The sequence below is a fragment of the Oreochromis niloticus genome, linkage group LG8 (assembly GCF_001858045.2).
Source record: "Oreochromis niloticus isolate F11D_XX linkage group LG8, O_niloticus_UMD_NMBU, whole genome shotgun sequence".
NCBI classification, from domain to species: domain Eukaryota; kingdom Metazoa; phylum Chordata; class Actinopteri; order Cichliformes; family Cichlidae; genus Oreochromis; species Oreochromis niloticus.
The window spans coordinates 16,961,009-17,079,470 of record NC_031973.2 but is presented as its reverse complement, the minus strand read 5'-3'; the positions used below and the strand labels follow the sequence as shown (position 1 = coordinate 17,079,470).

General features: G+C 40.3%; 2 protein-coding genes and 2 long non-coding RNA genes across 8 annotated transcripts; 2 read left to right on the top strand and 2 right to left on the bottom strand.

Annotated features, from left to right (window-relative positions):
* Positions 1 to 17,000: 17,000 nt before the first annotated feature.
* LOC100709660 (integrin alpha-M) lies at positions 17,001 to 42,773 on the bottom strand. The gene is made up of 31 exons (XM_019362644.2): positions 42,607 to 42,773; positions 42,355 to 42,431; positions 36,680 to 36,782; positions 36,309 to 36,400; positions 35,841 to 35,911; positions 34,901 to 35,015; positions 32,416 to 32,543; positions 32,146 to 32,288; positions 30,887 to 31,037; positions 27,451 to 27,601; positions 27,117 to 27,184; positions 26,825 to 26,945; positions 26,520 to 26,659; positions 24,655 to 24,801; positions 24,349 to 24,561; positions 24,107 to 24,240; positions 23,730 to 23,872; positions 23,463 to 23,617; positions 23,219 to 23,344; positions 22,560 to 22,633; positions 22,335 to 22,476; positions 22,147 to 22,245; positions 21,954 to 22,033; positions 20,951 to 21,037; positions 20,775 to 20,844; positions 20,588 to 20,686; positions 19,112 to 19,192; positions 18,917 to 19,027; positions 18,648 to 18,755; positions 18,427 to 18,537; positions 17,001 to 18,004 (listed from the first exon to the last, which is right to left on the bottom strand). Exons 1-31 carry the CDS (start codon positions 42,744 to 42,746, stop codon positions 17,918 to 17,920), a joined length of 3,567 nt encoding a protein of 1,188 aa, XP_019218189.1. The 5' UTR covers positions 42,747 to 42,773; the 3' UTR covers positions 17,001 to 17,917.
* LOC102078424 (uncharacterized) lies at positions 42,644 to 43,792 on the top strand. The gene is made up of 3 exons (XR_265759.4): positions 42,644 to 42,773; positions 42,851 to 43,036; positions 43,115 to 43,792. It is a non-coding gene; the product is annotated as an uncharacterized LOC102078424 (long non-coding RNA).
* A 6,672-nt stretch (positions 43,793 to 50,464) lies between these two features.
* Positions 50,465 to 105,128, bottom strand: LOC102082286 (integrin alpha-M). 4 transcript variants are annotated; one of them, XM_019362647.2, is made up of 30 exons: positions 104,930 to 105,128; positions 88,496 to 88,598; positions 88,125 to 88,216; positions 87,654 to 87,724; positions 86,707 to 86,821; positions 84,279 to 84,406; positions 84,010 to 84,152; positions 83,525 to 83,675; positions 83,099 to 83,249; positions 82,785 to 82,852; positions 82,498 to 82,618; positions 82,194 to 82,333; positions 56,794 to 56,940; positions 56,492 to 56,701; positions 56,253 to 56,386; positions 54,814 to 54,956; positions 54,553 to 54,707; positions 54,290 to 54,415; positions 53,559 to 53,632; positions 53,016 to 53,157; positions 52,828 to 52,926; positions 52,655 to 52,734; positions 52,485 to 52,571; positions 52,316 to 52,385; positions 52,122 to 52,220; positions 51,939 to 52,019; positions 51,737 to 51,847; positions 51,477 to 51,590; positions 51,287 to 51,397; positions 50,465 to 51,107 (listed from the first exon to the last, which is right to left on the bottom strand). In XM_019362647.2, exons 1-30 carry the CDS (start codon positions 105,021 to 105,023, stop codon positions 51,015 to 51,017), a joined length of 3,453 nt encoding a protein of 1,150 aa, XP_019218192.1. In that variant the 5' UTR covers positions 105,024 to 105,128; the 3' UTR covers positions 50,465 to 51,014. The 4 variants fall into 4 exon arrangements, with proteins under 4 accessions (XP_019218192.1, XP_019218191.1, XP_019218193.1 ...); XM_019362646.2 differs by lacking the exons at positions 52,316 to 52,385; positions 52,485 to 52,571; positions 52,655 to 52,734; ... (7 more) ...; positions 56,492 to 56,701; positions 56,794 to 56,940 and adding exons at positions 75,539 to 75,608; positions 75,716 to 75,802; positions 75,887 to 75,966; ... (7 more) ...; positions 81,646 to 81,858; positions 81,951 to 82,097 and having other exon boundaries at positions 104,930 to 105,114; XM_019362648.2 differs by lacking the exons at positions 82,194 to 82,333; positions 82,498 to 82,618; positions 82,785 to 82,852; ... (7 more) ...; positions 88,496 to 88,598; positions 104,930 to 105,128 and adding exons at positions 57,068 to 57,207; positions 57,373 to 57,493; positions 57,657 to 57,730; ... (7 more) ...; positions 63,449 to 63,551; positions 65,667 to 65,745.
* Positions 105,129 to 105,278: 150 nt separating this feature from the next.
* On the top strand, positions 105,279 to 106,509 carry LOC102078140 (uncharacterized). Of its 2 annotated transcripts, XR_265757.4 has the most exons (3): positions 105,279 to 105,337; positions 105,415 to 105,600; positions 105,679 to 106,509. It is a non-coding gene; the product is annotated as an uncharacterized LOC102078140 (long non-coding RNA). The 2 variants fall into 2 exon arrangements; XR_265756.3 differs by having other exon boundaries at positions 105,302 to 105,600.
* The last annotated feature ends 11,953 nt before the right edge of the window (positions 106,510 to 118,462 follow it).

Here is a 118,462-nt window from a genome sequence, read left to right as displayed (position 1 = left end):
TGTAAACTTAACAGACTGGGGAGACAGAATATAGGGACCTGAAACATGGGACAGAAAGGCACAGTAGACACAACATGAACATAACAATGCCATAGGGGAAGAGTAAAACAAAATACAGGAACACAGGACCTCTTTCAAAATAAAATGGGAAATATAATGAAGCGCAAACATGACAACATAAGAAACACAGACATGAAACACATGAAGGACAAGGGAGACTTAACAGGGGTTGGATATTCAAGGGGAATCTAATAAACAAATGAACTAGATAACCTAATGAACTTAAACATAAACCATAAATATCAAAATAAACTTAAAACGCTGGGTCAAAAGACCCAGGATCATGACACAGTTAGTACATTTTTAAAGGTATTTACAGGATAAATTATTGTTGTCTGAGCCTGCTGAGCAAGACTTGGTCTGAGATTTGTGTTGGAAGGAAAACCGTCAAATGTGAATTTGAGCTCATTGGAAAGTTGATTGAGAGCATCGTCTGGGCAGGCCTGCAAAACGACAGCAGTGTTAGATTTAGGTTCAGTGTTGAAAAACTCTTAAAAGCAAAATGGAAATCAAAATCTGCTGTTCACCAAATTGAGTTTGATCTATTGGTTATGTCATTTTTTCTCTGATGTTGTTTTACCTCAATAAAGAAGTATACAGTTGAACAGTTTGGAGTTCTTAAATCAACAATGACTGATGGAGACTCCTCTCGTTGTTTCCCACTAATATAAGCTCGGTTGTTTGGAGGTTTGCGAGTGGCATCCAGTGTAAATGTATAATTAATTCTTGCTTGAGCTGGAATAAATCAGAGTTTAAAATGTTACAAATGTACATACACTCAAAAATGAAAACGGATGAAAACGGATTTTGATTTTGAAAAGGTGAGGAGAATAAAGAACCTTGATCAATCGTAGACACTCTGCTCATGGTAAAGCAGACTGTAACTGTGTTCTCCAATGGTTTTGAGCAGTCTACATTCTGAGTAGGGATTTGGTTTGGGCTGAATAACACCTCAGCTTCAATCATTACTATGGGTCTTGATCTGGAAAAAAGGAAAAGCACATGTGGCAAACAACATTTGGCTTTTTAGTTAGTACAACAGCTGTCCTCCTTTTGGTAATGCAGGTCAGACTTCCCAACAGTCTAATCTTTCCTTTGCTCTACTGACATTTGATATTTTATAAGACGCTAATCATCAAATGTTTTACCTCATTTAGAAATATACTTTTTGAAAGAAAACAACATTTATTTTTAATGTAATATTACAACAAATTGAACAGAAGTGTTGAATGACCGATACAATTCATCATAACTCATTCAACTATTTGATCTTGCTAGCACTGCTTAACTACGAACTGTTGCTTCAAATCTTGACGTATATACATCTGTTCTGGTAATGTAGTCATTTCCTTTTTTGCATGGAAATCATTTTTTAGAACAAGGCTACTGTTATAAATTACTCATTTCATTTTGAGACGATGTCTGCTTCACGCTTTGTGAAGTGGACGCACATGCAGTAGTTGCAATACTGCATGCAAAAGTTGTATTACCGCATTACCAGCAGAAGGAGATAACATATGTAAAGGCAAGAAGTCGGTAGTGAACAAAAAAAACGTATAAAGAACATTTCAAGGGATAATATTGCTAGATACTGGTTTGAGATCCTGTAACAGAAAATAAATGAGAAGGTAAAAGAGAGACACAGTACAACAAATTCCACTTTAAAAGAATTTTTTTTCATTATGCTAACTTAAGTAGTAACTTCAAATGAATTTTTGCCCTTTATTAGAAAAGTGCCTGATCATTAGTTGAAATGAGATTGATGAGTTAATACCATATGAAAGGTAATACTATATGTGTCATTTTTAATTGCACAATAGCTATAAAAATACATCTATGTTTGTACCTTCAATAGAGAAGATTTTGTCCTGCAGACTGTCTTATTATTTCAAGTGCATTGAAGTTCTGCACTTGAAACACATGATTGTCTGAGGGATACGATGCAGTGGTGTCCACTTCTTGTTTTGCTGCACTGTAAGTAAATGCACTCCCCACCTAGTATTATTAAAGAAATGTTTGAATTGTTATGGAGCATGATTTGCTCAGTACAGGTTATGGTCCATAAGTTTATGGACTGTATTTTTATCCCAATTATCATCAAATTTATAGATAGCACCAGGTAAAGCACAGGTAAACATTCTCTGCTGACTCAGTAACGTCCTCTGTTATCAATATCAGCACAAAAACTGTGCAATGGGAGCTTAATGGCATTGGTTTCCATGGCCAAGCAGCTCCTGGGGATGTCCCAGGTGGGAAACCAATGTGTTGGAGGAAATCTCCCAAATAGAAGGCTGCCAAAGTAAAACAGAGACACAGTGAGACAATATAATCAATCACATGTACATGGGGTGAACGTCTCTAATGAGAGTCACCCAGTACACTTCTTTATTGCAGGTTATATAGGCACAACAGGGCGGAGGCAGTCTCCGCCAGTTCTCAGAATATAGATTGCTTAACTGACAAATGCGTATCTTACTAAACATTCTGTCCGTACTATACTAAACGTCTGCTTAAGTGGAATTTTCCGTTCTTCTTTACACAGGAACTTGTCTTCACAGGCATTTGATAAGCATAGGCAAGGCTTCATGTTTATCAGAGTGAATCGTCATTCAGAGTTTACACAATCACAACATATCATTCAGAGGTTTTACACAGTTACAAGCAAAGCATATTTGAATAATAAACAAAATCTTTTCACATTTCCCTCCTGTTGTTTAACTTTCACACTAGTTAAAACACCATTGGTTTATTATCTGTGCATGATTTCTTGCAGCGCATTTTTAATCAGCACGTCATACATTGGTGTATCACAGCATTTCAGTGTCAGGTGGATTATCATCATCTTCGTCCATGGGCAGTGTCAGGTATGCCTGCACATGAACTGCAACAACTTTATTAATCATTGATTGTACACATGGCAAAATACAAGAAGTAAAACAACAGAGTAGGAGTAGAAGAACTCCTACAAAAACCAGTCCTTTTATTAAAAGAGATTTCCAGGAACCACTCAACAGCCAGGTAAGCCAATCTTCAGTGTTTGTGACATAGTCCTGTTGCTGAGCGTCCCTGAGTTGTTTCAGCGTGCGTAAGGCGTCGGTCATGTTGGAAGAGTGAACATTATCTGGAATGTATGTACAGCATGTGTTGTTAAAGAGTATACAGAGTCCTCCTTTTTCAGCCAGAATCATGTCCAGTGCGACTCGGTGTTGCATCACAGTTATGCGCAGGGCATCAATCTCTTCATTTTGTTGATTGTTGATTTTGCACGAGGCATTCAGGAACAGTCCAAAGCGGTAATCCAAAGTTTCAATTCTTAACATGTTCTTTCCGGTGCCCACCCATGGAAACAGTGAGTGGAGGACCTTTTGTCCGGTGGTCCAAAGCTTAAATTCCTCTGGCACATCACTGCCATAGATGGGATCATGTGGTTGTAGTGTGGAGACGTCTCGTCGTTGTCTTGTAGTCTGAGAGCTATTTACAGCTGACATCCTGAAGGTGTGGTCTGAAATGAAGATTGGGGCACAGGTGCCCGTCCATCCGGGTGGCAGTATGAAGTAGGCACGTTGTCCACACAGCCAGGCCATTCCCTGCACCCAGTAGGTGCCGTTGCTGGGCGCGGACGTGTTTACAGGTGCGCCCTCTCCGTTGGCTGTGGTTTGGTTACAGTTGGTGGTGTTGCCTAGGGGTCTGTTACCGTTGTCTTGTCGGTAGCACATGGAGTGGTTCTTCCCTGGGGTTTGGTCCAAGAACACTGGGAAGTGAATGGACGTGTTCCGATTCGTCACGTTGAAGTTGATCCAGAAGAGCTGGTCACACGTTCCGTTGTCAAGTCCAGCGTTTTCGACGGTGATTACCTCGTGTCGGGGTGGTCCCTGAAAGATACTAAGAAGGTTAAGCGCATAGATGACAGAGCTTGTCTCATCAATGATGATTTTCTTATGTTGATAGCCAATGCCCGCGAAGCTGGCAGCGCACTTGGCTTGTGTTTTATTCATGTAGTTTCCATAAAAGGTGGGATGTGTCGAGGTGCATGGCATGTGGGAGCAGACGTAACATGCAGTGTTATTAGGCTCTCCCTTAGTTCTGTCATGTACGTAGCGGTACCATGCGTTATTCATCCATGGGTGAATGTGGTCTTGTGTCATGTCACGGAGGTGTGAATTGTCATGCGTCCATCTCGTCCGTAGATGGTGCTGTTCGTTTTCTGTACCATCCTCTAGAAACATGAGGAGTCCTGCTGAGAGTAGGAGGACAGCCACGAGGACAACAGGAGTCTTCATGGCGACCAAACACACCTAGGTCCTCAGGTGAGTAGACTACTGGCAAGAAGCAGAGGGCGGGATATACCCGATCAGCCCTCCCTTCACCAGTCAGATCGCCTGAGGGTAGGGGTGCCGGCGTCTATGAGTCTGGGCTGTCACTCACTTTCTTGCAGTGGCTTTGGTGAATCCAAGATGGTCTTTCTGCTATCTTACAGGCGGTTGGCGTGGTGACGAGCACTTGGTAGGGTCCTTCCCAATGGGGCGAGCTCCAATTCTTTCTGTGGAGAACTCGGATCAGGACCCAGTCGCCCTGTTTCAACCTGCAAGATACTGGAGAGTTGTTTAGAACAATCTCTTTATTTTCAAGTAATTTCAAGTTGTGAGTTTCTGGGAACTTTGTGTCAGTCTCATCCACATTTTTACCAGGCCTATACACTCAGGCCATGGTCTCCCTGTTTCTTCCATGCATTTTCTCAGTCTCTGTTTTATTTCCTAGTGCTTCAGAGACCTTACTGATTACTTCATTAACAAAATGTGTCCCATTGTCTGATCTTATCAGAGTGGGGATGCCATATATTGAAAATAAAATGGTTACATAAGCATTTTGCTACTGAAATGGCATCTGCTTTCTTTACTGGATAGATTTCTGGCCATTTTGAGAATACATCTATGATCACTAGAGCGTATTTTGAGCCTTGGCATTCATTTAGCTCAATAAAACCCATGTGGATTGTATGAAAGGGATGAGGTGGTGTGGGAAAATGACCTCTTTTTGGTCTAAGATTCCCTTGTACATTGTGTTTTTGACAAATCATGCATGTTCTGACAAATTCTTTTGCTGAAGTTTCGAAATTTAGAGTGTAAAAGTGTTTTGGAGATTATATCTCCTATCCCTCCTGTTGACGCATGGAGAGTAACTCCATGTGTCACTAAGGCTGCTGTTTTGTGTAGAGATTTTGGAAGTATTGGTTTTCCTTCACAAATCATCAAGTCATCTCTTAGTTTCGCTCTGCATTTCAGCCATTTCCTTTGCTCAGCTGTGGGAGCTGCTTTTTGTTCATCCTTTGTCAGTAAAATTGTTTCCCTTTGTAATTTCATAGTCATTCTTCTGATGTGCTGCACACTTGCAAATTGCTAAATGTCGCATCACATGAGGAGTTTCCTCCCATGTAAATTACTTGTGTTGCATCAATCAAGCAGAAAGCATCTCACAATTTATTGTATTACCAACTAAATTTATTGTCTGGTCACTGCTTGGTCATACCAGACTCTCTCTGTGTCTTTATTTTTCCTTCTCTGTTTTCACAAACGTTTCACCTATTGTCCTGCAAGCTGGAGAGTTAAATGTCAGTAGTGGGTAAATTCAGCAGTTGATAACAAAACTATTAAGTTTTTCCTGTTTTAACACCAATGTGAGATATAGAGGCGCACATATAGTGTGTGCTCTAATGTAAGCTGCTCTTCATTGCATGTATGTGTGTTAGTACACTTGCATGCAGGGCCTCTGGGCCTGTCTCACCCAAAAGGGCATTTTCTTAACAGTTGCCTTTCACTCGCGTGTGTTAAGAAAGGCAAATGTGCTTGTAGCAGTTGTGAGATTATTATGCTGTCATATATTACATTATACCTGTAATCAAAATGAGTGAATCATGATACTGCTGTAGGCCACATCATACTTCTTGTGTAATCAGTATGTAGTTTTAGTTTGCATCACACTTCTTAGTTAAAAGAATGTGAAAATCATTAGATTTATTAGATAGGTTTGTATTATCCTATACTGCTGATTTACTGTGAGTGAGTTACACTATTTCATGACATTTCATACTGCTGAGTTATGAAGAGAATATTGTATTCAGAGAGTAGGGGCCTCTCTCTCTTTTTTTTTTCCTTTTTTTTTTCAAAACAAGAAACTAAGTTTTAATTTCTCAGCCTTGTCACATAAAACAAAACAGATAACCCAGCTCTCAGCTGGCTCTGGACTTATCATCATCAAGGACACATGGTGAGAGCTACATCAGAAGTTACAGTACTCATCACTCAAGCAACATTTCAAAAAACAAAAGAAACAAAAAACAAAACTCAGCACACTGCACAGAGAACAACAACAAGACATAACTGAAGATGTTGTTCTTGTTTGTTCTCCTTGAATTTTAGAATAAAGTTATTACATCTGCATTAGTAAATCATATGCCTAATCATTATGTGTAACTTGCTCATCAGCTTGGTAGTGTCCACATATTTAATTCATTTTATTCAGCTTCTCAAACCTGTAGCTTTAGCTGTTGTATTCAGGGCTTGACTTATTAGTTGTTAGTATAGGTTTGCTCTTCATCTCAAGAGAGTCTCATCTAGGATAACAGGTTTACAAGCAGGTCAAGTGTCTCTATGCACCTGATTAGTGTAGTTATTTCCTTATTTTCTTCATCTCATATATCATTGTACTGAGTTTGAGCAAACCTTAAGCTTGAATCAGACTACTTTTAACAATCATCCACCTCACATCATAACTGACTGAGGTGCCTCTTCCTATTAATAGTATATCACTATTTAATGTTATCATTGTATTGTTTTTCCTTTTTATAACAGCAATAGTATATCACAATACACTACTTTACTACTAATATACAATAGTATATTAGTTTATATTTTATTATGTATCCATCACGGGTCTGTGTGAACCTGCAGCTTCACACCTTCCCAAGGTGGAGACATTTCCCTTGGCTGAACAATGACACAGCCTTAATATGCCTTATGCATCTCTCTTTTTTATTTGATATATTTTGTGTGAATTATCTGGTTTCACGCATTCTATTCATTCAGCTTGGTTGTCTTCCCAATTTTGTTTCATTGCTTTAATTTAAGTTAACCTTAATTTAACCTTTTGTTTATTCCACTTCATTCCTCTTTCCATGCTTTAAAATATTACAACTCTTGTGTATGCTTTGATTTCTTTTTAGCTTCCTTTTCAGTATTTATTTCTGCTTGGAGGGTTTCTTATAATTTAGTTAATGCGGAGGGGCTACATTTTCCCTCTCACGTGGGACATTTAGTTTTCTTTGGATTTCTCCATCTATATGCACTAATTTGTCCGGCGCCTGGACATTTCTTTTCTAGCCACTGCTCGTCAGCAGTGAGTTTTGTTGTTTTATTACCCATTATTAGTTTATGCTTCTTTTAGCGCTTAGTAATACACACACACCTGCGGCGCTTTCACTGGCACGAGAACAGAGAGAGGTGGCTGACACGCCCTTCTACTTTTGAGCTATTCTCAAAAGCGGTGTCAACTTTATGTGATAAAACACGACCTTCCTCTCAGTTCACCAGTACTTCAGCGACCAACAGTAAACAAATCAGTGGAATAGTTCAGCCTCCTTATTGTGCTGTAGAAATCAACTTATTCCACCACAAAAATAGACAATAAAAGACAGACAGTTTTAACGCGCGTTCACGCTACCAGCCCCTTAAGGCGAGCGTACTGCTTCCAGCCACTGTGGGCGAGCTAGGCCTATTTTACCCTTTCGGGGAGCTACCAATCACTTATGACGAGCTCAATATTTATTTTACTGCTTCCAACCCTCTGCGGGCGAGCTGACTACCAGTCCTCAAGACGAGCTTTAATGCTTCCAGTCTCTCTTGGACGAGTCTATTTCTTTTAAGTTTCGTTTTCGTTTTTTGCGCAAACCTTTATTATCTCAAAGTAGTCTGTCTTACCTTGGCGCTGGTTTCTTCAGATGCACCTGATCAGCCCCCGACGGTGCGGACCGCTTGTAAAACGTTGACCAAGACCCGAATTTACGCTCTTGGATTTTAATCACGCGTCTAGTGCGTGAGCTGCCAGCAGACTTCAACGTGGGCTTCTCGCACCGGCGGGACCTGGTGAGGCGCCTTCTGTGAGAGCTGCTTTAAATAGGCTGTCTCATCCGGCTCGAAGGACCAAGAAATGTTGGAGGAAATCTCCCAAATAGAAGGCTGCCAAAGTAAAACAGAGACACAGTGAGACAATATAATCAATCACATGTACATGGGGTGAACGTCTCTAATGAGAGTCACCCAGTACACTTCTTTATTGCAGGTTATATAGGCACAACAGGGCGGAGGCAGTCTCCGCCAGTTCTCAGAATATAGATTGCTTAACTGACAAATGCATATCTTACTAAACATTCTCTCCGTACTATACTAAACGTCTGCTTAAGTGGCATTTTCCGTTCTTCTTTACACAGGAACTTGTCTTCACAGGCATTTGATAAGCATAGGCAAGGCTTCATGTTTATCAGAGTGAATCGTCATTCAGAGTTTACACAATCACAACATATCATTCAGAGGTTTTACACAGTTACAAGCAAAGCATATTTGAATAATAAACAAAATCTTTTCACACAATGACTGTAGAAAACAGTCATTGTGAGAAACCTGTACTTTTCTCAATATAGTGTAGAATCTTGGGAATTTATTCTGATGGTTGACTGAAACACATCATCAGTATGAAACTCAGCATTCTCCAGGTTTATATAATGGAAGTACTTACCCAAATAGCAAATTGAATAATGTTTTTGCTCTCTGCTAGTTGTGCTGCACTTCCCAGATCATAACGATCATGGGATTGTCCATCAGTAATTACTATCAAGACCTTCTTCACATTTGGTCTGGAACCTCTTTGTGGGATGAAAACATTTTCCCAGCCAAGTGAAAAAAAAATCTACTTTCAACACAAAACAGCTTTTTATAGTGCAGATTATTGTCATGGTTAAATTGCATGTATTATTATTATCTCAACATGCATCATTTTTGTGTCATCTTTCAGTATTGTAGATATTTTTGCACTTTACAAATCCAGCTAATGCAAGTATTTGAACTTAGCCTTGGTTATGCCTCATCAAGTCTGTGGAAATAATTCTTCAAAACCCAAATCTGTCTTTTGAAAGTCTTGCATTAGTCACACAGTACCTAGTGTGGTGAGATTCACAGAAAGAAAATCATCTGGACAATAAGTCAGCTGTAGTGCATCATAATTATTATTGCATCCCTCACACAACATGTCTGATGGCCTTAGCTGTGTAAGTAGATCCTCTCAGCTGACTGATGCCACTGATGTCAGTCTCCACTGATCCAGATGAGAAAAAATTTTGCAAATAAAAGTGAACTGTTGTGGAAGTTTTCCACTTAAATAAAGCCTGCAGATGAGCGGTGAGCGGTAGCTAACGTTCTTTAATCAAAACACACAAAGAACAGAAAACCAAGCTTGGTGGAGAGCCTGCATGACCACGGGGCAGGGTCAGCAGAGTCTCACTGAGCCTAGTGTGGCTCTCAGTTAAATACCTTCTCCAGGAACAAAAGGCAGTACACAGTTGTTTCACACCTTAAGGTTTACACCCCCTTTCTACCTCCCAGAGTCCTTGGAGAGACAAAAGACTCCCTCCTGTGGAGTTGTCTGCTTCCCCCAACTTCCTAAATAGACCCCCACCATTTGTCTTACTGTATGGGTGTCAGACATGTTAAAATCAGTGGCACCAAGGCATTATACAATAAAATAATGTGATTAGTACATAAGTGAAAGAAATTCCATTACAGAACCTGCGGTGAATTAGAGAACTGGGAAACAGAAAACTGCAACAAAAAAGGGCGGGGGACAAATGTTCAAAACATAATTACATATATAATAAATTATTTTGTGTTGATTTAAATGACAGAGGGACTGCAGGTCTTACCTGTACATCGTTTGAGAGAAATGACTGAATCAGCGTTTTCACAAATATCTTCATTATTTGAAAGTCTCCATTGTATATGCTGCCTGAACCATCCAACAGAAAAGCAATGTCTGCTTGCAATGGTGGGCAAGCTGTCAAAGAGATTAATTTCAAAATGAAATTAATGTTAAAGGGTTAACTTGCATCATGCAAACAAAGGAATCTGCGCCGCTCAGTGAATGGATTATGAGTATCACACACTAAGACAAATTTCTCGTTAATGGCCCTTTGAGTTCATTTACTGTCTAAATACTAAATGTAATCTGATTTGACAGACAAAACATAAAACAAAACACTTAAAAGAATCAGTTTGATCCAAAACAAATTTTAGAGGTTTTATTAAAGTTCATGTAAAAGATCAACCTCTACATTTATTCTTAAACATTTACTTTTATTTACTTAAGAAATGTTTCTATGATTTTAAGTGTCAGGTACTGTAATCACATTTTTCAGTACTGTAGTAATCTAATGCATTATACAAACTTCAATAATTCCATTACAATTGCAGTTATATTACTACATGTGTTGCAAGCATTCTTCAGATATTTTTAAGATAGCTGGATAGAAAAAAAATCAAGTGTGCCTTTTCCTTCCAGCACACTTGTGTCACAATCACAGACAGCATGGCTACAATCAGCACACTAGAAGATAGAATGTGTCCTAATTAGGATAGGGATTTGTGTCAGTGTGTGGTTTACACTGTTAACAAGCCTTTATGTAAGATTGCATTTCAGGTTATAGGTCACTTTACAGAATAAAACAAAAATGACATAATGAGTACAGGAACAACTTACTTTCCACTGGGAGTAAATTGACAACTTAAAATATTATTTTTTTTACAGGAAGGTAACAACTTCCTGTTTGTTATTTTGTGATATGGCAGTTTTGGATGCATCTATCCATTAGGGGTGGGTTTTAATAATCGATTCATCGATTAAAATCGATTCTGGCTTGGATAACGTGAAATCGATTCATTAAAATCCTGAATCGATTTTTTAATATAAATTTATTTTGCCCGAAACGCCAGAATCTCTGGTGAAACTTCACAAAATTTCAACAACCACCAAACAGTTAAGAAAGTAAATGAGTGCAGGTACACGGATTCTGCACAAGGACGTAAACACACAGCGCGGACCCGCGGATCAGAATCAGTGAGATGTCGCCTTTCTCACCCGACGGGCGCTGCCGCTTTAAACGGCTGCGCGCGCTCCCGCGGACGGCAATCACTTTCTGGCAGACAATCACTTTTTGGCACACTGTTGTGCCAAAAAGTGTGTGCGCTGTGTGTTTACGTCCTTGTGCAGAATCCGTGTACCTGCACTCATTTACTTTCTTAGCTGTTTGGTGGTTGTTGAAATTTTGTGAGGTTTCACCAGAGATTCTGGCGTTTCGGGCAAAATAAATTTATTTTAAAAAATCGATTCAGGATTTTAATGAATCGATTTCACGTTATCCAAGCCAGAATCGATTTTAATCGATGAATCGATTATTAAAACCCACCCCTAATACAGACACACTAAAATGTTATTGTACATGGTTACCATAAAGTGAAACTCTTATGTTATAGTTCTTGTTCCATACAAGGCTACTCCTGAATTGTGGTGCCATTTATTTTTCTTACATGTATTTACACTTTTTACACTTCCCACTTATTACACACACTTCCTATTCATGCTAAGAACAATCAATCTGTCATAGAGTAAACTTTGTATTGTTTTAATATATTTTTCTATTCAACAAAGACAGCATAATTTGATAGTTTTGCAAAGACTAAATGCATTTAGACATAGATACTGTATAACACTGACACCCTCTCAAGTTCCTCCTATCACCACTGTCTCTTTAAATTACTGTAGTCTTTTGTATTTACATTTTTTTGGCTCATGGATGGAATAAGTTGGAAGGATGAGTATGGTATGACTAGCCCTGCACAAAACAATCAGTTATACAGTGGGGCAAAAAAGTATTTAGTCAGCCACCGATTGTGCAAGTGCCCCCACCTAAAATGATGACAGAGGCCAGTAAGTTGCACCAGAGGTACACGTCAACTGTGAGAGACAGAATGTGAAAAAAAAATCCATGAATACACATGGTAGGATTTGTAAAGAATTTATCCGTAAATCAGGGTGGCAAATAAGTATTTGGTCACCTCAAACATGGAAAATCTCTGGCTCCCACAGACCTGTAACGTCTTCTGTAAGACGCGTTTCTGTCCCCCACTCGTTACCTGTATGAATGGCACCTGGTCGAACTCATCATCTGTATAAAAGACACCTGTCCACAGCCTCAAACAGTCAGACCCCAAACTCCGCCACGGCCAAGACCAAAGAGCTCTCGAAGGACACCAGGAAAAGTATTGTAGACCTGCACCAGGCTGGGAAGAGTGAATCTACAATAGGCAAGCAGCTTGGTGTGAAAAAATCAACTGTGGGAGCAATCATCAGAAAATGGAAGACATACAAGACCACTGATAATCTCCCACGATCTGGGGCTCCACGCAAGATCTCATCCCGTGGGGTCAAAATGATCATGAGAACGGTGAGCAAAGATCCCAGAACCACACGGGGGGACCTGGTGAATGACCTGCAGAGAGCTGGGACCAAAGTAACAAAGGTCACCATCAGTAACACACTAAAACGGCAGGGAATCAGATCCCGCAGTGCCAGACGTGTTCCGCTGCTGAAGCCAGTGCATGTCCAGGCCCGTCTGAAGTTTGGCAGAGAGCACATGGATGATACAGCAGAGGATTGGGAGAATGTCATGTGGTCAGATGAAACCAAAGTAGAACTTTTTGGTATAAACTCAACTCGTCGTGTTTGGAGGACGAAGAATACTGAGTTGCATCCCAAGAACACCATACCTACTGTGAAACATGGGGGTGGAAACATCATGCTATGGGGCTGTTTTTCTGCCAAGGGGACAGGACGACTGATCCGTGTTAAGGACAGAATGAATGGGGCCATGTATCGTGAGATTTTGAGCCAAAACCTCCTTCCATCAGTGAGAACTTTGAAGATGAAACGCGGCTGGGTCTTCCAACATGACAATGATCCAAAACACACCGCCCGGGCAACAAAGGAGTGGCTCCGTAAGAAGCATTTGGAAGTCCTGGAGTGGCCTAGCCAGTCTCCAGACCTCAACCCCATAGAAAATCTGTGGCGGGAGTTGAAAGTCCGTGTTGCTCGGCGACAGCCCCAAAACATCACTGCTCTCGAGAAGATCTGCATGGAGGAATGGGCCAAAATACCAGCTACTGTGTGCGCAAACCTGGTAAAGACCTATAGTAAACGTTTGACCTCTGTTATTGCCAACAAAGGTTATGTTACAAAGTATTGAGTTGTATTTTTGTTATCGACCAAATACTTATATGCCACCCTGATTTACGGATAAATTCTTTACAAATCCTACCATGTGTATTCATGGATTTTTTTTTCACATTCTGTCTCTCACAGTTGACGTGTACCTCTGGTGCAACTTACTGGCCTCTGTCATCATTTTAGGTGGGGGCACTTGCACAATCGGTGGCTGACTAAATACTTTTTTGCCCCACTGTATATAGTAGCTGCAAAAACTACTAATTATTTAGGATCTTAAATCCCGTTCAACAGCTTTATTTTTTCACAGTGCATTTCTACAACAACAAACATCAAAACATTCTAATAATAAGTTATTTTAGAGTCAGAAGTTGACTGAGCTCATGACACATTTCACAGAGGATAAAGTGCAAATAAGGAAATGGCCATCACAAAAATATTTCTAGATGATATGGTTTCACTTCATAATTTACAGACCATTTTTTAATACTAAAAGAAATATTTTTTAATTAAAAACTGTTCCTGTGTATACTTACAGTCATGTTTCGACAGGTTGTACTTATTCATAATTAAAGAACTAAACCCAAAATCAGAGGGTACAAATTTGTCTTACCTGATGAAAATAGTGTACCACAAATTATCCAGTCCATTGTATTGCTTCCATTAAAAAAGTGATTGTATTTTTTTTTTTTCATTTGACCGATACAGTAGGTGAGGTATTCCTTCTGTGTCACAGGAGTTGTTGAATTCAAAACGCAAAAATCATGACTGATCAAAGGTAAGGCAGGCAACGACTTCATAGGAGCTACAATAATGACAGCACTGTCTGTTTTATAAGACACACTGCTGTGGTGGTGGTGTTTAATTTTGATCCATTTGTTCAAGAATTCTTTTCTAAGAAAAAGAATAAATAAAATCAATAGTAACAGACCTGTTATTTCATTACTTTATGGTCAATCATATGAAATATTTGTAATCATAAAAAAAATTGCAAAATGAAAACTGTCTGTTGGGTTTATATTTTATTATTGTCATTTGTATTAAGAAACATGTAATCATTTGTGTTTAGAAGTATATAGTTGATGGCATATTGAAAGAATGTCTCATCCCAGGAGGTCTGTAACAACGCTGTGTAGCATGAAGAGGGGAGTGTGTTCACTCCTCTTCAGAGTGTTCTGGCATAGATCACACACCTCCTAGGAGAGGTCGTATCTTCTCTTGCTGATATATGGTATAGCAAACATACGTATATCTGTTTGAGTGTAAGAGCCTTTTGTTCAGATGTACCGCTAGACTCCTGGCACCAGCTTTGGGGAGTCTTCACGGGGTCACATTTTGACCCCACACATATATACACAGACACACACACACACAAGGTATTCTTTGTTCACATGTATACCTATGTAAGCCGTTATATGTTAATGAACCTATGCATATTCATGTAACCGCAATAAAAGGAGTGCTATGGGGAACCTGGCTGAGAGTCTGGCGGAGGTCAAGTGGGTGGAACGACACTTGGCTCCAGGCAGGCCTCCCTCATGCATGAGTACTACAAAGAACTTTGCCTACTTGTGTCTTGTTTCTGTTGTGTAGCAAATTGTCCTGAACGTTCCAGCAAATAGGTTTATGCTACAAACCTATCACTGTCTATTATAATTATTAGCTTTGCTTCTCATACTAATTTAATGAAAACTGAATAACATTGGTTCTGGTTAACATTTATCACATCATGGCTCAGACAAGCCTGTTCTTGTAAAAGAAATCATCTTACTCCCTTCTTATCCGTTTCGTACCATGTGATAATGCCTAAATTCTGTTTGTGGCAGGCAGTATTATAAATCTGGCAAGCAGGTCTGGATTCAATATTTTATTTATTATTATTATTCATTTCATTTATATGGTTGTTTGTTTCTATATAATCTTGAAAAAGAGAAAACACTGGAGATCTTCTGTGGAGTTACCAGATGTGCACATGTCACAAAAGTGAAGAAATTTTGTTTAAACATGTTGCCATTGCTAATTCATTTTATCTTACAGTTTAAGATCTAGTTAAAATCCATCTAAAAATAATTAATTTATGTGCCTTGTATTGATAGTAAAGACTAACCACCAGACAATGCCTCTTGCCTTCCTGTTGTGTTCGTGTCAAATCTGACCGATTTACAAATTTAAAAAATATTGTGTTTTACATCCAATTGCCCCGAAGCCTTATGACATCCTCCACACTATGCACTTGAACAAATAAAAGTGATGAGCACCTCTTTCGTTGAATTTGAGTGTTTTAATCAACTTTGTTACATCTGTGGTGTTCCCGGTCAAAAGTGACTGCCATACAAAATGAATGGGAATTGTTGGGTCTGTGTTTCCACAGGCACCACTAGTTTAGAGACTTATTCCTCATGAAGAACACAAGACAAAACAGAACATCTTCAACCGGTCTTTTACTCGCTAACGAGGAAAGGCTTGGTCAGAACCAGGGTGTGAAGCTAAATGCTCCTCACCTGTCTCCAGACCAACTCCTTCAAAGAGCAGCTCTCCTCGCAGCTATTTATTCCCATGACAGATACAGTTTACACAATACAACACAAGACAAGCACCTCCCACTGTAGAACCCCCCAATGGTTCTAAAAGACAAGGCACTATGTGTGTGTATGTGTGTGCAAGAACTTGTGTGTGTGTGTGTGTGTGTGTGTGTGTGTGTGTGTGTGTGTGTGTGTGTGTGTGTGTGTGTGTGTGTATGTGTGTGTGTGTGTGTGTGTCATGGGGGTGCGTTTGTGTGACCTGCTCACCAAAAGGATCATAAAAGCAGGAAGCTTACAACACAAGAAACAGATCTCCCAGATAGGATGTATCTACAATAAAACCCACGTCAGCCTCCCTCAGCACCAGATTGGCTGGAGAGGTGGTCAGAAACAAAGGAATGTCTTTGATCCTACAATTTGAACTAAGACTTTACAAATTTAAGAAACACAATGACAACATTCAACAATTTGACTTAACAGGAATCCATCCAAATAACGATGCCTACTTGCATAATTCTATCTAACCTTAAACCTAGAACTACAAACATTGTCATTTTCAATGGCTAAGCACCCAACATTTTAGCCTAATGTTCACACACTCACACAAAAGTCATCGTGGGAAGCTCAGGGATTCAGCATTAGCTCAAGAATACTTAGACATGCATGTTGGAGGAGCCCAGGATCAAACCACTAAACCTTTTGATTAGTGGACAACACACTCTACCTCTTGTGCAGCAGTCTTGATCAAAAATACAAACACACACTTGCTCACATTTCTTTAATATATATTTTTAGACATTAGTTAATTACTTTTCTTATTAACATATTTGTATCCTTCAGTATTAACGGTGCGTCTAAACCTATAAATGAGTTTCATAGTGTCTGTCTTATGATTAAGATGTTAAATCATGTTGCGTTAGTGGTTTAAAAAGAAAAACTTGTAATGTTTAGGGTCCTATAGAAAGAGACAGAATTTATAACTAGTTATACATTGGACAATATGTCTATTCTGTACATTACTGTTCTTTTTCTAATAAAATAAACTGTAATGATTAGTTATATATGAAATGTAATTTTACTCATACAGCAGATAATGAATAATGATGAAGCAAAAACTTTATTTTTTATAAGTATTATACATTTTACAATTTATTCTTGAACAACGGCATTCACATTGTTATTGGCATTTTGCACATCTGCAGCTATTTTAGTTAAGTCCTTTTAAGCATATAAAATACATTAAATTTCATTCATTATAAAGGTACAGGGTGACATGAGGTTTTTTACTGTACAATAAATTCTACAAACATATAGTTTGTACAATTATAAATACAGAGAATTTTCACGGAGGACAATCATTAATATGCTTTAAAAAAATAGTACAGTCACTCTAAAAAGATGCTTTAAATTTCCTACCATAATTCATCACAGGACTGTTTCAGATTCATACTCAGGTAGTTCACTATATTCAACTTCAATCATTTTATTTGAGTATCCGAGCTTTCAGCTTTCTTTTTCTATTCTGTCCATTAAATTTAACTTGAAAGCAACTGACTATATAGCAGACACGTACTACTATAAGTGTCTGCTATACAGCATAGTGATTCCTAATCTTTGTATTGTGGCCCTTAAAAACAATGTCTGCCTGTGATGCCTTGTCTTCAGCTGGTCTTCAGGTGCTTCAGGTGTTAAATGTAAGCAGTTTCCTTTGAAGAAACTTTCATTTGAACAATTTGATTTAGTTTTTGTGTCCAGAAAAGGAGAATAAACTATTTCAGATGTACTTTTTAGATCTCTTCAGTTCTTTTCATGACCCCATTGTGAGGGTCCTGCCCACCAGGTAGGAACTTCTGTTGTAGGTAAATGCGCGAGCAAGGGAGGGAATTTCAGACACAGCAAAAGCTGTTTTTTGTTTAATGAATCAAATGTGTTACACCATGTTTATTCCTGAAAATTTCAGGAGAGTCTGTACCTTCTTTGCAGATTTGATAAAGATATACAAATATGAACCTTTGTTATAATTCTCTGGGTGCTTCTCCACCTGGTCCATCGTCCGGATCTTCAGTCATTAACTTTTGGTATTTACTTTTGAAAAATCCAGCCTAGAAGTGCAAGGAAAAACATAACAATTCAGCAAATGTGCATTACAATTATATTAATGAAAAGAAAATTTAATTATTTGTCCACATTGTCTAATAGCTTTTCAAAACTGTCCATCAATCCATCCATGTTCTTCTGCTTATCGGGGCCAGTTCGTGGGGGCAGCAGCCTAAGCAGAGAAGCCCAGGCCCAGCCCAGGCCTCCTCCCCCCAGCCACCTCTTCCAGCTTGTCCGGGGGAACACCAAGGCCTTCCCAGGCCAGCCGAGAGTTATAATCTCTCCATGGTGTCCTGGGCCTCCTCCCAGTGGGACATGCCCAGAACACCTCACCCAGGAGGCATCCTTGTCAGATACCTGAATCACCTCAACTGGATCCTTTCTTTTCAAAACCGTGTTAATTGAAAAAGTGTGATTGTAATCTCACCTTATACAGACCCGCTGTGAGTAAAATCAGAAGCGCCAACCCTCCCAGGGATCCTCCAATGATGTCTTTGGTAAAATCTGGCTCAGCATATACTTCTACCTCTGCCTCAATCTGAGAGATGAGGTGACAAAATGTGACTCTAATTGAAACTATTATTATTATTATTATGTATTACATAAATATAATATTATATACTGTTATTATTTATTACAAGCGCTCACCTTGTGAACAGGAGAATTGTTGTCAGACCCTGTTGAAAAGTAGACGTACTTGTCATACTCCAGACTGACTGTGCTGGTCAAGAGGAATTTAGCAGATTGAAGTCCAATCTAAGAAAAAATCGAGAGGCATGAGCTAAATTTGATAGTTTGATTTACTAGGAAAATAAATATATCTAGGAAAATATACATATAAGTTACTAGTACCTATTAATGAAAAGGTGTAAAAAAAATACTAATGTAGCACTTTACATAAACTTCCCATCAGTTACCTGCTCTATCCATCGTGAACTGATGTGTCCAGAGATTTCATACGTCCTCTTCTGCTGCCTTTCCAGGAATGTGTTGCACTTGAACACTCTACACATGGCCACAGAGCAGTCCTGTGGATCATTTAAAGAAGACTACATGATACAAAAGTTGATCCACTGTTATGTTAAATCGACAAACTTTAGAGGCATACTTACCACTACTTTATTTTTTTTGATGTGAGGAACAAAGTCTTTGACACGTGGTTCTTCATCATTTCCTCTCTTACAGTCTGCAATCTATAATACATTTGATTTATGGTCCCAATTTGACCACATGCATGCAGTCCACTGCTAAGCATGAGCCAATTTTGGAGTCAGTAGCTAAAACAATATACAATACTGTGTACAAGCCTTGAGCCATCCATCATTTCTCTATGTTTTGCGAAGAAAATGGAAAATAGTTGCAGCAATTTATTGAATCATGCAAACATAAATCAATATACTGTACATAAGACGAAAAACATAGTTTGTACACTTCTGCTTGAAAGTCAATATTTGGTATGGCCTCCTTTAATCTTCAACACAGCAAAACCTTTAGAAAGCCCAAAGAACTATTACTCAAGACTTACATAAACGACTGGCTCGTTGGAAGCAAAATATAAAGAAATGAACGGTGACTCAAGACTTTTGCACATACTGCATATATCTCCAAAAGTTGATTCTGTTCATCTGGACGTAGCGTTTTATGGGAGAAACGTTTCGTCACTCATCCAAGTGACTTCTTCAGTCTCAGCTGACTGCAGGTTTCCCCAATCTTAAAAACAGTACATTTGCATAATGACTGAAACCAGCCCACTGAAGGAACAATGGGCTGGGAGGTCAGTTCCTTAATCGTAATTATGCAAATTCTCATGACCATTGATCAACAACCACTGACCAAAACCCACTGATCAATGGCCATGAGTCACCATTCACAAAACATGCTGTGCCAAAAATTGGTCCACCCCAAGGATCGGGTCCCCCAACACAAACAGAGTAACATAGTGTACGCTGTTAAGAGTCAGGAGGATTGCCAGGATTTATACATCGGGGAAACCAAACAACCTCTGGCAAAGCGGATGGCACAACACAGAAGAGCTACCTCGTCAGGCAAGGACTCTGCAGTCTATTTACACCTACAGGCCAGTGGACACTCTTTCAAGGATGAGGATGTACACATCCTGGACAGGGAGGAACGCTGGTGTGACCGCGGAGTCAAAGAGGCCATTTACGTGAAAAGGGAAAGACCATCTCTGAATCGAGGAGGGGGCCTAAGGGTACATCTTTCGCCATCTTACAATGCTGTAATTGCAGCCATTCCCCAACACTCTGTGAATGGTACTCATGGCCATTGATCAGTGGGTTTTGGTCAGTGGTTGTTGATCAATGGTCATGAGAATTTGCATAATTACGATTAAGGAACTGACCTCCCAGCCCATTGTTCCTTCAGTGGGCTGGTTTCAGTCATTATGCAAATGTACTGTTTTTAAGATTGGGGAAACCTGCAGTCAGCTGAGACTGAAGAAGTCACTTGGATGAGTGACGAAACGTTTCTCCCACAAAACGCTACGTCCAGATGAACAGAATCAACTTTTGGAGATTTACTTACCTGGATGATTGAGCATGCATCAAGAAGTACTACATATATATTACCTGTAGGTTGTTCAGATGCACCCAAATGTCTTTCCCCCCAAGCTTTACTGGAATCCTAATCACCACAGTGAAATTAAGTGCTCTGATATCATTTGTAACCTAAACAAGAAAAGAAAACAACAACTAAGCATAACAGTTGGAACTAAATCATACAATTAACTTTACAAATACAGATGTCATGTTCTACCGTGATTGATTGTTGAACTGGTTTCTGCAAATCATTCTTCCCAAATGTGAAATTGCTATAGCTGGGTGAGCTAAACAGACATATTTTAAAGATTGATTAAATACCATGTAATAGAACAGTTTTCACTTTCTTTCTTTTTTTGTTTCTTTTTCTGTTACAAAGAGAACAACACATACCCTTTAATTGTCATAAAAATGCTGTATTTTACATCAATTAATTTCTTTTTGTAGAGTTCACTTGTAGGTGCATGCTCCTGATTTCCACTGAAAGAGAGAAGTGAACATTAGGGGTGGGTTTCAATAATCGATTTATCGATTAAATTTTAGCTTTAGCTAAAATTAGCTAAAAGCTAATTTTAAAAGCGATATTAAAAGCTAAAATTTTAGCTTTAATATCGATTAATTGAAATCCTGAATCTAAGGTTCACATTTCGCTTCACATTTGTTAAACATCGTCATGAAATCCCTCTTACTTTTGCCGTTTTGCTTCCGGTAAAATCACAATAAAATCACACTTCCTGCACAGCTGTCTCAGTGTACTTTAAGAACAGTTTCCCATCTAAAAATCTCCATTTTCTGCATTATTCGCTAGGTTATTATCCACCAGTCTACCATTATGTACAGTGCTGACAGCCCCTGTTTTTTTAATGACTTCCAACAAGAAAGCCTCATTTCTGCTGTTTAATACCGAAGAAATGTAAACTTTTTAAAAATTAAGACAAATTGCACAACCCTTAGCTGTGTCTCTAATAAAACCTCTCTAACTTTGCTCTGCTTCATTTCAGCAGCATTGGGTAATGTTTATATGTTGATTCATGGTTTTCTTCCGTTTTTATTCTACTGCCGTATATTTTTAAGGTTATCTGCTATAAAAAGCCAGGCAAGGAAAATCTCCTTCATGTTTTTCTGTGTTTTAACCTGTTACTTTGACAAAAAGGCACTCACAAATGTCAGTACTGACCAATAATCAGAATTATAGTATGTCTGAGGCAAAATTTCACCAATTCAGATTTAACCGGATCAAATCGAAACCGTGGATCGAATCGAATCGGGACCTTGTTAATCAGATTTGAATCGATTCTAGAAATCACTGACGATACTGAGCCCTAGTGAACATATTTACGCTGTATCTGTGGGTCTACTGCTTAAATGAAAAGTACATGTGCTAAATAAACAGTACCTGGTGGCATTTGCAGTGACAAAGATCTTTCTCTCAAATTGACTGTTGGTGTCAATCCCATAGGAGACAATGAAGGAAGCCTTAATTGAATGAAAGAGATGCATGTGTCTACTCTTTGTCTTTAAATTGTGCAAAACTCAGAAAAAATGAAGTAATGAAAGATTTTCTGTACAAATACAATTAAAAAACAAACCTTAGTTTTGCTCTTGAAAATTGGCTTGTCAATAGTGCAGTCTGTCCTTCCTCGTGATAAACCATCTTCACTATCCATGGAGTTGCACTCAATTCGTCCCTTTATTAGAAAATAAAATGACTGCTGGATGGATTGGGAGAGCAGCAGATCAGTGATGAACTGATACAGACTTGATCCCGATACCTTACCTGCTGAATGGTGAACTTCCTGTAGGAGAGTCCAGCTGGGTACGTGAGAATAACACAACTGTTGTAGGAGTTTCCACCTCTGTTCTCCACTGTGACTGTGACATTCAAAAGCTCATCAATGCCCACTTTAACCTCTGAGGATCTGTCAGAGTATGAAGGAGGATGAGAACAAAGGAAAGGGAAAGCAGCCACAAGCAAAGCTTATGTCTTGTAATTCTGTCAGACCTGGTGAAGTTGAAATCCACTTTCAGATTATCAACACATTTGTTGTCATTGCCACAGTTGATCTCAAACCCTAACTGTGGAAGAGAGCATAATGGAAAAAAGTATTTACATGACATTTTGTTTACTGAGTGCAATTTGAACATTGCATAGCCAAATCCAGTAACCAATTTTTGTGTGCTGCCATTTAGTGGAGGCTTTGTGTTGTTGTTACAGGAAACAAAATAATTTCTGTTAATATTCTTGATCCACTTATGGGAGACATCAATGGTCCTCTGGACACTCAGGGAACCAATTTAAAGTGTATAATCTCAGACACAAACTATCATTTTAAGGTAAAGAACTGTGTAGAGTAGGACTCATTTTTCCAAAAACTGATGTTTGTTACTACTGGATCAGAGTGAACAGCCTGGTGGTAGATTTAGTACTCCATTGTGGACATGGAGAGCTGGAGCCACAACAGCTCAGCAGTTATTCCTATTATACTTCTGTCCACGATATCACAAAGAAACTCTCAGGCACTCAGACATCCTCGTGGGCTCATCCGCTCACCAATTAACAACAAAATTCATGCCACTCAGGCCTGAGCAAACCCTAGCAGCTTGTGGACCAAAGAATTATAATTCAGGGTGTGGAGCAAGTTGTTTTGTTAATATACGTACAGGATAAATGGTTGTTGTTTTAGCCTGTGGGGACAGACTTGGTTTGGGATCTGTGTTGGAAGACAAACCATCAAACGTGAATTTGAGCTCATTGGAAAGCACATTGAGAGAATCTTCAGGACAGGCCTGCAAGAAGAGGGATGTATGGTTTAGATTCAGTGTTAAAGGACTCGTTGAATTGAAATTCTATTGATTGTATTATTTATGTTTTGTTTTGTTTTTTCCAGATATTGTTAGATTTTACCTTAATATAGAATTTTACAGTTGAACACTGTCTGTTTCTTAAGTCTATAGTAACTGATCCAGACTGCTCTTGTTGTTTCCCACTGATGTATGCTCGGTTGTTTGGAGGTTTCCGAGTGGCATCCAATGTTAAAGTATAATGAATCCTTGCTTGAGCTGGAATAAATGAGAGATGGATTTCAATCTTATGAATTTATATAAATAAAAAAATCATTAAGCTGATGGGCAGTGACTTTGTAGTTTAGAAAAGGAGAGGAGAATGATGAACCTGTGTTGACTGTAGACACTCTGCTCATGGTAAAGCAGAGTTCAGCTGTGTTCTCGAGTGGTTTTGAGCAGTCTGCATTCTGAGTAAGGATTTGCTTTGGGCTGAATGAAACGTCAGTTTTCACGATCACTATGGGCCTTGATCTGGAAAGTAGTAATATACATGTGAACTACTTTTACCTTTATAATTAATAACATACTAACATTGGGTATCATTAGTGGTGTTCTCACCAGAATTAGTAGCAAGATTTCACAAAAGTAAGCACAACACATTTTATAAACCACTACTGCTTAAAGGTTTTTGCTCACTTAATATTATTTTTAAGATGGCAGAAACATTGACAACAATAACACATGGCTGGACTATCTTGGACTTACCTCAATAAAACAACTTTACCCTTTGAACCCACCGCTAAGTCAGGCAGTCCATCACCACTCTGGTCAAAAGATGACTGGCTGATTGTGAGGCCAAAGAACTTCAGTTCTGACTGGACCTCAGAGCCAATAATTCTCTGTGTACATGGAAATATTTTATCTAATCAAGTTGCAGATTTTGTAATTATTGACATTACATGATAGATGAGTTTAGACATCATTGTGCGCTCTCTGATGCTGTGTACCTGTGAGTAAGTAGGACTGATTCTTCCTCCTCCTTCACCATTAAATATGTAGATGCTGCCTTCACCATTATTCTCCAAAGGTGCTCCAATTGCCAAATCCCTGAATCCATCTGAGTTTAGATCAGGCAGTACAGCAAGAGAAGAGCCGAACCTTCCTTTGACAGCTGCATGTCCTCTTAGTACTAATGGATCATCAAAATTACACTCCACAAACTAAAAGCAGGAGAGACAATATTTGATGGTCATTAAGATATAGACAAACTAATTAATTAATTTTATTGGAGTAGAAAAAAAATTGTGATTTACCAAACCAGTTAATGTGCAAACATAAACTCTTCCCTCTCTATCAGGCTCCATGTACAATGGGGCTGATATGAAGATTAGATCAGTGATGTCATCATTATTTATGTCCACGGTACACACCTCTGCCCCGAAATATTCACCAGTCTGATACTGTGTAAGCAACAAATTATTATTGTTTTATTTTTACGAAAATAATTGATATATAATTTACAAGGTCATTAAGATCTGTTTTTCTTTTCATATATATATACAGTGAGGTCAACAAGTATTTGATCACCCTGTGATTTTGCAAGTTCTCTTACTTAGAAATCATGGAGGGGTCTACAATTTCCAGCATAGGTGCATTTCCACTGTGAGAGACAGAACCTAAAAAGAAAAATCCGGAAATCACATTGTATGATTTTTGAACAATTTATTTGTGAATTACTGTGTCAAATAAGTATTTGATCACTGTAGTCAAAAAAATGTAGTGTTTGGTACAGAAGCCTTTGTTAACAATTACAGAGGTCAAATGGTTCCTGTAGTTCTTCAACAGGTTTGCACACACTGAAGGAGGGATTTTGGCCCACTCCTCCATAAAGATCTTCTCTACATCTGTCAGGTTTCGGGGCTGCCACTGAGCAACACGGAGTTTCAGCTCCCCCCAAAGATTTTCTATTGGATTTAGGTCTGGAGACTGGCTAGGCCACTCCAGAACCTTGATATGCTTCTTACGGAGGCACTCCTTGGTTTTCCTGGCTGTGTGCTTTGGGTCATTGTCATGTTGGAAGACCCAGCCACGACCCATCTTTAATGCTCTGACTGAGGGAAGGAGGTTTTTGCCCAATATGTCACAATACATGGCCCCGTTCATCCTCTCCTTAGTACAGTGCAGTCGTCCTGTCCCCTGTGCAGAAAAACACCCCCAGAGCATGATGCTTCCAGCCCCATGCTTCACTGTAGGTATGGTATTATTGAGATGATACTCATCATTCTTCTTCCTCCAAACACAGCGAATGGAGTTAAGACCAAAAAGTTCTACTTTGGTCTCATCTGACCACAGGACTTTCTCCCATGACTCCTCTGGATCATCCAGATGATCCCTGGCAAACTTCAGACGGGCCTGGACATGGGCTGACTTAAGCAGGGGAACCTTCCATGTGATGCAAGATTTTAAACCATGACGTCTTAGTGTATTAGTGATAGTAGCCTTGGAAACGACGGTGCCAGCTCTCTTCACGGCATTGACCAGCTCCTCCCATGTAGTCCTGGGCTGATTCTTCACCATTCTTAGCATCATTGAAACCCCACGAGGAGAGATCTTCCGTGGGGCCCCAGTCCGAGGGACACTGACAGTCATCATTAGCCTCTTCCATTTCCTGACAATTGCTCCAACAGTTGTTCTTTTTTCACCAAGCTGCTTGGCAATTGCCCCGTAGTCCTTTTTCCAGCTTTGTGAAGGTCTACAATTTTGTCTGACAGCTCTTTTGCCCATGTTGCTACTTAGAATTTGGCTGATTGTGGGGTGGCACAGGTGTCTTTATGACAGCTAACGACCTCAAACAGGTGCTACTAATTTAGAATCATGAGCAAAGTGTAGCTGGACTATTTGAAAGCAAAATAACAGGTCTTTGAGGGTCAGAAATCTGGCTGATAAGCAAGTGATCAAATACTTATTTGACACAGTAATTCACAAATAAATTGTTCAAAAATCATACAATGTGATTTCCGGATTTTTCTTTTTAGATTCTGTCTCTCACAGTGGAAATGCACCTATGCTGGAAATTGTAGACCCCTCCATGATTTCTAAGTAAGAGAACTTGCAAAATCACAGGGTGATCAAATACTTGTTGACCTCACTGTATATATACTTGCATGAGAATACATACCTGTGATGCCAAGGGCTCAATCATCTGGTTTTTAAAGTTTTCTCTGTTAACAGCGACCACAACTCCTCTGTGTTTATATCTTGGAGCACCAAGAACTGTCAGTGAACCACTTTGGGTTTTAGTAATTGCCATGGAGTAACCTAGAATTTATGTATTCAAAAAGGGGAAGACTCCTTATTCCTTCTTTTAAATTTTGTTCATGTGCAAACTGATCAACTTGTTTGTGTGACAGAATTACAGCACAGCTGTGAATATACATGATCACATGTGTATGATTTAGATTGATAAAGCTGTAATATTCTTACCAAGATAACTGTCGGGCTCCAAAGACACATCCTCATATGTTTTCAGCTTCTCCCCTCCTGTTGTATATTGCACGTAGCCTCCCCTCCACTGGTTTGCACCAACAATAGACATCTGAATTCCCTACAGTGCAGACAGAAAATACATTTTATATACAATAAATTTTTCATTTAAAATCTGGACTGTGTTTAATTATCTGTCTGCCTTTAAGTTATAAAACCTGCCACACAGGCACACGTGAATCTTTCTTTCAGTGACTAGACTGTCTGATGAGTTTCAGGTAGTTTTAATTACCTCAGGCACATAAACTGTACTAAATCCCTCTTGAGACATTTCCATTTTCAGTGACTCTCCACTGCTTTCTGTGACAGAAAAAGAAACAAGACGATAAAAGACAATACAAAATTTTCATTATGCTCAAGTAATAATTTCAAATGATTTTTTTCCTGTTTATTATGAATGTGCTGAGTATGTATTACTCTTTTCATTAACTTATAGCAACAAGCTGTTTAACTTGAAATGAGACAAAATTTGTAACATGCATTAAAATGAATACAATGTAATTATTTTAATTTTCTACATTTACAGGAATTTTAACAAAGCTTTAACATTAAATTTATATTTGTACCTTCAATGGGAAAAATTTTGTCTTGTAGATTCTGTCTTATTTCTTCAAGTGCGTTGAAGTTCTTCACTTCAAACACATGTTTTTCTGAGGGAGACGATGCAATGGTGTGCAGTTCTTGTTTTGCTTCAGTTTTATCAAATGCATCCCCGACCTAGAAATTTGAAAAACTATGACTATGTTCTCATACTATTCAAGATCATTTTCTGACTTTGGTAAAATACAGTCCTTAAGAGTCACCTGATTTATAACCAAATTTACACACAGATAAAATACTCGTTAACACTAAAAAGAACCAAAATCAACGATAACAGTTATCTCTTGTTATCTCAGTTATCTCAAAAATTTCCCACGTCTGTCCACCAGTTCAGAAGTTTAGTGTGTTTGTTGGGCAGCTTAGATAATGTCACTACAGAAAAGAATATAGCCCATATGGTTTTCACTGCCCTATGCATAGCCAAGAAAACAGTCCTCATGAACTGGAAAAATAAAAATAATCTTAATTCTAACCAATATAGAAATTATCTAATAGATTACATTAGTCTTGATACAACCTGTGCCACCACATCAGATCAATTGCTCTGGGCTCCTTTGATCAGCTCCATCACCTAGTGGGGGTGGGGGTGGGGGGGTGTCATAGTTTGGTCCCACCTTCGCTGTTGTGATTGGTGTGGGGGTAGGGACAGGCTTGGGGCGTCGGGGGATTCCCAGGAGCGTCTTCCTTGGAGGGCTCAATCCGGGGTTGCGGTCATGGCCTGTTAAGGGCTCTGTTGGCTCTTAGGTGATGGTTTCCTCGTGGCTGCGTGCAGCGGGGCTAGGGGAGGGTCTGTGCTGACGGACGTGGGTTACTGACCTGGTAGCCTGGCTGCCCCTGGGTGGGTCCGGGGCGGGCGGGGGTTCTGGGGGTGCTCCATCTCCGGGCTGGGGCCCTGGCTGAGCCTTGGGGGCTTGGGTCCTGGTTGGTCGCCGGGGTTGTGGGCGGGTGGGTGTATGGTGGCTCAGCCCTTGCGCAGGGTGCCGCCAGTGCATCCAGCCACCTGGGGGGCTCTTCAACTGGTGGGGGGGGGCTGTTACATCTTGCAGGAGGTCTCCTCTCTCCAGGAACTCACTCTGCAGGAGGGGGAGATATAGGAGAGGTGGAGGAAGAACTCAGCCTGGGTGTCTATTGTCTTGTGTAGTCTGGAAGATGAGTGGATGACTGGGTGGGTGCAGTTTTCTCTGTGGTGGGGTCGGGTGGGCTGTCCCAGGCTCTGTGGGGCTGGGCGGCGCTGCTGAACTGGGCCCCGGTCCGGATGGGCCTGGGCCCCCTTTCCCTGGTGGGTTGCAGAGTGTGGGGTTGCCTACTGGGGTCAGCGGGGGAGCTGGCCCCAGGGAGGGGCCACTTGCCCCTCCCTTCCTTCCCTCCTCATCTCCAGCTGCCTCCCTCTTCCCGCTCCACCACAATCACCCACACATGCAGGGCCTTGGGGTAAAGATGTGTCACCAGGGTGCAGGGGAGGCATCCCCCCCCTCTGTCCCCTTCTGGCTGCCTGTGCCTCAATTTTATCCCACAACTTAGACATTCACATCACTCACACTCTCATAACACATACATAAAGGACCTTGGGGGTGGGCACGCTACACGGAATCCAGAAGACCATCAGGGTGACCAACCTCACCCCTGGCGTCGTTGCCCACCTCTCAATTTTAAATACATGTAGACATCTAGGGCTATCGGGAGGGGCTATTCGCTTACCTGCTGCTCTCTGGCAGGTAGCTCCATGCCCTCCTGGGTTTTAAATGCACCTTAAAACACACATGCATCAACACTACATATGAGCGGACGGAGGGAGGTTTGGAGTCTTCACACACCCCCGTTCTCTGCTGCCTGTTGGGGCGGGGGGGCTGGGAGGAGGAGTTGGCCATCCGATTGGGGTCTGGAATGTGGGACCTCCCTGCTGCTGCGGAATCGGGGCGGTCTGCTTCTCTCCACCCCAGGGAAAAGGGTAACACCGCCTGGGTCTGGGTGCAGTTTCCTCCAGGGGCAAGGGTACCTAGACCTGGGGTATAGAGTACGCTTGGGGAGTATGATTGTGTGTACAGTGTCTATTTATGTCTGTCTCCATGTTGGGTGAGTGCTGAGTACTTGCATATGAGAGCATGAGGGTGGGAATGGATGTTTGCATCTGTGTGTGCCTGTTTGTCTGTGTCTATATGTCAGGTTGGGTATCAGACGCCACCTCTCTAGGGACATCTCAGGCCCTCCATGGTATGGAGGCCTATCTCCCCCCACCACTTCCCCTGCCAGTGGCAGACACCCTCAGACATCGGTTCATTGGTGGTTCTTTGTGTCCGGGTATGGGTGTCCAGGTACTGGCTAACTCCTGGTGGCTGCTTGTCGGGGCCTGGAGCCTGGGGCTCGTTCAGGCCCTTCAGGGGTGGGTTACCCTCGGCCTCTCGGCCTGGTACTCGGTCACTCTGGCACAGCTGGCTGCCGGCGGAGCTCACGGGCACGTCACTGCAACCCCTCCTGGCTTCTGCTCCGCGGCTGCTGAGTGACCCCTCATCTGGGGCTCCCCTCAGCTCTTTCTGGGATAGTGGCGCGGCTGCCCCTCTGTTGGTCTTCCTTGGTCTCTTGTGTTCTGGGGGCCTCTGGATGTCTGGAGCCTTGATCTCCTCCATACCTGCTTCATGCCCTGGACGACGGGGCTATGGCTCCCCACACCCTCTAGCAGATCATTACGTGAAGGAACCTTTTAAATACAAGCGCGCTCATGCTCACAGGTGCACACACGGGTGCTCACACACACAAACTACACCATTTTTGGCTCCTACCTCAAAGCACACTGTGCGCTGTCGATCTTACGTGCTGCACAATAATATTCAATATTTAGTATTTACTGTTATATTCACATAGATCATCGCGATGATGTTGTTTATTATATTGCTGTCTTTTTTTTTTGCTTGTTTTCTCTTTTTTCTTTCTCAACAGGTGATCCAGGTGATTGATATATGTATTTTTTTTGTCTGTTTGTTTTGTTGGTTTTTGTTTTTTTGCCCTTTATCACAGTTCCTTTTCACCGCTGTTTTTCTTTCCCTCTTTCTTTCGACCTTTTCTTTTCCCCAGTCAAGTCTGTCCTGTATTTAGCAAGTGAAAATAAAATAAAATAAACAATAAAAGGTGAATCAAATAGACCAATACGGCAAGGCTGGGATGGTCCATTTGGTAAAGTAAATCCGTTGGGCATCTTTCTTTGCCTTTAAACAATAATTCTGATGGCAACAGAACCAAACGGGACAGGCGGAAAAAAAAAAAAAATTCCCACATGTGGGACTAATAAAGGATTATCTTATCTTATCTTGTTGACTGAATTAATTAAAACCATGTCTGACAAGTGACACCATTATCAATCAATATGAAACTCAATATTCTGCAAGTTTAAATAACTGAAGTGCTTACCCCAATAACAAATCGAACAATCGTTTTATTTTCTGCTTGCTCTACTGCACCTTCCAGGTTCTCACGGTCATTAGATGCTCCATCAGTAATTACAATCAAGACCTTCTTCACATTTGGTCTGGAGCCTTTCTGTGGGCTGAAAACTTTTTCCCTGTCAAATAAAAAAAGAATAAAATGTAATTTCAGCACAAAGTATCTTTTAAAAGTGCACCTTGTGGTCATCAGGTAAATTACACAATTGATACATATTTCAGTGTCATTAATTTTTTTCATAATTTTTCAAAATACAGATATTTTCGTACTTTGCAGATCCAGCATTAGATCTGCAAGTATTTCAAATTGGCCTTGGTTTGTGCCATCTTGTCCACTTTGTAGAACATAATACTACACATGCACAGTATTACTGTGGTCAGATTCACTGAAAAAGATTTGGACAGGAAGTCTTGATAATGCAGTGCTTCAGTAATATCATTGCATCACTTATTGCATATTTCTCCTGTTTTGGCTTCCCTTCATTGGCTTCCTGTTAAATCCAGAATTGAATTCAAAATCCTGCTCCTCACATACAAGGTCTTAAATAATCAGGCCCCATCTTATCTTAATCACCTTGTAGTGCCATATCACCCTATTAGAGCACTTCGCTCTCGCTCTGCAGGCCTACTTGCTGTCCCTAGAGTATTTAAAAGTAGAATGGGAGGGAGAGCCTTCAGTTTTCAGGCCCCTCTTCTGTGGAACCAGCTTCCAGTTTGGATTCGGGAGACAGACACTATCTCTACTTTCAAGATTAGGCTTAAAACTTTCCTTTTTGCTAAAGCATATAGTTAGGGCTGGACCAGGTGACCCTGAATCCTCCCTTAGTTATGCTGCAATAGACGTAGGCTGCCAGGGATTCCCATGATGCATTGAGTTTTTCCTTTCCAGTCACCTTTCTCACTCAGTATGTGTTAATAGACCTCTCTGCATTGAATCATATCTGTTATTAATCTCTGTCTCTCTTCCACAGCATGTCTTTCATCCTGTTTTCCTTCTCTCACCCCAACCGGTCGCAGCAGATGGCCGCCCCTCCCTGAGCCTGGTTCTGCCGGAGGTTTCTTCCTGTTAAAAGGGAGTTTTTCCTTCCCACTGTCGCCAAAGTGCTTGCTCATAGGGGGTCATATGATTGTTGGGTTTTTCTCTGTACATATAAAGCGCCTTGAGGCAACTTTTGTTGTGATTTGGCGCTATATAAATAAAATTGAATTGAATTGAATTGAACTTACACAACTTCTTTGATGGCCTTAGCCGTGTAAGTTCTTCCGCTATGTTGCTTAATTCTATTGATTTTATCCTCCATTTCAGGTAAGTTAAATTTTTGGAGGTTAAAATGAACCTGTGGGGCACTGGAGAACTGGGAAACAGAAAACTGAAAGAAAGAAAAAATATGTGAAACATGTTTTAGATTATATTTTATGGTTTTAAATGCAAATAAAGATGTAATTTATGTTACGATTTGTTGTGATTTAAGTGACAGAGGGACAACAGTGTCTCACCTGTGTGTCACTTGAGAGAAATGATTCAATTAGATCTCTCACAAACTTCTTCATTGTTCGAAAATCAGGACTAGATACGCTGCCTGAACCATCCAATAGAAAGGCAAGGTCGACTTGTGTTTCACACTCTGTCAAAGAAATGGATTCAAAATGAGATTTAGTTTTATGGATTGATTTTTATATTTTTTCACACTCATATAAAAAGCAAAGCAAAAGAATTTTGCACCTCGGTTAAAGAACTAAATTAATAACACATAGACAACCTATGTAGTATGCATTTACAAGTTAATCACTAAATGTACGTATGTATGTCTATTTAGTGGCATACCTCAGTCTTTGTTGTTTATGTTTGTTTAACAAGAGAGACAAGAAGATTAAGGGATTACACGAGTTTGGTCCAAAAATGCTTATCAAAGATAATGTATGAGATCTATAACTAAAATTATTCTTAGTCTTATTGTTTACATTTACTTTTAATTCTTTAAGAAAATACAGAATAGCTTGAATTATTTCTCTTGATGCATATTCAATCATCCAAAAGTCAATTGTGCTCATGTGGATGTTTACAGTGGGTTTCATCACTCATCTAAGTGACTTCCTCAGTCTGAGGTGACTACAGGATTCTCCAACCTTCTAAACATCCTGATGAACAGAATTGACTTTCAAAGTCGTCAATGATTTATGAAACAGCTCATGACCTCTGTCACTTAGAAGGAAGCCAAAACTTCTCCGTTTCTTACACAAAAAACTTGTGAATTAAAAATATTTGTATAACATGCCTCAAAACAATTAGAGATGTGCTGCAAGACTGCATTGAGGACCCTGAATAAAAAGCAATCAGACTTACTTTAATTACTGTGATGAATTACACACTAAAGTTTGTTTGAGTGACAAATACACTTTTTTAACATGGTTATAAGAGACAAAGAACTTTCTACTTAATAAATCAAGTGTTGAAAGGGCAAATCACTCCAGAAAAGCTGTAATTCCACTACATAGTCATTAAACAGATTAAAAGAAGACTTTAAAATGATTAATACGCCTTATTTTTGATGTGGAAATTATTTCTAAGTAGTTTTGTATTACTTAGAAATAATGACTTGTAATTTAGGGGCATAGCAGTATGAAAGGCATATGCATCCAAGACACCGAAGAGCACTTTCTCTTTCACTGCAGTGGTGTCACACTACCAAGATGAAAGTTTGACCTTGTCCATCAAACTATTTAGACCACCAAATCAACCTTAATTTCATTTACTCTACTACTCCACCAATCAGATCTATACAATATACACTACTGCAATAAAGTATTTGGCACCTTCCTGATGTCTTTTTCATCGTTTTTTTCATAGTCATCACACTTAGATCTTTCAGATCATCAAACAGATTTAAATATTAGACAAAGATAACACAAGTAAATATAAAATACAGCATTTAAATGACTATTTCATTTATTCAGGACAAACAGCTATTCAAACCCACCTGGACCTTTGTGAAACAGTAAGTTGGGTATTTTTTAGTTTCAGTTAAGACTACCAGACCTGTTCAGTCAACAAATAACTTAAGTAGAACCTGTATGACAAACTGAAGCATGCTAAAGATCTCAAAAAGCAACACATCATGCCACAATCTAAAGAAACTCAAGAAAAGATATGAAATATATCTTTGACATCTATAAGTCATTTCTAAGGTTTCTGGACTCAAGCAAACCATGGTGAGAGCCATTATCCACAAATGGAAAAACTAAGAACAACTAAGAACAGGTGAACCTTCTCAGGAGTGGCCAGCCTACAAAAATGACTCCAAGTGCACATCGACGAATCATCAAGAAGGTCACAACCAAACCCACATCAGCATCTAAAGAAGCCTCACTTGTCTCAGTTAAGGTCAGAGTTCATGATTCAACAATAGAAAAGAGACTGGGTAAAAATGGCATAAAAATAGAGAGTTCAAGGAGAAAACCACCAAAAAAGCACAAAGACTCATCTCACTATTTGCCAAAAAATATCTTTTGGGAAAATAGTCTGTAGGCTGAAACAAAACCTGAACTTTTTGGATGGTTTGAGTCCCGTTAGATCTGGAGTAAAACCAACACAGTGTTTCAAAAAAAAAAAAAAGCATCATACTAACAATCAAACATGGTGATTGCAGTGTGTCTAGGGCTGATTTTGTTGCTTCCTGATGACTTGGTGTAATTGATGGAACTATGCATTCTGCTCTGTACCAGAAAATCCAAAATGATAAGGTCAAAGTTTCTCCACAGCCATGTGACACACTCATTGACAAACACCTGATTGCAGTTCTTGCTGCCCAAGAGGACACAACCAGTTATGACAGATGGCAATTACTTTTTCACAAAGGGCCAGGTGGGTTTGGAAAGCTTTTTTCCTTAATAAATGAAATCATCATTTAAAATCTGAATTTTTTTTTTAACTTGAATACATTATTCATTATAGGTACATTTCACAAACTCTGTTTACTATTACCTTCAAGAGAAGATGGTATTGGTGGTCCAAATCTATTAGAGGTGTCTATCTGAAAGCACACACCATTGTACATGGTGATACTTTTGCAGTGCTTTGGGATGGATGGACAACACACCTAAAAGCAGACAAAGACAAGTTCTGATTAGGCTGATTATTTCCTGTCCCTCAAGCAATGATTTATTCCATATGAGATCAATCAGATCTGAAAAAAATAAATTCCCACATGAATCTTCAATATCAGCTGATTTATTTATTTATTTTTTTAAGAATGTCTGATTCTGCTCTCTTTCAGGAACATGTGTGTGAATATGTGACAGGTTACTACACCTGTGGGGACTCTGTAGGTGTGGTATTCAATCCAGGCTGTGGAGCTCACTCAAAATACAAACAAAATACAGACTTCCATTCCTTTGTCATCTTTCTACATTCATAGAGACTTGCTTTTCTTCTCTATATACACCATACTGAACATCCGCTGTAACAGTAAATGGTAAATGGTCTGGGTCTTATGTAGCACTTTTCTACTCTGAGCACTCAAAGTGCTTTTATACAACCTGCCTCATTCATCCATTCACACCCACTCAAACAAGTCCTTTTTTATGTGATCTTCCTAAGTTCTTTCTATTGAACATTCACACACATTCATACATGGATGCATCGGAGTGGAGCTTAGCATTAGTATCTTGCCAAAGGATATGTGACATGCATTCTGGTGCAGATGGGGCCACAGTCGTCCCAGTAACATCAGGCTAATATGTAAATTGTGTTTTGTTTTATTTTTTTAAATTAGCTGATTCTGCGATGAACCAGTGGGAGGTACAGTGATTTTTCAAAAAGCAATTTCTAACACAAGACATTTTACATACACAAGACAGTGGGGTTTTTATCATCAGTGATTTCAAAAAGTACTTAATATAAGCTCTGGAGCTTAGCAACTCACCACAGTGTTTTCTGCAGTAGGATCACTTTTCATTGTCAAACCAAGGGCCACATTAACTGTCAAATCTGGGGCTGTATTAAAAGAATTCAATATTTGTTAAAACACAGAAACACTCCTTGTGAATGGAAGAAACAGTGAAGCTGAAGACTACAAAGCACCTCTATTAATGCACTTCCTGTTTGACATGATCAATTTACACGGCACATTTACAACAGAAAGGAATGCAACACAGAATTCAATTTCACTCTAACTTCATTTCATAGCTGTAAAAATTAAAGGTAAGTTGATCTCAGTTTTGAAGGCTCAATGTTAAATACTAAGATATCTGCTTTAAAAATCTACTATAACTATTTGATTTAACCAAGTTTCTGTACCAGAATCTGAGGAGGATTTTTGTGATGGCAAAATAGTTACGGTTAAAGTTTTAAGACATTGCGTCAAGACATTTAGAAATTAATGGTTACCTACCATCTAGTTTGATAATTTGGCAATTTGTAGGAGAAGTGGTGCACCTATATATTCCCCCATTCCCCTGTTCAAGTGGGGCACTGACGAGCAAACTATGGAAATAAATCCAGACAACGATGTAAGTCTAGAGAGCAAACTGTGGTTAAATACACTACATATGTTTTCTGTTAGGAAATATTGAATGCTTGTTAACTTATTACAACAAGGGATGTACATAACAGATGTTTGTTAGAAGAAAATTAGTAACAAATAGCAATATTTTTTAAAAGACATTATAGTCCAATTGCAAGCCTACATTTAACAAACATGTATGTTTGGTACGTGTGACACACTAACATACACACAATCATTTAATGCATGTTGTGACTTACTCTGATTGTCTTTGAATCACCTGGTAGCCAAAACCGGCAGCAGAGCTACTCAGGGTCTTCCAAGCCACAGGATCGATATTGAAAGAAAGTGCAGCATTTAACACTGAGAATTAGAGAAGAAAAAAAATCATTATTATTACAACAACTGTATATAGTAATAGAGGTGCTATAATGTCATTATAGCACCTCTTGTTAAGATCACGCACAGAAAATTATATAGAGTTAACAGGCATTCTGTTATTCTTCAAGCTGGGTCCTCTACCAGAGGCCTGGGAGTTTGAGGGTCCTGCACAGTATCTCTGCTGTTCCTAGGACTGTGGTCTTCTGGACAGAGATCTTAGATGTTGTTCTTGGGATCTGCTGGAGCCACTCGCCTAGCTTGGGCGTCACTGCACCTAGTGCTCCGATTACCACTGGGACCACTTTTACCTTCACTCTCCACAACTTATCGAGCTCTTCTCTGAGCCAGTTTTGAGATCCTTTCCCAGGCGCCTTAACGCCCACTCACATCCTGGGCCTTTTCATCTCAGGAAATCACATGATAGGGTGGGGCTAGGTTTCACAGCAGGTTGACCCGAAACCTTGGCTGATTATGACCCACACCCATTTTCACACCTTCCAATCCAATCCAGTCCAATTTTATTTATAAAGCACTTTAAAATACCCAGCACAGGACCAAAGTGCTGTACAGAAAATAAGTTAAAAACAATAGAATAACAGAAAACAGCAAAAATAAATAAAACACGTAATACATAAAAAATGAAAACAGACCTATATTTAAAAAACAAGATAAAACAGCATAGAATCAACTAAAAGCAACTAATATAAAACTAAAAATAAAACCAACATCTCACATGGTGTCAAAGGCCGGGGTAAAGAGATGGGTTTCCAGGAGTGATTTAAAAACAGGTAGGGAAGAAGCCTGTCTAATTTCTAAAGGGAGATTGTTCCACAGTTTTGGAGCTGCTACAGCAAAAGCACGATCTCCTCCAAGTTTACGCCCAGTTCTGGGTACATTGAGGAGCAGCTGATCAGCTGGCCTGAGAGAGCGAGTGGGTGTATAAGGCTGTAGCAGCTCAGAGAGATAAGATGGGGGTAGGCCATGAAGGGCTTTAAAAGCAAATAAAATAACTTTAAAATGAATCCTAAAAGAAATGGGCAGCCAGTGAAGTAAAGCTAAAATAGAGGAAAAGTGCTCAAACTTTCAAGTGCCAGTGAAAAGATGAGCTGTGGCATTTTGCACCCTCTGTAGATGAGTAATATATGATGCGCTGACCCCTATATAAAGTGCATTAGAGTAATCCAGCCAAGTGCTAACAAAGGCATGGATAACTGTCTCAAAGTGCTGGCGTGAAAGAACTGGCTTTATTTTAGCCAGCTGCCTGAGCTGAAAGAAGCTTGATTTTACCACTGCCCTAATCTGACTGTCAAACTTCAGATCACAGTCCACTCTGACCCCCAGGTTTGTGACAGTTGGCTTAACATACTGGGCCAAGGTATCTAAATACACGTTGGGGGTCTCAGTGGGGCTACCAAAACCATCACCTCAGTCTTTTTTATCATTGAATTTTAAAAGGTTAAGAGTCATCCAGGCTTTAATGTCATCAAGACACTGAAGTAATGGCTGTGTGGAGTATGTGCCTTTTTTCTTTAGAAGGACATAGATCAGACAGTCATCAGCATAAAAGTGGAATCCAATGCCGTGCTTTCTAAGTATAGAACCAAGAGGGAGCAGATACAAAGAAAGAGGAGGGGGCCGAGAACTGAGCCCTGTGGGACACCAAAACAAAAAGATCACCCTGCCAAGTAGGACCTGTACCACTCCAGTGCTGTGCCCCTAATGCCCACCCAGTGCTCCAAATGAGAGAGTAAAATGGCATGATCCAATTTTTTAATCGGGGGTTTGACTGCAGCATGTTTAAAATCTTTAGGGACTAGACCTGACATCAAACTGTGGTTTACCAGCTCGAGAACCAAAGGTCCAACTGTTGGTAACACCTCTTTTAAGAGTCGAGGAGGGACAGCATCATTTGGAGACCCTACAGACTTAAAATGACCAACAGTCTCTTTTAAAAAGGACAGAGTCACAGGCTCAAACCTGTCAAACACAGCAGAGCAGGAAGCAGAGACTGAGGGGTCATGAGCACAAGAGAGATTTGAGCTTGTGGAGGAGACCTTCTCAATAAAAAAGTGTAGAAAATTTTCAGAGGCTTCAGACGAGGGCTCAATACAGTCAGTATGTAGTGCACTAAGAACCAAGTTAATAGTTTTAAATAAAACACGCGGATTGTGACAGTTTGACAGAATAATGTCAGACAAGTGTTTTCTTTTGGCATCTTTTACAAATTTTTGATATTAATGCCAACAGTCCTTTAGCATCTGGAATGACACTTGTAGTTGGTCCTTTTTCCACTTGCGCTCAGCTCGACTGCACTCGCGTCTGACAGCTCGGGTCGTGTCGTTCAGCCAGGGCTCAGATTTAGTTTTAGGCAGTCTGGTTTTTAATGGAGCGACAGTGTTCAAAGCAGTCCGACAGGTGGAATAAAACCATGAGCTCAGTTGCTCAGTCTGGCTGCATAAAAACTCCAGGATTGTACAATTCTTGTTAAAGACTGTTGAAAACTGCTCAACAGTGGAGCAGTTAAAAACGCGACAGCACCGAGCAGCAGCGCAAGGTTTAACTGAGGTAAAGGCAAGAAGAACATCACAGAACTGTGGTCAGAAAACACAGCACCACAAATCTCTACATTAAAAACAGAATAAAACAAGATCAAGTGTGTGTCCACGTTCATGTGTGGGACCAGTCACACATTGCACCAGATTAAAAGAATCAATAAGGTTTAAAAAGCCCTTAGCCATGGGCATGAATTTTGGCATGAATTCAGCCAAGAAGTCAGCAAAGTCATTCACAAAGTCCTAATTGTATTTTGGAGGCCGATAAACCACCGCACACAACACTGTATGAGAGCAGCCCAGCTCAAACACAGACAGTTCAAAGCTGGTGAAAGACGGGGTTGATAGCTGCTTACATTTAAAATTACTTAAAAATCATCCCCCTCCTCGGCCCAACATACGTGGGGAATTAAAATAGCAGCAATCATCAGGTAGAAGATCTGAGAAGATGCTGCACTCACTGGCGCTCAGCAACGTCTCGTCAGTCACATAAAGGAGGTCGAATCCAATGGAAGAGAGAAATAGTTTCTAATGAACTTTTTATTTGCTAAGGACTGCACATTTATTATAGCGATCCTCGTTGGAACTGGAGCCTGGGAAGACGTTGTTTGTGAAGTCCAAGTTAATGGGACAAATTCAAAAAGTTTATTACATGACTCCCAAGATGCAGCAGCAAGCAGGGTTATGGACACCTAAGCCTACCACAGAAACCAGACGGGAGGTTTAGTTTCAAAAACTGATGGCAAAAAAATTGAAGATCCAAAAGTTTCTGGCATTCATATAGCAGTTGTGAGTTGATTTTGGTGACAAGTGTAGAAATAATAGATTCTGTATTAGGTATTAAGGTCAAAGGGAATGTAGTTTATTAGTATGTGTCGTAGTATGATGTTGTTGTTGATAGGGTGTAAGAATACAAATCTCGACACAAGAAATGTTAGAAACAAAAATAATACAGTGGTCCCTCATTTATTGCGGCAGTTACGTTCTAAAAAATAACCCGCGAATAGGTGAAATTTGCAAAGTAGTCAGTTTTATTTTTTTTACAATTATTATAGATGTTTTAAGGCTGTAAAACCCCTCGCTGCACACTTTATACACTTTTCTCACACAGGCATTAATATTGTCATACTTCTCTCTTGTTTAAACACACTCAAAGTTCAAAATTGAAATTGACAAAAAAAATTTGAATTTCAAATTTTTTTTATATAGCGCCAAATCACAACAACAGTCGCCTCAAGGTGCTTTATATTGCACAGTAGATCGTACAATAATAGATACAGAGAAAAACCCAACAATCATATGACCCCCTATGAGCAAGCACTTTGGCGACAGTGGGAAGGAAAAACTCCCTTTTAACAGGAAGAAACCTCCAGCAGAACCAGGCTCAGGGAGGGGCAGCCATCTGCTGCGACCGGTTGGGGCGAGAGAAGGAAGACAGGATAAAGACATGCTGTGGAAGAGAGACAGAGATTAATAACAGGTATGTATGTCAGCAAACTTGATAATGGAGGTGGTGTCTGATGTGGCTACACAGTCATAAGTGCACAGTGAGTACAGCAGGGGGCTTAAAACACAGCCCTGAGGCACTCCAGTGCTGAGTGAGATGGAGGGGGAGATTTGTTCCCCCACTCTAACTGATTGGGGTCTGTCTGTGAGGAAGTTGAGGATCCACTGACACAGTGATGAGCTGAGTCCTAGATCCTTCAACTTTATGAAAAGCTTAGAGGGAGGAGTTCCCGTGCTGAAACCAGCCACACTTGTAGCTCATCAGCCAGTGCCAGCTATAGCTGACGTAGACAGATGCAGGGAAACCACTCAGGATGACGGAGGGGGATAACACAGACGAACCAGCGACTAACAAAGGCAGACACAAGGCTTAAATACAAAGGGATAACGAGGGAATGAGACACAGAAGGAGGGCACAGCTGGGAGTAATCAGACATGACGGGACAGGGGAAACGTAAACTGAACACACTGACATCAGACACGGACCTTCAAAGTAAAACAGGAAACACACACACGCAAAGACACAGACGCAGAGACGCGGGCTTAACCCAGAGACCTGACTACACTAGAGGGGATACACAGAACCAAAACGTAGGAATAAACAAAGATACATAAAGAAATCAAAGATTAACAATACAGAAGAGAAAACACTGGGTCACAGACCCAGGACATTAACATTGTGTCTGGGCTTCAGTCAACGCTGGATTCTTGAGTCAGACCCATTAAGTACAGCCATAGACAAATTTGTGTAAAAAACCTCACTATAGTGGATTTTCCTGCTGCCTATGTTTGCGTGCCACCAGGAATCTGGAGCAGAGTGCATCTTTTTTCACCGAGACTAGTCACGGTTCGGAATTGGGTTTTGTTTTTTGTTGTTGTTTTTTTAATTGTCATCATTCACTTCCACCAGACACTTGCACTGTATGGGATTCACAGAGGAATTGCCACAGGAGCCACAGTGCTGAAAATTGTATATGGTTGTGTTTTTTCACTCACTGTGAATAAATTCACTGTCCCTTCATTATCAGAGTCCTGCATTTGGGTCCTCCTCACTGCAACTCCACGGTCCGTGACACAGATGATTGCATAGGCACAGAATTACTTGGGATTTAGCATTTACATATTTTTTATGAATTGATAATCAAGAATTTAGTTTAACAAAATTATTTATGAAAGGGTTTTTCACTCAGTGCATGCTACAAGTGAAGTGCAATTACAATATTGTACTCATTAAGCTACTTTTTAAATCTGAAACTGTCTGGGCTTATCATACATGTCAGTAAGTTTGATTCACAGAGAAAATGCAACAACAACAAAAAAGGAAATGAGCATTACGGACATACTGCTCTATAACAGGGTGTCACTTATAGTATTTTGCAGGTTTTCAATAAACATTTGTTTACTTAAACTTGTAACTTTAATTAAAATCAAGGGCCAGTGTTTGCAGACATTCGTAATTAGACAATGAAAGACAAAATAAGAAGGCACAAACTTACCTGACAAGAATATTGTAGCACTAATTATCCAGTTCATTGTGTTACTTCCATGGAAAACAAGTACGATATAACAAAGACTAGGAATGGAGAACATAGCAGGGCGGAAAAAACTTAATAACAAAGAAAACGATGAATACAAAATCTGAATAAAAACCTAACCAAAGCTAATGTAATATTTAAACTGAAAAATACAGTGTGTTGTGTAAGAAATGTTCTAAAGAGAAAGTGAAAGAGAGAGAAAGTGAAACAAACCCTGTTGTCATGGTCCAGTGCCTGTGTTTTTCCATAGAGCCAGCAGTGCCAACTCTGGGAGGAGCCACCTCGTTCCTGTGAATTTTCCACACCTGCTGGTAATCAAGCTGTCGGTATTTAGGTCCAGCATTCTCAACCATTCTTTGCCAGAACTTCAGCTAACCCTAGTTAGTGTAGGCCACCACAGTTTTGCGAAAACCATAGAAAGATTGCTTTGACTTACCATGTGCTCTCTGTTTCTTAGCTACTCACCAGACTGCCACGTTCCACCTCTGAAAATCTTCTCCTCAGGACACTGGACCCCTCGACAACTTCACCGCCGTAGCTCTTGCTCATCTCGCATACCTGCCTGCCTCCCTGCCGCAGTAATTGGAATGACTTGGACTCACCCGGACCTTACCCCTCCATGCCGTCTCTCCACCTGTGGCAAGTAAGCATCAAGATCAGACTCTATTCTTGCCTGACGCATTTCCTGGGACAAATTCTGAAACTATTTCTCTCGTTCCAGTGACTCTGTGCTCCCCGGTTCCCACCACTCATCCTGGCTTTCCCTTTACCCCTACATCACAGGAGTTCCAGTCAGAACTGTGCTCTAGTTATTCACGTTTTCTGCCCAACTCAAGTTTTGCTTAGTGTTGTTTAGTATTTCTGTCCTTGTGATAGTTCACGTTTATCTCATTGTTCATAGTTTCTAGTTAAAGCTCACTCATTGTTATATTTCACTGGGCTTTAAAAATATTGTTTCTCATGTCCACCTCAGCTTCATCTGAATTCTGCACTTGAGTCCCTTTTCTCTGATTTGGCTGTTGGCCGTGACACCTGTCAGTATGAACTTTATGAAAACAGGAATTCCCTCGGTACCATTTCATCACACAGAGCTTACTGCTGATTATGAGCGGGTGGCGCTGTCACTCAGTGTTCGTTGTCTCTGCCGTGGAGAATCCCTTCCTGTTCTAACACTCCTGTTTTTGTATCTGCAAAGCGAATTAAATTTAACTCATAAGCTCTTATTTCATAGTGTAATCGTCACATGCTTCATGTGTACTCACTCTAATTTATAGTCAAAGTATTCATTCACTGCGTCTTTAGGTACTCTGTAGCAGCATGGCCTCTTCACCTGTCCCTCCTGTACTTTCCTCCTCATTGTGTCAAATGTTTAGTTAGTCCTCGGTCTCCTTTTGCAGTAATGATACTTGTAATATATTCGCACCCTTGAAATACCCATTGCTAACCATGCCCCTGTAGTAAACGTGACATGTTTAGCCACATGTTCTCCTTAAGTTGCTATCTGAGTGGTGTCCCCCAAAAAACGATGTGGGTTTTATAGATAATTAGGAAACTTTCTGGAGGAAACTTTTTTTTTTTTTTTTTTTGGAGTGATGGCATCCATCCCACTTTGGATAGAGCAGCTCTCATTTCTAGAAATCTGGGCAAATTAAACTCCCCAAAATGTGATTATCTGAAGATTAGATGCGAGTGTGAGGTCAAGCAGTACCCCAGCTGCCATGAGAGCAGGACTAATGTCCTGAACATTAGCTCCTCGAGGTGCTAACAGGAGAGCAACACCAGAGACAGACTTCAATTTCACAGAGTCTTTAACACAGTTCATGTTGTCCTTAGTGGCTCCTTCAGAGCTAAACATAGTCCTGTCAGCCTCACAGTATGACTCTGATGGAGTCTCAGACATGGAGTTAGTCACTTTAGCGACATGAAAAACACTCACATCATGATCAGTCTTAATCATACAAGGGCTAGCCACAGCGCAAGTGTTCCTGGAATCGGTCACAGTGAGTTCAGCCACTGGTTGCGTCAAGAAAAACACAGCACTTGTCTGCTGCTGTGGCAACATGGGCATGGAAACAGTGAAGAGACTTAACACATTGACTCTTACTCCCGTAGCCGGCAAAGGGAGAGCTGCATCACAGTGGGGCTGGGAAGATTCAGCCCGCACGCTGGCCAGCTGCTGCTGTGGACGGAGTTAAGGGTTGGTGTGAAGAAGGTCTACTATCAGAGAGTGTACTGCCTCCCATAACCAGGGAAACACCTCAAAACATCACTGAAGCTGATAAACTATTTCCTCCTGGGCCTCTTTTCCAGAGAGCTCCCACCAAGCGCTGCATAAATCCTCCAGTGTGAACTAACCACTCCCAGAGCTTGGATGTCGCTGGGTCCGTCATGGTCTTGTCGTACTGTGACAGTCTGGCTGAAAAGCTGACTGTGTGGAATGAGGAGGAGGACCCAAGTTCAGACACACAAAACTGTGATTTAACTAAGGACGAGCTATTTATTTAAGGCCGGAAAAATTACAAAACAAATGGCACAGGCGAAAGTAAACAATAACCTAAACTGGGTGAACTAAGATTAAAACATGAAAAACCTTAAAAATGGAGACCTGGCCTGGATACACAGAAAAAACTAGAAACATGAAATGAACATAGCAGACTACTGGACAAGGAATAAACGAAAACTCACAGACTAAATACACACAGGAGGTAATCAGGGGAAGTGGAAACATATCTGCAAACAGCAGATTAGAATGAATATAATGACGCCACAGGGGAAGTGAAACTAAACACAATGAACATGAGACACCAGACCTCTTCAAAATAAAACAGGAAACATAATGAGACACGGACAAGACAACACAAGCTTGACAGCATAATATATGCAGACATGAAACACACCGCCATGTGTCTCACACAAGTGTGAGGGACATTTAAACACAGGTGAAGACACAAAGGGAATCAAATAAACGAACTATAACTTCAACCTAGGTGTAGCTGGATGGGCTACTCTCCACTGCTCTCTCTCTCTCGCTTGCTCTTTTGCCTCGCTCTCTCCTGCTCTCACTGTCTGTTTGTAGCATGGCCAGTTAAGGTAAGTTGAGTGTGGACACACCTGCACTTTAATTGCAGGGTGGTGTCTGCCATGCAGGCTTTCCTCCCGTTCATTCCTCCTTTGCCTTCTGCGAGTGCTGTATAGCGCGCTGATACATTTCCTTCAGGATTTTGACCAGGCTCCACAACAGTCACAGATAAGCTGTACGTTTGTCCTTCTATGCATTCTATGCATTTTAGCAGTATAGTGTCTCATTTGTGGTCCCATCTGTAGTGTGGCAATTTCATTTCTTGATCCCAGGCATTGAGAGGTAGCTGCACTACCACCGGCAGTTCAGTATAGCATCTTCAGTCCTGGCGTAAGCAGCATTTAGCAATATTTGTTCCTGACTTTCAATTAAAGAAAGCTAAGCGCTAAAAGCACGGTGATTTCCAGGATTTGTTTGCTGCCTGCCATAGCCTCATCTCAGCGGTGTTTTGGCCCAGTTAAGCTGAAGAAATGCCTGTAGCAGCCGCTGCTTTGGGCTTATCCTCGACGGAACTGCTGTCTTGTCCTGTCTGATTTTGTCTTCTATGGTTTTGTTTCCTCTCAGCTCGTTTTGTTTTACCCTGTAGTATTGTTTATACTTGTGCCCGCGTTAGTCGGGCTGGAGTGATCCTCTGCCTGTACGTTGTGTTGGTTGTTTGTGATATCTGTACCTGTCCAGCTGACTTGTTCCAGTTGCCATAGGGAGCAATATAGGATTCCTCTTCTTGTGAGGGGCCACAATCAATATACTAACAACCATACCCGGTATAGGCCACCGTTTACTCATGTGCTGCAAGTTAATCAGCCTGTGTATTTTGTATTTTGTTTTAAATAGGGGTGTGTGTGTGTGTGTGTCTGTCTGTCTGTCTGTCTGTCTGTGCAAATGTGTGGTTTGTTGTTTTATTAAATATTGATATGTATATTGTCTCTTGACTGTGTGCCATGAGCCTGGTGCTTGGTGTCCTTTTAGGTTTGTTTTTTGTTTTTTTTTGGCTTCTAATGTGTTGTTTTGTTTTGTTTTGTTTTTATTACAGTGAACTGAGGATTGTGCGCTGTAGGACCTTTGGTGGAGGGTCGTTTTCCACACTTCCTTTGCTGTACAGCACCTGGAGTGTAGGCTTGATTTTTCGTGTGGTTTTCTTTTGGTCCTCGGGTACTGGTAAGTCCAGTTCAGTGTATGGTTTTATTTAATCCAGGACATGCCACAGTCAGCTTTTATTGTTTTATTCTTTGTTTTATTTTTAGAGATGTTTTATTTTATGTTTTGTCTTTATTAATAAGACATATTAATATTGGAGCCAATGTGCCTCATTTGTGCATTCTTGAACCTGTGTAATCTCTCCTGAGATTTTAGACCTGTGCCTTACCACCTAGCCACTGGTACAGATATGTTGGCGACACCTGGGTCAAAACCAAAACCAAAACCCAACAAGTAGAATCCTTCACTGCTCACATTAACTCTGTGGATAAAAACATAAAGTTCACTATGGAAGATACAAAGGATAGCAGTTTACCATTCCTGGACTGTGCCATGCGCATTGAAGAGAATGGAAACCTCAACATTGAAGTTTACCGGAACCCCACACACACGGGCCAGATAAATTCATGGAACACCGGATAGTTCTGCAACCATGGAGGGAGAGTGAGCTTGACAGCCGTAGGGCTAATTATTTTATCTACCTTGAAGGGTCTGATATAGCTTAGAGACGGATTGCGGGAGGATGCCTGAAGCAGGATGTCTGTTGCGGCCAGTCATACCTGTCCACATACCTGTATGTGTGCACTGGCACACGCTGCTGGTTGGCGCAGACACAGTTGCTCTCGCGTCTGTGTCCAGGGCCAGAGGCAACATTGTAGAATGTTGTTGTGCTGGACAGATGGAATGAAGGTGAGAGTTTTGTGTGAATATTCAACCCAAGGAATAAAAGTGGACCAGGTGAAAGGGTGATGGGTGGTAATGCACTGGGTTGTGGTCTCTAGCTCTTGATTAAGGTTTTGGGTTTGGCCGTTAGTTTGTGGATGATAACCAGAGCTCAGGCAGGGCCTAGCCCGCAAGGCCGTACAAATAGTTCTCCAGACCTGAGATGAGAACTCGAGACCCTTGTCGTAAACGATTTCCCCCAGGTTCCCATTTAGCCTTTTCGCATTCTCTAGATAAGTTAGGATTTTATGATCGGTACAAACTATGAATGGTTGCTCGGTGCTCTCCACCAGATGCCGCCAGTCCTCCAGGTCTGTAATTTTGCCAACAGACTGTGGTGGAATTAAGGCACGACGGGACCACGGATCCATGTGTTGAGCCATCTTTTTTTAACATTGGCATCACACCACCACAACCTACAACCTACAACCCCTGCTCCCCCGTGTTTTAACACGGCAGGCGTGATTGTAGATGCCGTGCAGGTGCGTCTGCACGGCATCGCCGACCACGCCTCACCACACAGACCTGTACGCTGTGACTACCACTCCCGCCCTGACATCAGAGGCGTCCACCTCTACTATGAAAGTCTTACTTGGGTCAGGTTAAATCAGGATGGGGCTGTAGCAAACAGTTGTTTAAGCTTATTGTGTGTTTTGTCAGCCTCTGGAGACCAGGTGAACGGGTGTTTAGTGGAGGTGAGGCATGTGAGTGGTGTAGATACCTGACTGTAATCTCTGATGAAAGTGTCTGTAAAAGTTGGCGAATCCTAGGAATCTCTGTAGATGTTTACAGGACGTGGGCACTCCATGACAGTTTACTGTTATGTCGTTTAGGCCTTGGAAATCAGTACATGGCCATGACTATGACTGGAGACCATGATAGAATTCATATTATGGCAAGAGCCAATCAGCTAAGAAAAGAGAAACAGTCGATCATTACTTTAAGAACCGAGGGTCAGTCAGTCCAGAAAGTTGCTAAAACTTTGAATGTGTCCCCAAGTGCAGTCACAAAAACCATCAAGCACTATGATGAAACTGGCTCACATGAGGACCGCCCCAGGAAAGGAAGACCAAGAGTCACCTCTGCTGCTGAGGACAAATTCATTTGAGTCACCAGCCTCAGAAATCTCAAATTAACAGCACCTGAGATTAGAGTCCGGGTAAAATTTGAGATCTTTGGTTATTTTTCAACAGGACAATGACCCCAAACACACCTTCAGGCTGTGTAAGGGCTATTTGACGAAGAAGGAAATTGATGGAGTGCTGCGCCAGATGGCCTGGTCTCCACAGTCACCTGACCTAAACCCAATCGAGATGATTTGGCATGAGTTGGACCACAGATTGAATGCAAAAGGGCCAACAAGTGCTCAGCATCTCTGGGGACTCCTTCAAGACTGTTGGAAACCCATTTCAGGTGACGACCTCATGAGCTCATCGAGAGAATGCCAAGAGTGTGCAAAGCAGAGGTGAAAGTACAAATATGTACAAGATACAGACTTCCTTATGACTGTTTTGGAATCATTTTAATTTTGGGTTAAAAGAAAAAGAAATTAGAAGAGGACCAAGTCAAACATCACTGAGGCAGTGTCCCCTGTTTGAAGTCCAGGTTGCAGGTTTTCTATTGTGGGTTCCTGATGCCAAAAAGCTGACTCACAATGTTGTCAAAGCCTTAACATCTGCTATAACCATGTTATTTCCAGAGGATTCCAAGTTGTTGTCCACAAATAAACCTACACACAAAAAACATAATTGAAAATGTAAAAATCAGTCAAACTATCAGCAGGGATATAATGACCTAACTTTTCGAACTCTGTGAAAATGGTTTTCACATCATTTATTTTATACACCACAGCATTCAGAGTTTAGACACTGGTGATGGAGATGAATATATAGGCCTGAATGGAGCCCGAGTGAAAAGGGAGGGGCGGTGATGGGGACGAGGTGGGTTGCTCAAAGCTGTCTGCAAGGGAGAATGACAGATGCGCAGTGAGATTTAAAATACCTGGAGTGAAGGCTGATTGGCCTGGAGAAGGCCGGCAGAAAGATGATTGGACTAGACCAGTGATGTCACACTCGACTTGACATCATGAGAAAGTGCCACTGCCTCTGTTCTCTCAGGCTCCATTAAAGCCTTCATCTTCATCTCGAAATTCTATTCATTACTCAATCATGTTCATTTCTTTCCAATTTCTTTGTCCTTATTGAAATAATTAACTTAGAAATATTGAAATTTTACTCTTTTTTTTGTTTAAATTAAATTATAAAACACCTCTGTGAATCGCCTGTTTGCCATGGTGGAGGAGTTTGTGTCCCAGGGATCCCAGGGGCTATTTTGTTGGGGCGGGGAAAATGTTGGTCCTTCTGGTAGAGTCTCCTAATGCGAACTGGCCCAGGATGAGGGACGAAACAAAACATGAAGGGAGCAGTTTATCATGCCCAAGATATGGTAACACGGGCCCCACCTGGGAGGAAGGCCTGGGGAGGGTGCTAGGGAAAGTGCTGTCTGGTGGCTGGGCATAGCCCAAAGGGGATACATGGGCCTGCCCTACTGTAGGCATACTACTCTGATAGTCAGAGTATCCAGCCTTCTCGGAGTCACTGGGTGGGTTGATCGAAGGTGCTCCATCTGGTGACTCAGTAGTCCTACTAAGACTCTACAAAAATTCTGTCACTGGACATCTGTGCAAATCGCAGTTTGTCCATAAAGAACACCATGTTTAAATATTAGGAGGTCAATAAGTGCACATGGCTCAGGATATCTTAGGTCCCAGGTCGGTGACCAAAGCAAAAACTCAGGTGTCCGGAGTTCAGTGAGACCATGGAAAAAAACATGTAAAGTTTTTTACATCTATAGCATTATTTTGTAAAATGATGGTCCTTTTTCTAATATATAAATTATACAAGAATATATTTATTCGGTACAATATGCTGATGTTATCTTTCTAATTAGAAGTGAGATAATAAGTCATATAAGAATGAAAAAAGGAAGCATAATTGTGTTCACATTCTGCACAATATAGACACTGATGAAGCATAATTTTTTTTTCTTTCATAAAAATTCACAACACGAAGCTGACAAAACATATTTTATTGTTGATCAGATCAGTAAGAGTAAGATTCTTCAAAAAAATTGAACTTCACTCTGAAAAGACACTTCCTACCATAATGCATCACAGGACTTTCACAGACAAGCCAATTTAATCTCATCCATTTTATTTGAGTATTCAGACTTTGTGTCTCCTTTGTCCTCAGGTGTCTCAAGTTTAAGCCATTGATTGATAATTGTATTTTTCTGCTCAGATAATTTAATTTCAGCAGTTTTCTGCTCCTGAAGGAGAACATAAAATAATTTATAAAAATATATATATATATTCGGGATCGTTTCCATTCATTTCTAACCCAGTTTTGAAGGTAGTGGAAGGACAGAGCTAGGAGCCTCTATTATAGATAACAGTAAATGAGCAAGAAAATGAGTGATTTCAAACACAACAAGCTATCTTTTGTTGAGTGAATCAAATGTGGTAGTATGGACATTGCTACCCACACTGTCCATTCCGAAAAATATCAGAAGGGCCTTAAATTTTTTCATATACAGTAAATGTACAACTACAAATGTGATTTTGTTATTCTGCTGTGAGTGCACTTGCATCATTCCCTGGACCATCTTCTGCACTTTCTTTCATCATCTGTTTATATTTGCTCTTGAAAAACCCAGCCTAGAAGTGCAAGGAAAAGACATAAAAATTCAGAAATTGTGTATTACAGTTGCAAACAAAATGAATGAAAGTAACTATATGAGTGACTATAAAAACCTTTAGCATTTTTTTAACTGGTCATGATCTTTAAAAATCTTAAAGGTGAGTGACGAATTGAAAAAGTGTAACAAGTCTTTCACCTTATACAGGCCAGCAGTGAGTAAAGCCAGAATAGCCAACCCTCCCAGGCATCCTCCAATGATGGCTTTAGTGAAATCTGGCTTAGGGTACACTTCTACCTCTGCTACAATCTGAGAGATGAAGAGACACAGTGTGGATGACATTTAAGCTCTTGTACATCTCAAACAAGAGAAAGTAATTTGAAATCACCTTGCGAACAGGAGGGTTGTTGTTAGACCCTGTTGAAAAGTAGATGTATTGTTCTTTGTCATACTCCACAGTGGCTGTACTGGTCAAGAGGAATTTAGCAGATTGAATTCCAATCTATGGAAAAAAAAAATAGACTAGGATGAGGCTGAATTAAAAATATTGTTCAATTTAAGGGAGAAATTGTTATCATATTCAAGTACATAGGACCACCTATAATCCAAATATGTATAAATCATTTATCAAAGCTATTCTTTAATTACCTGCTCTATCCATCCTGAACTGAGGTTGGCAGAGATTTGGTATGTCCTACTCTGCAGTCTTCCCATGAATGTGTTGCACTTGAACACTCTGCACACGGCTACAGAGCAGTCCTGTGGGTGATTTAGGAAAATTGAATGAAACAAATTTGTACCATGGTTCAGTTTTAACAGGTAGGTAGAAAAAGTGCAGAGGCATACTTACCACCACTTTATCCTTTTGTATCTTTGGAACAAAATCTTTGACACTTGGTTCTTCATCATTTCCTCTCTGACAGTCTGCAATCTGAAATACACTTACATTAATGTCAGTGTGATTGGTCCTAATTTTAGCACATTCACCCATTCGACAGCTAATTGTGACCTATTTTTGTATCTTTTCTATTACCTGTAGGCTGCTCAAATTCACCCAAATGTCTTTTTCACCAAGCTTCACTGGAACCCTGATCACCACAGTGAAATTAAGCGCTCTGATATCATTTGTTACCTAAAACACGGGGGGGAAAGAAAAAGACAGTCAACCATTATAGTAGTTAGGTCTAATTCACACAATATTATTTATTATATTTTATTATATTTTACCGTGACTGATTGTCGAACTGGTTTCTGCAAATTATTTATCCCAAAAGAAAAATTGCTGTAGCTGAGGGTGCTAAAAAGATATAATTTAAACATTATGTAAATAATGTGTAAGACAAAAAAATGTTGGGTTGCAAATAATTTCTTTTGTTACAAATACAACAACACATACTTTTCAAATGTCATGAAAATGCTGTATTTCACAGCAATCTCTTTCATTTTGTAGATTTCACTTGTAGTAGTGTTCTCCTGATTTCCACTGAAAGAGAGAAGTGAAATGATTTGTATTGTATCTGTGGGGTGTTTAAACAAGGAGTAGCTAAATGACTAAATGAACAGTACCTGGTGGCATTTGCAGTGACAAAAATCTTTCTCATAAGTTGACTGTTGGTGTCAATGCCATAGGAGACAATGAAGAAAGCCTTAATTGAAATAAAGGAGAGAAATCTGAGTGTCTCACATCTTTTTACTAAACTGTGCAGAAGTGAGATGAGAAATTGCACCAAAATACAAACCTCAGTTTTGCTCTTAAAAATTGGCTTGTCAATAGTGCAGTCTGTCCTTCCTCGTGATAAACCATCTTCACTGTCCAAGGACTTGCACTCAATTCTTCCCTTTATTAGAAAATAAAATGACTGCTGGATGGATTGTAAGAGCAGCAGATCAGTGATGAACTTATACAGACTTGATCCTGATGCCTTACCTGCTGAATGGTGAACTTCCTGTAGGAGAGTCCAGCTGGATATGTGAGAATAACACGACTGTTGTAGGAGTTTTCTCCTCTGTTCTCCACTGAGACTGTGACATTCAAAAGCTCATCCATGCCCACTTTAACCTCTGAGGATCTGTGGAGTATGAAGGAGGATGAGAATAAAGGGAGAGGAAAACAGACTCCACTGTGTTGGTGAACTTTCCAGAAAGTTTATATATAGCATATAAGTGTTGAATTCTAACATACTATGTTAGAATTCAAAATATGTAGTTTTATATGTGTGAATTGGCAATTTTTTTGATACTCTTTTCATCTAGGAACCCATTTGCCCACTGTGGAGCTGATATGCTGTTGATTAACTTTGTACAAGTGGATTGATGGCTCTTGGGTTTCGTGTTTCTTGAATAAAGGTCAAAAAACCAGCTTCTTGAGTATTTGAACCATGTCTCTGTGTAAAGTATAATGGACCTTGATGCTTTCTTGGTGAATGGTAAAGTTCTCAACTAAATATATAATATAATATAATATAATTACCTGGTGAAGTTGAAATCCACTTTTAGATCATCGACACACTTGTTGTCAGTGCCGCAGTTTATCTCAAACCCTAACTATGGAACACAGAATGATGTGAAAAGTATGTATATCACACATTATTTACATAATAAATGAAACATAGGTGAATCCAACGAATCATCTGTGTGTTCTGCCATCTAGTTGTGCTTTTCCATTTTTGTTAATAGGAACAAATTTCTGTTAATATTCTTGACACGCCTTTGTAAAACATCAAAGTCCTTTGCACACCCAAGAATTCTTCAGTAGAAGTACTGTTACTCACTCACTATGTGTTAATAGACCTCTCTGCATCGAATCATATCTGTTATTAATCTCTGTCTCTCTTCCACAGCATGTCTTTCATCCTGTTTTCCTTCTTTCACCCCAACCGGTCGCAGCAGATGGCCGCCCCTCCCTGAGCCTGGTTCTGCCGGAGGTTTCTTCCTGTTAAAAGGGAGTTTTTCCTTCCCACTGTCGCCAAAGTGCTTGCTCATAGGGGGTCATATGATTGTTGGGTTTTTCTCTGTATTTATTATTGTGCTATCTACTGTACAATATAAAGCGCCTTGAGGCGACTTTTGTTGTGATTTGGCGCTATATAAATAAAATTGAATTGAATTGAATTGAACTCAATTTTATGGCAACAAAAAGTTAATTCAGAAAAAGGTCAAAACATCCGTTCATGTACAGCTAGTAATTTTAAGGGTATTTACAGGAAAAATGGTTGTTGTTTGAGCCTGCTGAGCAAGACTTGGTCTGAGACTTGTGTTGGAAGGAAAACCGTCAAATGTGAATTTGAGCTCATTGGAAAGTTGATTGAGAGCATCGTCTGGGCAGGCCTGCAAAAAGACAGCAGTGTTAGATTTAGGTTCAGTGTTGAAAAACTCTTAAAAGCAAAATGGAAATCAAATTCTGCTGTTCACCAAATTGAGTTTGATCTGTTGGTTATGTTAGTTTTTCTCTGATGTTGTTTTACCTCAATAAAGAAGTTTACAGTTGAACAGTTTGGTGTTCTTAAATCAACAATGACTGATCGAGACTCCTCTCGTTGTTTCCCACTAATATAAGCTCTGTTGTTTGGAGGTTTGCGAGTGGCATCCAGTGTAAAAGTATAATTAATTCTTGCTTGAGCTGGAATAAATCAGAGTTTAAAATGTTACAAATGTACATACACTAAAAAATGAAAACGGATGGGCAGTGCCATTTTGATTTTGAAAAAGGGAGGAGAATAAAGAACCTTGATCAACTGTAGACACTCTGCTCATGGTAAAGCAGACTGTAGCTGTGTTCTCCAATGGTTTTGAGCAGCTTACATTCTGAGTAGGGATTTGGTTTGGGCTGAATAACACCTCAGCTTCAACCATTACTATGGGTCTTGATCTGGAAAAAAGGAAAAATACATGTGAACGACATTTGGCTTTTCAATTAGTACAGCAGCTTTCTGGGTAATGTAGTCATTTCCATTTCTGCTTGGAAATCATTTTTAGAACAACAAGGCTACTGTTATAAATTACTCATTTCATTTTGAGACTTGAGTCAAACCCACAGAAGCTGTTTTTCCAGGTGCTTAACCAACCACATTTATTCCACCTTTAATCACCAGAGCACTTCTCATTATTCAACCCAATATCATGGCAAAATGTGTAATAGACACCAGACCACCATTTTTATTTCACGCTTCTCCAAAACATGAAGTGGACACACATGCAGTTGCATATCTGCATGCAGAAGTTGTATTACCAGCAAGGGAAGATAACATATTGTGGCGTGTTGGGGGAGCAGCTAGTTCTCTCCCATCATGCCTAGTGACATATGCTGTTATTTAGATGTTCTTGTTTTATTATTTATGGTTACATTACTTGTAACTGTTCTCTTAACTGTTGCGTTTATACTGCGGTACAAAGTCACTGACAGTTATTGTTTTATGGAAATAATGCAGTACCATAAGTGCGTTCGGTCATGCTGTTATTGACCCTCGAAGCAAAGTATTGCACAAGCAAGTGTTTAATAGAGAGCTCCCACTACCAGCTTGGGGTCAAACAGCAAACTTGTTCTGTGTGTGGTGCTTTCTTGTTAAGATTCCTTTGCTTGCCACAATATGTAAAGACAAGGTGTCGCTGGTGAACACAAAATGTATAAAGAACTTTTCAAGGTCCTTAATTGTCAGAAAAGCTTAAGCTAGGTGGCTAATATGTATATGCATATAAATGTGGTAATAATGTCTGCTAAAACGTTTTCCCGTGATGATGTTCATGTTGGATTGAAATAAAATAGCTCCCTCTGCTGTTACTGCAGCTTACTGCAACTTCTGCATGCATGTCATGTTTTGCCGTGTTCCTGGGTTCCATCATGTCGCAAGGAAAAAATTTTTCATCTCATGATCGGAAAGGCTTTTGACATGATAAACTTTAAGTCATATAATGTGACTTCTGGAAAAAAGAGTAGATGCCTGTTTTATCCTGCATATGTATTCCATTAAAGATCAAAAATCACTTACCATGAATAATTTCATAATTTATGACAGTTTATGATTCATTATTATATTATATAAAACCAATGCACAGGTCTTCAAACAGACCTACACATTTGACAGTTGGTGCATTCATTTGACATTGACAAAGTTGGTAGAAATACCACAGACAATAATAACACATGAATGGACTATCTTGGACTTACCTCAGTAAGACAACCGTGCCCTTTGAACCCACCGCTAAGTCAGGAAGTTTATCACCGCTCTGATCAAAAGAGAACTGACTGATTGTCACTCCAAAGAACTTCAGTCCTGACTGGACCTCAGCGCCAGTAATTCTCTGTGTACATGAAATATTTTAATTAATCAAATTTCATTGTATAGATATGGGCCTTCAATGATAACTGTGTTAAAATATCCTCGTGAGTTCTTTAATTTTGTGTACCTGTGAGTAAGTAGGACTGATTCGTCCTCCGTCACTGTGGAATATGTAGATGCTGCCTTCACCATTATTCTCCAAAGGTGCTCCAACTGCCAAATCCCTGAATCCATCTGAGTTTAGATCAGGCAGTACAGCAAGAGAAGAGCCGAACCTTCCTTTGACAGCTGCATGTCCTCTTAGTACTAATGGATCATCAAAATTACACTCCACAAACTAAAAGCAGGAGAGTGAATATTTTATGATCATTAGGGAAGTTGACAAATAAACTGATTAATTTAATTGCAGTAGATAAAACTGTGATTTACCAAACCAGTTAATCTGCAAACATAAACTCTTCCCTCTCTATCAGGCTCCATATGCATTGGGGCTGATATGAAGATAAGATCAGTGATGTCATCATTATTTATGTCCATGGTACACACCTCTGCCCCGAAATATTCACCAGTCTGATACTGTGTAAGCAACAAATTATTATTGAAAGGATTCATGTTTAGGGAAAAAAAAACAGCTTTTATTTAAGAAATTAATTTATATATAATTTACAAGGTCATTCAGATCTGTCTTGCTGTAAATACATACCTGTGATGAAAAAGGCTCAATCTTTTGGTTTTCAAAGCTTTCTCTGTTAACAGCGACCACAACTCCTCTGTGTTTATATCTTGGAGCACCAACAATTGTCAGGGAACCACGTTGGGTTTTAGCAATTGCCATTGAGTAACCTAGAGGTTAGGTAGTCATAAGGGGAAGATTCCTTATTCCTCCTTTTAAAATGTGTCCATTTTGCAAACACATTAGTGTGTTTGGGTGAAAGAACTGGAGTAGAGCTGTGTATATACATGCACACATGTGTATGAGTTAGATTGTTAAAGCTGTAATATTCTTACCAAGATAACTGTCAGGCTCCAAAGACACATCCTCATATGTTTTCACCTTCTCCCCTCCTGTTGTGTATTGCACGTAGCCTCCCCTCCACTGGTTTGCACCAACAATAGACATCTGAATTCCCTACAGTGTAGACAGAAAATACATTTTATATATAATTTATTAAACTGATTTAACTGTATAAATGTTTATTTGCCTATAGGTCATAAAAACTGCTGGACAGGCACATGTGAATCTTTCTTTCTATGACTACACTGTCTGATGAGTTTCAGGTAGTTTTAATTACCTCAGGCACATAAACTGCACTGAATCCCTCTTGAGACATTTCCATTTTCAGTGACTCTCCACTGCTTTGAGATCCTTAACAGAAAAATAAATGAGAAGGTAAAAGACACACTACAACAAATTTCACTTTAAAATAATTTTTTTTAATTATGTTAAGTTAAGTAGTAGCTTCAAATGATTTTTTTCTCTTGATTATAAAAGAGAGATTGAAATGAGATCGATTGGTCAATACTATATGAAAAGTAATACCATGTATGTCATTTTAATTGTAAAAAAGCTATAACAATAAATTTATGTTTGTACCTTCAATGGAGAAGATTTTGTCCTGCAGACTCTGTCTTATTATTTCAAGTGCATTGAAGTTCTGCACTTGAAACACATATTTGATTGAGGGATACGATGCAATGGTGTCCAGTTCTTGTTTTGCTGCATAGTTCGTAAATGCACTCCCCACCTAGTATTATTAAATATATGTTTGAGTTGTTATACTATACAGCAGGATTTGCTCAGTACAGATTATGGTCCACAGGTTTATGGACTTTCACCCAGTTTATAGACAGGTATTGTGCACTCACTGAATAGAACCCACATTCGTGATAACAGTTACGTAATTCTGCAAAATAGTTTTCACAACTTTATTATGAACAGTTTATGTTCCCATCAAAAATTCTGCCTTTTCATTAATTTAAGAAATTTTATTTTAAGTTTATATGGTCAGTGAAATGGGCTTTGATTTCACTACGTTAGTCTTAGCCTTCAGGTGTTTTTTGCATCCCATTGTCACAGATATAAATAACCAAACAGTTATCAGTGCAGGCCTTCTTTACAAACATTTATGAAAGAATGGGTTGTTCTAAAGAGCTCACTGAATTTGAGTGTGGTACTGTAATATGATACCACTGTTACAGCAAGTCAATTTGTGAAATTTCTTCCCTCCTGTGTACTCCATCATCAACTGTTGTAGTTGTGTATATAGTGTTATATCTTGTGAGTTTTGTCTGATAGTTGACTGAAACACATCGTCAGTAATAATAATAAAGGAAGTTCTTACCCCAATAGCAAATCGAATAATGTTTTTGCTCTCTGCCAGCTGTGCTGCACCTCCCAGATCATAACGATCATGGGATTGTCCATCAGTAATTACTATCAAGACCTTCTTCACATTTGGTCTGGAACCTGTCTGTGGGGTGAAAACATTGTTCCTGTCAAGTGAAAAAAAAAATCTATTTTTAACACAAAACAACTTTTCAAAGTGCATCTTATGGTCATAATTAAATTGCATGTGTTATTATTATCTCAATATGCATCATTTTTGTATTATCTTTCAGTATTGCAGATATTTTTGCACTTTGCAAATCCAGCTAATGCAAGTATTTGAATTTAGCCTTGGTTATGCTCATCTCATCAAATCTGTGGGAAATAATTCTTCAAAACCCAAATCTGTCTTTTTACAGGCTTTCATCAATCAAACACGGAACTTGGTGTGGTGAGATTCACAGAACAAAAAAAATCATCTGGACAGGAAGGTCAGACAATAAGTTCACTGTAGTGCTTCAGTAATATCACTGCGTCCCTCACACAACATGTCTGATGGCCTTAGCTGTGTAAGTAGATCCCCCCAGCTGTCTGATTCCATCGATTTCAGTCGTCATTGATCCAGCTGAGAAAAATTTCTTAAAATAAAAATGAACTTGAGGGAACGTGGAGAACTGGGAAACAGAAAACTGCAAAAAAAAAAAAAAAAAAAAGGAAGCTAGGATATTGAAATTGTCATGCTTTATGGAGATAAATAAAAATAAAGATAAAACTATTTTGTGTGCTATGATTTAAATGACAGAGGGACTGCAGAGCCTTACCTGTGCATCATTTGAGAGGAATGACTGAATCAGCGTTTTCACAAATGTCTTCATTGTCAGAAAGTCTCCATAAGATACGCTCCCTGAACCATCCAACAGAAAAGCAATGTCTACTTGCAGCAGGCATTCTATCAAAGAGATTTATTTCAAAATGAATTTATTATCAAAGGGTTAATGTTAACAGTACCACACAGTACCACACGCTGAAACAAACTTCTCGTTAATGGCCCTTTGAGTTCATTTACTGACTAAATACTAAATGTAATCTGATTTAACAGACAAAACATTAAGAATAAAAGATTAAATTAGTTTGATCTAAAACTAATTTTAGAGGTCTTATCAAAGTTCATGTAAAAAAAAAAAAAAATCTACCTCTGGCCACAATCAGCACAATAAAAGAGAGACTGTGTCCTAATTAGGATAGGGGTTTGTGTCAGTCTGTGGGACTTCAGCCTAAGGTTTACACTGTTGATGTGTCTTTATATAAGAGTGCATTTCAGGTCATGTTATGGAATAAACATAAGTGGCATAATGAGACAGAAACAACTTACATTCCACTGGTAGTACTTAATTTTTTTTAAATTTTTTTTAGGTAATAACTTCTGTTTGGTTATTTTGTGGTATGGCAGTTTTGGATATATCTATCCATCCAAGCTTAGGGCTGGAGGTTTGGTCTCGTCTGTTATCTTTAGACCACCAAATCATACAAGTTATACATAAAACCTGGCATCAATCCCATTTGTTTTTTATTTACTCCACTTCTGTTTTTGACTAAATCTGCTTATACATGTTTTTGCTGACATGTATAAACAGAAGTCTCAATACAGTTTCAGCTGATCTGAGATTAAGAGATTGTACAAGCACAAAAATAAGTCATTAGAACACTATGTTCAAGTATAAAATCCAAGAGCTTCTTTTTTATTATCAATGAGGCACCAGGACTCTAAGCGTTATGGGTATCTTATCACAAATTCTATTAACTGTTACCTTGAAGAGAAGAAGGTATGGGTGGAGCAAGCCTATTAGAACGGTCGATCTGAAAGCACACACCGTTGTACATGGTGATACTTTTGCAGTCCTTTGGGATGGTTGGACCACACACCTGAGAGGAGACAAAGTCAATTTTCCATTAATACAGTAGGCTGATTACTTCCCTGTCCTTCATACAATGATTAATTTGATATAAGATCAAACATACCTGAAATTCATCTGAAATTAGCTTTTTTTGACAACTTTAACATATTTAAAGAAGCCACACTAAATTCTACCATGAAACATTTCCAAGCTAGAAGTCCTTAAAGTATTGGGGTTGGGTTGAAATTTAAGCAATTTATAATTCTTACATCTTTTTAAATAACTTTTTTTTTCAACATTTTTCAGTCTTCCAAACTTCTTAAGTATGTGATAAATCCACATTAACATTTCAGGGCCGAAATAATACATGTATTTTTTAACGGAGCTTAAATATGTTAAAAATGTGGACTAAAATAAGCAGGCCCAGTCCTATATCTGTATATATCTGTCCTATGTCTTAAGTGTTTATACGTGTTGTTCAGTAAAGGTAAAATTTTGGATGGCTTCATTAAATATGCCAAACTTATTGTACCCAAAACATCAGCTGATTTTATGGGGTGTTGGTGGAAGGCACACTAGGTTGTCATGGAAAGGCCTTCATGCATTTTCTAACTATAACAAGAGTTTTTGACAATGTACTGGTAATGTTTGCAGTTCACCAACTCACCACAGTGTTTTGTGTTGTGGGGTCACTTTTCATTGTAAGACCAAGCGACATGTTGACTGCAAAATCTGGTGCTGTATTGAAAGCAAGCAAAATATTTTTAAATACTCGTAAAAGGCAATTGAAAGGAAGAAAACAAGACTTACACTTCCCCATTTGATATGACAGGTGTTAGACACTGGAACTTCTCTCAACTGCAAACTAGGATGTAAACCAGTCAGCTTTAATATCATATAATTGAGTTTCACTAAAAGAATCATCTTAACATTAACATTATTAATGCCATTTACTTTTTCCTTACTTATTTTAGTAAGATATTATTAGTTTTGAAGGCTCAGTGTTACAAACTGATTTGATTTAAACATGTTTCTGTGCAGCTCATGATAATTTCTTTGATGGCAAAATACTTGCTGTTAGAGTTCCATCACATCTTGTCAATACATTCAGCAATGAATGATTACTTACCTTCAAACTGGATATTTTGGCAGTTTTGGGAAGAGGTGGTGCAGCTATAAATTTTCCCCCTTCGATTTTGTGAATATTGTTCCACTGGGGCACTGACGAGCACACTAAAGAAATAAATCCAGTCAATGATGTAAGTCCTGACAGTGAATTGTAGTTAAATAACAATAATCTCTATGAACAGTTCCAGTCTGATTTTTGCCCTTCCCATAGCATAGAAACAGCCCTTATAAAAATAACCAACGATCTGCTTATGGCAGCTGACTCCTGTGTACTTTCCATTCCTGTTCTCCTCAATCTGAGTGCAGGTTTTGACACTATTTCTCACTCTATTCTCCTTAGCAGGTTAGTTTCCATTGGTCTTTCCCATATTCCACTAGTTTGGTTTAAATCATACTCGTCTGATCACACTCAGTTTATTCAACTTAAATCCTTTACTTCTCAGCCCTTTCCTCTGATTACTGGTGTGCCCCAGGGCTCTGTCCTTGGGCCCCTTCTCTTTTGTTAAATATAATATCCAGTTTTACTTTTATGCTGATGACACCCAGCTTTATTTGTCTTCTAAACCTGATTCCACTCTTCCTCCATCCTCCCTCACCTTCTGCTTAGCTGAACTTCATGGTTTTCTTCTAATTTTCTTAAACTCAACAGTTACAAATCAGAGCTTCTTCTTGTAGGCTTTAAATCAACACTATCCAGAACTAATAGTTTCTTTATTACTATCAATAACCTGCCGGTCTCCGTTTCTTCTTCTGTGAAAAGTTTGGGGGTCATCCTTGACTGTACTTTATCCTTTAACTCACACATCAATAATGTCCCTCGCTCTGCATATTTCCAATTGCGTAACATTAATCGTCTCTGTCCCTTTCTGACCACACATGCCACTGCCATTCTTGTCCATAGCCTTGTTACTTCTCGGATCGATTACTGTAATTCACTTCTTTTCACTTCATACTCAAAAATCCATCAATAAGCTTCAACGTGTCCAGAACTCTACTGCCCGTATTAACACTAGGATTCCCTCTATTCACCACATCACCCCTGTCCTGAAGCAGCTTCATTGGCTTCCGATCAACATCGCATCAATTTTAAAATACTTCTGTATACATTCAAGGCTATTCATCTTCTCTCCCCTCCATATCTCTCTGATTTGGTTCAGATCACCATCCCATCTCGGTGCCTCAGATCCTCTTCTTCTCTTTCTCTCTCCGTTCCTTCCCACTGTCTTGTCACTATGGAGGGGCAGGGCCTTCAGTTGCTCTGCTCCTCGAATTTGGAATTCCCTACCTCCTGATATGACAAATATCGACCTAATTTTCTCTTTTTAAGTCTAGACTGAATACTCACCTGTTCAAAATAGCTTATTCCACATAACCCTTCCACTGTGCTAAATTTTAATCTGTTCCTTCTATTATGTTTCTCATTATTGTGTATATTCCCTGCTTTTATGCCTACTTTTACTACTTACTACTGCTCTGGACAGTGTCTTGAGTGCTCTGAAAGGCACTTTTTAAATAAAATGTATTATTATTATTATTATTATTATTATTATTATTATTGTTATTGTTATTATTATTATTACATAAACACTGTATGTTTTCTGTTAAGAAGTATTGTTTAATTATTACTATAAGGCATAACAGAGAGGCCAGTTCAAAAAATGCTAAATCTATAAAATAATCTTAACCATGCAGGTGCAGACCCACATCCAACATAACAATGCATGTCCTGACTTACTCTGATTGTCTTTGAACCACCTGGTAGCCAAAACCAGCAGCAGAGTTACTCAGGGTCCTCCAAGCCACAGAATCAATATTGAAACAAAGTGCAGCATTTAACACTGAGAATTTTTTTAAAAAAGAAGAAGAAAAGAAAAAAAGAAAGAATGGCATCAATAATCTTACTTAAGGTCATCGAACAATGTAATTATAGCCTTTCTCATTATAATCACATTTAGGAAATTATACGCAGTCTATGTTTTATTTTCATACTATGTCTTGACTACCACTATAGCAGAGATGTCAAAGTCATTTCACGCTAGGACCACATACAGCTCACAGACAGGGAAAACAATGTGTTGGTTGACTGGGCTGGACAACTGAAACTCGTCTTTTTGTCAGTATATAGCTGTTTAACTACACACTCCCTGAGATAGCTAAATATACGAAAAAAGAGTGCAATTTAAACAGTATGTCTCAGTTTGTATATATGATAAAGAAATTATGCTGTAGTAAATGAAGAACATCTTGTCAGCATGACCTTTTGGGCTTAAATTTTAGATAATCAATGTGTAAAACAACAAGGTTCTATTAGATAATTCCAGACTGTCCTGTAATTATACAAGAGAACCTTTAGTTCTTTCACATAAATAATCCTTTCTTTGTTTTCTTTTACTGGACCCATTGTAATAAAAAATTGAGATTTAGAGAAGATATTAAAAAAACAGGAACTTTCCTGTCATTTCATTGTTCATCTATTACTTATTTACTTTGGTGTGGTACAATTCTCTATCTTTATCAGGAGGAAATGCTGTAAAACCTATGAAAATATATTTAAAAGTCTTAAATTTATGCCCTTTTTCACTTGATCCAAAGCCATCCAGTGGGTCTTATTGGAGTCTTTGCCAGGCATATTCTAGCCCTCTGGCCTTATGTTTGACACCCCTGTGCTACAGTGATTCTGTCATTACCACTACAGTGCTCTAAAGCCAGATATTTTATAAAGTTAAAAAACATATTGAAGATTAAAATGTAAAATCAGATTCTATCTTTGCTTCTTATATCTTCCTCCATTTAAAAAAAATACAGACATTTAAAGCTTTAAAGGATGAAAATCAATGCTTAACTCTACAATTAGTTTCAGGATATTCCACAGTATAAAAATAGACAACCTTTTTGTATGCATGTGATACTTACAGTGCTAAAAAATAAAATAGAATGGAGAATGCTGCTTGCGTGCACATTCTCCTGTCCTCCCTAACAGTCAGACTCATCAATGCGTACCACACCCACGTGCAAGTAAAGGAAATAAAGTCTCTGAGGGAAGTAAGTTTGATATAATAAAATGTACATCCGCAGAGAAGAAAATCTAAATCAGTAGCGTGCACTTTAGATAATAAAAACAAGATAGAGGCACAAAAATGTTATTATTATATGGTTGCCATAACGTGAAACTCTGATATTGTTGCAGTACTACACAGCCCTTGTTCTATACAAGGCTAGACCTGAATTTTTGTGCCAATTATTTTTATGACACAACTCACATTTATCACACTTCCTTTTTTTTTTTTTTTTGGTCATGCTAAGAACAATCAATATATTTTTCTGTTCAATAATGAAAGCTTAATTTGATAGTTTTGCAAAAACTAGATGTATTTAGACATAGATATATTATAATACTGACACACTCTCAAGTTCCTCTTATCACCACTTTGTATTTAAAGTTTTTCAGTACATGGACAGAACAAGTTGGAAGGAAGACTATCGTGTGTCATCTCCAGTTTTGTGTCGCCCTGCATAAAACAAGGAGGCATATATAATGACTGCATAAACTACTAAATCATTTGGGATCTTAAATCCAGTTCTACAGGTTTTGTGGGGTTAATAATTAAGAATGTATTACTTCATGAAATTTTCAGAAAACATCAAAACATTTTAGTTATGAAGTTATTTTTAGAGTCGGAAGTTGACTGAGCTCATGACACATTTCAGCAGGTAGTTTGATTCACAGAGGATAAAGTGCAAATAAGGAAATGACCATCACAAAAGAATTTCTAGGTCTTATGGTTTCCCTTTATATTTTACCATCAATTTATTTTTTGGTTTTTAATACTAAAAGAAGTGTTTTTTAAATAGAAAACTGTGGCTATGTATACTTACAGTCATTTTTCCACAGGTTGTACTCATTCATAATTAAAGAACTAAAGACAAAATCAGAAGGCATAAACTTGTCTTACCAGATGAAAATAGTGTAACACAAATTATCCAATCCATTGTGTTGCTTCCATGAAAAAAAAACAGTCTATTTGTTTTTTTTAATTTGTTTGATACAGTAGGTGAGGTATTACTTCTGCTCTGTGTCACAGGAGTTGTTTAATCCAAAATACAACAGTCATAGGGTGACTGATGAAAGGTAAGGCAGGAAACGCCTTCATGGGAGGAGCTACAGTATTGACAGCACTGTCTGTTTTATAAGACACACAGCTGTGGTTGTGGTGTTTAATTTTGATCCATTTGTTCAAGTACTTTTTTCTAAGCAAAGAAATTTAAATCAATAGTAACACTTGTAAAAAGATTGGTTATTGCATTATTTTATACAATCATATGAAATAATTGGATTCATAAATAGCAAAATAAAACCTTTAATTCTTCTCCGTGAATCGCTATCTTATCGTGGTGGAGGGGTTTGTGTGTCCCAGGGATCCCAGGGGCTATGTTGTCTGGGGGCTTTTGCCCCCTGGTAGGGTCTCCCATGGCAAATTGGTCCTGGGTGAGGGACCAGACAAAGAGCGATTCAGAAGACCCTTATGAAGAGAACATCGAGGGAACAGTTTACCCTACCCGGGATAGGGTTACTGGAGCCAGGCCCGGGGAGGGTGCCCGAGGGCGAGCGTCTGGTGGCCGGGCCTTAGTCCATGGGCCCCGGCCGGGCCCATCCTCCCGCAGGCCCACCACCTGCAGGAGGCGCCATAGGGGTCGGGTGCATTGTGTGCCGGGTGGCGGCCAGGAGCGGAGGCCCTGGCGGACTGATCCCCGGCTGCCAAGACTGGCAATAGGGACATGGAATGTCACCTCTCTGGTGGGGAAGGAGCCTGAGTTAGTGCGTGAGGTTGAGAGGCACAGGCTAGATATAGTCGGGCTCACCTCTACGCATGGCTTGGGCTCTGGAACCAGTCTCCTGGAGAGGGGCTGGACTCTGTCTCAGTCTGGAGTTGCCCCTGGTGAGAGGCGGCGGGCTGGGGTGGGTATTCTAATATCCCCTCGGCTTGCTGCCGGTACATTGGGGTTTTTCCCGGTGGATGAGAGGGTTTGTTCCCTGCGCCTCAGGGTCGGGGAACGGGACCTGACTGTCATCTGCGCTTATGCGCCGAGTAGCAGTTCAGAGTACCCAGCCTTCTTAGAGTCCCCGGGGGGGATGCTGGAAGGTGCCCCACCTGGAGACTCTGTTGTCCTGCTGGGAGACTTCAATGCTCACGTGGGTAACGACAGCGAGACCTGGAGGGGCATGATTGGGAGGAACGGCCTCCCTGATCTGAATCCGAGCGGTGTTTTGTTATTGGACTTGTGCAAATCACAGTTTGGCCATAACGAACACCTTGTTCGAACATAAGAGTGTCCATAAGTGCACGTGGCACCAGGACGCTCTAGGCCGCAGGTCGATGATCGATTTTGTAATCGTATCACCAGACCTGCGACCATATGTTCTGGACACTCGGGTAAAGAGAGGGGCTGAGCTGTCAACTGATCACCACCTGGTGGTGAGTTGGATCAGGTGGCGGGGGAGGACGCTGGACAGACCCGGTGCACCTAAACGCGTAGTGAGGGTGTGCTGGGAACATCTAGCAGAGGCCCCAGTCCGCGAGATCTTCAACGCACACCTCCGGCAGAGCTTCAACAGCATTCCAAGGGAGACTGGGGACATTGAGTTCGAATGGACCATGTTCAGCGTCTCCATCGCCGAAGCTGCTGCATTGAGCTGCGGCCGCAAGGTGGTTGGTGCCTGCCGTGGTGGTAATCCCCGAACCAAATGGTGGACACCAGAGGTGAAGGGAGCCACCAGGCTGAAGAAGGAGTCCTATCGGGCTTGGTTAGCCTGTGGGACTCCGGAGGCAGCCGACAGGTATCGACAGGCCAAGCGGAATGCGGCTCGGGCAGTGGCTCGGGTGTGGGAGGAGTTCGGAGAGGCCATGGAAAAAGACTTTCGGACTGCCTCAAAGAGATTCTGGCAAACCGTCAGGCGTCTCAGGAGGGGAAAGTGGTGCTCTACCTGCACTGTGTATAGTGCTGGTGGAGCACTGCTGACATCGACTGAGAAAATTGTCAGGCGGTGGAAGGAATACTTCGAGGACCTCCTTAATCCCACTGACACGTCTTCCGAGGAGGAAGCAGAGTCTGGGGATGAGGGGAATGACCCGCCAATTTCCGGGGGCGAGGTCACTGAGGCAGTTAAACAACTCCTTGGTGGCAGAGCCCCTGGTGTTGATGAGGTCCGCCCCGAGTTCCTGAAGGCTCTGGACGTTGTAGGGCTGTCCTGGTTGACACGCCTCTACAATGTTGCGTGGAGATCAGGGGCAGTACCCCTGGACTGGCAGACCGGGGTGGTGGTCCCCATCTTTAAGAAGGGAGACCGGAGGGTGTGTTCCAGCTACAGGGGGATCACACTCCTCAGCCTCCCTGGGAAAGTCTATGCCAGGGTGCTGGAAAGGAGAGTTCGTCCGCTAGTCGAACCTCGGATACAGGAGGAACAATGCGGTTTTCATCCTGGTCGCGGAACACTGGACCAGCTCTTTATCCTCTCAAGGATACTTGAGGGTGCATGGGAGTTTGCCCAACCAGTCTACATGTGTTTTGTGGACTTGGAGAAGGCATTCGACCGTGTCCCTCGGGGTGTCCTGTGGGAGGTGTTGCGGGAGTATGGGGTGTCTGGCCCATTGCTACGGGCCATTCGATCCCTATACAACCGTTGCAAGAGTTTGGTTCGCATTGCCGGCAACAAGTCGGACTCGTTCCCGGTGGGTGATGGGCTCCGCCAGGGCTGCCCTTTGTCACCGGTTCTGTTCATAATTTTTATGGACAGGATTTCTAGGCGCAGCCAAGTGGCGGAGGGCTTTCACTTCGGTGGCCTCAGAATCTCATCTCTGCTTTTTGCGGATGATGTGGTTCTGTTGGCTTCATCGGGTGAAGGCCTCCAGCTCGCACTGGAATGGTTCGCAGCCGAGTGTGAAGCAGCGGGAATGAGGATCAGCACCTCCAAATCTGAGGCCATGGTTCTCAGCCGGAAAAGGGTGGAGTGCCCACTCCGGGCCGGGGATGAGTTCCTGCCCCAAGTGGAGGAGTTCAAGTATCTCGGGGTCTTGTTCGCGAGTGATGGGAGAAGGGAGCTGGAGATCGACAGACGGATTGGTGCTGCGGCTGCAGTGATGCGGACGCTGCACAGGTCCATCGTGGAGAAGAGGGAGCTGAGTGTAAAAGCGAAGCTCTCAATTTACCGGTCGATCTACGTCCCTACCCTCACCTATGGCCACGAGCTGTGGGTAGTGACCGAAAGAACGAGATCGCGGATACAAGCGGCAGAAATGAGCTTCCTCCGAAGGGTGGCTGGCCTCTCCCTTAGAGATAGGGTGAGAAGTTCGGCCATCCGGGAGGGGCTCAGAGTAGAGCCACTGCTCCTCCACATCGAAAGGAGCCAGTTGAGGTGGTTCGGGCATCTGACAAGGATGCCTCCTGGGCGAGGTGTTCCGGGCATGTCCCACCGGGAGGAGGCCCCGGGGCAGACCCAGGACACGCTGGAGAGATTATATCTCTCGGCTGGCCTGGGAATGCCTTGGTGTTCCCCCGGATAAGCTGGAGGAGGTAGCTGGGGAGAGGGAGGTCTGGGCTTCTCTGCTTAGGCTGCTGCCCCCGCGACCCGGCCTCGGATAAAGCGGATGAAGATGGATGGATGGAAAACCTTTAATTTCTGTTCACAGACTTGAAGCTACATTTTTTGCTGAGACACTGGCTTTACTCAGTTACTGACTTTTGTTTTCAGATGGATCTACTTCAAATTTTAAAAAATGGGGGGTAAAGGTTTAATGAAAATATAGTTTGGGGTTATAATATACACAAGAAAGTGACGATACGAAATATTCAGCTTTTATTTTTCTACTAATTTGATGAGAACTGAATAATTTTTGTTTGATTAACATTTACCACAATATAGCTCGTCCAAGCCTGTTCTCTGAACTGTTTCATACCACGTGACAATGACCAAATTCTGTAAGTGGCAGGCAGTTGGTCAAGCAAGTCTGGATTAAATATCGAGCTACTTCATTTATATGGTTGTTTGTTTCTATGTAATCTTGAAAAAGAAAAAACATTAGATATCTTCTGATATGCACATGTCACAAAAAGTGAACCAATTTTATTTAAACATCTTGCCATTGCTAATTCACGTTATCTTCCAGTTTAAGATCTAAACAAAATCTAAAAATAATTCATTCATGTGCCTTACCTTAGAGTATTTGTTGCTGCATTTAGTTAATTCTAGTTTTATTTGGTAGTCTTTGTCTCTTGTTCATTGGATTTACTTTCACTTCCCTTTGTCTAATTTTGTAGTATTAGTTACAGCTGAGTTCACCAAATGTTTCCTCTTTCATCACTTCTAGTATTTATCTTGGTTTCCCCTTGTCCTTTGACAAGTTCTCCTACATAACTGTGTTTCCTGGTTTCTCTTGTGGTTTCTAGTGCTTCCCGGGGCTTCCTGGATGCCTGTATTCCCTGTGTTTATGTTCTTCACGTCTCATTCACTTGCTTTACTCCTTGTTTTTTTAACTTTGTCTCCATTTGGAGAGACAGCTGGATTTGGACAAACTGAATTGTATTCAGTTCAGTGTGATGAGTCTGTGGACTGCAGTGATACGGCACAGCTAGCTGTTTTCGCACGCATGGTGTTTGATGACTTTTCCACAAAAGAGGAGTTTTTGACGTTACTGCCACTGAAAACCACCACCAAGGGAGTTGACATTTACAGTGAAGTGGTACTCTTTGGGAAAAAAAAGAAAAAAATCCACTTGGGATTTATTCCACATTGCAAAGCGAACCCAGACTTTCCTAAAGTACTGAAACACAAACATTTAAATGCCTCCATTGGTGTGAACCTTCCTGCAAAACATTCCTGCATAAAGCTCTCAGGTTGAATCTATGCAGTGCCACTGACAGAAACTGTGCAACTCATTAGCATTATAAAAAGATGGTGGATTTATGAACTCAGAAATCTGCACTGTTTGTTGTTAATTTGTTTTGACAAATTGTGAATTTACAGAAGTTAAAGTCCTCCAAATATGCTGGATCACATGCTGTTGAAATTTATTTGATTATCTGAGTTTCACACATTTTTTGAAGTGTTGCTCAGGAGTACAGTACGGCATAACTATGCTGTTTATTTTTTGTGCATGTTCTCTACATGTTTATTTTCACCATTTTGACGCACAATAAATACAACAGTCAGATATTTGTGAATGACAGTTTGTATATGTAACAAACGCAGACATTAAAGCAGTTGCGCCAGAATGTCATGCTAAAAAGAAAGATTCTTTAAAATACAAGGGGGAGCAAGCGAGTCAGATACCAGGGGCACAGAGATGAAGCAGGTCTGATCAGAAACAGTTTATTACTAGGCCAGGGAGCACAAATAAAAACACCCTTAAAATGTACGTAATAAAATGTTGTCAATCTACTAAAACTAAATAAAACAATTCTAAAACCTGTAAAACTACCATTTTCTACATTCACTAAAAACCCCCTGCTATAATTATGCCACATGTTCATTATGGGTCCATCAGCAGGCCAGGAATTCCTTCTTTAGAGCAAAGTCCACGCCAGCCTCGTCTTTGGCAGACAAGGAAGAGCCTCCCATCTTCTTGTCCTTCCACTGGCCCATCACATCCCAGCCCAGCTTGCGTTCTGAACCCGAATCCATCATGCGACCACCGCCACAGCTCCCCTTGCGTCGGTGTCCTGTAAAATAACAAATAGGGGCCAGAACAATGGTCCCAGAAGCAGCCCTGGCTCATGGCCATGGCGACCCTCTCCCAACCCAGCTGCACCCAGTACACAACAGTAGAGACCCTACTCACCTCTGCCCTGCTGCCAATCACACACGTTGTCTCCTACTGTTGCCGTTCCATGAGGTCAGGACTGGGTCGCCGTGTCACGCTGGCCAGCTAGCATTAACCTTCCAGTCTGGGGCCTCTCTCCTTCAGTGCTCAGCTAGCCTGCTTTTAAAAGGTCTTTCCACAGCTGATAGGCCACCTCTGGATACACCCATGCCTCAGCAGGTGGTCCCTATCAGCTAATTTTTCCCATGTGTAGCCAGTCCACAGTGGATTAAAAACTATGTCACATAAAACACTAAAAACCATGCAATAGAAACAGAATAAAACCATGCAAATAAAACGACACTCATAAATAAACACTAGAAATCAGAATAAAAACAATATACAAGATAAATGCAAATTTCCACTGTGTGACATATACACAATATGTGCTCTTGTTTAACATGTTTCAGTGTATTATACTGAAAATAAGCATTCACTTGTTTTTAGAAATTGGCTATATAAATAAATTTTGCTAAGGATGAGTAGCTCTCTAATGCTTTTTTGTGTAAAAGTAACTCACAGAACAAAAAAGGTTGGAGACCCCTGCTCTGTCCTATAATTAACAGTATAAATCATTAAATGTTGCGTTGATGGTTCTGAAAGATAAACTTATAATGTTTAGAGTCCTAAGCTTTTAATCACAAAAAGAGAGAGAATATATAACTAGTTATGCATTCAAAAATATGTTGTTTTTTTAATAAAAGAAACTGGATGATTATTTATGTATGAAAAATGAAATGTAATTTTACTCACATACTACATATAATGAATGATAATGATTAAGCAAAAACTTTATCTTTTATAAATATTACACATTTTGCATTTTATTGAACAAACGACATTCACATTGTTATTGGCACTTTGCACATCTGCAGCAGTTAAGTGCTTTTAAGTATATAAAATATATTAAATTTCATTCATTATACAATCCAGGGAGATATCAAAAGTTTTTTACTGTACAATAATGTCTACAAACATACAGTTTTTGCAAATATAAATACAGAGATATTTCATGGTGAACAATTATTATTATTCTCAAAAAAAAATAGTACAGTCACTCTAAAAAATTTCATACCATGATTTTTCACAGGACTGTTTCAGAATCACTCTACATCTACTCAGGTACTTCACTATATCCAACCTCAAATTGTGGCCTCTAAAAACACTGTCTTCAGGTGGTCTTCAGGTGCTTGTGTTAAATGTAAGTAGTCTCTGTGCAGACAGTTTAATTTGAACAATTTTATTTACTTTTTGGGTCCAGAAAAAGAGAATAAACAATTTCAGATTTACTTTTCAGATCTCTTCAGTTCATTTCATGTTCCCATTGCGAGGGTCCCACATAGCAGACAGGTCTGGCCCAGAACTGGTGTCAGCCGGCACTGCTGGCTGACCTCTGGAATGGTAAGTGGTATGTCATCCAGATATGGGCCAGGCCTGGCGTAGATGGCACTGTTTATGTGATGGCATGCCACATCTGGCCAGATTGTGGTTTGGTTTATGTGGCCCAGGCTCATAGAAAACAGGTCTGGCCCATATCCAGCATCAAGCTGGCATTTCTGACTGACTGGTGTCATGCCAGGTCTGGCAATGATGGCACTATTTATTTTCCTATTTTAGTTAGAAGACCCAAATGCCATGTTGCAACACTATACTGCCATGCTAGCCAATGTTTCAAATGCAGGCTTGACAGGTTTGTGAGTGTACACTTTATCCAAAACCTAGTGAGGGTTTACGTTTACTCATGTTTACCACCGGGTGGCTGTAGCTCAGGCGGTAGAGCAGGTCACCTACTGATCGGAAGGTTACTGGTTTGATCCCTGGCACCTCCAGTATGCATGTCAAGAGTTTTAATGTGTATGAATGTAGTTAGGAAGTTTGGAGAAAGTGTGTGATTGGCTGAATGTGGCATGTTGTAGAAAGCACTTTGAGTAATCTCTGATAGTAGAAAAGCATTATCTAAGAATCAGTCCGTTCGCTGTCCGAACAGGGTTTTGTCATGTTACTTTTGCACTATTATGTTCCGGCACATGTTGTTATTACATGGCTTCATTAAGGTACACATTAGGCTGACATCTGGGGCCAGAGCTGAAACTGTTCTGGGCCTTGTGTTGGCCCATGTGTGGGTCACCTCTGGCAAACCAGATCTGGGCCACCAAAGGGCCGTCATTCTTTGCAGTATGTGGGCCATGTTGGCCACATTGTGTGGGCCAGATCCGGGCCATACCAGTTTTGCTATGTGGGGTCCTGCGCACCAGGTAGGAACTTCTATTGTAAGTAAATGGGCGAGCAGGGAAGGGGTTTCAGACCTTCTTTGAAGATTAGATGAAGATCTACAAATATGAACCTTTGTTTTTATCCTGTGGGTGCGTCTCCGCCTGGACCATCTTCCGGTTCTTCAGTATTTACCTTGCTATATTTACTCTTGAAAAATCCAGCCTAGAAGTGCAAGGAAAAACATAAAAATCAAGCAACTGTGCATAAATTATATTAATGAAAAGAAAATTTAATTATTTGTCCACATTCTCTAATAGCTTTTCTTTTGAAAAAATTAATTGAAAAAGTGTGATCATCACCTCACCTTATACAGGACAACTGTGAGTAAGATCAGAAGAAACAACCCTCCCAGACATCCTCCAATGATCTCTTTGATAAAATCTGGCTCAGCATATACTTCTACCTCTGCCTCGATCTGAGAGATAAGGTGACAGAATGTGAATAAAATGTAAACTATTATTATTATTATTATTATTATTATTATTATTATTATTATTATTAACATATATTACATCAAGATAACATTATATACTATATATATTACAAGTGCTCACCTTATGAACAGGAGAATTGTAGTCAGACCCTGTTGAAAAGTAGACGTATTTGCTTTGGTCGTACTCCAGACTGACTTGACTGGTCAAGAGGAATTTAGCAGATCGAAGTCCAATCTAAGAAAAAATCAAGAGGGATGAGCTAAATTGGAAATTGGAAATGAATATATCTAGGAAAATATATATATGAGTTAGTAGTACCAAGTAAGGAAGAGGTGTGAAATAAAAAAAAAACTAATGTAGTACTTAACATAAACGTCTCATCAGTTACCTGCTCTATCCACTGTGAAGTGAGGTTTCCAGAGATTTCATACGTCCTCTTCTCCTGCCTTTCCAGAGATGTCTTGCACTCAAACACTCTACACATGGCCACAGAGCAGTCCTGTGGATCATTTAAAGAAGACTAAATGCAACAAAAGTTGATCCATTGTAATGTTAAATCTACAATGTTTAGACTAATACTTACCACTACTTTATTTTTTTGGATCTGAGGAACAAAGTCTTTGACACGTGGTTCTTCATAACTTCCTCTCTTACAGTCTGTAATCTATAATACATTTGATTTATGGTCCCAACCACATGCATGCATTACACTGCTAAGCATGAGCCATTTTTGTAGTCAATACCTAAAACAACATACAATACTGTGTACAAGCCTTGAGCCACCATCATTTCTCTATGTTTTGCAGGGAAAATGGAAAATAGTTGCAACAATTTACTGAAAAATGCAAACATACATCGATATATAGTAAATAAGACACAGTGTGTAGTCTTTGGCTTGAAAGTCAATATTTGGTATGGCCTCCTTTAAATATTCAACACAGCAAAACCTTTAGAAAGCCTGAAGAACTATTACTCAAGACCTCTTACATATATCTTTGATAGCAAAATATAAAGAAATGAAGGGTGACTTAAGACTTTTGCACACTACAGCATATATATTACCTGTAGATTGTTCGGATGCACCCAAATGTCTTTTCCCCCAAGCTTCACTGGAACCCTGATCCACACAGTGAAATTATGAAGTGCTCTGATATCATTTGTTACCTAAACAAGAAAAGAAAACAAGAGCTAAGCATAATAGTTGGATCTAAATCATAGAATTCCCTTTACAAAATACAGATATATACACATGTCATGTGCTACCGTGATTGATTGCTGGACTGGTTTCTGCAAATTATTCTTCCCAAATGTGAAATTGTTGTAGCTGGAGGAGCTAAACAGACATATTTTAAAGATTGATTAAATACCATGTATTAGAACAGTAGTAACTTTCTTTTTTTTTTTTGTTTCCTTTTCTGTTACAAAGAGAACAACACATACCCTTTAATTGTCATAAAAATGCTGTATTTTACATCAATCAATTTCTTTTTGTAGAGTTCACTTGTAGGTGCATGCTCCTGATTTCCACTGAAAGAGAGAAGTGAACATATTTACACTGTATCTGTGGGTCTACTGCTTAAATGAAAAGTACATGTACCAGAGAAACAGTACCTGGTGGCATTTGCAGTGACAAAGATCTCCCTCTTAAATTGACTATTGGTGTCAATCCCATAGAAGACGATGAAGGAAGCCTTAATGGAATGAGAGAGATGAGTGACTTCTCTTTGTCCTTAAGTTGTGCAAAACTCAGAAAAAACAAATTGATAAAAGATTTTTTGTACAAATAAAATTAAAAAACAAACCTTAGTTTGGCTCTTGAAAATTGGCTTGTCAATAGTGCAGTCTGTCCTTCCTCGTGATAAACCTTCTTCACTGTCCAAGGACTTGCACTCAATTCTTCCCTTTTATTAGGAAAAAAAAGATTCTAGATGCATTGGGAGAGCAGCAGATCAGTGATGAACTGATATAGACTTGATCCTGATGCCTTACCTGCTGACTCATGAACTTCCTGTAGGAGAGTCCAGCTGGATATGTGAGAATAACACGACTGTTGTAGGAGTTTTCTCCTCTGTTCTCCACTGTGACTGTGACATTCAAAAGCTCATCAATGCCCACTTTAACCTCTGAGGATCTGTCAGAGTATGAAGGAGGATGAGAATAAAAGGAGAAGGAAAACAAGACGACAGCTGAACTAAAAGCACAAAATGCTAAATTTAGGGTAGTTTTTAACTGAATGTTAAAATGGTAACAACTTACAGATCCTAAGGGATGTATTATATTTACCAAGTTAACTTATTGCATTAACATGTTAGCATCTACTGATTAGCCATCCACTCACTTTCTACTGCTATCACAGCTAACATTGGGCAAGGGCCAGCAGTATACCCCGGACAGATTGCTAGTCTGACACAGGGTAGGATAATGATTAAAATTCGGCATTAGGAGGCAACATGGTGTTTATCAAACTGTACAATATTTCTGCTTATGAACTAGTAAAATTAGAAATGAAATATATAAAATGGGTTCAAATAGAGAAAAGTTAATTTTTATTTACATTGGGAGGTTTCTTAGCAGATAATCTCAGCCATCATGAGTAATTCTCTGATCAATTATATTTCATTATATTGCAGTACTTTAGATAGCCATGCTTTATTGTGCACCACAACATGATGAAATAGCATAAAAACTCAACCTGACATTTGTACAGTCATTGCACTAACAGGGGAAAGACAGACTGCACTGAGTACCGGTTATTTAAATATCGTAGCAAGCAAAAAAAAAATTTTACACATCGAGTCTCCAGGCAAATAGACATGAAAGAGTATTAGGGCCACATTACAAAAAATATATATTATTCATTATTTAAAAAATTAAGTCTAAATTTCAAGAAACAGTTGAAATACTATTTGGGGGGGGAAAAAAGTTTAAATGTGCAGATAACAGTTGTTGCTACAGATGCTACACTCTCTACGAGATGCCTTGAATAGATGAATTAGTGAACCATCGATATCTTTACATCTGTCCATTACCTGCCATTTTATTTTGTACTAATCCACTCTTCCTCTTGGTTCAAGGACTTTTGGACGTCTTTGTGCCTCTTTGTTTCATCGTTTGTTTTTCTTGTTCTTAGTTTCCTATTCTTTTAGTCTGTTTCCTTTTGTGTTCTGTTTGGCGTAGTGTTGCTTCTGTATGTCCTCCCCAATTAGGTCAGTCATGTCTTCATGTTGTGCATCTGCCGGTTTCTCTAGTGATGTCTATGCATGTCTGTTTGTTTGCTCTCTTGCCCTCTTTCCTCCCTCGCTTTCTCTCTCCTCCCTCTGTTGCTTTGGTTCTGTCATTTTGTGTCCCAGTGTTTGTGTTCCTTGTACTTCCTGTTTTACTTTGATAGTTTTCTGTCTCATGTGCCTGATAATCAGTTTTGCTTAAACCTGTCCCGTCTGTTTGATTGTTGCCAGCCATGTTCCCAAGGTGTTTCCTCTCTGCCCTGATTCCCTCGTGTATTTAATGTCTGCGTCTCCCTCTGTCCGGGGTCGTGTTCTCCCTCATTCCCTGCTTTGCGTTCTGCCTGTTTATTTGGTTTGTATCCCTGGGGTCCTGTATAAGAGCTGCCTTTTGAGTTCAAGTTTTGCCTACGAGTCTGCATTTTGGGTCCCCCAATCCTGCCTGCTTCACACAGTGCATGACATGATTCTGAAGTACAATTTCATTGACTCAGAGGGTACAGTAGCCATGGCAGTTTGTCTTGATACAACAATTGTAATCTCCACATTTCGAATTTTCTCAAAATAATAAGTAACATTTTATTCTTCTGTCTCTCATATGCCATCGTAAACAGATTTATTATTTGTGTTCGTGTTTTTCTTTTCTTTTTATTTTCATTTTTTATTTCTCTTTCCAGCTTTGTTGTGACTTATTAATCATAAAGAAGGGAACTTTTGACAGAGTAGCTATACATTTCATTTAAACGTTTCAGTAGAATAATGTTTTTATACTTTATGTACAAGAAATTAAAAGTAGCACATTTCCAGGCAAACAAGTTGTCATGGTTCTGGGTTTATTGTGAATTTGAGTGTCCTCGTAAATATGTCTGAGTCAGGTTTTCAGCAAACGTTTTAATACATATTTTTTTAAATTTTGGATTATTGTTTTGGTTTTATTTTGGTGTCCAGTCTTGGTTTTATTATTCTTGGAATGCTTTTAAATTTTGTGACATAATTGTCTTTTTGGTTTTGTCTCTAGTTTATTCTCATTCTTGCCTCTCCAGTGTTTCCCTGAGTGTGATTTTTTCTTCTTTCTGTATTTCGTTGCACTCTGTTGTTATTTCCTCAAAGAGATTTTTCCATTCCCTTGTGTTTTGGGATTTGGTCTTTTCTTAGGAATGTGTTATCATTTTTAACTTAGCTATTAGCAATAAATTAGGCTTTTTGTTGATCATGTCTGCTTCCTACATGTCGGGTCCTTTCAAATCCATGAGCCACACGGTCGCCTGACTGTGACACAAGTAAAGCTTAACTTTAGTAACTGGGCCTCACCTGGTGAAGTTGAAATCCACCTTCAGGTTATCATTGCAATTCTTGTCAGTGCCACAGTTCATCTCAAACTTTAACTGTGGAAGAGAGCATGGGGGGGATATTTACATTATACATTTCACTCATTATAATTTCATTTTATTTTAAAACTAGAAAGAAACTATTTTATTCTACTTAAAGACTCCACCAATTTCTGTCATTTAGCAATGCTGCCATTCTCGTGGTCTTAAGATATAGCAGCGGTCTCTATGCTCCCTGCTAGCAGTGACAGTGGCATTGGCAGAACTTAATACTTTACACACAGTTTCTGTCAGAGATGCCTTATACAGATGGAGGTAACAGCACAACAAGGGTCCCAGCTATGAAGTTTTACATTTGCATTTGAGTCAATGGTTTTGTAATTATACCTCTGTACACCACTAAAGTCAGTGTTAAATCAAACAATGTGTGACTGAAGTGCAGATATTTAGCTTTAATTCAAAGGGTTGAACAAATGTTTGCATTAATGGTTTAGAAATGACAGATCATTTTTGTACAGTTTCAGAGGCTGAAGAGTAAATGTAATACCTATTGACCTTACTATGTATTACTATGTATTCCACAGCAACAATGAATGTATTCTCTTTTATAAGTTAGGTGAGTAGTGTTAGCTGGTTATGTCACCAAGCTAAGCAGCTGCATGCTTATTACTGTGAAATGGACTAACATTAACCAAAACTTTCTGTACTGAAGATAAAATTCTTTCTAACGATATTATTGATCCACTTCTAAAAAGGATCTTGGTCCTCTGTAGATGCAAGGACTCTACTTAGACCAGTGCTGCACTCTGCATTGGGCAAAGGCTTAAATAATTTGAATTCAGTGTTTTTAGTTAGAGTTTGTCACCACTCTTTGAAGACCTGACAAATGCACAGGTTCTTCTCAATGCCAGAGTTACATAAAAAGTAAAGGTAAAAGTGTTAACTGTACACTTATAGCGCATGTTGCTTACAGGATAATTGGTTGCTGTTGGAGCCTGCGGGGAAAGACTTGGTGTGAGATTGTTGTCGGAAGGCAAACCACAAAAACTGAATTTAATCTCATTGGAAAGAGGACTGAGAGCATCTTCTGGACAGGCCTGCAAGAAGAGAGCAATGTCAGTGTTGCAGGACTATAAGACTAAAATTAAAATATTTTGTTTACTGACTTGAACATCTGTTGCTTCATTTGATAATTGTGATATTATTAATAGAATTTACCTCAATAAAAAATGTTACAGTTAAACACTGTTTCCCCAAGGTGACAGTAATTGATCCAGACTGTTCTTGTTCTTTCTCATTGAAGTAAGCTCGTTTTTTTGAAGGTTTGCGAGTGGTATCCAGTATTAACGTATAATCAATCCTTGCTTGAGCTGGAATAGATCAGAGTTTGACTTAAATGTTACAAATGCACATGCATACATAAAGTAAACTGATGAATGGTTTAGTGATTTAGAAACAAATAAGAATAACAAACCTGTGTGTAGCTCTACTGTAGACAAGCTGCTCATGGTAAAGCAGACTGTTACTGTGTTCTCCAATGGTTTTGAGCAGTCTACATTCTGAGTAGAGATTTGGTCTGGGCTGAACGATACCTCAGACTTTACCTCTACAATGGGTCTTGATCTGGAAATGGACATAATAGGGAAAGGAGATGATGAACTAGACATGTGAATGACTATTACCTTTGTAATTAATACCAAGCTGACAGCAAATCTTCATTGTAGATGTTCTGATCAAGACTTCACAACTGTGTACACTTTTCTTTGATTTACTCGCATTGCACATTTTATAAACCACTATGTCTACTTATTTCTATCAATATCTCTGCTACTAAAAGTTTGGGGTCAGTGAGAGATGTTAATTTTTCGAAGTAAAGAACATTTTCTCTTATTATATGGCATTGACCAGATATGTTTTTAAACAAAATTTAATGATTTAAGGAAGCATTCATTATAAATCTTTAATGCTTTCTAAAGAAGTATCTACAATCACCACCAAGTTTGTTACTGACACCTTGGTAGTACTGGGATGGATCCTCTTTTGCTTTAAACAGAATGGCCTTAATTCTTAGTCGCATAAATTCAATAAGGTGTTGTAGTCCTGTTCAACCACATCCCAAAGGTGCTATTGGACTGAGATCTGCTGACTATGGATACCATTGTTCTTAGACACCAGACTCATCGGAGGAGGCAGTGTTTTTCCAATCTGCTATTGTCCATTTTTGGTGAGTCCTATGCCCTTCTGCATACCCTGGGCCTAACAAGTGGTTATGTGAGCTACTGCTGATTTTCTGTCTGTTCAGTTTAGCTTGTCCAATCTCTATGTGTAGCTGCATGTGTGCATCACCCTTTTTTCTTTGCAAAAAAAACCCCAACCTTTTTTCCTGTATTTTCCTGTACATTTTGAAGTAAACTGTGTTCTGCAAACGTAATTTCTAATCACATTAATGTGCCTTTTTTATAATTAGAAAATTTTACATTTACACTAAGTTTTGAGCAATATTGTATTCATTACAGTTGCACCTTCACAAAAAAGTACCAGTGACAACAATAACACATGGCTGGACTATCTTTGACTTACCTCAGCAAGACAACTCTACCCTTTGAACCCACTGCTAAGTCGGGCAGTCCATCACCACTCTGGTCAAAAGCCGACTGACTGATTGACAGGCCAAAGAACTTCAGTCCTGACTGGACCTCAGAGCCAGTAATTCTCTGTGTGAATGAACATATTTTAATCAATAAAGATGCAGGTTGTATAGATACACTTTTACATCACAGATAAATTTAATAATCATTGTGAGTACTTTGATGTCGTGTACCTGTGAGTAAGTAGGAATGATTCTTTCTCCTCCTTCACTGTGGAATATGTAGATGCTGCCTTCACCATTATTCTCCAAAGGTGCTCCAACTGCCAAATTCCTGAATCCATCTGAGTTTAGATCAGGCAGAACAGCAAGAGAAGAGCCGAACCTTCCTTTGACAGCTGCATGTCCTCTTAGTACTAACGGATCATTAAAATTACACTCCACAAACTGAAAGCATGAGAGTGAATATTTTTATGATCTTTAAGGAAGTTGACAAATAAACTGGTTAATTTAACTACAGCAGTTAAAATGCAATTTACCAAACCAGTTAGTCTGCAAACATAAACTCTTCCCTCTCTATCAGGCTCCATGTACATTGGGGCTGATATGAAGATTAGATCAGTGATGGCATCATTATTTATGTCCATGGTGCACACCTCTGCCCCGAAATATTCACCAGTCTGATACTGTGTAAGCAAAAAAAAATATACATTTTTATTTGAAAAAATAATTTATATATAATTTACAAGGTCATTCAGATCTGTCTTGCTTCAAATTCATACCTGTGATGAAAAGGGCTCAATCGTTTGGTTTTCAAAGTTTTCTCTGTTAACAGCGACCACAACTCCTCTGTGTTTATATCTTGGAGCACCAAGAACTGTCAGAGAACCACTTTGGGTTCTAGCAATTGCCATGGAGTAACCTAGAATTTGGTAATCAAAAAAGGAAAGACTCCTTATTTCTCCTTTTAAATTTTGTTCATGTGCAAACTGATTCACTTGTTTGTGTAAAAGAATTACAGCAGAGCTGTGTATGTACATGAAGTCATGTGTATGAGTTAGATTGTTAAAGCTGTAATATTCTTACCAAGATAACTGTCAGGCTCCAAAGACACACCCTCATATGTTTTCAGCTTCTGGCCTCCTGCTGTGTATTGCACGTAGCCTCCCCTCCACTGGTTTGCACCAACAATAGACATCTGAATTCCCTACAGTGCAGACAGGAAATACATTTAATATACAATAATTTTTTTCTTTAAAATCTGGACTGTGTTTAATTATCTGGTTGCCTTCAAGCTACAAAAGGTGGCACATGTGAATCTCTCTTTCTCATCAGACTAGACTGTCTGATGAGTTTCAGGTAGTTTTAATTACCTCAGGTGCATAAACTGTACTAAATCCCTCTTGAGACATTTCCATTTTCAGTGACTCTCCACTGCTTTCTTGTGACAGAAAAAGAAACAAGACAAAATTTTCATTATCCTTAAAGTAATGAATTCAAATGACTTTTTGTTGCTTATTATAAATGTGCTGAGTATTTATTGCTCTTTTCATAAAGCAACAAGCTGTTTAACTTAAAATGAGACAAAATTTGTAACATGCATTAAAAAGAATACAATGTAATTATTCTAATTTTCTACGTTTACAGGAATTTTGACAAAGCTTTAACATTAAATTTATATTTGTACCTTCAATGGGAAAAATTTTGTCTTGTAGATTCTGTCTTATTTCTTCAAGTGCGTCAAAGTTCTGCACTTCAAACACATGTTTTTCTGAGGGAGATGATGCAATGGTGTGTAGTTCTTGTTTTGCTTCAGGTTTATCAAATGCATCCCCGACCTAGAGATTTGAAAAACTATGATTAAGTTTTCATACTATTCAAGATCATTTGCTGACTTTGGTAAAATACAGTCTTTAAACTTCACCTGATTTAAAATGAAATTTACACACAGATATTATACTCTTTAACACCGAAAAGAACCCAAATCAATGATAACAGTTATTTGTTGTTGACTGAATGACTGAATTAATTCACAGCATGTCTGACAAGTGACACCATCATCAATCAATGTGAAACTCAATATTCTACAAGTTTAAATAACTGAAGTGCTTACCCCAATAACAAATCGAGCAATCGTTTTATTTTCTGCTTGCTGGACTGCATCTTCCAGGTTCTCACGGTCAGTAGATGCTCCATCAGTAATTACAATCAAGACCTTCTTCACATTTGGTCTGGAGCCTTTCTGTGGGCTGAAAACTTTTTCCCTGTCAAATAAAAAAATAATAAAATGTAATTTCAACACAAAGTATTTTTAAAAGTGCACCTTGTGGTCATCAGGTAAATTACACAATTGATACATATTTTAGTGTCATTAATTTTTTTCATAATTTTTCCAAAATACAGATATATTTGTTCTTTGAACAGCCAGCATTAGATCTGCAAGTATTTCAAGTTGGCCTTGGTTTGTGCCATCTTGTCCACTTTGTAGAACATAATACTGAACATGCACAGTATTACTGTGGTCAGATTCACTGAAAAAAAATCTGGACAGGAAGTCTTGATAATGCAGTGTTTCAGTAATATCATTGCATCACTTACACAACTTCTTTGATGGCCTTAGCAGTGAAAGTAGGTCCTGTGTGTTGCTTAATTCTATTGATTTTATCCTCCATTTCAGGTAAGTTAAATTTTTGAAGGTTAAAATGAATCTGTGGGGAACTGGAGAACTGGGAAACAGAAAACTGAAAGAAAAAAAAATATGTGAAACATGTTTTAGATAATATTTTAAGGTTTTAAATGCAAATAAAGATGTAAACTATGTCATGATTTGCTGTGATTTAAGTGACAGAGGGACAACAGTGTCTCACCTGTGTGTCACTTGAGAGAAATGATACAATTAGATCTCTCACAAACTTCTTCATTGTTCGAAAATCAGGACCAGATACGCTGCCTGAACCATCCAACAGAAAGGCAAGGTCGACTTGTGTTTCACACTCTGTCAAAGAAATGGATTCAAAATGAGATCTAGTTTTATGGGGGGATTTTTATATTTTTTCACACTCATATAAAAAGCAAAGCAAAAGAATTTTGCACCTTGGTAAAGGAATTATGAATAACACAAAGACAATCTATGTTGTATGGATTTACTAGTTAATCACTAAATGTACGTATGTTTGTCTATTTAGTGGCATGGCTCAGTCGCTGTTGTCTATGTTTGTTTAACAAGAGAGACAAGAAGATTAAGGGATTAAATGAGTTTGGTCCAAAAATGCTTATCAGGGTTTTACCAAAGTTAATGTATAAGATCTACAACCACAATTATTCTTATTCTACATTTACTTTTTATTTCTTTAAGAAAATACAGAAAAGATTAAATTATTTGTCTTGATTCATAGTCAATCATTCAGGGAATGAAATCCCAGAAGGTTGATTGTGCTCATGTGGATGTTTACAGTGGGTTTCATCACTCATCCAAGTGTCTTCCTCAGTCTCAGGTGACTACAGGATTCTCCAACCTTATAAACATCCAGATGAACAGAATCGACTTTCAAAGTCGTCAATGATTTATGAAACAGCTCATAACCTCTGTCACTTAGAAGGAAGCCAAAACTTTTCAGTCTTACACAAAAGTCTTGTGAGTTAAAAATATTTGTATAACATGCAAAAACAATTAGAGATGTGCTGCAAGACTGCATTGAGGACCCTGAATAAAAAGCAATCAGACTTACTTTAATTACTGTGATGAATTACACACTAAAGTTTGTTTGAGTGAAGAAATACACTTTTTAACATGGTTATAAGAGACAAAGAACTTTCTACTTAATAAATTAAGTGTTGATGAATAAAGGGCAAATCACTCCAGAAAAGCTGTAATTCCACTAAATAGTCATTAAACAGATTATCTAAAAGAAGACTTTAAAATCATTAATACGCCTTATTTTTGATGTGGAAATCATTTCTAAGTAGTTTTGTATTACTTAGAAATAATGACTTGTAATTTAGTTTGACCTCGTCCACCAAACTATTTAGGCCACCAAATCAACCTTAATTTCATTTACTCTACTACTCCACCAATCAGATCTATACAATATACACTACTGCAATAAAGTATTTGGCACCTTCCTGATGTATTTTTCATCATTTTTTTCATAGTCATCACACTTAGATCTTTCAGATCATCAAACAGATTTTAATATTAGACAAAGATAACACAAGTAAATATAAAATACAGCATTTAAATGACTATTTCATTTATTCAGGACAAACAGCTATTCAAACCCACCTGGACCTTTGTGAAACAGTAAGTTGGGTATTTTTTAGTTTCAGTTAAGACTACCAGACCTGTTCAGTTAACAAATAACTTAAGTAGAACCTGTATGACAAACTGAAGCATTGTAAAGATCTCAAAAAGCAACGCATCATGCCACGATCTAAAGAAACTCAAGAAGAGATATGAAATATATCTTTGACATCTGTAAGTCATTTCTAAGGTTTCTGGACTCAAGCAAACCATGATGAGAGCCATTATCCACAAATGGAAAAACTAAGAACAACTAAGAACAGGTGAACCTTCTCAGGAGTGGCCAGCCTACCAAAATTACTCCAAGTGCACATCGACGAATCATCAAGAAGGTCACAACCAAACCCACATCAGCATCTAAAGAAGCCTCACTTGTCTCAGTTAAGGTCAGAGTTCATGATTCAACAATAGAAAAGAGACTGGGTAAAAATGACATAAAAATAGAGATTTCAAGGAGAAAACCACCAAAAAAGCACAAAGACTCGTCTCACTATTCACCAAAAAATATCTTTTGGGAAAATATTCTGTAGGCTGAAACAAAACCTGAACTTTTTGGATGGTTTGAGTCCCGTTAGATCTGGAGTAAAACCAACACAGTGTTTCAAAAAAAAAAAAAAGCATCATACTAACAATCGAACATGGTGATTGCAGTGTGATGGTCTAGGGCTGATTTTGTTGCTTCCTGATGACTTGGTGTAATTGATGGAACTATGAATTCTGCTCTGTACCAGAAAATCCAAAATGATAAGGTCAAAGTTTCTCCACAGCCATGTGACACACTCATTGACAAATACCTGATTGCAGTTCTTGCTGCCCAAGAGGACACAACCAGTTATGACATTTAGATGGCAATTACTTTTTCACAAAGGGCCAGGTGGGTTTGGAAAGCTTTTTTCCTTAATAAATGAAATCATCATTTAAAATCTGAATTTTTTTTTTTAACTTGAATACATTATTCGTTATAGGTACATTTCACAAACTCTGTTTACTATTACCTTCAAGAGAAGATGGTATCGGTGGTCCAAATCTATTAGAACTGTCTATCTGAAAGCACACACCATTGTACATGGTGACACTTTTGCAGTGCTTTGGGATGGATGGACAACACACCTAAAAGCAGACAAAGACAAGTTCTGATTAGGCTGATTATTTCCTGTCCCTCAAGCAATGGTTTATTCCATATGAGATCAATCAGATCTGAAAAAATAAATTCCCACATGAATCTTCAATATCAGCTGATTTTTTTTTATTTTTTTTTAAGAATTTCTGATTCTGCTCTCTTTCAGGAACATGTGTGTGAATATGTGACAGGTTACTACACCTGTGGGGACTCTGTAGGTGTGGTATTCAATCCAGGCTGTGGAGCTCACTCAAAATACAAACAAAATACAGACTTCCATTCCTTTGTCATCTTTCTACATTCATAGAGACTTGCTTTTCTTCTCTATATACACCATACTGAACATCCGCTGTAACAGTAAGTGGTAAATGGTCTGGGTCTTATGTAGCACTTTTCTACTCTGAGCACTCAAAGTGCTTTTATACAACCTGCCTCATTCACCCATTCACACCCACTCAAACAAGCCCTTTTTTTATGTGATCTTCCTATGTAAGTTCTTTCTATTGAACATTCACACACATTCATACTCTGATGGATGCATCGGAGTGGAGCTTAGCATTGGTATCTTGCCAAAGGATATGTGGCATGCATTCTGGTGCAGATGGGGCCACAGTCGTCCCAGTAACATCAGGCTAATATGTGAATTGTGTTTTGTTTTGTTTTTTAAATTAGCTGATTCTGTGATAAACCAGTGGGAGGTACAGTGATTTTTCACAAAGCAATTTCTAACACAAGACATTTTACATACACAAGACAGTGGGGTTTTTATCATCAGTGATTTCAAAAAGTACTTAATATAAGCTCTGGAGCTTAGCAACTCACCACAGTGTTTTCTGCAGTAGGATCACTTTTCATTGTCAAACCAAGGGCCACATTAACTGTCAAATCTGGGGCTGTATTGAAAGAATTCAATATTTGTTAAAACACAGAAGCACTCCTTGTGAATGGAAGAAACAGTGAAGCTGAAGACTACAAAGCACCTCTATTAATGCACTTCCTGTTTGACATGATCAATTTACACAGCACATTTACAACAGAAAGGAATGCAACACAGAATTAAATTTCACTATAACTTCATTTCATAGCTGTAAAAATTAAAGGTAAGTTGATCTCAGTTTTGAAGGCTCAATGTTAAATACTAAGATATCTGCTTTAAAAATCTACTATAACTATGATTTGATTTAACCAAGTTTCTGTACCAGAATCTGAGGAGGATTTTTGTGATGGCAAAATAGTTACTGTGAAAGTTTTAAGATATTGCGTCAAGACATTTATAAATTAATGGTTACCTACCTTCTAGTTTTATATCTTGACATTTTGGAGGAGAAGTGGTGCAGCTATATATTCCCCCATTCCCCTGTTCAAGCGGGGCACTGACGAGCAAACTATGGAAATAGATCAAGACAACGATGTAAGTCTAGAGAGCAAACTGCGGTTAAATACACTACATATGTTTTCTGTTAGGAAATATTGAATGCTTGTTAACTTATTACAACAAGGGATGTACATAACAGATGTTTGTTAGAAGAAAATTAGTAACAAATAGCAATATTTTTTAAAAGACATTATAGTCTAATTGCAAGCCTACATTTAACAAACATGTATGTTTGGTACGTGTGACACACTAACATACACACAATCATTTAATGCATGTTGAGACTTACTCTGATTGTCTTTGAACCACCTGGTAGCCAAAACCGGCAGCAGAGCTACTCAGGGTCTTCCAAGCCACAGGATCGATATTGAAAGAAAGTGCAGCATTTAACACTGAGAATTAGAGAAGAAAAAAAATCATTATTATTACGACAACTGTATATAGTAATATTCAATTCAATTCAATTCAATTTTATTTATATAGCGCCAAATCACAACAAAAGTCGCCTCAAGGCGCTTTATATTGTACAATAATAGAGGTGCTATAATGTCATTATAGTACCTCTTGTTAAGATCACGCACAGAAAATTATATAGAGTTAACAGGCGGCCTTTTATTCTTCAAGCTGGGTCCTCTACCAGAGGCCTGGGAGTTTGAGGGTCCTGCACAGTATCTCTGCTGTTCCTAGGACTGCGCTCTTCTGGACAGAGATCGTAGATGTTGTTCCTGGGATCTGCTGGAGCCACTCGCCTAGCTTGGGCGTCACTGCACCTAGTGCTCTGATTACCACTGGGACCACTTTTACCTTCACTCTCCACAACTTATCGAGCTCTTCTCTGAGCCAGTTTTGAGATCCTTTCCCAGGCGCCTTAACGCCCACTCACATCCTGGGCCTTTTCATCTCAGGAAATCACATGATAGGGTGGGGCTAGGTTTCACAGCAGGTTGACCCGAAACCTTGGCTGATTATGACCCACACCCAATGTCAAGAGAATATTGTATAATATGATCAGCTATATGAAATGTATCTTTTTATATTATTATTAAGGACATGTCTAAGTGACTTTTCACCTAGTAACTTGTGTGCAGCTACTAACCGCTTCCTGTCTTCAGAGAACAGAGAAGTGAAACCTCAGCTCTTTTAGAAGAACATGCAAATGTAGTGAAGGGGAAAAACCCGCTGCTCTAAATGACGTTGTTACCTTTGTACACATTCACACACACACACACACACACACACACAAAACATCTTGTATAAATAAAGGACGCGGACAGTCGTGGGGTGCAGTTCGTGCGTTCCATGACTGCCCCTCGCGAGTGAAAAACTTCTGCAGTGTTGTGTTTTCTGACTCAGCCGTCTCAGCTGAAGAACGGCAGGGTGATTTACAGAAATCCCCTGTCATTTAAATTGGTCCTTCGAGCCGGATGATGGAAACAGCAGACTCGTTTCTGTGACTCCAATAAGGTCTGACTTCTGCATCCTGACGCCGTGGGTAAACCAGCACCGAAGTCTGTCGACAGCCCTCTCCAGGTAGAGGTGAAAGACCTGGGACGTAAGACAAATTCGGGTCCAGGCCGGTGTAATAGTACTGGTCCACGACGTTGGGATCCAGCCAGATGACCTGACAACCAGCAAAGGACAGCTGAGGGTGAGAAAACACTTTTTGGTTTTAAACCGCCGGAAGGGTTTAAAAGAGAAGCGCATAGGTCTTATCCGCCGCAAGGATTAATAGCGCATTAGGCTGACCCACTGCACGGGTGCACAAAAGAGAAGCGCATAGGTCTAACCCGCCGCAAGGGTTTGAAGAAAGAAGCACGTGAAATAGGTTGAGTTCGCCGGAAGGAACTAAGTTTAGATTGGTTCTAGAGGTAGCCGTCAAATACCTCGTGACAAATAAGGTTTAAGTTCGCCACAAGGAACTGTGTTTAGACAGGTTTCAGAAGTAGCCGGAATTACTTCGTGACAAATTAGCGCGCAAATGTCTATCTGTGTGTATGTATATGTGTTTTGTGTATGTGTTTTGGAAGTAAGTTGATTTTACAGCACAATACGCTGCTGAACTACTTCCATTGTTTGTTTTTATTGTTTTCTTTGTGTATCCCGCAAAAGCTCAAGTACTGGTGATAAAGGGGAAAGGTAGAAGGGCGTGTCAGCAACCACCCCCGAGTTTAGTACCAGAGAAAGCTTTGCAGTTCTGTGATAATGGGGAATCAGCCCACAAAACTCACTGCTGACGAGCAGTGGCTAGAAAGAAATGTCCAGGCGCCGGACAAATCAGTGCTTGTAGATGAAGAATTCCTAAGATAACAAAATGTCCCACTATACATTCACCCATATCAGGAGGAACATAATAATCCTTTATCAAGTGTAAAATTAGAGATCAAAGTAGAAGTTTAAAAAGAGTTGGATACAGACCCAACTGAATATATATATAAATACTCTTAGGAATAAAGTGGAATAAAGAAAAGGTTAAATCAAATTAGAGCTTATCTCTACTATATTCAAACTAATAATAGGAAGCATAGCAACCTGTAAATTGGTATTAACAATGAAACAAAATTGGGAAGACAACCAAGCTGAATGAATAGAATGCGTGAAACCAGATAATTCACACGAAAATATATCAAATAAAAAAGAGAGATGCATAAGGTATATTAAGGCTGTGTCATTGGTCAGCCAAGGAAAAGCAAATGTCTCCAGCTTGGGAAGGTGTGAAGCTGCAGATTCACACAGACCCGTGATGGATACATAATAAGATATAAACTAATATACTATTGTATATTAGTAGTAAAGTAGTAAAGTAGTGTATTGTAATATACTATTGCTGTTATAATAAAGGAAAAACAATACAATGATAACATTAATAATGACATAATATTAATAATAAGAGGCACCTCAGTCAGTTATGATGTGAGGTGGATAATTGTTAAAAGTAGTCTGATTCAAGCTTAAGGTTTGCTCAAACTCAGTACAATGATATATGAGATGAAAAAATAAGGAAAATACCTAAACTAATCAAGTGCATAGAGACACTTGACCTGTTTGTAAACCTGTTATCCTAGATGAGACTCTCTTGAGATGAAGAGCAAACCTATACTAACAACTAATAAGTCAAGCCCTGAATACAACAGCTAAAGCTACAGGTTTGAGACAACACAACAGTGCACTGGCTGCTGATTCTATTTTTAGACGGTGTGTGTGTGAGAATGCAAATGAGGAGCGGTGACGCGCATGCAGAGTGTTGCTTTCGGCGTAGAGTCTTATTGAGCTTTATAACTATTGTTTGCAAATATTGCTAAATGCCTGTGACTGAGATGCTGGTTTTGCTCACTACAATAGTATAAATAGAGTGTGAATTCATTACTGTGGATGTATAGTAATTGACTGAATTTTGATAGATGTATATATCTTGAGCCATAAATGCTGGTGTGTTTTATTTTTTCAGTTATGTGTGTGTGGTGAGAAGCTGTGAGAATGATGAGAGGTTTCAGTTTCTTTTTCTTCTGACTTGCTCTTTCTGATTATGGAAGGCATGTCCAAAATACGCATAGGAAAGTGTATTTTGAGTGATTTTAACTGTGTGAATGCTGTCAGTATTTGATTTGAGTGACTCTGCGTGATTTGTCTGAGTGAGAGAAAAGGCAGGGTGTGTGAGACGATTCATGGCGTCTGAAAGAGGTTAGAACATTTAAAAAGTGTGTATGAAATAAAGGAGTGTGAAATATATTTCTTTTGTGATGTAAAATAGGATGTTTAAAGTTTGAAAGTGCTTTTAATTCAAGAAATCCATGAGTGATGTTATGAGAGGTTGAGTTTATTTTTCTGATTGAAAACACATAAGTGTATACGCTACAAACTGACCTAAAGAATGGAGATGTGTGGGAAGAAGTGTTAGTTGTCCTGATGTGTGAAAGAGCTCTATTCAAAAGTCCGTGAGTGAAATGAAGGTGTATTGTTTTTAAATCAAGATTTAGGAGAATTACTGATTGTTTGTAGACTGTGAAAATTAAGGGGAGATAGAGTCTGCCTGTTGCCTGCAGAGTCTGCACAAACTCAGTGATAAGATGCATGAATTAAACCTTATTGAAACAAACACTTGCAATGAAGAAAGCAGCTTACACTCAATTAATATGAACGCAAAGCCTTGGTGCCATAGGCAATTTGTTTTTGTTTTTGTTTGTTTGTTTTGTAAGTTTGGAAAACAAATTTGTGATCATACTTGTGGATCACAGTGACATATAATGATTAGGCACATGATTTAACAATGACGAGTTTTAGAGCTGTGAGCTATGAGCTGTAAGCAATGCAAAGTTTTTCCTTAATTTAAAAGTTTGAAATATGTAAGATGTATGAATTCTTTGAGAAATAGGAATTGCCTAAAATGCCCTAAGTCAAAATGTAGTGTTGCATCTACAAAGAAGAAAGCAGAAGAAGCATTCAGTAATTTGAAACTGGCATTACAGACAAATACAGTTTTGGCTTTGCCTGATTATGATAAGCCTTTCTACTTACACGTAGATGGACGTGCAGGCCTGTGCAGCCGCAGCAGAAGCAGTAAGAAAGTCAACTGACATTGCTTTAGGGCACAATTTAATCATCAGAATACCCAAAATAATATGATTTGATGACTTGTGAAGGTAAACCGATACTCCCCAAGTCCCTGTGCAGAACAGCAGCATTAGTGACACATGGGGTGACCCATGTGTCCTCAGGGGGGGGGATAGTCCAGGTCCTTAATACACACTTTTATACTCTAGTGATTATAGACGTATTCTCAAAATGGCCAGAGATTTATCCAGTGGAAAAAACAGATGCAATCTCAGTTGCAAAATGTTTATGCAATCATTCTGGCCTGAATGGCCTGAGTGCATAGGCCTAGTAAAAATGTGGATGAAATTAATACAAGGCTCTCAAAAACTGACATTATTTGAGGTTGTTCATGGGAGACCTTTTCCACTCCCAGTGACAAGTGAACCTTTAGAAAAATCCGTCAGAGAAACAATCCTGGCAGAATGGATGGCAAAACTACTAGAAAATAAGGATATTGTTTTGAACAATAAACTGCCGTAAGACTCTCCAGTCTCTTGCAGGTTGAAACCAAGTGTTATTGACAACACCCACAGCCTGTAAAATTGCAGAGAGACCATCTTGGATACATCAGAGCCACTGCAAAAGGTTGAGGTCCCGGGAAGCCCCGACACCGAGGAGGAAGCGCCTATGCTTGGTTGTTTCGGGGGTGAGGGTGGTAAGTGCGTTCTTGGGGCCCCGTAGGGTAAGCCCGCACTCCAATCTCTATCCGATCAACTTTAGGCAGCCAGGTGTAGGTGTGAAGGGGAAGCCTCCTGGTTACCTTGACTACAAAAGCTCACCCTTACAGGATCCCAGCTGATGCCAATAGCAGCCGAGCCACAAGGCAGACAGAGAAGATGGACGCACGACAACTTACACCTAATGGACATGACACAAGATCACATCCATCCTTGGATGAAAAGTGACTGATACAGATATGTGTTTAACAAAACCACAGAGAAAGACTGTTATGTTTGCTCGCACATGCCAAGCATATTAACACAGCCATGTATGGGAAACACCCTGGAACAAGTGCACCAAATCTGATCTAATGACTTTTGTAAGGTGCACAACATCATCAACATCCTGATCCAGGAAGAAGCCCTGAACTTTAACAAGTTTTAAAGAGACTGTTGATCGTCATTGAATTTTTCTTGATTTTATTTTGCTTTTCTTTACTTATGTTATTCTTTGTTTAAAGCTGTAATTTCACAGATGATAAGTTTATCATTCACAGCATACGCAGATGTACTGAAATCTATGAAGATCATGAAGACTTCTTTTCCTATTTGTCAGATGAAGATGAAGTGCTAATGATGTAGTAACTAAGAATGTGAAAGACAAGTAGTTACTCACTGATGAATTGTACATTTCACTTCGTGATCAACAGGAGGGAATGTCAAGAGAATATTGTATAATATGATCAGCTATATGAAATGTATCTTTTTATATTATTATTAAGGACATGTCTAAGTGACTTTTCACCTAGTAACTTGTGTGCAGCTACTAACCGCTTCCTGTCTTCAGAGAACAGAGAAGTGAAACCTCAGCTCTTTTAGAAGAACATGCAAATGTAGTGAAGGGGAAAAACCCGCTGCTCTAAATGACGTTGTTACCTTTGTACACATTCACACACACACACACACACACACACACAAAACATCTTGTATAAATAAAGGACGCGGACAGTCGTGGGGTGCAGTTCGTGCGTTCCATGACTGCCCCTCGCGAGTGAAAAACTTCTGCAGTGTTGTGTTTTCTGACTCAGCCGTCTCAGCTGAAGAACGGCAGGGTGATTTACAGAAATCCCCTGTCATTTAAATTGGTCCTTCGAGCCGGATGATGGAAACAGCAGACTCGTTTCTGTGACTCCAATAAGGTCTGACTTCTGCATCCTGACGCCGTGGGTAAACCAGCACCGAAGTCTGTCGACAGCCCTCTCCAGGTAGAGGTGAAAGACCTGGGACGTAAGACAAATTCGGGTCCAGGCCGGTGTAATAGTACTGGTCCACGACGTTGGGATCCAGCCAGATGACCTGACAACCAGCAAAGGACAGCTGAGGGTGAGAAAACACTTTTTGGTTTTAAACCGCCGGAAGGGTTTAAAAGAGAAGCGCATAGGTCTTATCCGCCGCAAGGATTAATAGCGCATTAGGCTGACCCACTGCACGGGTGCACAAAAGAGAAGCGCATAGGTCTAACCCGCCGCAAGGGTTTGAAGAAAGAAGCACGTGAAATAGGTTGAGTTCGCCGGAAGGAACTAAGTTTAGATTGGTTCTAGAGGTAGCCGTCAAATACCTCGTGACAAATAAGGTTTAAGTTCGCCACAAGGAACTGTGTTTAGACAGGTTTCAGAAGTAGCCGGAATTACTTCGTGACAAATTAGCGCGCAAATGTCTATCTGTGTGTATGTATATGTGTTTTGTGTATGTGTTTTGGAAGTAAGTTGATTTTACAGCACAATACGCTGCTGAACTACTTCCATTGTTTGTTTTTATTGTTTTCTTTGTGTATCCCGCAAAAGCTCAAGTACTGGTGATAAAGGGGAAAGGTAGAAGGGCGTGTCAGCAACCACCCCCGAGTTTAGTACCAGAGAAAGCTTTGCAGTTCTGTGATAATGGGGAATCAGCCCACAAAACTCACTGCTGACGAGCAGTGGCTAGAAAAGAAATGTCCAGGCGCCGGACAAATCAGTGCTTGTAGATGAAGAATTCCTAAGATAACAAAATGTCCCACTATACATTCACCCATATCAGGAGGAACATAATAATCCTTTATCAAGTGTAAAATTAGAGATCAAAGTAGAAGTTTAAAAAGAGTTGGATACAGACCCAACTGAATATATATATAAATACTCTTAGGAATAAAGTGGAATAAAGAAAAGGTTAAATCAAATTAGAGCTTATCTCTACTATATTCAAACTAATAATAGGAAGCATAGCAACCTGTAAATTGGTATTAACAATGAAACAAAATTGGGAAGACAACCAAGCTGAATGAATAGAATGCGTGAAACCAGATAATTCACACGAAAATATATCAAATAAAAAAGAGAGATGCATAAGGTATATTAAGGCTGTGTCATTGGTCAGCCAAGGAAAAGCAAATGTCTCCAGCTTGGGAAGGTGTGAAGCTGCAGATTCACACAGACCCGTGATGGATACATAATAAGATATAAACTAATATACTATTGTATATTAGTAGTAAAGTAGTAAAGTAGTGTATTGTAATATACTATTGCTGTTATAATAAAGGAAAAACAATACAATGATAACATTAATAATGACATAATATTAATAATAAGAGGCACCTCAGTCAGTTATGATGTGAGGTGGATAATTGTTAAAAGTAGTCTGATTCAAGCTTAAGGTTTGCTCAAACTCAGTACAATGATATATGCGATGAAAAAATAAGGAAAATACCTAAACTAATCAAGTGCATAGAGACACTTGACCTGTTTGTAAACCTGTTATCCTAGATGAGACTCTCTTGAGATGAAGAGCAAACCTATACTAACAACTAATAAGTCAAGCCCTGAATACAACAGCTAAAGCTACAGGTTTGAGACAACACAACAGTGCACTGGCTGCTGATTCTATTTTTAGACGGTGTGTGTGTGAGAATGCAAATGAGGAGCGGTGACGCGCATGCAGAGTGTTGCTTTCGGCGTAGAGTCTTATTGAGCTTTATAACTATTGTTTGCAAATATTGCTAAATGCCTGTGACTGAGATGCTGGTTTTGCTCACTACAATAGTATAAATAGAGTGTGAATTCATTACTGTGGATGTATAGTAATTGACTGAATTTTGATAGATGTATATATCTTGAGCCATAAATGCTGGTGTGTTTTATTTTTTCAGTTATGTGTGTGTGGTGAGAAGCTGTGAGAATGATGAGAGGTTTCAGTTTCTTTTTCTTCTGACTTGCTCTTTCTGATTATGGAAGGCATGTCCAAAATACGCATAGGAAAGTGTATTTTGAGTGATTTTAACTGTGTGAATGCTGTCAGTATTTGATTTGAGTGACTCTGCGTGATTTGTCTGAGTGAGAGAAAAGGCAGGGTGTGTGAGACGATTCATGGCGTCTGAAAGAGGTTAGAACATTTAAAAAGTGTGTATGAAATAAAGGAGTGTGAAATATATTTCTTTTGTGATGTAAAATAGGATGTTTAAAGTTTGAAAGTGCTTTTAATTCAAGAAATCCATGAGTGATGTTATGAGAGGTTGAGTTTATTTTTCTGATTGAAAACACATAAGTGTATACGCTACAAACTGACCTAAAGAATGGAGATGTGTGGGAAGAAGTGTTAGTTGTCCTGATGTGTGAAAGAGCTCTATTCAAAAGTCCGTGAGTGAAATGAAGGTGTATTGTTTTTAAATCAAGATTTAGGAGAATTACTGATTGTTTGTAGACTGTGAAAATTAAGGGGAGATAGAGTCTGCCTGTTGCCTGCAGAGTCTGCACAAACTCAGTGATAAGATGCATGAATTAAACCTTATTGAAACAAACACTTGCAATGAAGAAAGCAGCTTACACTCAATTAATATGAACGCAAAGCCTTGGTGCCATAGGCAATTTGTTTTTGTTTTTGTTTGTTTGTTTTGTAAGTTTGGAAAACAAATTTGTGATCATACTTGTGGATCACAGTGACATATAATGATTAGGCACATGATTTAACAATGACGAGTTTTAGAGCTGTGAGCTATGAGCTGTAAGCAATGCAAAGTTTTTCCTTAATTTAAAAGTTTGAAATATGTAAGATGTATGAATTCTTTGAGAAATAGGAATTGCCTAAAATGCCCTAAGTCAAAATGTAGTGTTGCATCTACAAAGAAGAAAGCAGAAGAAGCATTCAGTAATTTGAAACTGGCATTACAGACAAATACAGTTTTGGCTTTGCCTGATTATGATAAGCCTTTCTACTTACACGTAGATGGACGTGCAGGCCTGTGCAGCCGCAGCAGAAGCAGTAAGAAAGTCAACTGACATTGCTTTAGGGCACAATTTAATCATCAGAATACCCAAAATAATATGATTTGATGACTTGTGAAGGTAAACCGATACTCCCCAAGTCCCTGTGCAGAACAGCAGCATTAGTGACACATGGGGTGACCCATGTGTCCTCAGGGGGGGGGATAGTCCAGGTCCTTAATACACACTTTTATACTCTAGTGATTATAGACGTATTCTCAAAATGGCCAGAGATTTATCCAGTGGAAAAAACAGATGCAATCTCAGTTGCAAAATGTTTATGCAATCATTCTGGCCTGAATGGCCTGAGTGCATAGGCCTAGTAAAAATGTGGATGAAATTAATACAAGGCTCTCAAAAACTGACATTATTTGAGGTTGTTCATGGGAGACCTTTTCCACTCCCAGTGACAAGTGAACCTTTAGAAAAATCCGTCAGAGAAACAATCCTGGCAGAATGGATGGCAAAACTACTAGAAAATAAGGATATTGTTTTGAACAATAAACTGCCGTAAGACTCTCCAGTCTCTTGCAGGTTGAAACCAAGTGTTATTGACAACACCCACAGCCTGTAAAATTGCAGAGAGACCATCTTGGATACATCAGAGCCACTGCAAAAGGTTGAGGTCCCGGGAAGCCCCGACACCGAGGAGGAAGCGCCTATGCTTGGTTGTTTCGGGGGTGAGGGTGGTAAGTGCGTTCTTGGGGCCCCCGTAGGGTAAGCCCGCACTCCAATCTCTATCCGATCAACTTTAGGCAGCCAGGTGTAGGTGTGAAGGGGAAGCCTCCTGGTTACCTTGACTACAAAAGCTCACCCTTACAGGATCCCAGCTGATGCCAATAGCAGCCGAGCCACAAGGCAGACAGAGAAGATGGACGCACGACAACTTACACCTAATGGACATGACACAAGATCACATCCATCCTTGGATGAAAAGTGACTGATACAGATATGTGTTTAACAAAACCACAGAGAAAGACTGTTATGTTTGCTCGCACATGCCAAGCATATTAACACAGCCATGTATGGGAAACACCCTGGAACAAGTGCACCAAATCTGATCTAATGACTTTTGTAAGGTGCACAACATCATCAACATCCTGATCCAGGAAGAAGCCCTGAACTTTAACAAGTTTTAAAGAGACTGTTGATCGTCATTGAATTTTTCTTGATTTTATTTTGCTTTTCTTTACTTATGTTATTCTTTGTTTAAAGCTGTAATTTCACAGATGATAAGTTTATCATTCACAGCATACGCAGATGTACTGAAATCTATGAAGATCATGAAGACTTCTTTTCCTATTTGTCAGATGAAGATGAAGTGCTAATGATGTAGTAACTAAGAATGTGAAAGACAAGTAGTTACTCACTGATGAATTGTACATTTCACTTCGTGATCAACAGGAGGGAATGTCAAGAGAATATTGTATAATATGATCAGCTATATGAAATGTATCTTTTTATATTATTATTAAGGACATGTCTAAGTGACTTTTCACCTAGTAACTTGTGTGCAGCTACTAACCGCTTCCTGTCTTCAGAGAACAGAGAAGTGAAACCTCAGCTCTTTTAGAAGAACATGCAAATGTAGTGAAGGGGAAAAACCCGCTGCTCTAAATGACGTTGTTACCTTTGTACACATTCACACACACACACACACACACACACACAAAACATCTTGTATAAATAAAGGACGCGGATAGTCGTGGGGTGCAGTTCGTGCGTTCCATGACTGCCCCTCGCGAGTGAAAAACTTCTGCAGTGTTGTGTTTTCTGACTCAGCCGTCTCAGCTGAAGAACGGCAGGGTGATTTAAAGAAATCCCCTGTCACCCATTTTCACACCTTCCAATCCAATCCAGTCCAATTTTATTTATAAAGCACTTTAAAATACCCAGCACAGGACCAAAGTGCTGTACAGAAAATAAGTTAAAAACAAAAGCAACTAAAATAAAAATGAAAATAAAACCAACATCTCACATGGTGTCAAAGGCCGGGGTAAAGAGATGGGTTTCCAGGAGTGATTTAAAAACAGGTAGGGAAGAAGCCTGTCTAATCTCTAAAGAGAGATTGTTCCACAGTTTTGGAGCTGCTACAGCAAAAGCACGATCTCCTCGAAGTTTACGCCCAGTCCTGGGTACATTGAGGAGCAGCTGATCAGCTGGCCTGAGAGAGCGAGTGGGTGTATAAGGCTGTAGCAGCTCAGAGAGATAAGATGGGGGTAGGCCATGAAGGGCTTTAAAAGCAAATAAAATAACTTTAAAATGAATCCTAAAAGAAATGGGCAGCCAGTGAAGTAAAGCTAAAATATTGGAAAAGTGCTCAAACTTTCAAGTGCCAGTGAAAAGATGAGCTGTGGCATTTTGCACCCTCTGTAGATGAGTAATATATGATGCGCTGACCCCTATATAAAGTGCATTAGAGTAATCCAGCCAAGTGCTAACAAAGGCATGGATCACTGTCTCAAAGTGCTGGCGTGAAAGAACTGGCTTTATTTTAGCCAGCTGCCTGAGCTGAAAGAAGCTTGATTTTATCACTGCCTTAATCTGACTGTCAAACTTCAGATCACAGTCCACTCTGACCCCCAGGTTTGTGACAGTTGGCTTAACATACTGAACATCACCTCAGTCTTTTTTATCATTGAATTTTAAAAGGTTAAGAGTCATCCAGGCTTTAATGTCATCAAGACACTGAAGTAATGGCTGTGTGGAGTATGTGCCTTTTTTCTTTAGAAGGACATAGTTCAGACAGTCATCAGCATAAAAGTGGAATGCAATGCCGTGCTTTCTAAGTATAGAACCAAGAGAGAGCAGATACAAAGAAAGAGGAGGGGGCCGAGAACTGAGCCCCGTGGGACACCAAAACAAAAAGTTCACCCTGCCAAGTAGGACCTGAACCACTCCAGTGCTGTGCCCCTAATGCCCACCCAGTGCTCCAAATGAGAGAGTAACATGGCATGATCCATTTTTTTAATCAGGGGTTTGACTACAGCATGTTTAAAATCTTTAGGGACTACACCTGACATCAAACTGTGGTTTATCGAGAACCAAAGGTCCAACTGTTGGTAACACCTCTTTTAAGAGTCGAGGAGGGACAGCATCATTTGGAGACCCTGCAGACTTAAAACGACCAACAGTCTCCTTTAAAAAGGACAGAGTCACAGGCTCAAACCTGTCAAACACAGCAGAGCAGGAAGCAGAGACTGAGGGGTCATGAGCACAAGGAGAGATATGAGCTTGTGGAGGAGACCTTCTCAATAAAAAAAGTGTAGAAAATTATTACAGGCTTCAGACGAGGGCTTGATACAGTCAGTATGTGGTGCACTAAGAACCGAGTTAATAGTTTTAAATAAAACATCCGGATTGTGACAGTTTGACAGAGTAATGTCAGATAAGTGTTTTCTTTTGGCATCTTTTACAAATTTTTGATATTGACGGCAAGAGTCCTTTAGCATCTGGAATGACACTTGTAGTTGGTTCTTTTTCCACTTGCGCTCAGCTCGACTGCACTCGCGTCTGACAGCTCGGGTCGTGTCGTTCAGCCAGGGCTCAGATTTAGTTTTAGGCAGTCTGGTTTATAATGGAGCGACAGTGTTCAAAGCAGTCCGACAGGTGGAATAAGCTCAGTCTGGCTGCATAAAAACTCCAGGATTGTACAATTCTTGTTAAAGACTGTTGAAAACTGCTCAACAGTGGAGCAGTTAAAAACGCGACAGCACCGAGCAGCAGCGCAAGGTTTAACTGAGGTAAAGGCAAGAAGAACATCACAGAACTGTGGTCAGAAAACACAGCATCACAAATCTCTACATTAAAAACAGAATAAAACAAGATCAAGTGTGTGTCCACGTTCATGTGTGGGACCGGTCACACATTGCACCAGATTAAAAGAATCAATAAGTTTTAAAAAGCCCTTAGCCATGGGCATGAATTTTGGCATGAATTCAGCCAAGTCATTCACAAAGTCCTAATTGTATTTTGGAGGCCGATAAACCACTGCACACAACACTGTATGAGAGCAACCCAGCTCAAACACAGACAGTTCAAAGCTGGTGAAAGACGGGGTTGATAGCTGCTTACATTTAAAATGACTTAAAAATCATCCCTCTCCTCGGCCCAACATACGCGGGGAATTAAAATAGCAGCAATCATCAGGTAGAAGATCTGAGAAGATGCTGCACTCACCGGACCTAGAATTTACCAGGCCAATCTTGGCAGTAAACGACGGATCAAATATGAGAAGTTCAGAGCTGGAGGGGGACACCAGCAAACTGAGTTATTTGCAGTGAAAGTTACTTTTAAAAACAATCAATATTGCTCTTCCTGTACCTGATATCCTTGGAGCATTAAGAAATGAACAGTCAGAGGGTAACAGTTCGAAAAAATGCTGGACTCACCAACTCTCATCCATGCTTCAGTCACATAAAGGAGGTCGAATCCAATGGAAGAAAGAAATAGTTTCTAATGAACTTTTTATTTGCTAAGGACTTCACATTTATTATAGCCATCCTTATTGGAACTGGAGCCTGGGAAGACGTTGTCTGTGAAGTCCAAATTAACGGGACAAATTCAAAAAGTTTATTAAATGACTCCCAAGATGCAGCAGCAAGCAGGGTTATGGACACCTAAGCCTACCACAGAAACCATACAGGAGTTTTAGTTTCAAAAACTGATGGCAAAAAAAATTGAAGATCCAAAAGTTTCTGGCATTCATATACCAGTTGTGAGTTGATTTTGGTGACAAGTGTAGAAATAATAGATTCTGTATTAGGTATTAAAGTCAAAGGGAATGTATTTTATTAGTGTGTGTCGTAGTATGATGTTGTTGATAGGGTGTAAGAATACAAATCTCGACACAAGAAATGTCAGAAACAAAAATAATACAGTGGTCCCTCATTTATTGCGGCAGTTACGTTCTAAAAAATAACCCGCGAATAGGTGAAATTTGCAAAGTAGTCAGTTTTAATTTTTTTTTTTTTTACAAATATTATAGATGTTTTAAGGCTGTAAAACCCCTCGCTGCACACTTTATACACTTTTCTCACACCGGCATTAATATTGTCATTCTCTCTTGTTTAAACACACTCAAAGTTCAAAATTGACAAAAAAAAAAAATTGAATTTCAAATTTTATTTATATAGCGCCACATCACAACAACAGTCGCCTCAAGGCGCTTTATATTGCACATTAGATCGTACAATAATAGATACAGAGAAAAACCCAACAATCATATGACCCCCTATGAGCAAGCACTTTGGCAACAGTGGGAAGGAAAAACTCCCTTTTAACAGGAAGAAACCTCCAGCAGAACCAGGCTCAGGGAGGGGCGGCCATCTGCTGTGACCGGTTGGGGCGAGAGAAGGAAGACAGGATAAAGACATGCTGTGGAAGAGAGAGAGAGATTAATAACATGTATGTATGTCAGCAAACTTGATAATGGAGGTGGTGTCCGATGTGGCTACACAGTCATAAGTGCACAGTGAGTACAGCAGGGGGCTTAAAACACAGCCCTGAGGCACTCCAGTGCTGAGTGAGATGGAGGGGGAGATTTGTTCCCCCACCCTAACTGATTGGGGTCTGTCTGTGAGGAAGTTGAGGATCCATTGACACAGTGATGAACTGAGTCCTAGATCCTTCAACTTTATGAAAGCTTAGAGGGAGGAGTTCCCGTGCTGAAACCAGCCACACTTGTAGCTCATCAGCCAGTGCCAGCTATAGCTGATTGCCTTCATCAGGACCCTCGCTACTTAACTGTCACGGCCGGTGGGGCGAGCCGTGTGGGACTATTAAAGGACCCAAGATGCAGGCACTACTGATGTGAGGGAGCTTTATTTATGGAGGTTGAAAATACAAAAAGGTGAGGGTGGCAAAAAACAGAACTGAGAAAACCTAAACTGGGAAAAACTAAGCATAAAACGAACCTGAAACCTAGAGACACAAACGGAGATGCAGGGAGACGTAGACAGATGCAGGGAAACCACTCAGGATGGCGGAGGGGGATAACACAGACGAACCAGTGACTAACAAAGGCAGACACAAAGCTTAAATACAAAGGGCTAACGAGGTAATGAGACACAGAAGGAGGGCACAGCTGGGACTAATCAGACATGACGGGACAGGGGAAACAAACTGAACACACTGACATCAGACACGGACCTTCAAAGTAAAACAGGAAACACACACACACACACACACACACGCAAAGACACAGGGCTTAACCCAGAGACCTGACTACACTAGAGGGGATACACAGAACCAAACCGTAGGAATAAACAAAGATACATAAAGAAATCAAAGATTAACAATACAGAAGAGAAAACACTGGGTCACAGACCCAGGACATTAACATTGTGTCTGGGCTTCAGTCAACGGTGGATTCTTGAGTCAGACCCATCAAGTACAGCCATAGACAAATTTGTGTAAAGTGTAAATAAAAAATAAAACCCTCGCTATACTGGATTTTCCTGCTGAGGTGCCCATGTTTGTGTGCCACCAGGAATCTGGAGCAGAGTGCATCTTTTTTCACCGAGACTAGTCATGGTTTGGAATTGGGTTTTGTTTTGTGTTTTTTTAGTTGTTGTTTTTTTTAATTGTCATCATTCACTTCCACCAGACACTTGCACTGTATGGGATTCACAGAGGAATTGCCACAGGAGCCACAGTGCTGAAAATTGTATATGGTTGTGTTTTTTCACTCACTGTGAATAAATTCATTGTCCCTTCATTATCAGAGTCCTGCGTTTGGGTCCTCCTCACTGCAACTCCACGGTCCATGACACAAATGATTGCATAGGCACAGAATTACTTGGGATTTAGCATTTACATATTTTTTATGAATTGATAATCAAGAATTTAGTTTAGCAAAATTAGTTATGAAAGGGTTTTTCCACTCAGTGCATGCTACAAGTGAAGTGCAATTACAATATTGTACTCATTAAGCCTCTTTTTAAATCTGAAACTGTCTGGGCTTATCATACATGTCAGTAAGTAAAAACGCAACAACAACAAAAAAGGAAATGAGCATTACGGAAATACTGCTCTATAACAGGGTGTCACTTATAGCATTTTGCAGGTTTTCAATAAACATTTGTTTACTTAAACTTGTAACTTTAATTAAAATCAAGGGCCAGTGTTTGCAGACATTTGTAATTAGACAATGAAAGACAAAATAAGAAGGCACAAACTTACCTGACAAGAATATTGTAGCACTAATTATCCAGTTCATTGTGTTACTTCCATGGAAAACAAGTACAATATAACAAAGACTAGGGATGGAGAACATAGGAGGGCGGAAAAAACTTAATAACAAAGAAAACGATGAATACAAAATCTAAATAAAAACCTAACCAAACCTAATGTAATATTTAAACTGAAAAATACAGTGTCTTGTGTAAGAAATGTTCTAAAGAGAAAGTGAAACAAACCCTGTTGTCATGGTCCAGGTGAGTGCCTGTGTTTTTCCATAGAGCCAGCAGTGCCACCTCTGGGAGGAGCCACCTCGTTCCTGTGAATTTTCCACACCTGCTGGTAATCAAGCTGTCGGTATTTAGGTCCAGCATTCTCAACCAGTCTTTGCCAGAACTTCAGCTAACCCTAGTTAGTGTAGGCCACCACAGTTTTGCGAAAACCATAGAAAGATTGCTTTGACTTACCATGTGCTCTCTGTTTCTTAGCTACTCACCAGGCTGCCACGTTCCACCTCTGAAAATCTTCTCCTCAGGACACTGGACCCCTCGACAACTTCACCGCCGTAGCTCTTGCTCATCTCGTATACCTGCCTGCCTCCCTGCCACAGTAATTGGAATGACTTGGACTCACCCGGACCTTACCCCTCCATGCCGTCTCTCCACCTGTGGCAAGTAAGCATTAAGATCAGACTCTATTCTTGCCTGACGTATTTCCTGGGACAACTTCTGAAACTATTTCTCTCGTTCCAGTGACTCTGTGCTCCCCGGTTCCCACCACTCAGCCTGGCTTTCCCTTTATCCCCACATCACAGGAGTTCCAGTCAGAACTGTGCTCTAGTTATTCATGTTTTCTGCCCAACTCAAGTTTTGCTTAGTGTTGTTTAGCATTTCTGTCCTTGTGATAGTTCACGTTTATCTCATTGTTCATAGTTTCTAGTTAAAGCTCACTCATTGTTATATTTCACTGGGCTTTAAAATGTTGTTTCTCATGTCCGCCTAAGCTTCATCTGAATTCTGCACTTGAGTCCCTTTTCTCTGATTTGGCTGTTGGCCGTGACACCTGTCAGTATGAACTTTATGAAAACAGGAATTCCCTCGGTACCATTTCATCACACAGAGCTTACTGCTGATTATGAGCGGGTGGCGCTGTCACTCAGTGTTCGTTGTCTCTGCCGTGGAGAATCCCTTCCTGTTCTAACACTCCTGTTTTTGTATCTGCACAGCGAATTAAATTTAACTCAGAAGCTCTTATTTCATAGTGTAATCGTCACATGCTTCATGTGTACTCACTCTAATTTATAGTCAAAGTATTCATTCACTGTGTCTTTAGGTACTCTGTAGCAGCATAGCCTCTTCACCTGTCCCTCCTGTACTTTCCTCCTCATTGTGTCAGATGTTTAGTTAGTCCTCTGTCTCCTTTTGCAGTAATGATATTTGTAATATATTCGCACCCTTGAAAGACCCGTTGCTAACCAGGCCCCTGTAGTAAACGTAAATTCTATAAAATAACAATTCAGTTCTGCAGTAATGACACCCGGTTATGTCAGAGGTGGCTGAAATAATATTGAATAAGCGTGTAACTTTGCCAAAACGATGTCAGACTCTCATTTTCTCTGGTCCCCTCCCCAATCGGACCAGGAGTGACATGCTTAGCTGCATGTTCTCCTTAAGTTGCTATCTGAGTGGTGTCCCCCAAAAAACGATGTGGGTTTTATAGATAATTAGGAAGCTTTCTGGAGGAACCTTTTTTTTCTTGGTGTGTGTGTGTGGGGTTTTTTTTTTTTTTTTTGAGTGATGGCATCCATCCTACTTTGGATAGAGCAGCTCTCATTTCTAGAAATCTGGCCAAATTAAACTCCCCAAAATGTGATTATCTGAAGATTAGATGCGAGTGCGAGGTCAAGCAGTGCCCCAGCTGCCATGAGCAGGGCTAGTGTCCTGAACATTAGCTCCTCGAGGTGCTAACAGGAGAGCAACACCAGAGACAGACTAATTTCACAGAGTCTTTAACACAGTTCATGTTGTCCTTAGTGGCTCCTTCAGAAGAGCTAAACATAGTCCTGTCAGCCTCAGAGTATGACTCTGATGGAGTCTCAGACATGGAGTTAGTCACTTTAGCCACATGAAAAACACTCACATCATGATCAGTCTTAATCATACAAGGGCTAGCCACAGCGCAAGTGTTCCTGGAATCGGTCACAGTGAGTTCGTAATTTGACCCTGGATTGCATACTGAAGTCTGATAGTTATAGGGTAGAACAGACCCCAGAATAATCAACACACAGAGATGCTAGGTAACTATGCAGAGGCAAATTCCCAGTCTTACTCTCTTCATGAACAGTCTCTTCATAGCCAGGCCCATAAACCGGCATATCAGTGTTTGTTTTAATCTCCTCCTCAGAAAAAACCTGAGGAGCAAAAATATACTCACTCACCTCGTGCTGTTGTAAGGCACTGTTGCGACACGGACGCTGCCTCCTCCTGGAAGCCGTGGTAATGAATGTAGCGCTGAAAGCAGCCACCGGTTGCGGCAAGAAAAACACAGCACTTGTCTGCTGCTGTGGCAACATGGGCATGGAAACAGGGAAAAGACTTAACACGCTGACTCTTACTCCCGTAGCCGGCAAAGGGAGAGCTGCATCACAGTGGGGCTGGGAAGATTGAGCCCGCACGCTGGCCAGCTGCTGCTGTGGACGGAGTTAAGGGTTGGTGTGAAGGTGGTCTACTATCAGAGGGTGTACTGCCTCCCATAACCAGGGAAACACCTCAAAACATCACTGAAGCTGATAAACTATTTCCTCCTCGGCCTCTTTTCCAGAGAGCTCCCACCAAGCGCTGCATAAATCCTCCACAGTGTGAACTAACCTCTCCCAGAGCTTGGATGTCGCTGGGTCCGTCATGGTCTTGTCGTACTGTGACAGTCTGGCTGAGAAGCTGACTTTGTGGAGTTAGGAGGAGGACCCAAGTTCAGACACACAAAACAAAACTGTGATTTAACTAAGGACGAGCTATTTATTTAAGGCCGGGAAAAATTACAAAACAAATGGCACAGGCGAAACTAAACAATAACCTAAACCGGATGAACTAAGATTAAAACATGAAAAACCTTAAAAATGGAGACCTGGCCTGGATACACAGAAAAAGCTAGAAACATGAAATGAACATAGCAGACTACTGGACAAGGAATAAACGAAAACTCACAGACTAAATACACACAGGAGGTGATCAGGGGAAGCGGAAACATATCTGAAAACAGCAGATTAGAATGAACATAATGACACCACAGGGGAAGTGAAACTAAACACAATGAGCATGAGACACCAGACCTCTTCAAAATAAAACAGGAAACATAATGAGACACGGACAAGACAACACAAGCTTGACAGCATAATATATGTAGACATGAAACACACCGCCATGTGTCTCACACAAGTGTGAGGGACATTTAAACACAGGTGAAGACATACAGGGAATCAAATAAACAAACTATGCAGCCCCTAATCATCTTAATGTGTTCAGCTGGTGCTAATTGGCCACACCTAGTCAGGTGTGGATAAAACCATACCTGAGGCAAGCTTCCGGGGAGCTCACTTGTCTTTGCCTTGGTGGCACCAGCCGTTTTAGCCAACCTGCTATGCCATTTTAAGATAAAACCTCTTCTCACACTCAGTCTGGTATTCGTCTCCTTTTTTATGTTGCGGCTTTTGAGCCGGGTCGTAACATAAGTGGGGGCTCGTCCAGGATCGTTTGGACATTTTAGTGGAGACGGAATATCAGTTTTTTGTATTGCTTTTAAGTGGGTGAGCGAAGGTGTTCACTGTAACTGAGCAAACCCTCTTTAGTTAGTGTGTTTCGGCTGGGTGGCTGTGCTACCCTTCCATTGAAGCACTTGTTTGTTGTTTTGGTTTGTGTTTGGTGGTTATCCTGGGTGGGGGTACGCTTCAGGGTTTGGTGGGAGACTGTACCCCTGGTCTGCTGCCTACCCTCGAGTTTGCGTTTAAAGGTGCCTCGAGCCCGGTACACCACTGAAGACTAGACAGGTAAAGTTTTATTGGGTTTTTTTTTTTAGCATTTTAGGATAGAAGTTGCTCAAAGTGAACCAGTGGCACTAAACTTGGCAGGAGGTTTGAGACCAGTCATTAATTATGATCTGTAGCTGAGGCAGGTAGGCTGTTTTTAAGTTGGCATAATGTGTACTGTGTGTGCATATGTCAGTGTTGATGGATGCTAATGAGATCCTCATGAGGTGAGTGTTTTGTGCTGTGACCTTTAGTGTTGTGGGGAATATGGCTATTTTGTTGGATCACTTGTGAGTGTTGTTGGCCAGGTGATGGCAGTAACACTGACGGGTGCTGAGCCACCCTTGATGTGATCATTGTGTGGCCATAGCTCTCCATTTTGTGGTTGGTCACTAGTGTGCTTGCTTTACTGAATTTTGTATACTAAAGTAACTTGTGGTGGTATAGGGCCACTTGTATGTGACTGGTTGTGTGGTGGAGACAACAGATCACTTAGTCGTGATTATTTGTTGCTACTTTTGGTTTTGTGTTGTAGCAGGTCAAGTAATCATTTTGGGTTTGACTGTTGTGCTCCTTTGTGTTGGTCACATGTTACTTTTTGTGTGTTCAGTGTGGCAACTTCAAATCCTCATGCCCATCCATGCTTACAGATGCCAACTACAATGTGAACACTGTGCTTCTGTTAGCTTTTACTTTTATTTCAGGTTTGTGGGTCAAGGACCTGAAGGCTTCAGAGGGGCTTTTAATAAATTTAGGGGTCCTAGAGGAACCCTTTTGAGGGAGGAGGTGTTACGTCCCTCTGCAGCCCCTAATCATCTTAATGTGTTCAGCTGGTGCTAATTGGCCACACATAGTCAGGTGTGGATAAAACCATACCTGAGGCAAGCTTCCGGGGAGCTCACTGGTCTTTGCCTTGGTGGCACCAGCCGTTTTAGCCAACCTGCTATGCCATTTTAAGATAAAACCTCTTCTCACACTCAGTCTGGTATTCGTCTCCTTTTTTTATGTTGCGGCTTTTGAGCCGGGTCGTAACAATAACTTCAACCTAGGTGTAGCTGGATGGGCTACTCTCCACTGCTCTCTCTCGCTTGCTCTTTTGCCTCGCTCTCTCCTGCTCTCACTGTCTGTTTGTAGCATGGCCAGTTAAGGTAAGTTGAGTGTGGACACACCTGCACTTTAATTGCAGGGTGGTGTCTGCCATGCAGGCTTTCCTCCCGTTCATGCCTCCTTTGCCTTCTGCGAGTGCTGTATAGCGCGCTGATGCATTTCCCTCAGGATTTTGACCAGACTGCACAACAGTCACAGATAAGCTGTACGTTTGTCCTTCTATGCATTTAAGCAGTATAGTGTCTCATTTGTGGTCCCATCTGTAGTGTGGCAATTTCATTTCTTGATCCCAGGCATTGAGAGGTAGCTGCACTACCACCGGCAGTTCAGTATAGCATCTTCAGTCCTGGCGTAAGCAGCATTTAGCAATATTTGTTCCTGACTTTCAATTAAAGAAAGCTAAGCGCTAAAAGCACGGTGATTTCCAGGATTTGTTTGCTGCCTGCCATAGCCTCATCTCAGCGGTGTTTTGGCCCAGTTAAGCTGAAGAAATGCCTGTAGCAGCCGCTGCTTTGGGCTCATCCTCGACGGAACTGCTGTCTTGTCCTGTCTGATTTTGTCTTCTATGGTTTTGTTTCCTCTCAGCTCGTTTTGTTTTACCCTGTAGTATTGTTTATACTTGTGCTCGCGTTAGTCAGGCTGGAGTGATCCTCTGCCTGTACGTTGCGTTGTTTGTGATATCTGTACCTGTCCAGCTGACTTGTTCCAGTTGCCATAGGGAGCAATATAGGATTCCTCTTCTTGTGAGGGGCCACAATCAATATACTAACAACCATACCCGGTATAGGCCACCGTTTACTCATGTGGTGCAAGTTAATCAGCCTGTGTATTTTGTATTTTGTTTTAAATAGGTGGGTGGGTGTGTGTGTGTGTGTGTGCGCAAATGTGTGGTTTGTTGTTTTATTAAATATTGATATGTATATTGTCTCTTGACTGTGTGCCATGAGCCTGGTTCTTGGTGTCCTTTTAGGTTTGGGTTTTTTTTTTTTTTTTTTTTTTTTTTTTTGCTTCTAATGTGTTCGTCTTGATGCATTCTCAATCATCCAGGAAAGTAAATCTCCAAAAGTTGAATCTGTTCATCTGGACGTAGCGTTTTGTGGGAGAAACGTTTCGTCACTCATCCAAGTGACTTCTTCAGTCTCAGCTGACTGCAGGTTTCCCCAAACCTTATAAACAGTACATTTGCATAATGACTGAAACCAGCCCACTGAGGGAACAATGGGCTGTGAGGTCAGTTCCTTAATCATAATTATGCAAATTCCATGACCAATGATCAACAATCACTGACCAAAACCCACTGATCAAAGAACACTGATCAATGGCCATGAGTACCATTCACAGAGAGTTGGGGAATGGCTGCAATCACAGCATTGTAAGATGGCGAAAGATGTACCCTTAGGCCCCCTCCTCGATTCAGAGATGGTCTTTCCCTTTTCACGTAAATGGCCTTCTTGACTCCGCGCTCAAACCAGCGTTCTTCCCTGTCCAGGATGTGTACATCCCCAACCTCGAAACCAAACAACCTCTAGCGAAGCGGATGGCACAACACAGAAGAGCTACCTCGTCAGGCCAGGACTCTGCAGTCTATTTACACCTACAGGCCAGAGGACACTCTTTCAATGATGATGTTTTCTGGTGTTTCGGCCAAAATAAATTTATATTAAAAAATCGGTTCAGGATTTTAATGAATCGATTTCACGTTATCCAAGCCAGAATCTATTTTAATCGATGAATCGATTATTAAAACCCAACCCTAGTAATAAGGACACAGCAAGAGTAGAAAAAACATTTTTGCATGAGAAAGTATGCATTGTTTCAACATTAAATTAATTAAACATTAACAGCATGCTGTAGTTTTATATAGAATGTATTTTAATTTGTAAATAGTGTGTATTTTACTATGTTGTATTTATTTACTGGGGTTAAGTATCTGTAACTGTAACAGCATTCACTTGCATGTGACACAACAGCACAGCACAATATAAAAAGCAATTGAGTAATACATTTCATTAAAGATAAACACAAATGAAAATATCATCTCTTACCTGGACGACTGCATCTGGTAGCCCAACAAGAATTTGCAGACCTTTTTTTTTTTTTTTTTATAGCCAGAGTCTTGGTCATCAGCGATTCCAGTGTGGGTAGGAGTGTGCCATTAAAAACAATGGTCTTCTCCTTGAAGAATGTTCAGTGCCACAGTAAGTGGTTTCATGACTGCACAGTACTCTCTGATACACTGATGCTCCCTCTCATTGAAACATTTTAACTGTAATGTGGATGAGATTGTGTTCAGCTCCACCAAAGGTGTCTTTGAAATTCTCTCCAGAGCATAATAGAACGAGTTCCACCTTGTTGTGCAAGGTACTAGTAGCTTCTTTGTAGTAATGTCTTCCACAATCTCAGCAGCCACTGTGGAACGACTGGCCTTGTTCCACAGCCCTGCACATTTTGTGGTGGCACTTCTGTAGATGGTTTTTGTTGCAGCTTCAGACAATAGCCACTTCTCCACATCAGTGCAAGAGATAAGATTCATTGTGTGCGATGCACATCTCTGATGTGGCGGTAAAGAAATTGCATCATCAGCACCATTCTGCAGCACATCCCCAATCGAAACAAAAGTCACTTCATCCTCATATTCAGAGTCATCTGACTGAGGTGGTGGCTGGTACACTTTAAAAGCCTTGACAAAATTGGAGCCATTATCCGTTACAGTTGATGTGATTTTAAACAATAGGCCATGAGATGAGTTAATGTTGTCCAGCTCAGATGCAATACTGTCATACGTATGTCGACCCATAAATCGCCTGCATGCCAGCGCTGCTTTCTCACGTCTCATGTTTTGTGCATTTATCCAATGCGCGGTCACACCAAGAAAACTTTTATTATGCACAGTCCAAATGTCTGCTGTTGTGGAGATGTATTCTACCATGTCAAGTGTATTTTTGAGCTCTGACTCCATGTTGGCGTATTCTTGGTCTAGGAAACTGGAAAATGTCTTTCTGGATGGTGTCTTCCCAGCTCTCCCTCGCACAGGTATATGACTAATCAGTTGTCTGAAAGCATGGGACTCAACCGTTGAGATGGGTTTCATGTTTTCCACAACATACCTGGCAATCAGCCTGTGTAGCTGGGGCTGGGTGATGGACTGTGCAGCAGGCTGTCCGAAATCAAGCTTTCGTTGTTTTGCTGGAATAGCGTCAACGGAGCTAGAGTCGCCGACGTTGCCTTCGGGTTCTTTTTCAACTAACTTGGTAGATGCATGCTGTTTCTGAAGATGTTTCATCAGATTAGAATTGCTAGTCTTTGATGTCGAAAGAGTTTTAGAACCTCCACAGAGAGGACAGTTCACGACAATATTCCTGTCTTTTACCATCAGAAAGGAGAAATAATGTTAATATTTCCACGACAGAAATCCCATGCCTGGACCATCTTCGACTGCCGCCATGATTGTAGCTTACGTCACAGTGTCACGTGCGCTTTTCACGTCCAACACGGAAACTGCAGTCATGGTGCTTTCCTTTGTACTCGGGACTCGGAAATTCTGCCTTCCCAGTAGGAAGGCAGACTGCAGATGAGCTGCATATATGTTTAGTAGTAATTGGTTTTTGTAGAGGGCTAGCAAAACAACCGTTTTCGAGGGCGTTGCCATATTGGAATCCAGACTTCTCCGACGAGGCTAACCAGAACACCGTTTACTCGAGTGTGACATTATTCCCAGGTTCGTGTTCCGATTTCCGAGGTAAGTCGAACGCAACTCACGAAGTAACGAGTAATGGCCCTATCTAAATCCCAGTAACGAGTAACGCGTTCCTGATTTTGGCATAACTAGTTACCGTGCTCGTTACCGCAATAATAACGTAGTTACTGTAACGCATTACTTAATAACGCGTTAGTCCCAACACTGGTCTTTATTAATAAGACATATTAATATTGGAGCCAATGTGCCTCATTTGTGCATTCTTGAACCTATGTAATCTCTCCTGAGATTTTAGACCTGTGCCTTACCACCTAGCCACTGGTACAGATATGTTGGCGACACCTGGGTCAAAACCAAAACCCAACAAGTAGAATCCTGTGGATAAAAACAAAGTTCACTATGGAAGATACAAAGGATAGCAGTTTACCATTCCTGGACTGTTACGTGCGCATTGAAGAGAATGGAAACCTCAACATTTAAGTTTACCGGAACCCCACACACACGGGCCAGATAAATTCATGGAACACCGGATAGTTCCGCAACCATGGAGGGAGAGTGAGCTTGACAGCCGTAGGGCTAATTATTTTATCTACCTTGAAGGGTCCGATATATAGCTTAGAGACGGATTGCGGGAGGATGCCTGAAGCGGGATGTCTGTTGCGGCCAGTCATACCTGTCCACATACCTGTATGTGTGCACTGGCACACGCTGCTGGTTGGCACAGACACAGTTGCTCTCGCGTCTGTGTCCAGGGCCAGAGGCAACATTGTAGAATGTTGTTGTGCTGGACAGATGGAATGAAGGTGAGAGTTTTGTGTGAATATTCAACCCAAGGAATAAAAGTGGACCAGGTGACAGGGTGATGGGTGGTAATGCACTGGGTTGTGGTCTCTAGCTCTTGATTAAGGTTTTGGGTTTGGCCGTTAGTTTGTGGATGATAACCAGAGCTCAGGCAGGGCCTAGCCCGCAAGGCCGTACAAATAGTTCTCCAGACCTGAGATGAGAACTCGAGACCCTTGTCGTAAACTATTTCCCCCAGGTTCCCATTTAGCCTTTTCGCATTCTGTAGATAAGTTAGGATTTTATGATTGGTACAAACTATGAATGGTTGCTTGGTGCTCTCCACCAGATGCCGCCAGTCCTCCAGGTCTGTAATTTTGCCAACAGACTGTGGTGGAATTAAGGCACGACGGGACCACGGATCCATGTGTTGAGCCATCTTTTTTTTTAACATTGGCATCACACCACCACAACCTACAACCCACAACCCCTGCTCCCCCGTGTTTTAACACAGCGGGCGTGATTGTAGATGCCGTGCAGGTGCGTCTGCATGGCATCGCCGACCATGCCTCACCACACACCCCCATCGCCTGATTGAGGCTGGGGAGCCATCCGGCCGAACCTACTCCCCCCAACTGGTTTCCAACTCTGCGACAGGACCGTGTCTCTTCCGGAGGCCGCCCACGCCTCCAGCGGCAGCGACGATGCTAGTCCGGAGGCTGGCCACCTGGCGAGCCGGCACAACCCTGCAGGCACGGTTGTGAGCCCCTGCTCACAGGTGGCTGGGCAGATGTCCGGCGTGCACCGGCCTCTGGTGGAGGTGAGGCCGGTCTGGCGAGCACGCCAATCTCAAGCTTGGTGCACGCCAGCTTCCATCGAGCAGGCTCCCCTGGCACAGGGACCTCCGTCTCCTCTGTCACCGCCGCCGCTCCCGGCTCGATCAGCCCCTCGTGCGGCTCCTCTTTCTCCGGCCGGCACAGACCCTTGCGCGCCTCATCCGCCACCTCCGGTTGGAGCGGCTCCTCCACCGCTCCTGGCAGGAGCAGCCCTTCTCCCGGCTGTTCCGTCTCCTCCGGCAGGCGCAGATCCCCGCGCGCCTCGTCTGCCACCTCCGGCTGCTGAGGGGCCTCACGTGGCTCCTCCACCGCTTCCCCAACGTCAGGATACACCGGCGGGGTGGCGGCGGCGGCGATGCTGACCAGGCTTGGAGCATCATCGCCAGGTTCGCCATTCTCTCCAGGTGACGCTCGGTCTGGACCCGCAGTGGCGTACCTCGGCCGCCTGCTCCCGCTGGGTGGCCGCCATCTCGGCCACCCTCTGGGCCAGCTCCTCCCTCTGGCTCGTTTGTAGGCCCGCCGTGCCACATCCTGGGTTTCGGCACCAGTGTGGTGGAATTAAGGCACGACGGGACCACGGATCCATGTGTTGAGCCATCTTTTTTTTTTTTACCATTGGCATCACACCACCACAACCTACAACCCTGCTCCCTGTGTTTTAACACGGCAGGCGTGATTGTAGATGCCGTGCAGGTGCGTCTGCACGGCATCGCCGACCACGCCTCACCACACAGACCTGTACGCTGTGACTACCACTCCTGCCCCGACATCAGAGGTGTCCACCTCTATTATGAAAGTCTTACTTGGGTCAGGTTAAATCAAGATGGGGCTGTAGCAAACAGTTGTTTAAGCTTATTGTGTGTTTTGTCAGCCTCTGGAGACCAGGTGAACGGGTGTTTAGTGGAGGTGAGGCATGTGAGTGGTGTAGATACCTGACTGTAATCTCTGATGATAGTGTCTGTAAAAGTTGGCGAATCCTAGGAATCTCTGTAGATGTTTACAGGACGTGGGCACTCCATGACAGTTTACTGTTATGTCGTTTAGGCCTTGGAAATCAATACATGGCCATGACTATGACTGGAGACCATGATAGAATTCATATTATGGCAAGAGCCAATCAGCTAAGAAAAGAGAAACAGTCGATCATTACTTTAAGAACCGAGGGTCAGTCAGTCCAGAAAGTTGCTAAAACTTTGAATGTGTCCCCAAGTGCAGTCACAAAAACCATCAAGCACTACGATGAAACTGGCTCACATGAGGACCGCCCCAGGAAAGGAAGACCAAGAGTCACCTCTGCTGCTGAGGACAAATTCATTTGAGTCACCAGCCTCAGAAATCTCAAATTAACAGCACCTGAGATTAGAGTCCGGGTAAAATTTGAGATCTTTGGTTATTTTTCAACAGGACAATAACCCCAAACACACCTTCAGGCTGTGTAAGGGCTATTTGACCAAGAAGGAGAGTGATGGAGTGCTGCGCCAGATGGCCTGGCCTCCACAGTCGCCTGACCTAAACCCAATCGAGATGATTTGGCATGAGTTGGACCACAGATTGAATGCAAAAGGGCCAACAAGTGCTCCGCATCTCTGGGGACTCCTTCAAGACTGTTGGAAACCCATTTCAGGTGACGACCTCATGAGCTCATCGAGAGAATGCCAAGAGTGTGCAAAGTAGAGGTGAAAGTACAAATATGTACAAGATACAGACTTCCTTATGACTGTTTTGGAATCATTTTAATTGTGGGTTAAAGGAAAAAAGAAATTAGAAGAGAACCAAGTCAAACATCACTGAGGCAGTGTCCCCTGTTTGAAGTCCAGGTTGCATGTTTTCTATTGTGGGTTCCTGATGCCAAAAAGCTGACTCACAATGTTGTCAAAAGCCTTAACATCCGCTATAACCATGTTATTTCCAGAAGATTCCAAGTTGTTGTCCACAAATAAACCTACGCACAAAAAACATAATTGGAAATGTAAAAATCAGTCAAACTATCAGCAGGGATTTAATGACCTAACTTTTCGAACTCTGTGAAAATGGTTTTCACATTATTTATTTTATACACCACAGCATTCAGAGTTTAGACACTGGTGATGGAGATGAATATATAGGCTTGAAAAGGGAGGGGCGGTGATGGGGATGAGGTGGGTTGCTCAAAGCTGTCTGCAAGGGAGAATGACAGATGCGCAGTGAGATTTAAAATACCTGGAGTGAAGGCTGATTGGCCTGGAGAAGGCCGGCAGAAAGATGATTGGACTAGACGAGTGATGTCACACTCGACTTGACATCATGAGAAAGTGCCACTGCCTCTGTTCTCTCAGGCTCCATTAAAGCCTTCATCTTCATCTCGAAATTCTATTCATTACTCAATCATGTTCATTTCTTTCCAATTTCTTTGTCCTTATTGAAATAATTAACTTAGAAATATTGAAATTTTACTCTTTTTTTTTTTTTTTGTTTAAATCAAATTATAAAACACCTCTGTGAATCGCCTGTTTGCCATGGTGGAGGAGTTTGTGTCCCAGGGATCCCAGGGGCTATTTTGTTGGGGCGGGGAAAATGTTGGTCCTTCTGGTAGAGTCTCCTAATGCGAACTGGCCCAGGATGAGGGACGAAACAAAACAGGGAGCAGTTTATCATGCCCAAGATATGGTAACACGGGCCCCACCTGGGAGGAAGGCCTGGGGAGGGTGCTGGGGAAAGTGCTGTTTGGTGGCTGGGCATAGCCCAAAGAGGATATATGGGCCTGCCCTACTGTAGGCATACTACTCTGACTGTCAGAGTATCCAGCCTTCTTGGAGTCACTGGGTGGGTTGATCGAAGGTGCTCCATCTGGTGACTCAGTAGTCCTACTAAGACTCTACAAAAATTCTGTCACTGGACATCTGTGCAAATCGCAGTTTGTCCATAAAGAACACCATGTTTAAATATTAGGTCAATAAGTGCACATGGCTCAGGATATCTTAGGTCCCAGGTCGGTGACCAAAGCAAAAACTCAGGTGTCCGGAGTTCAGTGAGACCATGGAAAAAAACATGTAAAGTTTTTTACATCTATAGCATTATTTTGTAAAATGGTCCTTTTTCTAATATATAAATTATAC

Bases quoted from the DNA above. Each gene is read 5' to 3' on its own strand.
- LOC102082286 (XM_019362646.2), bottom strand. From the start codon at position 105,023: ATGTTCTCCATCCCTAGTCTTTGTTATATTGTACTTGTTTTCCATGGA. The intron at 76,407-78,807 runs GTGAGGCCCAGT...ATACTCTGACAG, and splicing joins GTGGATTTCAACTTCACCAG to ATCCTCAGAGGTTAAAGTGG. The intron at 51,591-51,736 runs GTAATTAAAGAA...TTTTTTCCATAG, and splicing joins GTTCAGGATGGATAGAGCAG to ATTGGAATTCAATCTGCTAA.
- LOC100709660 (XM_019362644.2), bottom strand. From the start codon at position 42,746: ATGGTTGAGAATGCTGGACCTAAATACCGACAGCTTGATTACCAGCAG. The intron at 24,802-26,519 runs GTATGTATTCTC...TTGCTTACACAG, and splicing joins TTGAGCCCTTGGCATCACAG to TATCAGACTGGTGAATATTT. The intron at 20,687-20,774 runs GTAGAACATGAC...TTTCTTGTTTAG, and splicing joins CAGTTCAACAATCAATCACG to GTTACAAATGATATCAGAGC.